Source organism: Adiantum capillus-veneris, chromosome 4 (genome assembly GCF_014529385.1).
Source record: "Adiantum capillus-veneris isolate H3 chromosome 4, ASM1452938v2, whole genome shotgun sequence".
In the NCBI taxonomy this organism is placed as follows: Eukaryota; Viridiplantae; Streptophyta; class Polypodiopsida; order Polypodiales; family Pteridaceae; genus Adiantum; species Adiantum capillus-veneris.
In genome coordinates, this window is record NC_140934.1 from 82457117 (window position 1) to 82601295 (window position 144179).

General features: G+C 43.2%; 1 protein-coding gene across 3 annotated transcripts; it reads right to left on the bottom strand.

The window, feature by feature from the left end:
- Window positions 1-44528: 44528 nt before the first annotated feature.
- On the bottom strand, window positions 44529-109805 carry LOC147459503 (AT-rich interactive domain-containing protein 2-like). Of its 3 annotated transcripts, none has more exons than XM_086510770.1 (4): window positions 109496-109805; window positions 46991-47090; window positions 46053-46890; window positions 44529-45977 (listed from the first exon to the last, which is right to left on the bottom strand). In XM_086510770.1, exons 3-4 carry the CDS (start codon window positions 46827-46829, stop codon window positions 45030-45032), a joined length of 1725 nt encoding a protein of 574 aa, XP_086366896.1. In that variant the 5' UTR covers window positions 46830-46890; window positions 46991-47090; window positions 109496-109805; the 3' UTR covers window positions 44529-45029. The 3 variants fall into 3 exon arrangements, with proteins under 3 accessions (XP_086366896.1, XP_086366894.1, XP_086366895.1); XM_086510768.1 differs by having other exon boundaries at window positions 46968-47090; window positions 109496-109804; XM_086510769.1 differs by lacking the exon at window positions 46991-47090.
- Between the last annotated feature and the right edge of the window lie 34374 nt (window positions 109806-144179).

Sequence of the window (144179 nt, forward strand, 5' to 3'; positions counted from 1 at the left end):
TTCCTAGATAAAGCTTCTCAATTCATGTAGATTCATTAGTATAGGCCATTCTTTTATTACCTCTAAGTTTGGAGGGTCCATTTGGATCATTGCTTGTTGAGAGATAATATGACCTAAATATTCAATCTCTTTTAAGAAAAAATCACTTTTCTTTTGATTAATGTCAAGCTTTTTGTTTCTCAAAATTTGAAATATTTCATAAAGATGCTACTTATGTTCCTCAATAGTCTTTTAGTAGATGATTATGTTGTTAAAGAACACTCTCATGGGACTCTGATGAAGCTTCAACGAGGTCTAAAGAGCCTTTCCATTATTTGATTAAAGGTAATCAATGCATTGGTAAGTTCGAAAGGGAGTACCAAGAATCTGTATCGGCCAAAAGTTGTTTGAAAGGCCATCTTATGAATATATTCAAGCACTATCCTTATCTAGTGCTAGCCACTTTTGACCTCTATTCTACTAAAGTAGGTAGACCCTTGTAGCTTATTTGATTAGATCTTCTATCCTAAGAAAACACCATTTTAGATAATTTGGGAAAATCCCGTTTCCCAAATTCTTAAACGTTGTGAGCGGGATGGAAACACACAGAACGCCTCTATAACGACCCGACACACACTCTTGGGAAGATACACACACACACTATGGGGCACCACTCGGCTTACACAACACACCTGGCCGAGACAGGGAACACACCTTTGGAGTGAGAGGAGAGAGACTATCCACTTGCCCACTCCACACAGACACACACACACACACACACACACACACACACCCAAAAAACTCAACTCAAAAGAGGAGAACTTATGATAATTAGATACAAATGAACTTGGGCCAACACCAATGAGGCAAACAGCTCACACAATATGGGTAAAATATGCCAGATACAATCACAAATTGGAGAAGAAGCTTCATTCATAGGAGAAACTTACACAGCCAAAATAGCAAAAAAAGAGGGAGGAATTTGGAAAAATGGACAGCGCCATCGCGTCCGGAACGGCCCAAAACCCCAGTCTACAATGTCAAAGTGCTCAAATCCAACATCGGATGAGCAGTTTACGGCCAAAACAGGCTCCAAAACCCCAAAAATACACATGCGGATGTTCCTCCTCTCTTCTCCACGTTTTTTCTGGTCTTCTCTCTGTTTTTTCAGTTCCCACACTTAGATTTATTATTTGGGCACCCTTGGCCTTTTAGATGACCTCAAACGGACCCCGAACAGGCCAAAAACTGACCTCGCAGTGCATAGTTGTCACCTTTTTTGCATCATCTGCACACCTGGCACTCAGCTTTTTTCAATAATGCATCCCACCACCACGTGAAGTGGCCCCAAAGTATGGTCCTCATGATGACCTTTCTGCATAATTCTCACAAGGAAACACCCACGTTGTGTCCGTACTCATCCACGTGCAAGTATTGACCCCGTTCGGCCTCCTGACGCCACTAGATGCCATCTGACGCACCTGCTTACCTCATGTCGTCGGCCCGCGGATAGCTTCCTCGAGAAGTTTTACGCGTTACCAACTCCTCATTATTATTAAAAAAAAACATTGGTACTGATAATAGTGAAAATCGATGCACTATATACACCCTGTTCTACCTGTACACATGTGGGCCCCACGTAACCACATGGCTCTGGAAAATGGGCAATCCTTTATTCGATGCACCATGCATGGATATGTACATATGCGCAATTCCTTGCTCCAAAAAACTCCTGACAACGTGTATGCTAGGATTGTGTTATTTTATGATTTCTAAGATCTAGTTGCCTTTAATTTAGATAAATTATCATGATTGTATGAGTCTATTTTAATTTCTCTACTACAAAATTTAAGAATAAACCTCCAATATAGTTCTTGGAAAGAGGATTTGTATGACATCAATGCTTTTCAAAATTCAACAAATGCTTCTAGAAGTAGCTTCTCAAAGAATGAGGTGTCAAAAAAACCAATTGATATGATTTTAAAGCAGCATATAGATTGATTACAGCAATTAAAAAAGATAATATGTAAAGACAAATATTATTAAACACTCTTGTCATAAATTTGGTGACCTCAATCCATGTATAACAAAATACTTGGTTATGGTTTTGTAGCATGCTATCAAGTTTTAAATACACGATAATTTAAACAACATTCAAACTAATATTTCACACTTAAAAAGTCAAAACTATAATATAGAGTATCCTATGGCTATAAGACCATGAGATGCCATCTATTGCACCTATGGCCTTAAGGCCATATAGTGCTCTTTGTAGATATATCTATGACTTTAAGATAATCCAAAACATGTCTCTTTATGACCTCAAGGCCATAGGGTTATGATTGTTAGCTGGTCTCAATGTATAAAGAGATCCAGTGCTTCAAAGCCATATGGGACTTTATTTATGAGCCACCCTATGTCCCCAAGGCTGTAGGTTGTCTTAGGGCCACAAGATGTTGTTTATGCCAATAAGAAACCCTTCTATGCTCTATGTTGGCACTCTATGCCCCCGGGTGCACAAGGTGTGCCTCGTATGCTAGTTAGAAACCCTTTATTCTATATGTTGTCACCATATGGCCTTAGACCATAGGGTTCCCTCTATGCTAGTAGGAAATCCTCTATACTCTGTGTTTGCACCCTATGGACCTAGGGCCACAAGGTACCCTCTATGCTAGTAAGAAATCCTCTACGCTCAATATTGAGACCATGTGGCCCCAAAGCCATAGGATATCCTCTATGGTAGTGAGAAAAACCCTCTATGCTCTATGTTCACAAACAATTAAAAAATCTAAACAATAATATAGAGTATCCTATGGCCCTAAGACCATAAGATGTCATCTATTGCACCTATATTTCCATTTGGTATTTTATTTAACTATAGAAATTTAAATGAGGCACTTACTTAGATAAACTATCATAATTCTAACTTTGAATTTGTTTCTTAACATAAAACTACAATATAAATACTCTTAATATAAGTTTGTGCCAAAGAATCTATGTTAAGATGAAGATTTTTTACATCAAGTACATGCTTTAAAACTTCACTCAAAGGTTTTAGAGATGGTGTCTCAAAAAAAGGAGGTGTTTAAAAACACCATTTGGTGTGAATAATACGAATTGTATACATTGATTATGTTAGCATAGTATAAATTATAGACACAAAGATTACCACCAACAACTTGACAATTGCATAAAAATGATGGTCTTCATCGCATGTACAACAAAGTACTAACTAGAAAGAGTATGATATCTCCAAGATTGAGGGTGTTCAAAAAACACCGTTTTGTAACACTACCAAATGTCAAGAACATTTTGATTGTTTGCATCACTTAATAAAGACAATTACTAAGAAGAAAAAGTTAACAATACCATAGAAGCATCAAACAATGAAACCAAAGAACTTGAATGAGAGAAGTCTCCTCACAATAGGATGCACTTCATTAAAAAAATAGTTTAAATATTTTTCAAGCTATCCCACAACTTTCCATCAGGTTTAAAATTTGAAAAGTACACAATGCCAAATACTTCATAGATGCTATCTAGAATACTTAACTAGTACAGTTAAGGTGGCCTCCTTCTCTTGAGATTTTGAGTCCTTTGAGACATATAACATTGCATTACATAGTGAGTCTCAGGATCAGGATGGAACATTACAAAATTTCTTATGGTATAGTCTTTAGCATACAACCATCCACATAACCATGGAACAATTTCATCTTTTAAAAAACTTTGAAGCAATTGAGTAGGTTGGTCCAAACTTTGGAAAAATCATATAAGTTCCTTGCATATTCCACATCACTCGGTATGGACTATCATCAAATATTATAGTGTTGCCCCCTTCTAAATAATCACATAGCTTCCATATGGTCGAAAGATTTTTGTGATAGGCTCTTTTGTAACCGATCATGAAATTTGAATTTTGGCAGCACCTGTTATCCATAATCATCTTGAATTTGTGACTTTGTGTAGGATAAAATGCCTTGATTATGTGTTGAGCCTTTTGTAAACGATGGCAGCTCCAAATCCAAACCTCAAAGAACTCAAAGCAAAGTCTTAAGAAATACTCTGCATCTAGACGCACCGCATACACCTCATTGTTATCTTCTACAATGCACATGTACTTGGTCCAGGTTGGCCTTGATTGAAGCTCAAATGTTGCAAAAAGCACACCCTCTAAATCCAAGATAAGCGTTCTTTCTTCCTGTTTGAAAGATGCTGGTAGATAATGAAACCATTGCTCTTGGTTTGAATGTCATATTTGATGTAATATGAAAGGGAGCTCCTCTATTTTGTGATAATCTAATAGCAAAATATTTTTTCTTAGAATCCCTGAAATGATTTTAAAAAAAAAGTTAATATAGAGATCTTAAGTGTGTTGAAGACCTTAGGGACATAGTGTGCTAATTTGTGGTTACACTTAGTAAGTTTTATGCAAGAACACATGCCAAACTATGACCCTATGGCCTTAGAGTCATAGGGTGTGAGACCATAAAGTGCAATTCCCCCAAGGTCATAGAGAAAGATTTGACCTTATGAGCATGTAGATTGTCCTTGATGGCACAATGAACTCAAATTTCAAAGCAAACAACTATAAAACCTTTTTTTAAAAAGAGAATTTGGCACACGACACTCAAAAGTTACTTATAGTATTGAAAGACAAATTAAAAACCTATTAATCATTTACATCTTCATATATCTTGAAACCCTAAGCACTCTAACAAAGTCTCTGAGTACATAAAGATCTTTGTAAATGACAAAATGTTACAAAACATTGCTCCATCATTTCTTGATATAGGGCTATTTGAGATCACACGAAATTTTTAGATACTTTATATAATGCCTGGCTTCATGTACTTTGATTACAAGCTCCTTGTATCCCAATTTTTGGGCAAGCATGATTGCTTCTGTACCTTTCAAGGCTGATAATGATTTGATATTCTTTAAGACCCTTACTTTTTCTCGATCACGTGCTGAAAGTTTCTTGTCTTGACTTCGAGTGGACATTCCACTAGTGGTAGATGTTGCAACTTTCTCATAGTGAAGAGGACAAGAAACTTCTGGTAGCCTTCCCGTGGAGTAGGTTTTTCCTAGAAAAAATTAGATTTCTCTCCTCCCACTCTGCAACAACCTTGTGTATCCGGTTATAAAGCTCATGACCTTGAGCAATGGGTGCTTGTCCATATAAATGAGACCCTGTAACTATGTGAATGTCATTAACATGATTGAGAGCTTTGATATATGGTAGCAGCTCCCCAAGGAGGATATTATCCTCCTCATCATCAACATTAAATGATGGTGGAAAAATACAATTCAATGCAGGATTCATGCATCCCTTTAATGGTTCATCATCTACAAGAAGCAATCTTCTTGTATCAAGACCAAATTTTGATGATGCAATAGCCAACGGTTTGAAAAGTTCTTCTACTCCTGGATTATCTAAGTGAGTGATCCTTGATTCTACTCATGGTTGACATTGGCTTTGCCCCCAGATCATAAAGAATGGAAATTTTTCTTTAGCTTCCTTTTCTAAAATCTTGATGATGTCCACAATATGCATGTCATTAGCAGCTGACCATATCCCTACATTGAAATTGCTAAGTAGAGCCTTTAAAAATTCAATGCATCCTGGACGAAGAACAATATGCTCATGTCCAAACTTTAAGCTCTTCATTTTCTTGGACTTTTTCCAGCATCTCCTCAGGAACGATCCACACAAGCTCACTATTATAGTTAGCATTGGTTTGTTGGTGGATGGAAGGTCTGACTCACCATGCACTTTGATTTCCAATTCCTGGGGTGCTAAAATATTTGTGTTGGAGTCTCCTTCTGGCGTTGCACATGTTCTGGAGCTTGCATAGCCTTCTACTTCCATTGTAGTGTCATGCAATCCAATTCCCAAATATTGGGCTACTAGAATATTTTCATTGGATTCTTCTTCTTTCCTTGTACATGTTCTGGAACTTTCACTGTCTTCTTAAATTGGATTACTCTTTAAATTTATCTCCAGTCGTTGTAGTTTTTGACCTTCAAAAACTTGTAGATTCTCGTCATCTTCTTCAGAAACTCTTTGGTTGACATGGAGATTGATAGAATCTTTCTCAGTAGGGTCAATGGCATGAGCATCCTCTATACCAACGATCTCAAGTAAAACTTTGTCAGCCGCAATATCTTGTTGAAGGACTGCAAGTTTAAAGAACACCTAATTTTAGATTCCAAAGTATCTACATTTTGATAAATCTTTTTGTCACACTCTTAGAAAAAACTAATCGCAAATAGCAAATTTACTAAGTGACAACACATCTACAATGAATTTATTTTTATGCTCCTCATTGTCTAGAGATTCCTAATCTTTATCTAGCTACATTAGTTCTTTGTCCATGATGGTGGCGCCTAGAAGTATACTTGAAGAAACATTTATTCCTTTAAGCTCTAGAGCACAAGTCTCATTTTTTATTGCCATGATCTTCTTGCATTGGATGATTCTCTTTGTAGATATCTCTATGACTTTAAGATAATCCAAAATATGTCTCTTTATGGCCTCAAGGCCATAGGGTTAGGATTGTTAGCAGGTCTCAACATATAAATAGATCTATGGCTTCAAATACATATGGTACTTTATTTATGTGTCATCCTATGGCCCTAAGGCCATGGGTTGTCATAGGGCCACAAGATGCCCTCTATGAGCACTAGTAAGAAACCATCTATGCTTTATGTTGGCACCCTATGGCCCGAGGGCCACAAGGTGTGCCTCTTATGCTAGTAAGAAACCCTTTATGCTACATGTTGTCACTCTATGGCCCTTGGGCCATAGGGTTCCCTCTGTGCTAGTAACAAATCCTCTATGCTCTATGTTTGCACCCTATGGACCTAGGGACACAAGATACCCTCTATGATAGTAAGCAATCCTCTATTCTCTATGTTTGCACCCTATGGACCTAGGGCCACAAGGTACCCTCTATGCTAGTAAGAAATCCTTTACGCTCAATATTGAAACCCTATGGCCCCAAGGCCATAGGATGTCCTCTATGGTAGTAAGAGAAATCCTCTATGCTCTATGTTGGCACCCTATGGAGACTTGAGGGCCACAAGGTACCCTTTATAATGCTACTAAGAAACCTTGTATGCTCTAGGGGAGCACCAAATAGCCCCTAGGCCACAAGGTTCCCTCTATGCTAGAAATAAAACCTCTACGCTCTACATTGGCAACCTACAGGCCTCGGGCCATAGGGTGCATCAAATGGCTCCTAGGCCACAAGGTTCCCTCTATGCTAGAAAGAAAAACTATGCGGCTCTACATTGGCAACCTACAGCCCTCGGTCCATATGGTGCATCAAATGGCTCCTAGGCCACAAGGTGCCCTCTATGCTAGAAAGAAAACATTTGCGCTCTACGTTGACACCCTATGGCGCCAGGGCCATAGGGTGCCCCCTACGCCTAGTAAGAAACCATGAGAGCTCTATATTAGCATCTAAAGACCGTAGGCCACAAGGTGCACTCTATACTAGTAAGAAACCATCTAAACTCTATGTTGGTAACCTATGGCCCAAAGGCCATAGGGTGGCCAAGTGAAGGAGTACGAGCGGAAGTGCGACGCGAGAGAGAGTGCGAGAAGAAGAGCACGACAATATGGTGAACTCGCTCTACTGTAATGTGTAGAGCATAGTGAGTTCTTATTAGGTTTTTACAAAAGAATATGTGTACATACCTGGCGGCCCGCCCACTTACCTGGGCAACCACATTGGGCTTTATACCCCAACAACCTCCCACTTAAAGTCCAATGTGGTACTTTAAGTGTGAGAGAAGCTACTATACAAGCTAATATACAAGAGATGTAGAGAAGTGATGTACTACCCTACACCTAACTGCTTGCGAAAATGCGCAAATCTCTCTAAGGGAAGTCCTTTTGTAAGTAGATCAGCAGGATTTTCTATGGTGTGAACTTTGACAAGCTGAATTTGCTTATCCTCGAGTATTTCCTTGATGAAATGATACTTCACATCCACATGCTTTGTCTTTGAGTGATAAACTGTATTGCGAGCCAATTGTATAGCACTCTGACTATCACAATATAACACAGGCATCTCTTCTTTGATTCCAAAATCTGTTACTAGTCGATTAAGCCAAATTGATTCTTTGCATGCCGCTGATGCTTCATCATATTCAACCTCTGTAGTAGACTGAGTAACACAATCTTGTAATCTAGAACGCCATGATACTGCTCCACCAGCCAATGTAAAGACATACCCTGACGTAGACCTTCGGTTGTCTAAGTCACCTGCATAATCTGAGTCTGTAAAACCCTTTACACTTAGCTCCTGACTCCCATAGCATATGCGCATACTCTTTGTAGCTTTCAGGTATCTCAATATTCCTTTCACTGCCTCCCAATGTTTCTTGCCTGGGTTTGACATTTATCGACTTACTACTCCCACTGCAAATGCAATGTCTGAGCGAGTAGTAATCATTGTATACATCAAACTACCCACTGCAGACGCATATGGAATCTTATCCATTTCAGCCTGTTCTTCCTCAGACACAGGACAATCTTGTTTGCTAAGTTTCACATATGGTGGCAATGGAACACTCAATGCCTTTCCCTTCTCCATATTGAAACGTTGCAAAACCTTGTCAATATACTCTGTTTGAGATAACCAAATCAACTTTTTTGATCTGTCTCTCTCAATGCGCATACCAAGTATATGACTTGCCTCACCCATGTCTTTCATGTCAAATGATTTTGCCATCTTTGACTTCAAAGCTGAAATTTATTCCAAGTGCTTGCCAACAATCAACATGTCATCCACATACAAAATAAGGATCGGCCAACTGCCATCCTTAGCCTTCTTTGTATATAGACAGTGATCGAACTCACTACGTTTGTAGCCTTGAGAAAGCATAAACTTGTGGAACTTATGGTACCATACCCTCGGTGATTGTTTTAAGCCATAAAGACTCTTTAACAACTGGCATACCCAATCTTCCTTGCCTTTCTCAACAAACCCTTCTGGCTACTGCATGTAAATTTCCACATCTAAATCACCATGCAAGAACGTTGTCTTGACAACCATTTGGTGCAACACCAAATCTAATATGGCAACCAATGCAAGAAAGCATCTCAATGTAGTCATCTTGACCACCGGAGAGAAGACTTCATCAAAGTCAATGCCTTGTTCTTGCTTAAAGCCCTTGGCAACAAGCCTTGCTTTGTACTTTGACTGACTATCATGAGTGGTTATCTTATACCTGTAAACCCATTACAAGGTAGAGCCTTTTTGCCCTGTGGTAATTTAACTAGCTTCCATGTCTGGTTTTTATGCAGAGCTGTCATCTCTGACTGTATGGCCAATTTCCAATTCCTGGAGTCCTTCATTTTCACTGCTTCCTTGTAACATGAAGGCTCATTGCAATCAGTCAACATGACATAGTTCATAGATGGAACAAATCTATCAGGAGGTCGTGTGATACGTCCAGATCTACGCACAATAGGTGGCTCAGGCTCAGCCACAACCTGTGGTTCCAATCTATCCTGTCCTTGCTCCTCTTGAGCCCTGACATTTTGTCTTGCACGTGCATGTCCATCTTCTTGGAAGACAACTCTTCTAATCTCCTCAACCCTCTCTGGTTTAGAATGATATTTGGATTCATTAAAGTGAACATCATTGCTACGGACAACCTTTCTGGATTCGGGATCCCAAAGTCTGTACCCCATCTCACCAGAATTACCATAGCCTAGAAAGATGCACTTTCTACTCTTTGGCTCAAGTTTGTTCCTAAATTCCTTTGGAATGTGAGTATATGCCTCACAGCCAAAGACTCTGAGATGCTTGTATGAGGGAATTTTGCCTGACCATACCATCTCTGGCACTGAATCCTTCTGCAAAACCTTGCTAGGAGATCTATTTACAAGATGAACAATTGTTGATACAGCTTCAGCCCAAAATCCATTTGGCAGCTATGCATTAGACAACATACTTCTGACCTTCTCTTGTATGGTCCTATTCATCCTCTCAGCAACACCATTTTGAGGAGGATTGTAAGGAGCAGTAAGTTCACGTTTTATACCTTTTGACTCACAAAAGTCCTGAAAGGCCTTTGAAACATACTCTCCACCATTGTCAGTGCGTAAGCATTTAAGCTTCTTGCCACACTGATTCTCCACAAGTGTCACAAACGTTTTGAAAACACTAAACGCTTCATCCTTGTGCTTGAGAAATTAAACCCATACTTTCATCGAGTAATCATCTATAAATGTCATAAAGTAAGAAGCTCCCCCTAGAGATAGGTTAGGCATAGGTCCACACAAATCACTATGAACAAGTGCCAACTGTGTATCTCTTCTACTACTTCTATGCTTATGTGGCTGCTGCTGTGTTTGCTTACCATACAGACAATGTTCACTGAATTCAAAATCATTAAATGAAAAGCCAGGCAAATAACCAGAACGAGACAAGATTTCCATTCCCTTCTTGGACATATGTCCTAACCGGCTATGCCACAAAGAAACGTTCGGCTGCTCGGTTACATTGATTACATTTTTAGAGACATTTGATACATAAATCATGTAAAGTACTCCAGACTTTACTCCATGTGCTACTGTCATAGAACCCTTGGATATCTTCCACATGTTCTGTCCAAAAGTGGTGACATAGCCGGCATCATCAAGTAAACTTGTGTTGATCAAGCTCGTTGTAATTGCGGGAACATGTCTCACATTCTTCAGCGTGAAAGAAGAGCCATTCTGAAACTTCAATTGAACATCTCCAACACCTAAGATCTCACATGTCTGCCCATTGCCTAGCCGAACATGATCTTTAGTGGTCACATAAGAGGTAAACCACTCCTTTTTTGGAGACACATGAAGTGATGCCCGTGAGTCTATAATCGAGTCACTCAGTGCATTTCCATCAGATGTTGTAAGAAGAGCTGAGTCCATTGTATTCTTCAAGAAGTAGATGTCTCCTGACACTAGACTGTCATCCTTTGCAACAGTGTTTGTCACATTTATTTCTTGAATCTTCAATGAGGACTTGTTCTTCTCACCATGGTCTGCAGCTTTCTCTTTGCGTTTTTCTGCTTTCCATTCTCTGCAGTCTCTTTTCATCTGACCCTTCTTGCCACAATGGTAGCATTCTATGTCACTCTTGCCTTTAGCACTGCGGGACTTGCTATGAGACTGATTCCTCTTTCCACCTTTGTACTTTTCTTTGGTCCTTCCCTTGACAACTAAGGTTGTTCCTGTGCCTTTGTCCATTGTATTTCTATTGGTTTCTTCAGTAAGCAGACTTCCTTCTACACCTGCTATGTTCAAACCATCTGGAGGTGCAGAATTACTCAAAGCTGTGCGAAAAGTGTCCCAACTTTTCGGCAATGTGATCAACAGGAACATAGCTCTAACAGGTTCATCAAACTTGATACCTTGAGCTGACAATTGAGATATTGTGTTGAATTCATTCAGATGATTAGACATAGGTGTCCCTTCTTTCATCTTCAAGTCAACAAGATTCTTAAGCCAGTATACCTGTGAAGCTGCACTTTGCTTCTCATAAAGATCACTCTCAGCTTTAACCATGCTTGATAAGCCGACATCTCGTCTGCTACATTGAAGTAAACGCTTTCTGCCAAAGTCAGCATAATGGTAGAAAGTGCCAATTCATCCATTTCGCTCCGTTCATCTTCGTCCATATCTTCTGGTTTTATCCCCTGGAGCTTTATAGGTTTTATCTGCTTCTTTTGTACCAACACGTGCCAAATCTGCTTCTTCCACAATGGGAAATTGGTTCCATCCAGCTTCTTGATATTGTAAAGAGCAGTGTCCTATGATCCAGCCATAGCTACGCTTCACAGTAGTTTACTTTCCTGGGAAAAATTCGGCAAAGTTTCCCCTGTAAACTGACCTCTGAACCAATATCAACCTGTCAAATGAACCAAGAAAGCTTCAGATTCTGCATAAATTTCAGCAAAGTCTGCTTTGTAAAATGGCTCTGGTGTACTAAAAAACAGACCAAAAAACAGCTCAAAAAACCATTGTCTCTCTAACACTGTAAGCTGTGGGTAAACCTGTCCTGCACCTGTACTGTCTCTCACTGTCCTGTCACTGTCCTGTAAGCATAGACTGCGACAATGCCTCAACGGCAGTAAAGCAAAGATGCAATCCCAATTGTCTAACAATACATCCTAGCTGCCTATCTAAGGGTGCTCGAGGGATCGCTCCAAGACCTGTATCACCGAAAGGATCTCAACATTCGAGAATCCCCCAACTCAATAAAACCTCACTTGACCCTCAACAAAGGCTGCAGTAAATATGACAGTACATAGACTTCCCACAAAGTCATACATCCACAAATTTCCCACTATATGCTGTAACCGTTGTGGCGGTTGTTTGCTGCGTGACTCACAGCCAGCAAACCCTCAACAGACATACATCATCTATGACAATACATCCCATGTGGAAGTACCTGCAATGTCAGGATGAAATTTGGAATATCAAGCAACAAACACAAGCTACCTGATGAACTAGTGAATGTCGCCTACAGTCTGTGTGTAGATGTGTCTGTGTCGTATGTGACACGCCTCCAAGAACTGTGATCCGTCCTTCGATGTGTAGACAACCACAAATCAACACTCTGGGAGTGCCGATATCCTCAGCACCTGCAGTCGTAGGCCGAAACCCCAAATTTGCAGAGTCGGATCTGCACCCGCCAAGACCACGTAGTCGAAAATGGCCTGCGTAGAACTTTGTCGAAGCCGAACGGTGGCCAAGATGATCTCAGAATGAAATTCTGAGAACACCAAGCCCTTTGGGCTTTCCCATAAGAATTTGGGCCGTGTCTTCGCCTGTCGAATCTCACTCCAATCTGAGCAGGTGACTCTGGCTACCTGCAAATGCTGCCCCGAGCCTCGATCTGAGCTCTGATACCAGTTGAAGGAGTACGAGCGGAAGTGCGACGCGAGAGAGAGTGCGAGAAGAAGAGCACGACGATATGGTGAACTCGCTCTACTGTAATGTGTAGAGCATAGTGAGTTCTTATTAGGTTTTTACAAAAGAATATGTGTACATACCTGGTGGCCCGCCCACTTACCTGGGCAACCACATTGGGTTTTATACCCCAACACCAAGGAACCCTTTAGGAGCATTCCCCACAAAGACCGACTTGTGACCCCATGGTGATTTAGTGGCCTAGGTGCCCTTATTAAGACTCTTCTATTTTGGTATCATATGGCCCCAGGGAAATAAGCTATCCTCTATGCTAGCAAAAAACCCTTTATGCTCTTTGTTGGAATCGTATGGCCCCAATGCCACAGGGTGCTCTCTATGCTAGCAAGAAACCCTATGGCACCAAGGACACAGGGTGTCCTCCATGATAGTAAGAAACCCTCTATGCTCTATGTTTGCACCCCATTTGACTATGTTGACACCCTATGGCCCCAGGGGCGTAGGGTGCTCTCTATGCTAGTAAGAAACCCTATATGCTCTCTATTGGCACTCTATGGTCCCAAGGGCCATGGGGTGGAAAATGTGACCTTTGAGAGTATTCCTTACCACGTTTGCAAAGACCACCTTAGCCTAGGTGCCATCTTAGCGACTCTATATTGGCACCCTATGACCTAGGGCCATAGGGTGCCCATTATCCTGTAAAGACACCCTCTATGTTAGCAATAAACCCTCTATTCTCTATCTTGGCACCCTATGGTCCTAGGGCCACAAGGTGCCCTTCATTCTAGGAAGAGACCCTTTATGCCCTAAATTGGTACTCTTTGGCCTTAGGGTCATAGGGTGCCTTCTATGCTAGTAAGATACATTATATGGTCTAGGTTTCCACTCTATTGCGTAGGGATAAAAGGTTTGCTCTATGAAGAAACCATGTATACTATATGTTGGCAGTGTATGCCCTAGGGCTAGAAGGAAACCCTAGGGCTATAGGGTGTCCTCTATGCTACTATCATATGGTCCAAGGGCCAGATGGTGACCAAGGTGTCATGTGTGAGAGAATTCTCTCCTACATATACAAAAACCACTTTATGGCACTATGGCGTCCCAAGGGCAACAAGGTGCTAATAAAAATTCCTCTATGCTCTATGTTGGCACCCTATGGCCCCAAGGCCATAGGGTGGCCTTTATGATAGTAAAATTCTCCCTATGCACTATGTTTACGTGTATACTTATAAGAAGCCATTTATGCACTATGCTGGCATCTTATGACCCTATATCCATAAGATGTCCTCTATGGTAAAAGAGAAATCGTACATGGGCTATGCTGGCATCCTATGGTCCTACGGCTATAGGGTGTCCTCTATGATAGCAAAACCTCTATGGCTAATGCTAGCACCCTATAACCTCAGGGTCCAAGGTAGCCCTCCATGCTCTATATAGTCACCCTATGGCCCCAGGGCCATAGGGTCATTCTATGCTAATAAGAACCTCAATATGCTTTATGTTGGCACCCTATGGCCCTAGGGCCACAAGGTGCCCTCAAGGCTAATATAAACCCCTAATGTTTCATGTTTGCACCCTATTGTGCTAGTACCACAAGGTGTTGTCTATGCTAGGAAGAAACCTTGTGTGCTCTGTGTTCACACCCTATGGCCCTAGGGTGCCCTATATGCTACTAAGAAACACCATATGCTCTATGTTGGAATCCTGTGGACCTAGGGCCATAGGGTGCTATCATAAGAAATCATCTATTGTCTATGTTGAGACCCTATGGACTGCTGACCTAAGTGCCCCTTTAGAGACTCTATATTTGTACCCTATGGACATTGAGTGACTTACGTGCCTCTTCATAGACTCTATGTTAGAGCCCTATAGCACTAGGGTCAGAGAGTACTCTCTATGCTGCTAAGAGACCCTATATGATCTTTGCTGGCACTCTTGGGTCCATAGGGTACCTTTCATGTTAGCAAGAAATTCTACATACTTTATGTTAGCACCCTATGACCCTAGGGTCACAAGGTGCCCTCTATACTTCTATGCTAAAATGAAATCCTCCATGCTCTAAGTTGGCATATGACCCAAGGGCCAAAGGGTGTCTTCAATGCTAGTAAGAAACACTATATGCTCTAAGTTCATATCCTATGGCCCAAGGGACATAGGGTGGCCAAGGCATCCACGGTACATTCACAAACGGATCTTGATTACTATGTCATTAGAGTACATAGCATTCTTTCTAATATTAGTAATTTCAAAAAAAAAAGTCAAGTTGTTTTAGTGATCTTAAATACCATTTATATAGGTGAATACACATTAAAAGTCTTCATAATAAAATAGTCATGAAAAAATCCAAGTGTATATACACATTAAAATAATTATAGGTGGTATATATCAACTTAATTAGACAATGATAGTCATGAAAAAATCAAAGTGTTAAATTTTTTATAAAATCTCAATGTATTTATGATCTTATTAAAATGTGTAAGTTAATACTGCGGTAAATATGCAATCCAATATACAAAATCGAATCATTATCATACATCATACATCTATTGCTTTGCCACACAGTTGAAGGGGTCTTTGCATTCAAATATCATTATAACTTTCAAACATTTAAATCAAATTTGCAAGTACTTTAATTCACAAATGCATTGATCTGTTGGTGGATAGAAGCTCCGGCTCACCATGCACTTTGATTTTCAAATCCTGGGGGACAAAAATATATGTGTTGGATTCTCCTTATGGCATTGCACATGTTCTGGAACTTGCATTGCCTTCTACTTCCAATTTACAAACTTAAACAATGGTTATACATTATACAATCATTTCTTTGCAATAAACCTTGATACAATGTTCCGATTACTACATGACAAGCTAAAAAATTGTACTAGTCCTAGCTTCCCTCTATTGAAAAAAATTCAAGATATAAATTCCAATTCTCTTCATCATCTAGAAGAGAAACAAAATCATAGTTTGGAACAAAATAGTCGCACTTTATATCTTTGAATAAAATCTTGTTACAATTAAAGAACTAGATCTTCACATAATCCAAAGAACAAATGCTTCAATAACCATTTGCACTTTGATACTCGATGTTCACTATCTAAGCAAATAATTGGCATTTACAACAAATGTTAAATATATGTTTAATCTAGTTAGTTGCAATACAAAGATAATTATTTCAAACGCTATCAGCTCCTATTGTAGTAGCTTGACATCATTATCTTCTAAACCATTTATGCATCTAAAGGTTGTTATGGTTGGTTGTTGCCCACGAGCAGTTGATGTCTGATGCTTCTCCAAGATGTTTATCCACTAATCATAGATTTCATCATTGTACATGACCATGTCTGCTTCTTTGTTGGAAAATGATTAATGGTTGAAAACAATGTTCGCCACATTTACAAAGGCCTTCAAAATAAAGAAAAGAAAAATATTTCAAGACATATTTGTAACAAAAACAATCATAGGGAAGTGGAACTTACATCCCAAGGTGCTCGACTCGGATGACCAACAGGAACACCTGCCTTGGGTTTTGTTGGTCTAGAATATGCAAGCCATTGACTACGGCCATGCTTCAAGACCTCCACATAAGCCTGGTGTTTCATTGCTATTATTCTCTCTACATTCTCCATTTTGAAAATTCAGACAACAACCTCTTTGGGAGCGTCTACCACTATCCTTGCAGTTCTAAACTTGTAGAACTCTTTTCTCAAAGCATACTTAGTGTTGTTGTTACGCAAAAAATCTCTAGCCGCTATGATGGAATGCTGACCAGCTAGAATCCAGTAGTGGTATGTTGATAGCTTGTCTCCATGCACTTCAGCTATTTGTAAAGGCATTTTTGTAATTGGGTTATATGACATCAGGTTTGCTGCACTGGAGACTCGCCTAGAGTGCCCTGCAAATTGCTTCAAGAGATATTTCACATACACATCTGACAATGGTCTGCATTTATAGCCATCTGGTGCAAGGTTGCATTGCTCAACCGGGATCAATTGGGTAAATTGTACACCAAATTTAAAATAGTTTGCAATTCCAACGTATCCACCTAGCCCACTCTTAGAAGTTTTGGCAACTTCTTTATCAAGATCTTTTTCTTTGGGTTGTATAATAGAGTCCAACACAGCTAAGGATACTGAGTCCACAACCACTGCCACTGAGGGGGTTTCAACTGTTAGGGTTGCAAGTCCATTAGAATCTCCTGCTTCTTGAGTCTGTAAGGGTATAACTGAAATATTTTCTTCGGCCACATTTCCACTATTGTCTCCAAGTGAGGGAGTCTGACTCTCCTTGAGAGTTTTAGATTGATTTGCTTTACCTGTGTCTTCATTCTTTCGCTTCTTATTCTTCTTTGTGTTGCTCAATTTACCTAAATATTGATTGACTTTCTTAAAGCCCTCAATATATAAGTCTATAAAGTTCTCACTTGGAGTGTCGTCTTGAAATTCCACCCACCCTTGTTTTGTCATTGTCACTCCGTCATATCAACCTTCACCAATTTTTGAGCAAAGGCCACAGGCTCCAACAAGTAGGAGTCACCATTGAGTAGTTTTACTCCAAGGCATGGAGACATTTCAAGATCTGAACAATCTTTCTTTATCTCCTTGACAATACCATAGTCCTTGAAGGGCAGTTGCTCTTTATCTTGAAAGAATAAGTGGACTTTCTCATCACTTCCACCATTTGGTAAGTGAAAATCTAGATACCAAGAACTTGGTGTTGAGCCTATTGCATCAACCCCGGGGGATTCACTCTATATAACAAACAGGACGCCACCTGCGAGCGGACAACTTTGATAAAACCCCTATATACGACTCATATTAGGAAATATGACCCCCCTTTCTACGCTTATACGAAAGTCAATGCATAAAACTATCATACCCCTATCTTACATATAAAATTTAGGTCTCACATTATCTAACTAAGTAAAACTAGTCAAAGAGCGTGTAGCATAGTGACTGGCAATGTACTAAGGAACCACTTTTGTTGATAACTAGATGTATCCTCAATGTGTCTTAGTTTGACTTTCAAACTATGTGCTCGTTCAGCCTGCACTCTAGCTACTCATCCAATTCTGACCCATCTAAATTACTCAAAAAACATGGTTATAAAGTTTTGTTAGGTTCTTCGTGTAAATTTGCATCTATACAAACTCTTTACAGCTTTCATCCCTAAACGAATGATCTATAATAACAAAACAAGAAATTGATACAAAGCAGTGTTGGTTCTTGCATGTATCTTGATAGCTATTGACTCACAAGTTTGAGGGAAGACTCTTTTGGGAAGCCATGATTTTGAAACACAAGAACTTCTTCTCATTTTTCCCTTTTCGCACTGCCCCCCCCCCCCCCCCCCCCCCCCAAAAAAAAAAAATGATACCCCTCCCTTATTTTTAAGCTTAGGAGATAAACTATTGGGGGCCTACCACTAACTTATACGCTTATGTAACTTGTAAAAAAAAACCCTCCCCTGCACTTAGGTGGTGCAGTAAGTTTTCCATGGTGAATCCCCCGGGGCATCAACTGACTTTAACTTTCTCTGAGACATTTTCTGTAAAAAGAATGACATATATTTAGACAAGATGGATATTAATATATCCATATGACCTAGAGACATAGAGTCCCCTCTATGTTAAACCATGGGGTCCTAGGTCCAAAGGGTGCCAACAAAATGGTTCTACAAGTGTACCTAGGCCACTCTATGGTACTGTGATCACATGTTCTCTTATGAAATTAGAGGAACCTCAAAGTCGTATCCCTTGAATGGCCTAAATACCCCTTTAGAGCCTCTACACCAACACCATATGGAATCATGTGGTCTGAAGTCCAAAGGGTCCCCTGCATGCTAGTAAGAACCTCTCTATGCTCTACATTGGCATCCTACGGCCCCAAGGCCACAAGGTGGCCTCAATGTTTTGAAGAAACGCTTCATGAGGGTTTTCTGGCAACCTATGGCCCCAGGGCCATAGGGTGCTCTCCATGCAAGTAAAAAACACTATTTGCTCTATATTGAGGAGACCTTGTGGGCTGAAGTCCATAGGGTCCCCTCTATGCTGGTAAGAACCTATGTTTACTCTATAATGGCACCCTGTGGTCTGAAGGCCATAGTGTTCCCTCTATGCTAGTAATAATCTCTTTGTGCTCTATGCTCTATCGTCTATGCTCTATGCTCTATATTGACTTCCTATGGCCCCAAGGCCACAAGGTGCCCTCATTGTTTCCAAAAAACCCTCATTGTTTCATTAGGGCCAAAAACGACTCAAAAAGGGTTGTTTGTTAATCTAAGGATTAAGGAATAGTCCAATAGTTATATGACACATATACAAAAGTATGGCACTCTTGTCTCCTCTATTTTGGGTTTTGGTGGTCCTATTTTGACGGAGAACCGCTAAATGTCTTGATCATAAGGCTGAAACTGCTATATTTGGGTACTTTCGACGAGAGAGCTCATTAAATTTACGGCCCAAAGTTTTTGTAGTTTTATATCTTACTTTTCATATATATGCTTAGATCGTTGCTACATCCTCAATCAAATATTGACAGCAACACACCAACTTCTTCAATTCCTTATGGTCTCATACTAAAACGCAAAGATGTCACCGAACTTTTGGACGATAAGCGGTACTGCAAGATTGTTGCTAAGCAACTTGACACTCTTTTGAAACAGAATCAACTCCAAGCACGTGATGTTCAGTCAATTCTAGATGAAGCCGGAATATCCAACAAAGGTTATTCTGCAATTTTTAGGTATATCTGGTGTTTGAATCAATTGTCTTCACCTATCAAATCAAATGTCTGCAATTTTTAGGTATATTGGGTATGTGTAGCATTTGAAAACTTGGAAATAGTCCATTTACTTAATTTTTTGTTTACAGAACTATGCAGCAACAAAGTAAGAAGTTCAATCTCAAGCACACGTTGCTGCCAAATCCTTTCTCCATTCAAAAGACAAGACTAGAGGTCAACCAGGAAGTGCTTCGGACATCGGGCACTCCTTTTCACATTGAAGCAATGTACAGATTGCCATCAACAGAGAAAGTGGTCTATGACAAATACAATAATATATTTTATGATGTAGTAGCTTTGCACACATATATTGCTCAATTGTTCGAGGTTTCTCAAGAGGAATGCAATGGAGTTTTGAAGTTTGTGCTTAAACTGGATGAGTGTGAGCTAGTGAAAGAGACAAAGGTTGAGCGTGTCATAATAACACTTATGAATAGAGCATTAGATGAAAGCATTGCTTCAGATGACCCTAGAAACTTTAGCGTGCAATCCAAAAACAATATTTTCTTATTAGCCACATTCAAGGTTTGATATCAACAAGTTTTTTCTTTAAAAAATGGTTAGACATGTTTCATTTGATTGGTTTGGTTTTCCCATTTCAGGTGCCTGCAGAGACACCCATTTTTTTACACCAGTACTAGTATCCCCAGCACCCAAGTAGCATCAGTACCAGTTCAGTATAAACCAGTACCAATACCAGTATCAGTTCAACACTAGTACACAAGTGGCACCAATACCAATACACAAAATAGTACCAGTCTAGTCTTTTATAGTAAACAAATAGTATAAGTACCATAACTTGTTCATTACCAGCACACAATTAGCACCAGTATCAGTCTCATAAGTAGCCCCAGTATAAGTTCAGTATACTACTATACACAAACAGTCCAGTCCTAGGACCAGCATATCACACAAGTGGCAGCAATAACAGTACAGTACAATAAAGTATTAGTACATGTACCAGTACTAGTTGTGTATATTACAATACCAATTCTGCGCTAGTACACGAGGTCTACAGTACCAGTACCCAAGTAGCTTCGTTCTAGTATATTATAGTACACAAACAATATTAGTACTAGTACTAATTCACTACCATTACACAATTAGCAAAACATCATTAGTGACTAAGCCCAAGAACCATTTAGTTAGAGTAGAAAGTGTATAAACAAGGAATGCGCCACAATGCCATATCCATAATGTAATTCGCAACCACATACTACTATATCAGCAGCTTTTACCAAAATTCTTATAATTCACAACCCATTCTGACCATAACAATATTCTGCCACCGTCATCATAACCAACCAGTCATTCAGTGCAATTAATCAATTTTCTAGAACCAGAGTCGCAATAGTTGAGTAATAATACTGTATCAGTACACAATTAGCACCAGTACCAATCTCACAAGCAGCCCTCGCACTAGTAAAATTCACAAAAAGTATCAGTCCCCTGACCAGTATATCACACAACAGTATCAGTTCAGTGCAATAAAGTATAATAAAGTACCAATATCAGTACATAAGTAGCATCGATTCATAAGTAGTATCATTTTAGTGCAATAAAGTACTAGTACGCGCATAGATCCATTTTGCTTTAGTAAAGTCCCAGTACTTGTTCAGTACAGTACCAATACATGCTCCATACAGTACCAATACGCAAGTAACACCAGTACCAGTACATAAGTAGTATCAGTGCCAGTCTAGTATAATAAGTACCCGTACCAATACCAGTACATAGGTATCATCAGTACCAGTACCAACTCTAGTACCAGTACTCAAGTAGTACTAGTATCAGTATAGTAATTTTGACACTTTATCGTAGCAGAGTGTGTGTGTGTGTCCACCCTTACCCATGCACCATAACTAATGAGTGTGTGTGTGTGTGTGTGTGTGTGTGTGTGTGTGTGTGTGTGTGTGTGTGTGTGTGTGTGTGTGTGTGTGTGTGTGTGTGTGTGTGTGTGTGTGTGTGTGTGTGTGCGCGCGCACGCGCATGTGTGTGTGTGTGTCCACCCTTACCCAGGCACCATAACTAATGAGTCTAGTAGGCCCATTAGATATGGGCCTACTTCCTTAGTAAAAGACTAAGTAATGCAAAAAACTTGACCCCAGGCCATTCTTTTTTACTCAGAGCCGCCGTTATGGTGGAAATTAGAACTCGTTTTTGGAAGCCTTCAGCTTGAAATTTTATAATAAGGACCCCAGTTTCTTCAAGGGCTGCAAATACATTAGAGGAAGAGTAGATAATTAAGTGAAGAATACCTAAATAAGTATGTAGAGACGTTTTGAATTGTGTGTTTCTCTTTCTTAATACAAACTCAGCAACAGAAAGCCTATGGTTTCCAGAAAAATGTAGTAGAAAAGTTACCAAAACAGAGAAATTGTCAATAATCAATTCAATGGATAGATAATTAGTACGCTTAGTGAAAGTAATTCCATTGATTGTATCTTGTTCTAAAAAGATGGGTTCAATTGCTAAGCAAGCAGGATAGATATCCAACACCTGCTGGGCAAAGTTGGGATTATTAATACTTAATTTGTCATCCATAAATCTAAAGGTGTGATTACATTCTATAAGCATAGAGAGTCCTTCTGCTTGGGAAGCTTGCCTAATAATACATTTATATTCAAAATATAGTAAACAAAGGTTACACATAGCGAGGGAACAAGAGACTCCCATAGGAAGGCCACTTGTTTGACGAAAGCAGTTATTTCCCAGTACAACATAGCATTTGTTCAGAACCCACTAAATGTTTTTTTTTAACTGACTACTATTCATGTGAAGAGGTGAGGCCTTGCTCACTTTCTTCACCCATCTGGCTGTCTTAACAAAGGCGATGCCAAAGAAGGCCATGTCTACGAGACAATTTAATACATTTATAAGACCATATTCACCAACTAAAGGAATATTTTCATAGCATTGAGTAATATCTGTTGTATATACCGAATAAATGGAAGATGGTAGGTTTAAGATGACATCATATGAGTTTCCAACAATCCAGAAAGGTTGAATGTCTACTTGTGAGAAGTGCCTTACATCATTTCTTTTGATAGCGCATATATTTTTGAGTTCGCCACTTATGAAATTAATTCCTATCGTGACACTTTTTGTAATCTTGGAAAAAAGGCAATTGGTGGCATCTGAGATCCATCGAAATTTTCCTTTATGACTTTTAAATGTTGGAAACAGGATGGGAAGCTTGGTAGTTTCTTCCTGAAATCCTATCCCAATCATACTTTTACATGTTCTTTGGATAATAATATCCAGGTCTTTGCAATGTAACAGAACTCATTTCCTCTGAGTCGGTTTCCAGCTGCTTCAAAGGCAAGCTTTTTGCAAATGACAGTTGTCATGTTCGATGCTTTATCTAGACCCACAATGAAACATTTTGACTTAAGCTTGCAAAAGGCTAAGGAAAGTTCAACGGTGAGCCACGTCGACTTAGTGAGTCTATACTGGAAAAGACTTCCACCAACGTTTTTTTCAATTCTTGTTGAATTGCTAACTTGAATTAGAGTTTAGTGACCAAGTCGGCCAGTAAACTGACCAAGTCGGCCAGACGTTCAAAAAGTTCTTTTAAAGCAATATGAGCATTAAATTGGTTGATGAGGTATGTGATTAAGGCCTTTAGAGAGGAGTCTTCTCACAGAGTTATTCTCAATAATAGAAAGATTCATAGTACAAACATGCCTTCCAACATTGCCAATTTCCACTGTAAACTCATTACACAAGTAATAATCACATGACAAGGGTTTTCCTTTCCTAAGAAACTCATTAGAGTATACCAGATGTCGTATGGAATCAGTAAATCTCCACCTGGCTGAGTAGATCCAACTTACCAAATGTAGTGAGAAAGCATTTGGTAAATATAAAACGAGGTGAAAACAAATCTAAATTTTGGTTTGCAAAGACACAATGAACAAACACTCCATGCCCATTGTCCTCTTGAGAAATCAGATGCATTCTGCCAACGTCAGTACATGGTACCTGCATTCACAAATCCAATGAGTGTTTGACAGGATATCCTCTTCCTCTCCCTCTAATCATGCTTCTCGCTTTCCCTCTCCCTCCATATGACTCAGCAGAAGAAGAGGCTGGAGTCAAAAAGGATGTGTACGAGGAAGTGGGTGATATAAGAGAGTTTGGTCTTTTAAGAGTAGGTGAATCCTCAGCATCTGTGTTAGGTTTTAGCAATCCTAGGAGAGCATTAATACCAAGATAGTTTCCATAAGTAGCCAAAAGAATCGCAGGTTTTTCTGCATCTAGTTCTTTGAGTATTGAGATCATAAGGTTACGGAACTAAATAAACGCCATTTGAGCTAGCACAAGTTCTCTGGCCTATCCTCCAAGCCAAGAGAAAAACAGGGAGAGGTAGTGAGCTAAAGGAGTGTCAGGGAACATGAGATCCAAGTTGTTGAGGGCATACCATATACTATGATCAAACCAGATAATGCTTGATTCACACAAAGCCTTAGGGTCAAGAAACTGACAAGCACATTTGACATAAATCCTGTAAATGTTCCAAATAGACTCAGTGTAGTACTCAGAGTTACTTTTGGAGAACTCCATCAATCCCTTTGTACGTACATATAAGCCAGTATTTGAGCCACATTTTTTTGAATCAAGAAACCACATAGTAAAGGGAGCTTTAATAAGGTCACCTTTATCAAGACATTGGGCACCTTTTAACACTTTGAGTCATGCTTCTTCTATTGAAGCAGTCGGAAGGTTGGCTAGAAAAAGCTCCCAGGTCTCTATAGGTATGGGAGCTAAAAACCCTTTGTTGGGCAGGGCCCAAAGGTGTTGGTCCACACCAAGAGACTCGATTTCAACTTGTGTGGAAGGCAAGAAGGGAAAAACTCAAGAAACTTTAGGTACTATTTCCATTAGAGCGAGGTTTCACTAAGAGAACACATCTCTTTCTGAAAGGCTTTGACAGCATCTAGGGCCAAGGGTTCCCTGCAAAATAAATTGTTCGATACGGTTTGAACCGGAATAGATGGAGCTAAAAAAAACCCAAGTGAAAGACCACATAATTTGCGTAAGTAATTGGTCAATTCAGCACCTTCACAAGAGAATTTAGCTAACTCTCATTTATGAGCAAGTGTCAGGCAAGGGATGTTCCCTATGAATTCAAAGAGATCTCCAAACCCTTCCTTAGAGTTATTGACAAGCTGGGCAAGGGTGTGTGTATCAAACGACATGGTTTGAACCAAGGAATTGGATGTTGTAGTGAGGACCTATCAGGATGGAGCCACCGTGAAGTTAAGCAAAAAATGACAGGGATTACAGAGCCAGGGAATCCGCCAAATGAACATGTGTGTGTGTGCGTGTGTGTATAGTGGCATTTAATGCGTCAATTAAGTGTCCCTCAAGACACCTCCAAATTCTCAGCTACCAAATTACCTACTATATTTCACCTAGGATTCCCTAGGTCAATTAGCCCCAGTAAATAATGTACAAGGAATTTAACAAAATATCTTTAAATTTTTGTAGTCGGGCAAAAAGACCACCAAAATTTACACCAGTTCTAGAATTACCAGTTCCAATATACTAGTACATAAGTAGCACCAGTCCGAAAAGAGCATAAACCATAATAGTACCAATACTATTGTAATACCAATACACAAGTAGTTTCAGTACCAGTATTACAAGTAGCACTTGTATCAGTCCAGTATAATATTGTACATAAACAATACCGGTTCCAGTACCAGTATATCACATAAGTAGCAACAGTCCTAGTACAGTATAATATCATACCATTTCAGTACAATATGGTACTAGTTCATAATGTCTATACACTGCTTACCCTATCTTAGCCGGGTAAGGGGTCAACCCATTTTTTCACCATTTCCAGTATCACCAGTACCAGACCAGTGTAGTAACAGTCCACAAGTAGCACCAGTACTAGTACAAAAGTAGCACTAGTCCAGTATAATATAGTATACATACATTACTAGAACCATTGCAAATTCAGTGCTTGTACACAAGAAGTACTAGTACAAGTAGCATCAGTACCAGTCCAGTATAAAACTTCACCAGTTATAGTACCAGTATATCACACTAGTAGCAGTTGTACCAGTTCAGTACAATCCAATTACATTGTTAGTACAATATATACACACATAGCATTAGCACCAGTACATATGTAACACCAGTATCAGTCTAGTATAATATAGTACCAGTATCAGGACCAAATTCACAACTAGCATCAGTACCAAACCTGGCTCGAGTATCAGTAGCACCAGTGTCAATATAGATACATTAACACACTATCCCTAGCAAAGTGTGTGCGTGTGTGTGTGTGTGTGTGTGTGTGTGTGTGTGTGTGTGTGTGTGTGTGTGTGTGTGTGTGTGTGTGTGTGTGTGTGTGTGTGTGTGTGTGTGTGTGTGTGTGTGTGTGTGTGTGTGTGTGTGTGAATTTTCAGTACAATACAATACTGGTACCAATTTTACTAGTAGCACCTATACCAGCCCAATATAATATTGTACCCAAATAGCACCAGTTATAGTACTAGTTACTATAAGACACCAAGGACTCCCTAGGGCAACTCGCCCCAATAAGTAATGCCCAAGGACATTTACACACTATCCTTATACTATCTAGCTGGGCAACAGGTCCACCCATTTTTTTACACTAGTATCAGTATCCCCTATACCCAAGTAGCATCAATATCCGTTCAATATAAACCAGTATCAGTACAGCACTAATACATAAGTGGCACCAGTACCAGTACACAAAATAGCACCGGTCTATTCTTTTATAGTAAACAAACAGTCTAAGTACCATAACATGTTCATTACCAGCACACAATTAGCACCAGTACCAGTCTCATAAGTAGCCCCAGTATCAATTTAGTATACTATTGTACACAAACAGTCCAGCCCTAGGACCAATATATCACACAAGTGGCAGCAGTAATAATACAGTACAATAAAGTATTAGTACCTGTACCAGTACTAGTTGTGTATATTACAGCACCACTACCAGTACCAGTTCAGCGCTAGTAAACCAGTGTCTACAGTACCCGTGCCCAAGTAGCTTCGATCTAGTATATTATAGTACACAAACAGTATTAGTACCAGTACTAATTCAATACCATTACACAATTAGCAAAACATCTTTAGTGACTAAGCCCAAAAACCATTTAGTCGGAGTAGAAAGTGTATAAACAAGGGATGCGCCATAGTTGCCATATCATAATGTAATTCGCAACCACATACTGCTATATGAGCAGTTTTTACCAAAATTATTATAATTGAAAACCCATTCTGACCATAATAATATTCTGCCACCGTCATCATAACCAACCAATCATTCAGTGCATTTAATCACTTTCCTAGAACCAGAGTTGCAATAGTTGAGTAATAATATTGTACGAGTACACAATTAGGTACTAGTCTCACAAGCAGCCCTCGTACTAGTAAAATTCACAAAAAGTATTAGTCCCCTCACCAGTATATCACACAGTAGTATCAATTCAACGCAATAAAGTACAATAAAGTACCAATATCAGTACAAAATAGCACCAGGACACAAGTAAGCCCAATATCAGTACATAAGTAGCATCGATTCATAAGTAGTATCATTTTAGTGCAATAAAGTACCAGTACCTGCATAGATCCATTTTGCTTCAGTAAAGTCTTAGTACCTGTTCAATGTAGTACCAGTACGCAAATATCACCATTATCAATACATAAGTAGTATCAGTGCCAGTCTAGTACAATAAGTACCCGTCCAGTACTAGTACACGGGTATCATCGGTACCAGTACCAACTCTAGTACCACTACACAAGTAGTACCAATATCAGTATAGTGATTTTGACACTTTATCCTAGAAGAGTGTGTGTGTGTGTGTGTGTGTGTGTTTGAGAGAGAGAGAGAGAGAGAGAGAGAGAGAGAGAGAGAGAGAACTTATTTGGCTTGGACCTATCAAATTTCAGCCTTCTTATGTGACAAAATCAAAGTAGCCCTAAGAAAGAAACAATAATAAAAGCAGAAACTTTGAATGTTTATATTTTTTTAATCCAAAAAATATAACTTATAAGTGGGCAAGACTATGATCCTAATAAACATCCATGACTAAATCCTATGGTGTATGCTAACTAAGATGATAATCCATCGGAGAACTAGAGAGGGTGCGTTCAAGATGAGACTCTCATTCATGCATCAAGAGTAGAAGGTGAGAATTATTGGAGTTATTTCAATGACATAAGAGGGGCAGCACAAAAGTGATAGCTTATATATGCTTTTGGGTGGCATGCCAAGACTAGTTCCAAGCATGGTTACATGCTTCTCAATTCCACATACGTGACTTGATTGAGATACATTTGACTACTTATGCTAGTCTAGATGTAATTTTTTGGCGAGCATTTTTTGACGAGCGCTTTTTTGGAGCAGATTCCAAGAAGATTCTTTCTCTCTTCTCAACTGTATTCTCTCTCTCTCTCTCTCTCTCTCTCTCTCTCTCTCTCAGATATGTGTATGCTTTCAGGATGGTTATATGTGTGTTAAAAAAAAGTGATAAATGGTTCTATCACTATATCACCCAAGCTTCTTCTACTCCATCATCGTCTTCTGCTTCTTCTCTCTCTCTCTCTAAAATTCACAATTTATAATTCTCTCTCTATCATTATCATGTCACTTATACATGTGACTTGTCTATTCAAATGTTGTGATATATGTTGGGCAACAAGATAAACCACCAACGTGATAAGTGTCCTTCTATTTTGTTACACTTGCGAGCAATGGTACACATGCAACAAATCAATTTCAACGGTTTACACTCCATAATAATGAAATTTTATTTTGAACAACATTTAAAGACTACAATAAAAACACCAAAGGCTGTTATTAAAAGGGTTTAGAGTACACAACTTAAAACAACAACTACAATAAGATAGATATGGAGAAAAAAATAGTACAATATGCTAATATGGTGCCAAGGCCTTATTTCTCCAACGTTAGCAAGGAAAGGTGAGATCTAGTTGTTTTTGTTGTTATTGTTGGCTCCATTGGCTATTCCATGCCCGGCAATGTATGCCATCCACACTTCTACCCAAGCATCCACGTGTCATTCAAACAATGCACACTCTGTGGGGTGCGAAAACCATGTTCCCCCCAAATCATACTTGCATTGTTGGCTAGTGCCGCAACTTGATCGATATCCCCTTTGTTTGGATGTGCATTGAAATCAAGGTTTTGCATAACGTTGAATATAGAGCTTGTGGCCTCGTCGACTGCACGGAGAGAGTCCGTGTAGTTGTGTGTACTCTATGGTGTTGTGCATACTGCATTCATAGCATATACACTATTGAGAATATAAGTGGTATGCACATTGTTGATGGGGTCAACACGGGGAGGGGTTTGACTAGGCTCTTCGCGTTGTCCGCAATTTTCCCTAGGCATGGTAAATATATGAATGAGAGAAAACTAAAGGAATAACTTTAAAAAATAGATATTGAGTGAAGAGACTTGCACATGAATGAATGAATGGAACATTGTGTTCTTCTTGCTATTTATATAAAAAAACCCAAGCATCTTTACTTCAAGGGTCATTCACACCATGTCCTTCGTAATATTTTCACTTTAAATATTATGAAAATAAAAAAACACTAAAAGATTAACCACCATCGATTGACTTGCCTTCAAAAATTAAACATAATTACAAAAAAAAAATCAACATAGAGCAAACACATATCAAATTGAGTGAAAATTAAAACATAGCATGACCAACCAATAAGTTCAGGTGTGCCATTACATAGAAAAAAATTAATATGGAGTAATCAATACAAGTCAATAATTATGTTCCCGGTGGCCCCCGCAAATCTTGTGGGGATTGCGCTACTGGAGCGTGTGCAGGTGGGGGCCCCATGGGCAGTGTGGGAAATAGTGGTCAATAGAGCGGTTGATCATAGCTTGGCCAACCAGAAACTACGGCTAGAGGTCTACTCGAAGGAGAAGCAGATGGCACAATCAACTCTTGGTGACGTCATAAAGGAGACGGGGGAGGCTGTGATTGTTCTGTACGAGATACCTCACCCGCATGATGATTCAATCCTAGACTAGTAGGAAGCCGTTGTTGCGGTTGAATACGTGCCAAAAATAATTTCTTGTGCTAGTCAATGTTGATGCAATGTCCCTGTAGATGCTCGCACTCCATTGTCAAGACACCACAACCTGCTAGACTATCTAAAACTACATCCCCAACCTTTGTGAAGGTACCCAACAACCACCTGTTTACAAAAGCACAAACATTAGCAGACATGCCAATGGCACATTAGCGGACTAGTTCAATGGCCAGAACTGAGCATTAAGGTGTCCTCCTAGACTTATCGAGCAAAGAACTCTCTCTTATCCACTCCGGGACGAAATGATACTCCAAGGGCATCTAGCATCCATGGCAAGTCCCGTAGTGGCTCTCGGATCATGTCACAATCAAACTTGAACCCATCGTTGTCAGTTGCCACATCTCCTGCTTGACGATCATATAATGGAATCACTAGAAGGCCTTCAATTTTACGTGTGAACATGACCATCAATAAGATCACGACCTGCAATATGAGTTTCGGTTCAAACAAAAGACACACCAATATCTATCAACCATGAAATTCGTGGAGAAATGATTGAGAACTTACTAGATCTATGAAGTCGTCTATCATAGCATATCTTTGTGACACCATATACGAAGAAAAATAGTGCAAAAATGGCAAAAATTTTGCAAGCGTACCTCCTCGGTGATGAGTGCCAAGTGGTCAGCCCAACATGCCATGACTACTGCGCCATCTGATAGTAAAAACTCTACAACCAAGGTGAACACGCTCACAACGAGCTCGAGAGAGAATGCATTCCATCGGGGTATGCCACCAATGCTGGAATCAAGTTTGCAATGTGTAGGAAGGTCTATCCACACAAGTCGCACCCCTCCAAGCCGCTGATCGAGCTCCATTTTGCCGGAGTGTGAGAGAGATCCAATCAAACGTTGGATCACTTGAAACTCCTGCAATACATAAATACAATGCAAAAGAAGATTGAGAGAGTGCTTACCAAATTCAAAGTGAAAGCCAAAGTGTCACAAACTCAATCACAAAAAAAACTTTAGATCCATGATAGCCTTCCATAGATGGCATACATCATCAAGTACTATGAGATGTACTGGAACTACCCCAACACTTAAAATTTTTGCCATTTGTGCGTCAAAGTGAGCCGAAACTATGTCAAACGCAAAATTTAATGAAATGTTAGGTATCACAATTTTCTTGTTGTGAAAACAGGCATTTGTTTGTGGTGGCATTTATTACCTAGTGGAAACGAGTCAAGTGGTTTGGATGACCGAATAGAAACTGGGTGGCTGCCCTCGCTTTGTCTAGTACCAATGGATATGGTTCACTCGGGACCTCCGAATCTTGAGGCTTGGGAAGGACTAGATCTCCGTGACTCCAAGTAACATTCAGAATCACCTTGCTCATAATCTGACCCGCCACCTTCGTGCTCGCTCCTTTTACTCTGAGACTCTTCGAGAACTCTGAAAAATCATTGATGACTGGTCACCTCTCTTTTTGCCTTGTTTAGGTCTGTTATGAGCAGTTTTTGGGCTTCGATGTCCCTTGGTCGTGGTAGGAAAGATGATATCATTGGGAGGCTAATTGATGGTGACACTTTCTCTTTTGCCCTTACCCTTAACCTTCTTGTGCAATGCTGCAAGTCCAAAAAACTGTGAGGACACTATAGCAAAATAAACACATTAGTAGAACAAGAAAAACATTACTTATCATTGTATGCTTCAGCTTCGTCTTCGAAAAATTCATCATCCGCATAGTCCAAAAACCATGGACATTCTCTCTATGTTTCCTTACCATGGAGCTTCTCTATCCAATCGTCAGGATAGAGACTGCTCTCCTCTCTCTCAGACTCCATCCACGCATCGCTGGGATGCTCGGGGTATGGACTACGAAAGCCTATTTTAAGAGCACCCAATCACCATTTACAAAAAACAAGAGAAATAACTCCACCATTCATAACACACAATTTTAATATTGTATAGTTCAATACCTGTATAGCATGCGTCGGACAGTACAAGTGTGCTTGTTCCTCTGCATTGTGGGTAGTTCGTATGGTTTGCCTCCATCGCACAAAAACCTTGCCAAAGTGCTTTTGTCAAAAAGCCTGCAGTGCATCGCAAAGAGACATGCCATAATCATATGCAACGCGTGCATGTAGCTTCTTTAACGTGGAGTTCTTGGCCTCCATCTTTTTGGCCACACTCAATACACCTCTGCACGTTAAGTATTAGTAATGTGGCAATACTAGATAAAACCCCAAACTCTAGTGTTAGTACGCTCCCCTTTCAAGCTGCCACCACCAATATACGTCCATTCTCAACCATTGTGAGAAGGGCTTCTCTTGAGTCAGAATAGATGCTTCCACTACTGACACATCACCCTTGGCCAATATATCAATCATGCGATATTTTCTACAATTTATCATTGGATAACATTCTTAATAAATTAAGGAGAACAAGCAGTGCTTTCAAAAGCAGATATATTTACTCCGAAGGACTAATCCGTGTATGTGCAACCTCTGAGACTCTGAAGAGGGTCATTTTGCAATCCTTCTCTTCCGATTCCGCAAAGAGATGCATTTTTGGAAAAAAAACTATTCCATTTTTTGGGATTGGCTATAACTGCTATCTCTAGTCCCTTTCGCACAAAAAACTCTCGATCTCTTTCATAGACAAATCATAGCTTGCATTGTAATCATCTTTCTGCATGTGTTACTCTCTACTCCCCTTCGTTCACTGATAAATTTTGTGTTTTCAGTCGATACATTGCATCGAACTCTTCCTGCAATACAAATCGCCAAATCAAACTCATTTATTAAAAAAAAACATTATGTGCTTACCTAATGCGTGTGTATTACAAATTTACAATTACCTTCCACAGAAGTTGCACTAGCAAAGACATAAGTAGTCTAAGCCATTTTGAACGGTTATTGCCATCCCACGAAGTGCCCTATAAGCTTTTGCCCTATCTTCTTCATTTAATTTGTCCAATAAGGACTGTGGGTCCACAAGCGCTAATTTTTGCATCATAAATATGTCGTGTGCAGTGGTGTGAGGCACATGGACTTGCATCACCCTAGTTTTAAATGAAACATTATATTAACAATTGATAATATCAAGTGCACCAATATAAGTGTGAAGAAACTTACTTGTTGATCATGCCGAGCATCAAGAGAAATTTTTCCATCTCTGCAAGGTCGCACTTCACAATCGTGCACTCAACCTTTGGTGTAGAGAATTCATCCAACCGCTCTCGCAATGCCCAATCTTTCCACGCATGGAGCCGGTGATCGCCATTCCAAACAATAAACATTTTCTCCTCCATGTGAGAGAGCACGTGAATGTCTCTAATTTGGTCATCAAATATGGCCGACATCACTAACTCTCTCCCGTAAGTGCCACGCCTATCGAATGGTATAGGATCTTGTTTGACAAAATCTTCAGGCACAATGAAGCGAGCCATCGTGGACTGGTAACCTCTTTCGGCTAACAGATGTTGTTAGTTTAGTCACACAATCATCATTTGTTCTAATGGCCGGGTTGACCAAAAGACGGCAAAGGGAGATGCGAGGCAACAAGTGATTGTATGGCACAACATGTGCATCAATCCAACCCGATGAAATGTGGCTATCAACAATGGACCCAAAGAATTCAGTAAGAGGATCATTACCCCTGTTTTCTGCAAGGATGGTCATCGACGAGACCACTCGTCGAAGGAGGCATTACATCGTCGTCAAAACAGATGCTCCAACCCCAGAACCGCTCTCTTGAGTGGTGTGTAGAGGATTTTTTTCTTGGGTGATTTAAATCATCATCTCTTCTTGGCGGTCCACGTCTTTGGACTATTTTGTTAAAATTGGCATCTTGTTTGTTAATTAGGATGCTTATGGTTTTCAAAGAATTGATGAAAGGTAAAAGTAATATGAGAGGTTTGAAGGTGTGGGAAGAAGGTTTAAGAGAAATGAAATAAAAGAGAGTGGGAGGAGAAGGTTTAGATAGATACCAAGGAACGGAAAAAAAAAAAATTCTAAAAGATAGAAATCACTAACCCTTAAGAAAGAGTAGAAGAGTAAGCTTTTATAGGCATTTGAAAAATGAGAGGGGGGTTTTGCCAAAAAAAAAAAGAGGAAGAGAGGGCGTTTTGGTCAGTGCGGAGGGGACGTGCACAGAGAGGGCATCACGGCATGCGTAGAGCAGGCAAGAGCAGACGACAAGTGTGGATGCATATGGGAGGGGGCATGTAGGGACACCGGGAGAGGCGATAGGAGGCGTGAGGGAGGTATGGGGCGCAGACGGAAGGACACCAAGATGCATGTGTGGACGAGGGGGCGGCAAGGGACCAGTGGGGACGCGAGAGAGACAGGGGGCGCGCACGACAGGGTGGCAGGGGTGCGGGGGGCGTGCACGACAGGGGCACGAGGGAGACAAGGGCACATGGGGGACGCGACAGGGGGACATGGGTCGTTGTTATGTTCACGTGGGTCACCACCTCGACTGCCACGTGGACCTTGCAGACAACTACCCCGCAACGTCCCCTGACCCTCCCCCCCCCATCGCCTTGCCGCAGAGAGAGAGAGAGAGAGAGAGAGAGAGAGAGAGAGAGAGAGAGAGAGGGGGGGGGGGGGGGGGGGGGGGGGGGGGGGGGGGGGGGGGGGGGGTTCACTTGGGGAAAGACACACACACACACAGGGCAATAGAGATGGGGGGATTTGGATCCATGTGATTCACAAGGGGGGGGCAGAGAGAGAGAGAGAGAGAGAGAGAGAGAGAGAGAGAGAGAGAGAGAGAGAGAGGGGGGGGGGGGGGGGGGGGCTGGATGGAGGTAGTCCACACGGGTAGAGAGAGGAGGGGGATAGGGGCGATTCACACGGGGAAAGAGAGAGAGAGAGAGAGAGAGAGAGAGAGAGAGAGAGAGAGAGAGAGAGAGAGAGGGGAGGGGGGGATGCGGGTAGTCCACACGGGGGGGGGGGGAGAGAGAGAGAGAGAGAGAGAGAGAGAGAGAGAGAGAGAGCAAACAGGAGAGGACAATGCAATTCTAAAAAAATTAATTTTAATATGGATTTCAAAATTATCAATATTACTAATAACTACTAAGATCAATATAAAATGCTCTTAAATTCTCTAAATGCAACTAAACACTTTCACTCTCATCTTTTCAATCTTTTGCAAGAGATTTCTACTCAATTATCATTGCATGCACTATAATCTTTCCTTCTTTCGAAAAGGATTTTCCCTTTACCAGGAAGATTATCTTTGGGGTTAAATATCTACAGGAACACGTTTCGCCACAAACGTTTTCTGCTTTGCATGCAATTGTCATGGTTGGGAGTGAAGAGTTGACAATACCAATGAAGAGAACAAGCAATCACTTGGGAGAGCAGTTTTATGTTGTAGACGAATCTCTTTCTACAAAGTTCGTGGTGCTAGTCGAAGATAGCACAGTCTCAAATTCTAGTGACATGGCTGCTCCATTGGTGGATGTTCTCTACATAGACCTTACTAGTCAAAGAAAAGAACAACTCTTTGGAGAGTAAGTTTTGCAAAACTCTATCGAGGTAAGGAGTAAAAATAGTATTTTGTCATTTTTTTAATGCAATGAGCCTAACACTTTGACGAAGCTTCTTTCAAAGACAGTGGAAATCAAACAAGTGTCAGAAATACCAAAGGTGTACAATGGTAAAATGGTGTTTGAGTTTCCATCGACCTTAGGAAAGGTTCATCCAATGGATTCTATGGAAAATAAGTATGATCCACACCATTGGACCAAACTACAAACCTCAAATATTGCATTTCTTGGAGTGTGTCGCAAAAGTCAATGTGCAAGTGCTCTAAAATGTCCCAAATTGGTTAATTTTGGGAAGTCAAACACAACGCATTTCAATGGCAGCATGCTAAAATTACCTTGCATAGACCAGTTTTGCGATGGACTTGATGGCAAGCTTACTTGTCACTATTGCGGTCAACCGCCCATTTGTTTGGTACATGTGATTGCTTCGTATATTATCTCATGCCAAGGGATGAGAGCATGAGCAGATTAATGGTACATCAAGGAACTCATCAACATGACATGCGAGATGGGTCATCAAAAGGGCTCACCGATAATATCAAAGAAATGGTTGCATGAGTTCTCAGTGTGGATAGACATGCAGACGCAATAAAGGTACAAATGTGTGTGGCAAAGAATATTGTGACAACTTTGATGCAAAAGGGGGGCTCTAGTCATGTACTTGGTGAGCAAGAATTCCTAAATGTTGCTGAAGCAATGGGTCCCTTGGTGGAGGACAATTGGTGAGGATTCTTTTATGTTTCTCTTATTTGGACATATATTTCAAAAGTAATTTAACTCTGAAGTATAGGTTTCGAAGCTTCGTGGCTGCAACTAGGAATGGGCCAACAAAGAAGAGCTTTGGTGTGGACTCCTTGCTGCGGCTAAAAGAGATTGCACATATGATTCTTTCCACAAAATCAGGTTTCCCGGGCAAGGAGCGGAAGGGGAGCGTTGCTTTGTGTTCAAGATGTCTAATGTCTACAATTGGTCCTGCATCTGGATTGGATTTGGTTAATCGAATGCGACGAAGTGGACCTGGAGATCTTCGACACGCTTGGGTACAGTTTGATCACACTCACCAAGTAGCGGATTGGGTGACCATGGCATGCCACGTTTACAGTCTAAGGTTTGTTGTCTTAGAAACATATTTCAAAAGTTTGGCATATTTTAAGAAACAACCAGCAACGTGTTTACTAATGTGCTTAAGCATGCATGATCTCCTCACTATTGTAACTTGTGAGATGAAAGAGGAAGACATGGAAGCACAAATTCTTTTCTGGCAGTTCATAAATGAAGTTATGGAGGGTCATGGATGTGAGAGAGCGGATTTCTATGGATTCATGGCGGATGAAGCTTAAGCCAACCGGAATGCAGTTTGCACAGTGTTCAATGGTGGCAAAGATAACGCTCTACAACATTGAGAGCGATCTTGTCTTTTTCATTGGAAACAAAGCATGGTGACACACACCACAAAGTACATTGTCTCTTCATCTCAAAAAACTCACAAAGACGTGTGCGAAAAGTGGCGTCTAGCCCCCTCTAAAGAGGCAGCTGCAGCAGAGTATCGTCTACTTCGACAATGGTGGTTGTGAAATGAAAATTGCATGGATAAAGACATCCCTGAAATGGACTTTGTGGGAGCATCATGTCAGCAATAGAGAGAAGTGTTGATGCGGCAAACACTTCAAGAACCAACTTAGCCAAGAGCAAGCATGGTAGTTGACTTGCAGGGGACGGGTTCAAAAGAAAAATCTCATTGTATGAGACATGTACTTCAGATATGGAAAATAAAATACTACAAAGCACGAAGGCAATTTCTTACTCTCAAGGTAAACATATTGAAAAGGGTCCTTCACTAGAGAGGCTCAAGGAAAGAGTTTCCTCTAGTGCAGTACAAGTGATAAGAGTAGTAAATGAGGGTAGATCCGGAACACCTATGTACAAGGCTCGTATCCCGCTTGAAGGAGACAAAGAAACCATTCGACAAAAGCGAGGACCATCGATTGTGATTGATGTTGAGGATGAATCGACACATAGTTCAAAGGACAATACAAAAATACAAAGAGCACAACACACGAAAAGCGAAGGAATAGCATTTTCACGGAAGGTTCAGGGGTAGTAGATGGGAGTGAGAATTCCAAAGAGGAGACGAAGTTTTGTGTTTTGGAACAAAAGGTCAATGAAGCTATGTGGGCAATCAGAAGATCCCTTATCGGTAGTCCTGTGACATGCAGTGGCACCCCCAGCGATGGAAAAAGATGTGGACAAAATATTGTGGCATGTAGTAAAGGAACTCCCACACAATCCTTTGAGGGGTATAAAAAACATCCAAATGGGTTACTCAGACAATGGTTTTGATTTTGTCACAGACATGTTATTCATTGCTATGTGGTGAATCATAATATAGAACCAAGGCCAGCTCCTCGTCCACTAACTTTGCCGGTTGATCTAGAAACAAATCTCACAGACGAAGAAGTTGAGGTACTACTTGAAGGACGATTTCAAGTGGAGACAATTGGAAGAGATCGAGAGAGTGCAACCACCATGCGAACTCCTCCTAGAGGTGGAGGTGATTCCTCTTCCACTTCAACAAAAGCAAGTAGCAGTGGTTCAATACTAAGAAATGGTATAAGAGTCAAATTTTAAACTTCCATTTCAGAAGAAGCAGCTATAAAAATTGGTCTCGCTCTTTGTTTAACGGCTAAGGTGATTAAAGAGAAATGCATGTAGACAAAGTACATGAAGTTTTCAGGGTTGAGCATCACGCAATAGATGGACATGTGGGGATGTATGAGGTGCACATCAAGGATGAGCCCTATTGCACATGCCATGATTTCACTGATAGGGAGGCTAAGAAAAAATCTCATTTGGCTTGCAAGCACTTGTACTTCATTTTCTTGAAAGTTCTTGGATTGAGTCAAAATAAAACCATGTTCATCGATCAAACCGTGCATGGCAAAGAGCAGAGAGAGAGATATGAAATGAAATGAAATGATATATTAACGTCTACAAAAGGCCAAAATGACCTATGAGACCAACTGATTACAATGATGAGTCTAGTACCAAGTCTGGGTACAAACAAAGAAAACTACAAACAAGGAAACTGATAGGAGTGCTACCGACTCCTATGGGTGGCTGGTAGGCTGATCAATGGTATCATGCCATAAAGGTACAAAGTGGGGATAAATGTCACCATGATACAATATAACAGTATCATGAAGCCTATCCTGATCGACACTCTGGGTGTCGTGCTAGAATCCTGTGGATCCTCTGCCGCAATCTCCGCCGGTGCTGCGTGGCTCCCCTCCTCATCAGTCGCGGTCGTCTCGATCTCCCTAACTCTATAGCTCGATCAATGAGAGTACCGCTGATGTGTGTATGGGTGGGAACCGAGCTCTGTGATGGTGGTGTCCCCTCTGCCTCTCTGGTACTCAGATTGAAGAAATCTGATATGCGTCTCTGGGATTGTCTTTGTCTTTGCCCACTCAATAGAGCGTCTCTATGTCTCTGCATCTCAAGTAGGAATAATCCGAGACATCTTTGATCCTGATATCTCATGACTCTATCTAGCGAGTCAAAACCATCTCTGAATAAACAATGAAAGCGTCCCCGTATCTCATAGTAGACTGTGCAGCGACATATGTAGTGAAACTCTGTCTCTGGCTCTGCATGGCATAACTAACATATCCTACTATTTGTTGGTATGCCTCTGAATCTACCTGTGTCAATCCCAAGCTGGTGTGAAGATGTGCGAATTTGGCCTATAGCACATCGTAACCCATGAGATAGATGTGTGTCCATGTAACTGGGTCGTGTGACAAATCCGTCTGTCGTGAGTTGGAGAAGATGCTCTCTATAGAAAACCCTCTTCGTACCCAACTCCCGTGCTGGCTCTATCCATGTCCTCTTGCTATCAAGCTGGATAAGATCCTGCCGAATGAGTCTAGTAGTCTCCATCCGTGTAAGAGCCAAAGATGGTGCATCAAGAGAATACTGGAAAGGGGGCAGCCTATCCATGTTCAAACCGTCCCTCTGAAACCATGAGCTCATCTGTGCATACCAACATGATGTATCCCCCTGTAATGCCAGCTGTCTAGATGACTCAAGAGCAAGCCTAGCATACCTGTCCCTGGTGGTGTCCCATAAGCTGTGTACAAATGATACTGATCTGGTGAGAGCCTCAACCTCCATAGGTGGGGCAGCCAGCTCCCCTCGTATGATGTCATGTGGGACTGAGGCCTTGGCTCTAATCAACCTAGAAATCATAGATATCAAGGGTCTCTCCATATTACTCCATCCAACACAGTCAACAAACGGCCCCCAAACCTGAACCCCGTAGTGCATAACTGAAGCGACCAAAGTGTCGAAAAGCCATAGCTTTGTTCGAGGTTCCTGGAACTGAACCTGCGAACAAATCCTCTCTAAACCGCATAGGGCTGCATAGGCACGAGTCAATCTAGTGTCTGCTGCCACTTTCAGTGTGAACCTCGGTCCACTAAAGACCACCCCCAGATATGTGTATGCATCAGTGTACTCCATATTGTCCTGCCCATATGTGAAAGTAGGTGTTGATCTCCTAACCCACTGTGGCGTGGTATTAAATACCATGACCTTGGTTTTACCAAGGTTGACAGACAATCCACTATCCTCTACAAAACTATGCAATGCATCCAAATGTCTCTGCATACCCTCTGGTGAGTCTGATATCAACACGATATCGTCATCATATAATAAAAGAGGGATCCATGTACTAGCAAGCTGCGCACCTCTATCTCCTCCTCTATCAATATAATTAGAGACCTCATCAACATACATACCAAATAAAGTAGAGGACAATGGGCATCCCTGTTTCACTCCGATAGTGGAGTGAACTATGTCAGATATCCCCTCTGATGTGCGTACATGGCCCATCACTGAACTGTACAATGCCATAATCCCCCATATCAGCTCTGTGGGTACCCCCAATTCTATAAGTCGGCGTATCAATATGGTCCTCGGTACTATGTCAAAAGCTTTGCGGAAATCCACAAAGCTGCAGTATATCCGTCTACCATCTGCTCGACCCTCCTCAATGATAGCTCTGAGCGTAAAGACATGATCTAGTGTGGAGAAGCCCCTCCTGAAACCAGCCTGCCCAGGTGCCCATATGCCCATAATCTCTGCCCAACTGCTCAGCCTATGCTCAAGGATGGATGCATATAAACGTGCCAATGTGTGTCCTACCATGATACTACGGTAATTCCCCGACACTGTGGGGTCTCCTGTCTTGAAGATAGGTAGAATAGTAGATAATCTCCAAGACTCAGGGAAGCCCTCACACATGACACGGTTGAATAACCATGCAAGCATCTCTGCCAACAAATCCCCAGCATGTATAATGTGCTCTGCTACCAAACCCTCATGATCCTGTGCCCGTCTGGTCTTCATCCTGTCAATGGCCTCCTTTACCATCTCAGTGGTAAAGAAGGTGCTCGTAGCCGGACATGGCTGTGGTGGATCTGGTAGTGGTGGTTGTCCAGGTACAGTGTATAAAGATGCTGCATACTGCCCCCATATCTCTGTAGAAGTAATCACTGGTGGGGGAGACTGCTCATGGAATAGACGCCAAGCCTCTCCGGAATCTCTACTAAGGAAGAGCTGATATAAATCTTGCTCCATCTAGACCAAGAAAGCTCGCTTCTTCCATCGCACTAGTCGTCTTGTAGCAATACGAGACTGTCTATAGGTGATCACTCCCAATGTAAGCTCGCGCTGTATCTGAGCTCTACTCTGTCGACACTCCTCATCATACCAGTTCTTCTGAGGCATGTGCCCAGAACGACGTCTCTGACCAGGCTGAGTGTGTGGGTATGCCTCTATCGCGCTGCCCCATGTAATGTCACTATCAGCATGGATGTGATCTTCTCCACTGTGTATACTGGCTCTGATGTGCATAAAAGCCTACGTATCTCCTCTGCATAGACTGAGTCAGTCTCTGGTGTAAAAGTATAGCGTGGATGTCTACCACCCCATGAGGCCTGAGATGTATTGTACTCAAAAGAGACTGATAATGTCGTGCATGATCTACTGCTATCCCTACATGCCTGGGCCCCACTGTGAAATCCTGAATGTGAGAGATAAAGCTCGGATGTGTCAGAACATAGTCTAAAGTGCTGGACCCATGCCTATGTGGAAAACAAGTAAAACCTGTAGACAATGGGAAAGTTGGTAAGCCATTCAGTATGGCTAAACTGTGAGTAGTCTTCATCTCCCTCAGGTATCTCCCATACTCTGTATGCTCTCTGTTGTGTGAGCATCTCTCAAGTCCCACCTCCTTTGGCTCTAGCTCTCTAAGCATCTCCTCTGAGGTGTCATAGAAGACCGTCTGTGAGCTGCCTGTACGGGCATTGAAATCCCCCAAGAGTATGATGTCTCCATCTCTGGAGAACTCCCAGATATCATCATCAAGTACAGAGTAAGGAGACTGTCCTCTGGGTGAAGCATATACTCAAGTGCTGGGAGGAAAATAGCATATGGTGATGTACAAGAAACGTCCAGTCTCTGCCCTCAGCCTCACCCACAAGTATCTGACCTGATCATCTCTCCGAACTATGTGCAGTAGTGGTTGGAGCTCCTCTCTTAAAAGAACTTCTACACCTCCTGATCCTCTAGTCCCATGCGCGGATCTGGTGCTTGTCCGGCAAGCTGTCTCCCATCTGTATCCTGATATGTGCGGCATCAACTGTCCTGGAGCCTGATGAGTCTCTGAGTAGAAAACAATGTCTCTGTCTCTGAAGCTATCCTCAAAGGCCCCCACATCAAGTCTATACGAACCATTACAATTCCAAACCGCCATCCTGAGAGTGGTCCCATAGGTCTCGCACCGTCATGTAGAGCGATGCTCTGTAATCACTACTCGTCCATTTCTGCAGAAAGCCAACTTTCATTTCTCCCTTGCTGCTATAATCTCTGGCATGACCTCTCTCATATGTGCAAGTTGTGAGAGCGTAAGATCATCTCCTAAAAAGATACCTGTTTTCTTGAGGGTTGGCCTCTTCTTTAAAAAGTCTTTCTTTTCTTCCATGGAGGGAAAGCGCAAAATGAGAGCCCGTCCTTTTGAACTCTCCCCATTACCTTCACTCTTCTTGCCCACTCTCCAAGCTTGTGTGTGCGAGGGCTTCTCCACCCCCATCATGGACATGAGGCTCTTCACCTCTTGGTCCACCTTATCTGAATCTTTTAGGCCGGTCACTCTCACGTGTAGAGCGCGTACCCTTCTTCGTTGTTCCTCTTCAAGTGTCTTGTTGATGATGTCAGGTGTAGTCGGGATTTCCTTGCCCTTTCCCTTCTTGACAACTTCAATCCATTTTTCAGCCTCATTCATCTTCTTTTGCGTTTTGGAGAGAACCTCCACCCATGAGGTCTTCTTTTCTCCTTCCTCCTTTATTTCTTTGACTTGTGCTCGTATACTATTCAGCTCATCGATCATTGATGGCTAAATTTCTCCATCTTCAAGGCGTCCTCCCTCTTTGGTTTCGTCTAGTTCCTTCCTAAGGGCTGAGATGCTACCTTTTAAAGCTTGAATTTCATCCCGGAACTCCTTGCGTTCTAGTTCCCTCGCTTGTTCCTCCCTCTTTTTCCATTCAAGAATTAAATTCTTCTCTTTCTTCCACTCATCCATGTGGGCTTTGCATTCTTTCAACTCCCTTTCAATGGCTGTCATCCTCTTGCTTGTGACCATGTAGTGCGCCGCCATCTTTCTTGCCTTATTTGTTTCAGTTATTTGATTCACTTTGTAAGAGAGAGGAGAGAGCGACCTATACGCACCGCCTTATGCATACATTTGTTTCCACATTCAGCCTACATGGCATATATTTGCTTTCCGTACGTATCAATGTGCAATTTCTGTGAATTCTGCAGCTTCCAAATTCCTTGTAAAAATCCTTGCAGTTCTGAAAAATGCAAGTTTTTGAAGATTCGAAAGTTCGAAAAATCCGGAAAAGCCGAGACTAGGGGAATTCCTGTGGAAATTCCTCCTGGAATTTTTTGAATTTTGCCGGGTGTATGTACCTGCGGGTTGAAAAGGGGGGGGGGGGGGGGTATGTACCTGCGGGGAGCTGATTGCGCAGAGGCAAAATCACCACGCTGAGAGAGAGAGAGAGAGAGAGAGAGAGAGAGAGAGAGAGAGAGAGAGAGAAATGAAATGTTATATTAACGTCTTCAAAAGGCCAAAGTGACCTATGAGACCAAAAGGTTACAATGTGGTGGATCTGAAGAGAAAAAGAGCAAAAGCGATGGTGACGACGATGTGGGATCGAGGTGTGTTTACCAAGAAAAAAAATCTAAGAGAAGAGAGAGAGAAGAGAGAGAAGAGAAGAGAAGAAAGAATTTTTTTGGAATCTATTCGCCAGATTCCAAAAAAAACGCTCACCAAAAAATATTCCCTTGCTAATCTCAATGTCTTTCTAGATCCTTCCTCAACAATGAAGCCTTGATCTTTCTATAGCAAGCACATGAGAGTTATCCCACTATCTAGTTCTATTTTATCAACCTTCACTACTTAGCTTCATGCACCTACCTTGACTTTAGGCCCAAGCTTGATGTCAACCCAAGATATGTATATTAATACGCACATTAACATCTTGTGATAATTCTCTCTCTCTCTCTCTCTCTCTCTCTCTCTCTCTCTCTCTCTCGCACGCACGCACGCACACACACGCACACACACACACACCAGTTCTATGAAAAAGGTTCGACAATGGAAAAAATTCTAGGCAAGGTTTTGGAAAGGCGGGACTAACTCTCTTGAAAATTAAAACATGGACAAGAAAAAATCTACAAACTTTTGTCGGAAATGATGTAAAAAACTTCATATTTAGTCAGGCTTTGGCCAAAAGTTTCCTTGAGCATGATGACATTAAATACAATATTGTGTGCAGACTCAGCTTTAGTTAGAGAATGCACAAGCCATACAAAGGGAAAACCATGAGTGAAGGCTCCAAAAAAAAAGATGAAAAGAAAAGGAGCTATTTGCCTTAATTTTCTAGGCACCAGGTCATTGTCAAACAAAACATGCTACAAAAACAGGTATACTAATGCTCCGAAGACGCTTCAAGGAGAAAAAGCGTGGATCATTTGCATTTTTTTGTAGTGAGCTCTTTGTTTATGTCAGCTCAAGGACATGGAAATCTTAACACTCCACAAATGAGAACAATGTGGGAATTTAGTGAGAACTATCCCCGAGGATCTCATGCAAGAGCAGCAGATCATACTGATCATAAAATATAAAACTGCGGACATAACAAACCAGTCCAAATACAACCAAAAAGGCTCCCTCAGAGTTTCCTGAGGCTCTCAAAATGTACCCTCCAATAAAAAAACAAATAGGGTTACAACTTGCATTAATGATCGGTCTTAGGGCCTTAATGACAAATCTGCTGTAACTGGGTCATGACAACTTTTCCAGTTACTGGCACCTGCGGTTCAGCAGAGGGGGACCGTGACACTAATCTGAAGCCTTCTTTCCATTAATTAAGCAGGACATGAGAAGCCTTGACCTTACTTCCTTCACAAGTTCCAGAATCTGATCAGCACGCTTACTAAGAATCAGATCTAACAGCAGCAGTCAGCAGTTCAACACAGCCCCTCCCCTCAAAATACTGACTTCCAAGGAATTTTCATGTCCTCTTTCCTTAAGGTATGCACCTTGAGTTAATACTTGTCAGTGGGACGGTTGCTGTGCAAGTAGCTTAAAGAGGAAATGCTGAGTTGGGCATCAGGCTCACTCTATTGCCACATTCTACCCTTGAATTCTTCCCGAAAGTACTGAAAAAATCATTTGCTAACAGCTCCCTCTCATCATCATCACTATCAATAGAGTCGGGCATTACACGGTTCTCAATGGCCCTTCGCCGGACAACAAAAACATTGAAATAATAGCTGACCAATTCCTTCACAGTTTTCAAGGGCAATGCTGTAGGAAGCTCATCCCAAAAGTTCTTCCCCATCGAGTACGGATTCATCCTGACAGCTGCATTGAAGGCATGCTCCTCCTTGTCTGTCCAACGGAAGGAAACAGACTCACCCATGTCATGAAAGCCCCAACGAAAGAAAGCATCCCCTAATTCTCTCTTCAACCTCTCCTTCTCCTCCACAACATGCAATCTCACACATTCAACAGACATTGGCTTCGCACACATGCATTGAAGAGGTCTCCCTTCACCCACTTTTATAATATCAGAAGCTATGTTGCTGTCAGCAAGGGGCCACACACGAACACCACCAAAAAGTTCGGTAGACAAGCTACAAGAGTGCTCATCACTACCAGGCTGTTCTCTTTCCTTTGGCACCTTACCCATCCATGGGGGGATCTGAGCTTGAAAATGCCCACCAATAGGTATTCTCTTTCGGGTCGCATTATTATTCAGAAGGTACCCGATGTTCAAAGCCTCATTCATTGACTTCACATACTCGCTGGAAAGGTTGAGTCCTGGATCAATGTTTGGCCCACTACCGGCTCCAAACACCTGACCTGGAGTTCCACACAACCACGTTCGCCGTAACTCCGTTGCGTTGGCAGAAAGATGCAGTCCACATTTCATGGCACGTGTTTGATTAGCTCGCAGCTTCTCTAGTGTTCTTGTGTTGGGTTTAGGAAGTTCCTTGTAATACACTGCACGTGGGATTTTCTGTTTAGCCTGCAAAGAGGATATGTTACAAAACTTGTACATAGTCATATCACAGGGTATGCAGATTCTTGAGTTATAACCTACCATGTTGCCTGCAAGACCTCCATAGAAAATCAGCTCCTTTCTTCCCCATAAGACAGATCTTGTTTTCATGACCATAGTCTCGCACTCCTCAACCCAAGCTTCATTCTGCTTGGATCCTCGCAGACCTTGACCTTTTCTTGGGTCTCCTGGATTCAATGCTAGCCGCCTTAACCATTCCATCATGCCCAACAAAGAGATATTCCCTGTTGATATTGGCAGCTTGCATTCTGGATAACTGCTTGAGGCGGGATCGTCTTTAAAGTAAGATAGCCTTCGCTTCTTTGAAGGTGTTTCAACACTATTTTCCTGATGAATTCCGGGGGAAATACTGCTCGGGCTTCCACCTAAATCACAGTCTACCATGCCTGTTGATGACTCTTTTACGCTATTAGCAACCCAGCAATTCACATTTTGATGCAGCCCATTCTTGGGCACGTTCTTGTTGGTCTCTAAATTCCTCAAGTACTTTGCATAGACCAACTTCACAGCAGCTCCACCATTCAGTTCAAAGCCAAGCCTGTTCGAAATTAATGACCACATGGAACTGTCTGTGACTTTTTCATAGCCTCCATGGGTGACAACTTCCGTATATAACTGTAGTAAATCAATTGCCTTCCCTTCTACAAGAACAGGTAAAGGCCTTGGTTTATCCTCTTCATTATGCCCGTAGCCAGCTGCTTTCAAATCTCTCCTTGAAGACCCTATTCGAGAAGGGTTCCCCTGCAGCCTTTGCGCTCCGCTATAGTCATCAGTAGTCGGTGGGGTAGCAAGCTGCATTTTCTGCCCAACTCGATAACCATTCTCCTTAAATTGATCTGAGACTACTGCATCGCAGGAGCTGCAACATCACCAGAAAATAAAACCATTCAGTAAATTGACTGGTAAATTTATCTGCTGCAACAGAAAAGCTCCTACGTGTGTTCAGCTTTCGGCATCACATGAGGATTTGCAGTCTGTTGAGCTGTTTTAGCCATTAGCATCTCTCCTTGCATAGTATGAGGACTCACTGGGGCATATATATCAATGTCTACCTTGCATCTGCCAAACACACCAAAATGTCCACCATGCATTTCTAAGCAAGCTCAATATTTCAAAAGAAACTCTTCTATGGCAATGAATGGATGAAAAACGAGATCCCATAGAAGAAACAAAGTCAATTGAAACAGACTTTTGTGCAGAAATGGTATTGTTTTGATCCTTGGATTAAGTTCAGAGTACTTCTGAACATTGACGCTCGCACCAACCTATCCTTCTAAACCCTCTTCAAACATTGTGTTCAGTACTAAGTGTGTGATTTGTGGACTGCATGGAAATTTCCCAAGATGAATTTGATTTATGTATGAAATTAATGTTTTCTGGAAGAACTTGCTAGTTGTGTGCAGATAACATGTGAATCGAGAATGAAATGATGACGAATTCAGAGCAAGGATAGCTCCAGAATGAACCTGACAACGAAAAGAATCATGAATTTTGAATCATGAATGATTCAATGGAATTGTCGTAAGCGCATCAAGAGTTCCTGCGGGTGAGATGGCCACACAACTAGAACTCAATAATTGGACCACTCTGTTCGGTATGAACTCAGTGTGTGATTGATGGATTGGGATCCTCGGAAATAATTACTTGCACACGATAGTGCTTGAGTGCAGATGGAATGATTGACCAAATGACTGCAGCATTTCGGTCTCGAGAATCTATGGACATGATCACAATATGGGATTAGTTAAACCGACATCAGTGAGATCTAGGATGGATCTAGATGCGATTACTAAATACGTTACCAAGAATCATGGTCCTAGATCAGAACAAAATCCATGGACGTGATCACGATATGGGATTAGTTAAATCGACATCAATGAGGTCCGGTGCGGATCTAGATGCGATTGCTAAATACGTCGCCAGGAATCACGGTCCCAGACTCTTTGTGATATGATCTGAATGTGATGTGACTGTCGTCTTTGTACAAGTACTCGACTTGTATTGTCTAGTGCATCAGTACTTAAGAGTCAGTGTCTACTGAACTTGTTTATGGCTTATGTCTGATTTTGCAAGCACAATCAAGGGCAATTACAATTCTTTCAAGGGGCAAGGGGGGAGGGGGGGGGGGGTATGTCACAAAATGATGACCTAGCATGACCACCGGACGGAAGTGCTGGCAATACGATCGCTGACAATGCAGACTGTACGGAATCCCGAAATATGCGTTGGCTAATGACGTGGCACTCTGTACGGATTTCCACAAATTGCGCTGATGGCTTTTGGCAGATTTTTGAGGAGTTGCTTTTGGGACTACCTACTTTTGAGTTGGAATTGCTTTTGGGAACCAATTGCTTTTGAGTTAAGTTGCTTTTGGGGCTCTGCTTTTGGCATCCCTTGTAAGAATAAATAGACCCAAAGAGCCTCACTCTTTCGAGCATTTGGACATAGAGTCTAAGAGCAAAGAACCCCTTCGGGAGTTGGACTTTGCTCAAGCATTAATATAATAAAGAATATCAAAAGGGCGCCAGGTTTTGGGGCCAATATGTCACAAATTGGTGACGTGACTGCCTAGTACACACACACACACACACACTCTGGCAAGGACTCCCGGCTAGCATACCCGCTAGAATGATGACGTGGCTGCACCATACGGACAGCCCGCAAAAAACGCAAAAATCCAGCCATGTGACGGCATGTACGGACGCCCGCTTTCTACGGAAACTGTTGGCTGCTTTTGGGCTATGCAAGCGCTAGCTGAAAATCCTACGCTAATGTTGCTTTATTCAACGCAATGCAGCAAGAGAGAGAGGGTTTACTTTTTTGAGTTGCTTTATTTTAGGGGCAGCTTTTTATGGACAGCGGGCTCTGCTTTAGGCACCCCTTGTAAAACCTATTTATTAGTGGCTTGGGCTCTCACTTTTCAGAGCATGGACGCAGAGTCTGAGAGTGAGTCCCGACCACTCGCTTGTATTTTGAGTTGCAAATTAATACAAAAAGAAATACCGAAAGGGGCGCCAGTCTTTGGGGCCAATATCTCTAGGCACGGAACTCTGCCGGGCCAGTGTCGAATCAATTGTCAACTGTGAACTGTTTTGAAGTGAATTCTTGTGGTGTCGCGGTAGAATCTTGACTTGGAGTGTCCAAGTCCGTTACAGTGGTATTAGAGCTCAGCCGATTCCTATTCTACGGGAAATCCAATTTTTTTTACACGGCACTTATGGCTTCAAACAAAGATCAATCGACTTCCTCTGCATCCGGAGATGCGGGAAGAGATCACAATGAAGATTCATGCGAGGAGTATGGCCCGCCTCAGCCTACTCAGGCGGAGCTCGAAGAGATGGAGCGTCGACGATTGGTCGGCGATGCAACAAAGATGATGCTAAATTTTGCGAAGGACCAGAAATTTGCAAAATTTAAGAGCCAGATCTCTTTCGACAAGGTGCATGCACAGTGGCGTCAGACCACAGAACCACCCCTCAAACCGACACTTAAGAAACCTCCTACTCCAAGGATGTACACAGAGCAAGAATTAGAAGAGGTGGTTGATGCACGAATTGCTCAGCTTTTGACGCGCAGAACAAAGCAGAAAAGCACGACAAAAAGCAGAAGAAGGGAATTGATTTCCCAGGTTATTTGGGCTGTCAATCTACATTTGCATCAGCAAGAACGAAGAAGAAGCATGTTCAATTTGAAGGAGTACCCAGTTCTTCTTCTTCTTCTTCTGACAAATCTTCTAGCTCTTCTAACTCGAGCGAAGAAGACAGAAAAGGCAAAAAGCGAAGCAAAAAGCAAAGCTTCAAAAAGGGCAAGAAAAAGGCAAAGAAGCCTAAATCTCGCCCAGTTGTTAACAGTTCTACAGAGGACTCGTCTTCAAATAGTTCGGACTCTAACGACAACAGCTTCTACGCAAAGAAGAAGAATTTTTACAAAGCCAACCAATATGACTTTCTGGAAGATAAAAGCAAGAAAGCCCCAGAGTTCAAAGAAGGTGGACAGTCAATTAAATTTGACACTTTTTCTAGTTATAAAGATGCTTTGAAGGCTTTGGCCTTCATTCAGCAGTTTGACATAGCTTTCTCTGGAGGTCGTTACTCACAGCACTCCAAGATTCGGAGGGCTACCTCTGACTTCAAGGGAAATGCTCGAACTTGCTGGTCCACACTTCTATTAAACAAGACGGCGCCAGTTAAATGGCTGAAATTCAAAAGGCTTTTTTTTTTCTTCTTGGCTGACTCGAGAGTACGAACGCGACATACGAACTGCTTGGAACCATATTCGGATGACCAAGAAGGATACTTTGGACGCATATTGCGAGAGAATCTAGAGCTCTTTTCTGCCAGCCTCTTCATTTAAGAAGATCTCATTCAAAGAACAGATTGAGCGGTTTACCTTGGGTCTTTCTGTAGAGATCCGAGATCACTCCTTAGAGCAAAAGTCAGATTCCATTCAAAAATTGTTAAGTCATGCGAAACGGGGTTTTGCCATTCACTCGAGCAGTTTGACCTACCCCACAGATAGAATCATGACACAAAGGACCGAACAGACTTCGAACGATGAAAGTAGAAAGAGGAAGAGCAACCCAGACAAGAAAGAAAAGGATGCACGACCCAAACTCGCTCCTCAAGAGAGAGCTCTCTACATCAAGGAGGGGAAGTGCTTTGGATGCGGGGAAACTGGGCACATCTCCGCCAAGTGCCCTAAAAAGGCACCGAAAGAACAGAATGACAAGGATGAAGACAGGCCTGAAGGTTCGAGAGCAGCTGAGGAACGTGGACGAAAACGCAAGATGAAAACAAGACTGGTTCCAGATTGCGTGGGTACTGACCCAAGCACGATGGACGAGACTATATAACTTTGCCGAGCATGGGAAAGACCAAGAAGTCCTGATCTTCTTTGATGGAGGAGCCAAGGCCAACTTCATTTCACCTGAATTGGTGGCGCGGCTCAGGATCACACCTAATCGGATGGGACCACTAGCAGAGGCACTTCTAGCGGCACCTAACAGGGACGTAGCCATTACACCTGTCATTGGCAAACTTCGGTTGCATTGTCAAGGGTATTTGCGGCATGAGGACTTCTACATAATGCCTTTGGAAGGTTGTGATGTCCTCTTGGAAATTCCCTGGTACCACAAGAACAACGCCGTGGTCGACTATTGGGCAAGAAAAGCGACTTTCACCACAGAGAAGGGCAGAACCATTGTACTCGATGTAAAACTTAAGGGCGAGTCTGTCCCTATTATATCGGCTTCGGCCATTTCAAAATAAATGAAATCCAATCTATTTGTTTGTTTACTCGATCTGTTTGTTTACTCAATCTTTTTGAGAGAGATGAATGATGAGAATAGGACAAATATGTCTGAACTTGATAAAGAACGCCAAGCTTTTCTCCACACTCATGCTGATTGCTTCTCAGAGGGCCTACCAGGCAACTTACCACCCGTCGTTCTGAGGATCATACCATTGATCTGATACCTGGAAGCACACCACCGAACCGGCCACCTTACCGTGTGAGCTGAGCCCAGAACAAAGAAATTATGAACCAAGTGAAAGACATCTTGGAAAAGGGTCTTGTCCAATCTAGTAGTTCACCGTACTGCTCTCCAGTGTTGTTGGTTTTGAAGAAAGATGGATCTTGGAGGATGTGCATCGATAATAGAGCTCTCAACAAAAGCACCATCAAGAACAGATTTCCAATTCCTAGAATCGATGATATACTTGACCAACTACAGGGATCCCTCGTGTTTTAGCAAGGTCGGCTTGAAAAGTGGATATCATCAGAGCCGAATCGTGCCGGGAGATGTCTACAAGACAGCTTTTCGGACGACTTTTGGGTTATTTGAGTTTTTGGTGATGCCTTTTGGCCTAACCAATGCTCCTGCGACATTTAACAGGATGATGGACAGGATTTTTCAAGAGTACAGACTATTTGTTGGCACTTTCTTTGACAACATCATTGTTTTCTCCAAGGATGAGGCAGAACATAGAGAACATCTGCTTCAGGTCTTTCAAGCATTACGAGATCACAAGTTGGTGATTAATGCGAAGAAAAGTGAATTTTTCCTACCAGAGATACACTTTTTGGGACACACTGTCTCGGCAACAAGAGTACATATGGACCCGGCCAAGATAGAGACTATCCGTGATTGGCCCGATTTGAAGAATGTCCATGAAGTTAGAAGCTTCTTGGGATTGTGTTCGTACTACAGGCGGTTCATTAGAAAATTTGCAGAGGTTGCTTCCCCTTTGCATATCTTGACACAGAAAGGAGTCCCTTTCTCGGGGACCCACAGAGGTGACTGCCTTTCAGACATTGAAAGAGAAATTGACTACAGGACCAGTTTTGACTTTGACAGACTTGCAGAAGTTATTTGAAGTATATAGTGATGCTTGTGGTCGTAGTCTGGGTGCGGTCTTAATGCAAGAAGGCCATGTCATTGCATACGAGAGCCGATTGTTCTCAAGGCCGGAACTGATGACACAGATTTATGAGAGAGAGCTTTTGGCAGTTATCCATGCTCTTACTCAGTGGCGACATTACCTACTCAGAGAGGATTTTACTGTCTTCACAGACCATCAGAGTTTACGCTACTTCTTGTCATAGAAGCAGCTATCGGAAAAGCAGATGCGGTGGGCAAACGTCTTGTCACAGTGTCACTTCCAGATTGTCCATGTGCAAGGAGAGAAGAATTTGGTGGCAGATGCTTTGTCTCGGAAGCCATTGGTTCCGGCTATTTCCGCGATACATGATAGGAGCTTCGAGGATATGGTCGATCAGTATGCCACAGATACAGATTTTGCAGACATTTTTACACGGATACGGAATGGGGAGACAGTAGCGGGATATTCCATTTGGGATGGCTACTTGATGAGGAAAACCATGTTGTGCGTTACACAGCCGTTGAGGAAAAAGGTTATGACTGAATGCCACTGTCCACCTTTTACACGTCACCGCGGCATTGCTACCACCTTGAAAGGGGTAGAGAGAGACTTCTTTTGGCCGAGACTCAAGAAGGATGTGAACGAGTTTGTGTGCAGTTGCTTAGAAGGTCAAGTTTGATAGGCATAAAGCACAAGGATTGTTACAACCTTTGCCAATACCCACCCACCCCTGGGAAAGTATTGCAATGGATTTCATTTTTTATCTCCCGAGAGCATAGAGTGGTCACGATGGTATCTGGACTATTATTTACGGATTTAGCAAGCAAGCTCATTTCATTCCAGTGAAGAGAACAGTCAAGCCGGATCACTTAGCGAGACTGTTTGTAGCCCAAATCTTCAGATTACATGGCATGCCCGAGACGATTGTCTCGGGCAGGGACCCCAGATTCACGAGTCTGTTTTGGAAGGCAATTTGGGAGAACATTGGCACGCAGTTGCAGTTCTCGTCATCTTTCCACCCGCAGACTGACGGGCAATCTGAGATTGCCAATTTAGTGGTACTAGATTTATTGAAGTCTTACATCACGGATTAGAAGACTCAATGGGAAAAGTATTTACCTTTGGTGGAATTTGCATATAACAACACGATACACTCTTCGACGGGGAAGGCGCCATTTGCAATTATTGAAGGTGCTACAAAGGTTCCACCCTTCCTAAGCACGAAAGATAAGATTTTTGAAGCCAATGAGTACACGTGCGACTTGGACACGGCTTTTGCCAATGTCCGCGAGGCTTTGCAGAAATCTCAAGAGAGATAAAAAAAGGCAGCAGATCGCCATCGACGTGATTTGAAATTGAAGGAGAATGATTGGGTGCTCTTACGTTTTGAGAAGGCACGCCTGAGAAAGAACAAGGAAAAGCAGAGGCTTTTTCCAAAGCTTAGTATGCGATACTACGGACCTTTCCAGATCTTCAAAAAGATGTCTCCTTCCGACTGAAGCTGCCCGACACTTGGAGGATTCACAATGATTTTCATGTGAGTCTCCTGAAACCTTTTAAAGGCGATGTGCCCGAAGATGGGGAGCCTAATGAGCAACTCGAAGTGGAAGAAAATGAGGAGATCCTTGTTCCACAACAAATTTTGGCACATAAAGAAAGAAAGATTAAGCGTAAAGCGAAGAGGGAGTTCTTGGTTAAATTCAAGAACTATCCTGCATTGGATGCGAAGTGATGGAGGAGGAGGACCTACCAGATACTCCTCAGATTGTGAATCTTTACCTTGAAGCTTTTGATTTAGCATAGTCTATTCCAAATGGAACCCCGAATTCAGCTTGGCCAGATATCTGGTGCAGTGGGTATGCACAAGAGGCGAGTTGTCACAAAGTGATGACGTGTTTGCCCGAGAGCATGCGGGAAACCCTAGCCCTGACTACTGCTGAAAACCCTAAATTTGCAAACCATAACCCTAAAACCTACAAACCCGAAAATCTGCCAAAAACCCTAACCCTAAAACCTGTCCTAAACCCTAACCCTAACCCTAGCAACAGAGGAACTGAATTTCCGGATAATGCGCTAGCATGATGGCGTGGCATTGTACGGAATTTCCGGATATTGCGCTGATTTTCAGCTTGAGCGACGCAAATTGACAGCTTTTGGCTACGCAAGTTGAGCTTGTGAGAGAGAGAATTGATTGCTTTATTTACAAAACTCAAGAGAGTTTGTGTGAGATAGAGAGAGAACAGTTTGCTTTTGATTTGGAAGCTTTTGGGGCTCTGTTTTTGGCATCCCTTGTAAGAACTTTAAATAAGTGGTTTTGTGCTCACTCTGCAAAGCATCTAGACGCAGAGTCTGAGAGTGAAACTGAAACCGGCCTGTTCAATCCAAAAAGGGCGGTAGACTTTACTTCAAACCTCGATTTAGCTTTCACCCATTATTAGTCGTCTATTCTACCTGCGCTATAGTGACACAAGAGATGGGAATGGGATACAGATGCTAGAATGCTCCTGTATGAGAAGACCGACACCAGATTGGCCCCTAACTTAGGCGCCCCTTTCGGTATTTCTTTATTGTTTAAAAGAGGGAATAAACGTTGTGGATCCCTACAAGCTGCCCCGCACACACTTGGCTTAATTTCAACTGTTCCGGCCCGATTTCGGCAGCATAACTGTATTAGGACCCTTCACAGTCAGTATTCCCACGCATTGACTGACTTTCCCGACGCATACGGGCACTTTGCAAAACCTGGCGAGAATCTGCAGCACACTGAATTCTCTGTTTTCAGCCCCGAAAATGCGCCAGATCACCTGTACAGCGGTCCCCTCGCGTCCCCAAACCTCCTGGGGGTATTAGGGACCGTTTAGGGCCAAAACCCTAAACCTGCAAAAATACACAGCAGGCTGTAATTTACTGTTTCAGGCTCCGTTTCGCGTGCCGGTCGCATCCGTAGCAAGTCCTCGAGCTCCCGCACCTGTAGGGCTACTTGCCCTTTGAATCGGACGAGATTTCGAGCGTGAAACCTCTCCGAATCACCTGTACCTGCGGGGGATTAGCCGCTAGCTAATCCAGTTCCTGTGCAAGAGGCTCTTGCCTCAGCAATCGCGCATGAACCCACACAACTGTACATTGGTCAAATGAAGAGCCCACTAGTGGGGTATAACATACTGCCAAAGGGGAGAGAGAGGGCAGTGTGTAGCGTGCAGGGCATCACTCCTGGGACCGCACTGTGCATAAGAGGGAAAGCAAGCACTCCATAGCTCTTAACCTGTGACAAAATCTGAAAATGAGGCTCTCTCTTCTTCAAATTCAGCGCCACTTCTTGTTGCATGAGGAAAGTGCACCAAAAGGTGCCACTTGGCACATTTACAAGCATTTTCTTGTTTCGGGGTTGCCGCCTAAAAATCTCCCAACCGGTTGCCCAGTTGACTTCACGGCAGAGTAAGAAAATGTTCCCTTTGTCATTCCGGAGGTAATGACGCCAACACATTTTCAGGTCCCAAAATAGCAGTTCCCTAAATTTTAGGAGATGCTGCCATTGTATCTTTCTAGGTCATCCGACCCTCTTTGTACACTGCAGCCACACCCAGAACTGAAATGTAGCCTCTGTAACAAAGGATTCCAATATGGCTAGTCAATGACCCCACTTGGCTAACCATAGTCCTTGTCCAACTCTAGTGCTCTCTTGCCCTCAGGCCTGGACTCCCTCTGGACAGTTCCACACTAGCTATGCAATGCAGGGCAGTTAGATTTCCCGAGGGGTGTTTCCAAAAAGTGAAAGTAAATAGATATTAAGAAAGAAATCAACAAAAAGGATAGATAGTAGTCACACGCTGGTGACATACCCCCCTCTTGAAATCTCAAACGTCCTCGTTTGCATCTATGTCGTACATGCTCACGGTCAACACTGATGTATTCAACACCTGTCGACACATGTACGACACATACATGCTCGTTGTCAACCCTGGTGTATTCAACATCTCGTCGACTCATGTATTGCCTGCGTGTGAACCCTGTCCCAATGACATAGTGGTAGCTTCCACTGTGCCATTGCTTTGAGTCACTAACTTTCCAATGACAAAATGGTAGCTGCACATTTTGCCACTGTCTTATAGTACACGTTGGATCCCGTAACACTTTCGAGCATACCCAAACCGACAGTTTAAGAATGCAATTACACATGTACTCTTTAATAGAAGCAATTACTGTATCCTTGACAAACTGACAAGAAATACTCACTTCTATAGCATTAACCAGACTTTTGGACATTCCATAAGAGCAATTGCCAAACCGACAATCTGTATAGCTCTAACATTCATGTAACAGGTATTTCATTTGAGCTCACTTTAAATACCATGTACATCATTTGTTTCAGAAGCCATTGTCACACTGACAATCCATGTAGCTTTGAAACTCAAGGGGTCAAGGTAGGTTGCAGATCGAAGGCTTCAAGGTAAAGTGATAACACAATTGGTGACTCTGCAAGTTCACCTTCTTCCATCCACTTAGCATCCATTGGTGGATAGTTTCTGAACTTTACAAGTAACGCCTAGCAACCTTGCCTTTCACTTTCCTTTCTTTGTGTGCCAAAATCTATTCGGGGACCAAGATCTCATTAAGTTCCTCGACTTCCGGCTGATCTTCAGCTGGCATATCTTTTGGCACATCACCCACATAGGGTCTGAGAAGACTCACATGAAACGCATTGTGAATCTTCCAACTGTCAGGCAATTTCAGCCTATATGCAACATCACTGATTATGTCGCACACTTGAAAAGGCCCATAGTAACGCATGCTGAGCTTTGGAAACAGTCTTTCCTTGCCCTTCATCTTCTTTAACCTTGCCTTTTCAAAGCGTAAAAGCACCCAATCACCAAGTGAATATACCACTTCACGACGGTGACGATCAGCTGCTTTCTTTTGCTTTGCCTGAGTCTTTTCTAAGGCCACTTTGACCTTCTTATACATTTCATCCATTTCTTGAACATACTTATCTGCCTCAAATATCTTGTCCTTTGTATGCAGTATGGGAGGAACTTTCTTGCCACCTTCAACTATCTCAAAAGGTGCCTTGCCAGTTGATGACTGCACTGTATTATTGTATGCATACTCCACCAATGGCAAATACTACTCCCACTTTCCTTTATGCTCTGACACATAGCACTTCAGCAGATCTAGGACAGTAGAATTTGCCTCTTCTGACTGCCCATCTGTTTGAGGATGAAATGACGAAGAGAATTTGAGTGTGGTGTGTCACAAGGCGGGCACCACGTGCCAATAGAAAAGAACAGACTGAACAACTTTAAGCACTTCAAATAACAACTGAACTGAAATGGAGAGAGAGAGAGAGAGAGAGAGAGAGACGACACGCGACACGGAGTGGCGGAATTCCACCCCAGAGAGTATTGGCCCCAAACCTTGGCGCCCCTTTCGGTATTTCTTTATATTGCATCAACACAGTACAAGCCGGTACTCCAGACTCTGCACCTTCGTACTGAAGCATGCCAGAGAATGAGCCCTAGCCTCATATTTAAAGGCCCTTGGCCTGAAAAGCAGTTATAGTAAAAAACCTTTAAAACTCAAAAGCTTCTGGTTCAAAAGCAAAGCCAAAAAGCTGCCAGCGTAAATCATGGAAATCCGTACAGCCTGCCACGTCGCAAAACGCAGAAATCTGTCCTTAGGGTTAGGGTTAGGGTTTCTACAGTTTTAGGGTTTTTGGAAGCAAAAATTAGGGTTTGCAGGTTTTAGGGTTAGGGTTTCCAGAATTAGGGTTTCCACAATTAGGGTTTCTCGCAAAAATTAGGGTTTGTAGGTTTTAGGGTTAGGGTTTCCAGAATTAGGGTTTCAGCAGCTAGGGTTTCTGCTCTCGGGCAACCACGTCATCACTCTGTGACACTTCTTCTGTTGCTTGTTCTTCTTAGGGTTTAGGCCCTCGACCGATAGCTCCATTCTTCAATAGGTCGACACGTCAGCAATTTGTTACATCTCCCCTTCTTGAAAGAGAGTAATCGTCAGCGATTACAGCATATCTGCAAAACAACTCAAGTTAGTTCAAAAATTTCCGAGGGTCATTCCAAGGGACATTCCGAGGGACAATCAGTTTGCTCTTTTTATTAAGGAGTTAGCTTCTCCTTTCTGCTCTTTTGATCAAGGAGTTAGCTGCTCCTATCGGCTGTTTTGATCGAGGAGTTAGCTTCTCCTTTCGTCCAGATCGGAACTCTTGATATTCCGGCGTAGTAAAATTAGCCATCACACCCAGACCGTACTGATCTTCCTCGGGTGTCTTGATGCATTAAAATTACATACCTAGGCAATCTCATCCAATTAGAAATATTCAGTGGTTGGCACATCACAATGCAACACAAATGCTCACATATGCATGTTACAAGACATAGAAACATAAAGCCGCCGATGAACACTCCCCCTGCAAATAACCATCCAGGTCCGGGCCATGAGCTGTTCAACGACTCCCTCATCACTCCTCCCGCAAATAACCTAAAAAGGTCCGGGCCATGAGATATAGAGGCCTTTTACAACCAAACGCCCCCCAGACCGTAGCCTGCGTCGTTTGGAGGTGCTGAGAGTAACCACTGCTCAGACTTCTTAATACTCCTCCCGCATAACCATCCAGGTCCGGGCCATGAGTAACAACAACAATACTCCCCCCGTAAATAACCACAAGGGTCCGGGCCATGAGTAACAACAACACTTTTTCAATCATTCAATACTCCCCCCGCAAATAACCACAAGGGTCCGGGCCATGAGTATGAACAAGCATTCTCAAACATAATTTCTCACTACTCCACCCGGGAGTAAAATCACCAATCATTGAAACCAGTATTAAAACCAGAGTCAAACAATTCAAATCGGCACCAAGACAAGTTCAAAACAGATACCATCCATTTCAAACAAATTCCAAACAAGCTCAAACAGAACTCAAACTTAAAAAGCAATCTCGACATCAATCGAGCTCGAAAAGTCGACTGACTTTCCATCCTGAAACCTACACAAAAAATCAGGGTTAGGTTTCTTCCATAAGATTGTAGCCGAGCACGGCATGGTCCATTAGCTCTTGGACAGACAGTGTTTCTTTGGCGGCGATGGTAGTCCCAAGATAGCAATCACACTGGATCTCCTGCTTGTGAAGAGACATCTACTGGGAGATATCGAGAAATTCCAAGTTATAATCTGCTAGGGTTTCTATGGCAAGCATTTCAGGATACCCCACTCTGCCAGAAGTTGCACTCCGAAGGAAGATGTTAGAAACCATATAACTTCGGGCAAGTTTTTTTTTTTTCTTAAAAGCTTGCCAAGTACTTGGAGTATGCTGCTTGGTTTCTGTAGACATCAACATCTGCATGACACTGCTTCTGAGAAAAACAGTGACTTGAAACAAATCTAGATCATTCTCTTGCAAGTGATCTTAATTGGCTTATGCCCTGTAAGACACTGCGGTGAAGACGAGAGCGTGCCCGATGCGCGATGAAGTAAGGGTGGGAGTGGCTAATAAGTCCAGGTTCGAGGGCGAAGATATCCTTGAATAAAGCTTGTTTGCTCTTTTGTGGGACCGGTATGCTTTCAGAAAAGCACACGCCTGATGCTCTGATACCACTGTCACAAGGCGGGCACCACGTGCCAATAGAAAAGAACAGACTGAACAACTTTAAGCACTTCAAATAACAACTGAACTGAAATGGAGAGAGAGAGAGACGACACGCGACACGGAGTGGCGGAATTCCACCCTAGAGAGTATTGGCCCCAAACCTTGGCGCCCCTTTCGGTATTTCTTTATATTGCATCAACACAGTACAAGCCGGTACTCCAGACTCTGCAGCTTCGTACTGAAGCATGCCAGAGAATGAGCCCTAGCCTCATATTTAAAGGCCCTTGGCCTGAAAAGCAGTTATAGTAAAAAGCCTTTAAAACTCAAAAGCTTCTGGTTCAAAAGCAAAGCCAAAAAGCTGTCAGCGTAAATCATGGAAATCCGTACAGCCTGCCACGTCGCAAAACGCAGAAATCTGTCCTTAGGGTTAGGGTTAGGGTTTCTACAGTTTTAGGGTTTCTGGCAGCAAAAATTAGGGTTTGCAGGTTTTAGGGTTAGGGTTTCCAAAATTAGAGTTTCAACAGTTAGGGTTTCTGGCAAAAATTAGGGTTTGCACGTTTTAGGGTTAGGGTTTCCAGAATTAGGGTTTCAGCAGTTAGGGTTTCTGCTCTCGGGCAACCACGTCATCACTCTGTGACACTTCTTCTGTTGCTTGTTCTTCTTAAGGTTTAGCCCTCGACCGATAGCTCCATTCTTCAGTAGGTCGACACGTCAGCAGTTTGTTACATGGTGCCCATATTCTCAAACAAGTCTCTCCAGAACAAACTTGTCATGCGTGGATCACGGTCGCTAACAATCGACTGTGGCATGCCATGATACTTGAAAATATTGCTCATAAACAAACGTGCCATCTGATCTGGTTTTATCTTCTTCCTGACAAGAATAAAATGAGCCTGTTTGCTGAATCTGCAACTAATGGTCCAAATACCATCGTTTCCTGTCTACGTTCTCGGAAGATCAAAGATAAAATCCATAGCAATACTTTCCCATGGTTTGTTTGGAATAGGTAGTGGTTGCAATAATCCTGGTGCCTTTTGCCTGTCGAACTTGACCTTCTGGCAAATTAGGCATTCTCGCACAAAGGCATCCACGTCCCTTCTTAATGTAGGCCAATAGAAGAATGTCTCAATCGCTTTAACTGTAGCATCGATACCACGATGCCCTGCATACGGTGGGACATGACTCTCTTCCATAGCTTTGCGTCGCAATGGCTTTGTGACACACAATCTGCCATGCATCATCATGAACCCGTCTTTAAGAAGATAGTGTTCATGACGTTGTCCATCCATTAGCTGCTCGAAGACCCTTGCAAAATCTTCATCATTTGCATACTGTTCTCTCATATCATCAAGTTCATGATGATAAGGAATCGACACAGCTGAAATTTGTGGCTTCCTTGACAAGGCATCAGCCACAACGTTCTTCTTGCCTTCCACATACACAATCTGAAAATGGAACATGGACAAAATATTTGCCCATCGCATATGCTTCTCAGATAACTTTGTCTGTGTCAAGAAGTATCGCAAGGTCTAATGGTCCGTTTGGACAATGAAATTTGCACCTAGCAGGTAGTGTTTCCAACTTAAGAGCGCATGAATCACACCCAGTAACTCTTTCTCATAGACCTGCATGGTCATCTCTGGCCCTTGCAAAATTCTGCTCTCATAGGCTACTACCCTGCCATCTTGCATTAGCACTGCACCAATGCTACTACCGCAGGCATCACACTGGACCACAAATGACTTCCTAAGATCTGGCAACACAATGACTGGATCTGAAGTCATCTTTTCCTTTAAGAGATTAAAAGCTAAAATCTCTTTCTGTGTCCATCTAAAGGTGACTGCCTTCTTTTGAAGAGCATGTAAAGGTAAAGCAATCTCAACGAAATTTCGGATAAACCTTCTGTAGTAGGAGCATAGTCCCAAGAAGCTTCGGACATCATGCACCGTCTTCAAATCTGGCCATGACTTGATCGCTTCAACTTTTGCAGGATCCATTCTGACACCATCCTTTGAGACAATGTGTCCCAGAAAGTGGATCTCTTCCAAAAAAAACTCACTTTTCTTTGCATTGATGAGCAACCTATGACTGCATAGCTCTTTGAACACAATGGCCAAGTGATGCCTATGCTCCTCTTCATTCTTTGAGTAGACTATCATGTCATCAAAGAATGTACCAACAAACTGCTGCTGTGGACGGAAAATTCTGTCCATCATCCTATTGAATGTAGCAGGAGCATTTGTGAGACCAAAGGGCATCACTAAAAATTCGTAAAGGCCAAACGTCGTTCTAAAAGCAGTCTTGTGCACATCCTCTGATCTAATGCAGATCTGATGGTACCCACTCTTTAGATCTATCCTGCTAAACATAGCTGCTCCTTCTAATTTATCCATAATATCATCAATTCTAGGTATAGGGAACCTATTCTTGATGGTATTCTTGTTCAGTGCACGGTAGTCGATGCACATACGCCATGAGCCATCCTTTTTCTGCACCAACAACACTGGAGAACAGAATGGAGATGAACTGGGCTGAATCAGCTCCTTTTCTGACAGCTCCTGTACTTGGCCCATTATCTCTTTCTACTGAGCCGCACTAACCCTGTACGGAGGCTTATTTGGTGGGCTACTGCCTGGCACCAAATCTATCGCATGGTCCTCGGGTCTCTCTGGCGGTAATTGAGACGGTAATGAATTGGAAAAACAGTCACTATACTGTTGTAAAAACATTGACCTTTCTTTATCTAGCACAGATAAATTTGATTCATCACAATCTGACACCTCACGTGCAAAAACCAAGTACGCAGAAAGATGCTTTTTCATTACAGAAGTAATAGCAGAAGTTGATACAGTGGGAATAGACTCCCCTTTAAGCTTTACATCCAGAATGTGAGTCTTTCCCATGCTTTGTACAATGATCTTTTTGTTGTAGGCGTCCATGATTCCCTGTACACGAAACAACCAAGGAATACCTAACAACACATCACATCCGTCCAGTGGCATGATGTAAAATTCTTCAGCATCTACATAGGACTGGATATGTAGACACAACTTTCCAATGATGGGTGTCACAGCCTCTGTATGGCCAGGACATGCCAAACCTGCCTCTGCTGTATACCCCATCTCTTCAGGTCTGATTCCCAACTTTGAAGCCAATTCTGGGGAAATGAAGTTGGCTTTGGCACCTGGATCAAAGAACATAAGCACTGTTTGATCCCTGACCTTTCCCCATGCTCTGCAAAGCTCACTTGCATCTGAATTTGGCTTGTCGCCCACCATATCTGGCACTAGACTAGCCACGGGCTTCTTTCCTTTCCTGTCCTCCTTGTCTTCAGAATCAGCTGGCCTTTTCTTTGTAGGACAATTGTAAGCAATGTGGCCAGGCTGCTCACAAATAAAGCATTTGTTCTCTGACCTCGGGACCTTCTTTTGCTCTTCAGCCTTGCGAGGAAAACGTCTTTTCCATTTCTTCGCTAGTCCCTTTTCTGATTCAGCCGAAGCTTTGCCTTTCCCTGCGTTGGCTGGCTCCTGAGTCATGTTAGGAACCTCCTTGGAAACATACTTCTTCGCTGAATTTTTCTTGGCTGATCTTCCTTGACGCCAGTATTGAATTCATAATCTTCTCCCTTGAGCAAACCATTGCTAGTGTTTGCTACCTCGATGAGCTGCGTCAAAGTAGTGACTTTAGTCTTCGTGCAGTATTTTCTCAATCCTTTGGGTAGGCCACAACAGTATTTTTCAATCTGTTTTGTCAATGGCACAAACCTATAGGAAGTTACTGGAAGTAGAGCTTTCCAAAACTTCCGATTGTAATCATCCAAATTCTTGCAAGTGGTAGCATTAAGCTAGTGCCATTCTGTCATGACATCTGCTTCGAAATCATCAGATAACCATGCTGCTGCAAAAATCTCCTTGCAGTAAATCCATGTGGACGGAGCTTGCCCTTAAAGCAATAAAGTTGTCCACCATTGTCCCGCATTCCCTGTCAAGAAAGTGGCTACCTTGCGGACCTTTGAAGCCTCTGTAAAGTTTCCCCCTGCATAGGCCTTATCAAACTGCTGGAGGAATGAGAGAGCCTTCTTCCTGTCATCAAACCTTGTAAAGGTCGTGAATGACACACCTTTGCCACCTTCTTTCTACGGAGTTGGCCTCTCCAACGGCGTTAAGTTGTCATATGTAAGTGACTGAAACATGGGAACACTATTAGGGTTCATTTGTGTTCCCTGACCGCAATTAAGTTGACCTAGAAACGCCATATTTGGCTACTGATTTGTAATTCCAGCCATACCAAAATTTGCCTGTGGCATCCCAAATTGACCCTGAGTGCTTTGAAACCCTGGTAGCATGCATGTGACACCATACATGGGGTTAGGCATCATCGTTTGAGCACCCCCAAACACTGTTCCTGGCGTGTAAAACTGATTTCCAAGTGCATGACCAGCCATGCTCTAGAATACCGATCCACCTCCAAAATAGCCAAGGTGTATTGAAGGTGGTGGGAAGACTCGTTGCATAGCCTGTAGGTTGCTTCCCTGCCCATTAAAACCACCTATAGACTGCTGAAAGGTGGCGGCCTGAACTGGTACAGCTTGAAAGACTGGCATCTCAGCCACCTGTTCTTGCACCTTAGGCACAGGTTGTGGAGACTGCATGTTCTTCATTAAGTATACAGGTGTTTCCATTGACTGTGCACCTGTGCTCGAGCCTTAACAGGCTTTTGAATATGATCCAGTGACCCAACTTGCTGAGACGGAAGAGGAGGTTGCAGAAAGGCTAAAAACCTCGGGTTCTGCATTACTTGTGTGAATATAGCCACAGCAGTAGCCAACTGGGTCCTGAATATATCATCATCCGTCTGTGGTGGTCTTGAGGACTCACCCACTTCATGTGTCTGTTGACCCTGTGAAGAGGAAACCTCTTCTGTCACATCATCTGGTCTGTCCGCCATAATTGCAATTCCCTGTGTCAGGTCTATGATCCCCTATGTCTTCAAGCCCAGCCTGACCAAGGCTCACTTCTATGGGAAAAAGTGATTTAATCCCGTCGATGGAACCATGAAACCGGCCTGTTCAATCCAAAAAGGGCGGTAGACTTTACTTCAAACCTCGATTTAGCTTTCACCCATTATTAGTCGTCTACTCTACCTGCGCTATAGTGAGTCAGTGACACAAGAGAGAGGAATGGGATACAGATGCTAGAATGCTCCTGTATGAGAAGACCGACACCAGACTGGCCCCTAACTTAGGCGACCCTTTCGGTATTTCTTATTGTTTAAAAGAGGGAATAAACGTTGTGGATCCCTACAAGCTGCCCCGCACACACTTGGCTTAATTTCAACTGTTCCGGCCCGATTTCGGTAGCATAACTATACTAGGACCCTTCACAGTCAGTATTCCCACGCATTGACTGACTTTCCCGACACATACGGGCACTTTGCAAAACCTGGCGAGAATCTGCAGCACGCTGAATTCTCTGTTTCAGCCCCGAAAATACGCCAGATCACCTGTACAGCGGTCCCCTCGCGTCCCCGAACCTCTTGGGGGTATTAGGGACCGTTTAGGGCCAAAACCCTAAACCTGCAAAAATACACAGCAGGCTGTAATTTACTGTTTCGGGCTCCGTTTCGCGTGCCGATCACATCCGTAGCAAGTCCTCGAGCTCCCGCACCTGTAGGGCTACTTGCCCTTTGAATCGGACGAGATTTCGAGCGTGAAACCTCTCCGAATCACCTGTACCTGCGGGGGATTAGCCGCTAGCTAATCCAGTTCCTGTGCAAGAGGCTCTTGCCTCGGCAATCGCGCATGAACCCACACAACTGTACATTGGTCAAATGAAGAGCCCACTAGTGGGGCATAACATACTGCCAAAGGGGAGAGAGAGGGCAGTGCGTAGCGTGCAGGGCATCACTCCTGGAACCGCACTGTGCATAAGAGGGAAAGCAAGCACTCCATAGCTCTTAACCTGTGACAAAATCTGAAAATGAGGCTCTCTCTTCTTCAAATTCAGCGCCACTTCTTGTTGCATGAGGAAAGTGCACCAAAAGGTGCCACTTGGCACATTTACAAGCATTTTCCTGTTTCGGGGTTGCCGCCTAAAAATCTCCCAACCGGTTGCCCAGTTGACTTCACGGCAGAGTAAGAAAATGTTCCCTTTGTCATTCCGGAGGTAATGACGCCAACACATTTTCAGGTCCCAAAATAGCAGTTCCCTAAATTTTAGGAGATGCTGCCATTGTATCTTTCTAGGTCATCCGACCCTCTTTGTACACTGCAGCCACACCCAGAACTGAAATGTAGCCTCTGTAACAAAGGATTCCAATATGGCTAGTCAATGACCCCACTTGGCTAACCATAGTCCTTGTCCAACTTTAGTGCTCTCTTGCCCTCAGGCCTGGACTCCCTCTGGACAGTTCCACACTAGCTATGCAATGCAGGGCAGTTAGATTTCCCGAGGGGTGTTTCCAAAAAGTGAAAGTAAATAGATATTAAGAAAGAAATCAACAAAAAGGATAGATAGTAGTCACACGCTGGTGACAGAAACCCTAACCGTTCTCTTGTACTTTGATCATTGATTAATACATAAAGAAATACCGAAAGGGGCGCCAGTCTTTGGGGCCAATATCTCTAGACACGGAACTCCGCCGGGCCAGTGCAAATCTATTGTGATCTGTGAATTGTTTTGAAGTGGTAATTTGGTGTTGTCATGATTCATTCTTGACTTGGAGTGTCCAAGTCTATTACAGTGGTATCAGAGCATGGCTGATTTCTCTTCTACGGGAAATCTGATCCCCAATTTTTTTTCCGCGGCACCTACGGCTTCACGCAAGGATCAGTCGACTCCCTTTGCATCTGGAGATGCGGGCAGGGATCACAACGAAGATTCCGGCAGAGAGTATGGCCCGCCTCGGCCTACTCAGGCGGAGCAGCGAGAGATGAAGCGTCGTCAATTGATCGGCAATGCAACGAAGATGATGCTCAGTTTTGCGAAGGACCTGAAGTTGGAAAAATATATGAGCGAGACTTCTTTTCAGGAAGTGCATGCGGAGTGGCAGAAAACCACACCACCACCCCCGAAACCCGCTCTCAAGAAACCTTCTGATCACAAGAAATATTCAGAGAAGGAATTAGAAGAGGTGGTTGATGCACGGATTGCTCAGCTTTTTGACGCGCAGAAGAAAGCCAAAAAGCACGACAAAAAGCAGAAGAAAGACACTGACTTCCCGGGTTATTTGGGTCTTCAGTCGACATTTGATAAAGCAAAGAAACAGAAGAAGCGTGTTCACTTTGAAGGAGTACCCAGTTCTTCTTCTTCTTCTTCTTCTTCTTCTTCTAACAGTTCTTCTAGCTCTTCAGATTCGAGCGAAGGAGACAAGAAAGTCAAAAAGCGAAGCAAGAAACAACGCTTTGGAAAGGGCAAGAAAAAGGCAAAGAAGTCTAAATCTCGCCCAGTGACTGACAGTTGTACAGAGGACTCGTCTACGGACAGTTCAGACTCTGAGGACAGACAATTTTATGCGAACAAGGAGAATTTTTATAAAGCCAACCAGTATGACTTTCTGGAAGATAAAAGCAAGAAAGTCTGAGAGTTTAAGAAAGGTGGACAGTCGATCAAATTTGACACTTTTTCAGGATACTCAGATGCTTCGAAGGCTTTGTCTTTTATACAACAGTTTGACATCGCTTTCGCGGGAGGACGCTACTCAGAGCACTCGAAGATTCAGAGAGTTGCCTCTTACTTTAAGGGGAATGCTCGAACTTGGTGGTCCACGCTTCTTTTAAACAAGACTGCGCCAGTTAAATGGCTGAAATTTAAGAAGCTTTTTATTTCTTCTTGGTTGACGCAAGAGTATGAACGCGATATACGAGCTGCCTGGAACCATCTTTGGATGACCAAGAGAGATACAATAAATGCTTACTGTGAGAGATTCTGGAGCTCTTTTCTACCCGACTCTTCATTCAAGAAGATCTCGGTCAGACAACAGATTGAGCGGTTCACCTTGGGTCTACCTACAAAGATCCGAGATCACTGCTTGGAACGTAAGTCAGCTTCTATTCAGGAGTTGATGAGTCATGCGAAGCGGGGCTTTGCCATTCACTCTGGCAGTCTGACCTACCCCACCGATGAGGCCATGACACAATGAGCCGAACAGACTTCTGGGAATGAAAGTAGAAAGAGAAAGAGCAACCCAGAGAAGAACGATGCACGACCCAAGCTTACTCCTCAGGAGCGAGCTCGCTTCATCAGGGAGGGGAAGTGCTTTGGATGCGGGGAACATGGACATATCTCCGCGAAGTGCCCTAAAAAGGCATCGAAAGAACAGAATGATAAGGACGACGACTGGCCTGAGAGTTCGAGAGCAGCTGAGGAACGTGGAAGAAAAGGCAAGATGAAAACAGGATTGGTTCCAAATTGTGTGGGTATCGATCCCAACACCATGGACGAGAGTAAAGAACTTTGCCGAGCTTGGGGCAAAGTGAAAGACCAAAAGGCCCTGATCTTCTTTGATGGAGGAGCCAAGGCCAACTTCATTTCACATTGGCGGCGCGGCTCGAGATCACTTTGAATTGGATGGGACCACTTGCAGAGGCAGTTCTAGCGGCACCCGGTAGGGACGTAGACATTACACCTGTCATTGGCAAACTTCGGTTGCATTGTCAGGGGTATTTGGGGCATAAGGACTTTTTCATAATGCCTTTGGAGGGTTGTGATGTTCTCTTAGGGATTCCTTGGTACCACAAGAACAACGCCGTGGTCGATTATCGGGCGATGAAAGCGACATTGACTACAGAGAAGGGCAAACCACCTGTTCGGCCTGAAGATCATACCATTGATCTGATACCTGGATGCACACCACCGAACCGGACACCTTACCGTGTGAGCCGAGCACAGAATGAAGAGATTATGAACCAAGTGAAAGACCTCTTGGAAAAGGGTCTTGTCCAGCCTAGTACTTCACCGTATTGCTCTCCAATGTTGTTGGTTTTGAAGAAGACGGATCTTGGAGAATGTGCATCGATTATAGAGCTCTCAACAAAATCACCATCAAAAACAGATTTCCGATTCCTAGGATTGATGATATACTCGACAGATTACACGGATCCTCGTGCTTCAGCAGGATTGATCTGAAGAGTAGATATCATCAGATCAGGATCACGCCGGGAGACATCTACAAGACAGCTTTTCGAACGACTTTTGGGTTATTTGATTTTTGGTGATGCCTTTTGGCTTAACCAATGCTACTGCGACATTTAACCGGATGATGGATAGGATTTTTCAAGAGTACAAGCTATTTGTTGGCACTTTCTTTGACGACATCATTGTTTTCTCCAAGAATGAGGCAGAACACAGAGATCCTCTACTTCAGACCTTTCAGGCATTACGAGATCACAAGTTAGTGATTAATGCGAAGAAAAGTGAATTTTTCCTACCAGAGATACACTTTTTGGGACACATTGTCTCAGCGGCCAGGAGTGCAAATGGATCCGGCCAAGATAGAGACTATCCGTAATTGGCCAGATTTGAAGAATGTCCATAAAGTTAGAAGCTTCTTGCGACTGTGTTCGTACTACAGGCGGTTCATTCGAAAGTTTGCAGAGGTTGCTTCCCCTTTGCATATCTTGACACAGAAACGAGTCCCTTTCTCGTGGGGATCCACAGAGGTGACTGCCTTTCAGACATTGAAAGAGAAATCAACTACAGGACCAGTTTTGACTTTGTCGAACTTGCAGATGTTAGGTGCAGCGGAATGAATGTTGTATTTTCTCAAGATTAGTGATCTTCATTGCTCAAGGTTCCTTTTAGTCCTTTAGGGAAAGAGAGCTTTCCGTCTTATGGAGAGTACTGTGGTCACGAACAAAGTGGGTGGATGTTGTGCGTGCAAGTGAATGAGACTGAGAGAAGGAGAGAGAAGAGATACGACACAGAGAGGTTGTAAAACCCTCCTCCGAAGGCCCCACTCTCGTCGGTGAGAGTTGTCACAAAACGGGAGCGTACACGAGCACTTGAAAAATCTGAAAATTATAATTCTTTGAGAACATGAGAGAAGGGAGAAGATCGACACAGTATTGGGGACCAGAAGATGGGCTGGTCCACCCCCCCGTTAAGAGTATTCTTTTATTCAGGGAGAATTCTAACCCGAGGAAACCCCTCCGTTCTGTAATCTTAGACCCGAAGGTCGTGCTTCCCCGTAAAGGGCTTGGGCACAAGGCCGTTCCTTCCCGTAAGGGACTTAGGCGCGAAGCCGTACTTTCCCGTAAGGGACTTAGGCGTGAAGCCGTACTTTCCCATAAGGGCCTTAGGCGTGAAGCCGTACTTTCCCGTAAGGGCCTTCCCGTAAGACGGGAGATTCCTGCAAAACAAACCACACAAACACGCGACAACAATTCGTATGGCGAATCCACAATAGATACCTATCGGAAAAAGCGACTTCCGTGCTTCGTAGTCTCGCGATCTCTTGCGGCGGCAAAGTCTTCTCTTGCTGACGTTGGTACCCCCCTTTGTAGCTCCCTGGCCACGGCACGAATAGCTGCTCGCGTAGAGATCGCGCCGTTTTTTTTTTTTTTTTTTTTTTTTTGCGTTGTTCTACCCGAAATAGGGAGAGAGAATTCGCTGGCTGGTTTTGTTGCTTTATCTTCTAAGTGGCTGCCGACTTATTAAGTGGGCGGCCGGCATATTTTAAAATTGGTCTGAACCTGCCCAAAAACTCAATAAAACCTTATAAGTTAAAACCAATGCATTTAACAACACTTCCCAGGTGTCCCTGGATGCAACCACATGCACGAATGCAATGCAAACATAGATTCCTCGCGGGAAAGCGTCTGCCTTCCCGCGATTGTTCCTGCTTTTCGTAAAAAGCTTCATTGAACCCATCTTTATTCTTGTGCTTGCGTTCTTACGCGTATTTTCTTACTCAGTTCGGATTTCCTCCTTAACCTACGGGATGCCCCCTTACTGATGCACCCGTCACCCATCATGTGACGCATCAGGGGCACTCGTAACCCGGCCCTTTCCACCGAACGTACGGGAACTCCTTCGCGATGTTTACCGTCACCCATCAAATGACACATCAGAGTTGCCCGTTCCTGATGGCAGTTCCTGTAGCTACAATCTTTTAACAGTTCTTAGTGCACATAATAAAATATCCTAAAAAAGAAATTAATCATTAAAAATAAGAAAATAGTCCAATTAACAACATCCCTCTGGCTTCTAAACAGTTGACCTCAACTGTAGTGCTTGGACATGTACCCCCAGTATCTCGGGATAAGCTGCTAATTCCTCCTACGTCATCCACTGAGCATCTAGATTCGAATAGTTCTTAAACTTGACCAAATACTTCCGTGTTATCTTTCCGGATTTGAGAGGCCGCTCCTGATGACTTACTATCTGCTCCGGTTGGAGTATTTCTTCTGTTTCCTCAACAACAGGAGGTTTCTCAGCACTAGGCTGGCTTGGAGGCAGTCCCACATACGGCCGGAGTAAACTGACATGAGAAGCATTATGGATCTTCCAATTAAGCGGTAGCTCTATTCAGAAGGTGACATCATTCACTCGCTTAGTGATCTTAAACGGCCCATAGTAACGGATAGAAAGTTTTACCACCTTCCCCTTATGAGACGCTTGTTTCTTAAGTCTTGCCTTCTTAAACTTGAGTAAGACTAACTGTCCAACTGTTAAGTCTAGATTCCTTCTGTGCTTGTCTGCAGCTTTCTTATGCTTTTCCTGAGAGCGTAGAATAGCTCTCCTAACTTGCCCGTAGGCGGTGTCCAAATCCCGGACAAACTCATCTGCTGCAAAGATCTTATCCTTAGTTAAAAGGATGGGTGGAAGCAAAGGCTTACCATAGAGAATCTCAAAAGGTGCTTTCCCCGTCGATTTGTGTATGGTATTGTTATACGCATACTCGACAAGAGGCAAATATTTCTCCCAGTCAGATTCCCGGTCTGACACATAAGCTTTTAACATATCCAATACTGCGGAATTGGCTATCTCACTTTGCCCATCCGTTTGAGGATGGTAGGCAGATGAAAAATTCAGCTTTGTACCAAGATTATCCATCAAGGCACGCCAAAAATTTCCTGTCATGCGAGGATCTCGATCGCTCACAATAGACTTAGGCATTCCATGATGCTTAAAGATCTGTGCTAGAAAGACCCTAGCCATATGATCTGCTTTGATCGTTTTCTTGACTGGTATAAAGTGTGCTTGCTTGCTAAACCGGTCCACAATGGTCCAGATCGCGTCATTTCGAGTCTGAGTTCTAGGGAGGTCCATGATGAAGTCCATGGCAATACTTTCCCAGGGTTCATTAGGCACAGGCAATGGTTGTAGCAACCCAGGCGTCTTATGCCGATCATACTTCACTTTTTTGGCAAACCAAGCATTCCCTGACATACTTATCAATGTCTGCTTTAAGGCTAGGCCAAAAGAAATATATTTCCATTGCTAAGGTCGTAGAGAGAATACCCCGATGACCACCCGCATAAGGCGAAGCGTGTGCTTCATCCATGATCTCTTTCTTAATGGTTCCGCCACACATATGGCCTGATGGTGGTAGAGATAACCGTCCCGAATGGAATAGGGAAACTCATTCTCTCCACGATGTAGCTTTTCCCAAATAGTGGAGAAGTCTGGATCATTCGGATACAAATCCGGTAGTGCTTCTAATTCTTGGTGATACACCGAAGTGATAGCTTTCACCCTTGGCCGCCTAGACAATGTGTCTGCGACCACATTCTTACTCCCAGCCGTGTGAAGGATCTGGAAGTGAAACATAGACAAAAAGTTTGCCCACCTCATCTGCTTCTCAGATAGTTTCCTTTGCGTAAGAAAGTACCGCAAACTCTGGTGATCAGTCTTGATCACAAAATCCGCTCCTAGAAGATAGTGCTTCCAGTTGGATAAGGCGTGAATCACAGCCGTGAGTTCCTTTTCGTAGATTGATGCATGCAACTCTGCATCTTTAAGCCGTCTGCTTTCATAAGCCACTGCATGGCCTTTTCTTGGTTTAACACTGCTCCGATGCAATCACCTGAAGCATCGCGGTGAACCTCAAATGGATTCCTTAAGTCAGGCACTATCAAAATAGGTCCATGGCTTAGCAAGTACTTGAGCCGATCAAAAGTTCCTTGTTGTCTCGATCCCCATCTAAAAGGAATCTTCTTCTTTGTCAAATCATGAAGTGGTCCTGCTAAATGAGCAAATCCTCGGACAAACCTTCGATAATATGAACATAATCCCAGAAAGATACGTACATCATGTACCGTAGTGGGAATAGGCCAATCTTCTACCGCTCGGATCTTGGCAGGATCCATACTCACTTTATTGTGGAAGACTATATGGCCGAGATAGTGTATCTCAGAGAGAAAGAACTCGCTCTTCTTTGCATTCACATGCAACTCATGCTTTCGCAATTCTTGAAACACTAAGTCCAAGTGCTTCCGATGTTCCTCTTCTGACTTAGAGAAGATGAGTGTGTCGTCAAAGAATATTCCCGTAAAAGCTCGATACGGGCTGAAAATGCGGTCCATCATGCGATTGAACGTCGCAGGAGTATTGGTCAAGCCGAAAGGCATTACCAAAAATTCATATAGTCCAAAGGTTGTGCGGAAAGCAGACTTATGGACATCCTCAGGGGCGATCTGTATCTGATGATACCCACTCTTTAAGTCTATGCGACTAAAGACACTTGCACCCTGCAACTTATCAAGTATATCATCAATCCGAGGGATCGGAAAGCGATTCTTGACTGTGATCTTGTTTAAAGACCTATAGTCTATGCACATTGGAAACGTGTCATCTTTCTTCTGCACCAGCAGAACTGGAGAGCAGTAGGGTGAAGCACTTGGCCGTACTAACCCTTTCTCTAGAAGCTCGTTGACTTGCTTCAAAATTTACTCTTGTTGAGCAAGACTTACCCGGTAAGGGGTTTGATTAGGAGGCGAGCTACCCGGTATGAGATCTATGCGGTGATCTTCCGGGCGTACCGGAGGGAGTTCATCAGGAAGTGTTTCTGTGAAACAATCTTTGTACTTTTCAATAAATTGAAGACGCTTCCCTTTCTCCATTTCTGTGTTTCCTTGAACATCTGGAATTTAGTTCGAGCTTGGTAGTGCGGGTTCCTTCCTTGCTTTCTCTTGCCTCGTAGAGGCTTGCTCTTGCCGTTGCTGCTTTAGCGGGCAATCAGGTTTCATATGTCCTTTCTCGCCACAGTAGAAGCATCTTCCTTCTTCTCTGAAAGTTTGAAGTTGAGTAGGAGAAAGATACTTAGTTCGCTTGCCAGTGCCCTCTGGCTTCTAAGAATGATCATCGTCTCTAGATGGAGGACGTTTTCTTCCTTGGCCCCCATGGTCATCATAGACCCCTCTTTGCCTTGCACGGTAAGTGCTATGCTCCATCTTTTTGGGCGTCCCAGTTGAGTGCAAATCCTCAGCAATGATTGCTGACTCCATCATCCTTTGAAGAGCATCATGCGGATACACCTTCATACTCTTTCGAAGCTGCGGTTGGAGACCCGCTTCGAACTTTCTTTTCTTTTCCTCGTCGGCAATCTTCATGAAGGGAGTGACCTTCAGAAGAACCGACCAATACTTGTCCACATAAGTCGTTACTCTTTCATGTTCCTTTTGGGCAAGCCAGTCCCATTCCTTCCGTATGTCCGGCTCAAAGTCAGGCGGAAGAAATTGTTCATAAAACTCAGATTTGAAGCTCTCCCAAGTTCTGGCCTGAGAACCTTCCAGAATCTTGGCTAACCACCAATTACTTGCCGTTTCCTTGAGGTGCATCCCCACATGGCGTAATTTGGATTTTTCTGTGAAGTGCCCATTGGTAAAGGCGACTTCAAACTGTCTGATGAAGGACAGCGTTTTGGAGATGTCTCTCCGTCCGTTGTAGGTTTCGAACTTGATGTCCTTGTCGCCCGATTTGAAGACTCTCATGCGATGTTGAGACTTGCGACCATGCTTCTTGAATCGAGGTTTATCTTTAGGTTGATGTAGGGTAGTGGCAGTAGTAGCGGCTTCCTTCTTCTAACGAGATGATCGAGAAGTAGAAGTATAATCAGGAGAGTAAGATGGAGATGAGATAGAGATGTCCTTGCTCTCGTCTAGCAAAGAGAGCGCTTTTTCCTGGCCTTTCCTTGAAGTAGGCCGTTCATTCCGATCCGTAGATCCTTTGTGCACCTCGGCACGTTCTTCTTCTCTTGCCTCCTGTGGTCTCACGCCAACAGTGTTGTCTGGATGCTTGCCTGCATCAGTTCCATTCGTTTTCTTCATTCCGCCCAAAAGCTTTTGGACGTCTGGCAACAGCAAAATTTGTTGCAACTCCACAAGCTGAGCTTGCACTTGTTGAAGCTCCTCTTCAATGCTTCTCCCTTGGCTCGACATGGTTCTTCTCGTTCTTCCCGGAATCGTCCTTCTTTGCAGAGAAAGAGAGGAGTCCGAGCTCTGATACCACTGTCACAAAACGGGAGCGTACACGAGCACTTGAAAAATCTGAAAATTATAATTCTTTGAAAACATGAGAGAAGGGAGAAGATCGACACAGTATTGGGGACCAGAAGATGGGCTGGTCCCCCCCCCGTTAAGAGTATTCTTTTATTCAGGGAGAATTCTTATACAAGCACGAGAACCCGAGGAAACCCCTCCGTTCTGTAATCATAGACCCGAAGGTCGTGCTTCCCCGTAAAGGGCTTGGGCACAAGGCCGTTCCTTCCCGTAAGGGACTTAGGCGCGAAACCGTACTTTCCCGTAAGGGACTTAGGCGTGAAGCCGTACTTCCCGTGAAGGGCCTTCCCGTAAGACGGGAGATTCCTGCAAAACAAACCACACAAACACGCGACAACAATTTGTATGGCGAATCCACAATAGATACCTGTCGCTCTTGCGCGGGAAAAAGCGACTTCCCTGCTTCGTAGTCTTGCGATCTCTTGCGGCGGCAGAGTCTTCTCTTGCTGACGTTGGTACCCCCCTTTGAGTGAGGGCATGTGGTGCTTTTATAGCTCCTTGGCCACGGCACGAATAGCTGCTCGCGTAGAGATCGCGGCTTTTTTTTTTTTTTTTTTTGGCGCTGTTCTACCCGAAATAGGGAGAGAGAATTCGCTGGCTGGTTTTGTTGCTTTATCTTCGAAGTGGCTGCCCACTTATTAAGTGGGCGGCCGGCATATTTTAAAATTGGTCTGAACCTGCCCAAAACTCAATAAAACCTTATAAGTTAAAACCAATGCATTTAACAACACTTTCCAGGCGTCCCTGGATGCAACCACATGCACAAATGCAATGCAAACATAGATTCCTCGCGGGAAAGCGTCTGCCTTCCCGCGATTGTTCATGCTTTTCGTAAAAAGCTTCATTGAAGCCATCTTTATTCCTGTGCTTGCGTTCTTACGCGTATTTTCTTACTCAATTCGGATTTCCTCCTTAGCCTACGAGATGCCCCCTTACTAATGCACCCGTCACCCATCATGTGACGCATCAGGGGCACTCGTAACCCAGCCTTTTTCACCGAACGTACGGGAACTCCTTCGCGATGTTTACCGTCACCCATCAAATGACACATCAGAGTTGTCCGTTCCTGATGGCAGTTCCTGTAGCTACAATCTTTTAACAGTTCTTAGTGCACATAATAAAATATCCTAAAAAAGAAATTAATCATTAAAAATAAGAAAATAGTCCAATTAGCAACAAGAGTTGTCTACTTTGATTGCATATAGGTGTACAATGTGAATGCAATGGACTGATGCAATGGGACTATGCCGATGGCGACGACGGTGATGATGACGGCGACATGATGGCTGAATTTGGGTTCTTCTTTAGGCTGAAATTCTTGGACTGTTTTGGGGCTGAAAATGACTGTTTATGACTGTCCTTAAGGGCTGAAATCGGTGGATCTGACGGGGTTCCTGCTGAGGTCAAAAACGCTGACTGATGTACCTTCTTTGGCTGCGTTTTCTGCTATTGCTGAAGGCTGAGAAAACACTGGTTGTGGCAGAGATTTCCCTGCTGAAAAACGCTGAAGAAGATGCTTCTGCTAGCGTTAGTCAATCCCTGCATTGGCTGCGTTTTATGGCTGCAAGCTGAAGCAAAAACGCTACTGCCTGCTGATGGTTAACGATCCACAAATGCTGGGCTATGGGCTGCTTGAAGGGTGTACAAACGCCAGGCCAATGTGCTGGGATGGCGATGAGTTGGATCTGGGAAAAACGCCAATGGTAGGTGGGAGGTATGGCGAGGATCTACTGCTGGGGGGTTCTGCTGAGAAGTTGCCTATTGAGCGGGAAGCTCCTGCTGCCTCTTCTGCCATTTAGTGCTAACTTGGGTTTGCTTATATAGAAACTTAGCAAAATTGCCCTACCTACTTTTGTTGGAAATTCACTTAAAAATAATAAGTGAAAATCCCAATAAATAGAAAAATAGGCTAAATGCATTGAAAAATTCCCCTAATTGATGCTAATGGATTCTGATGGGAATTCCGATGATCATGCTGTGTGCAACCGGAGGATATGCATCTATGCTAAGTGACTGGGCATGCACGGTCTACGAATAGACTCACAAAAGTGCCAGATCACTGCTAATCTAAACTGACTTGACTTGACTTAACCCTGCTGTTGTGTAGCTTGTCCACGGACACATAGGGTTGGGATGTGTCACGTGACATCCCCTCCTTTTCAAAGTGAGGTACTGGTACCGAACTGTATGGCATCGAGAGAGATCGCCAACAGCATCCGGAATCCTGGAAGGGACTCTTCGCCAGCGAACGTTGATGTGTGGGTCGTGCGGTACTTGAAGTTCATAAAGGTCTGCAACGCTTGCTTCTTTGGGCCGCGCCGAAAGCGACACAAAATCTTGTGAATCTCCTTTCTTGTGTCAACTTCGTCTAGAGTCCTGCTTCTTTCGTCTTCAAGAATCTCCATGGCTGAAAATTCCTGAAACCATCTCCAACACAAAACCATGAACATACCCATTCCATGTAAACTGAAGGAAAAAAAACTTGTCTTCTCTAAAGACTATGTATGCAATGTAGATGAACATAGAGACGGAGTGATGACCCGTTCATCAAACACATGCAAATAATGAGGTCGAATCTTTTCTGTTTGATCGAAATCAATCAACTGTGGCAAATCACAATGGAAATGCCCATGCTTGGTGCTCATACAATCATGTGCTCGTTCAGGAACTGTGTCATACCAAGGAAGAGACATGGAATGTGACTTCCTTACATACAAACTTTTCATCTTTTCATACACAATCCGCATACATTCGTGCTCATCCATGACAGAAACGTGCTCAACATACAATATGTCATGCCTAGGAAAAGGGATCACATAACGATGCTGACTAAAATACATGAAACCTTCACGAATGAAACACTCGAACAATGCGTGCGTATCAATCATGTGAACACATAATACTTCCTATAATGGTTCTCTAGACCAAGGCTCGAGAGCCAAGATCGGTTCTTCAAGATCTATCGAATCTTCTTGTGGGGGATTTGTGGACCTCGACTCGAAAGCCAAGATCAATTCTTCGGGATTGATCGAATCTACAACGAGGTTAGCTTCGCTAGAAAAAGAATCCACTAACACATCAACCTTGTGAACAATCGCATCATCTTCTTGCAACTCATCATGCTTGTGAGAAATCACATGTTGATCATGCAAATCATCATGCTCGTGAGAAATCACATCTTGATCATGCAAATCATCATGCTTGTCAATATCATTCAAATCATCACACTTATCTTTGTCATCCAAATCATCATGCAAATCATTGTCAATCAAATCATCATCATGCAAGTTTTGTGTATCATGCTGTGGAGAAAAAGAGACTGAGAGAGTCTCCTTATCTCGAATCCGTTCAACCTTGTCCTGCATATTAGCAATGAGAGATGGAGAAGGAACAATGTCCTCTCCATGAAAGACAGTAGGAGAATCACTTTTGGCATTGATAGTTAAAGTGCTAGCCTCCCAATCAACGAGAGGGTTGATTTCACGAAACCATTTCATGCCTAAAATCATATCACATCCTGAGAGAGGAGAAACAACAAATCTTCTAGTGAAGGCAGTTTGTTGGATTGCAAACAACACATCAAGGCACTCCTTCGTGATGAGAGCGTCCATACCAAGACGAAAGCCAGAGACCTCGATAGGAGATCTCGGACTAACTTCGAGGCGGGCTCTCTCAACAAGAGAGGGACTGATCACATCATGCATACTACCTGGGTCAAACAATATGACAAAACGGTGCCCCGACGTACGACCATAACATTTAATGAGAGAATCATCAATGGGAGGGTCTTGAGAAATTGTGGGCACAATCGTGTTATCATTCATTGCATTGACAGACGTAGTGGGTGTCGTGGGTTCTTTAGATTCATTCGATTCAAGCTTAGGACATGTTCGTTTTAATGTGACAATGAAAACAGCGAAGAATACGTGCTTTGTTCTTCCGAAGTGATGTATCCTCCTACAATTCCTTGCGCTACTTTTTCATCTGGAGTAAGCTTAGGTTTAGCAGTTGTGTTAGCCTTACCCTTAGATTCATTGGAAGAATTCTTTGATGAGAGACTGTTGGAAGATTGGTTAGAAGAGTTATCATTCTTACCATTCTTACCGTTCTGCGGGTTCTGAGAAGTCTGTGAGGTACTTGTGGAAGTCTTGTTCTCCTTAGGCTTTCCTTTGTTGTGCTTCATCTCGTGGGCGAGAGCAATTGCTACCGCTTTGTTGAGATCGATTGGATCGAGTACCTCGACATCATACTTGATATACTCGTCCAATCGGTAAAGAAATGCCTCCTTGCGCTTCGCATCTGATTTGCGTAATTGAGTGCCGAGCTGCAAAACCAGATTAGAGAAAGACATAACCGGCATACCGTTTTGCTTGAGAGCTCGCCAATCGTCCTTCAGTCATGCAAGGTACTAAGGTGGCATAAACCGCGCCTTGAGCTTGTCTTGGAAATCAGCCCAACTAAAAGAGAGGGGCGTGAAATCGTCGGCTGCCTCTAGGTGCGCGGCTAGCTGTGCCTCTTGCCATGCCTGGTACCAATTTATGGCATCACCGGCAAGGTACATAGCTGCCGTCAAGACTTTGCTATTTCCTGTCTTCTTAGTTGTCGCAAAATAAGCATTAAATTGATGCAACCAAGAATGAATAACAATAGCATCCATCTTACCGTCATACTTACTGAAAGTCAACTTCTCTGTCACTGGGTTGTGTGAATCCGCATCGTGGCTTGTGCCACTTGACGAACTCCCATGATCTTTGGGTGGTTCGGTCTTCGAGGCTAGGATTTGGGCTATAAATTCTTGTTATCGAATCTCCCTTTGAGCTTCTCGCTCGGCGTCCCTTTTTGCTTTGCGTTCTTTGCGTTCAATGCGCTCGCGTTCGAGGGCAAGTCGCTGGTCTTCTTGTCTTGCGGCAATTGCAATGCGCTCACGTTCATGAGCAAGGCGCTCACGTTCCTGAGCAAGTCGATGTTCTTCTTGTTGTGCAACAAGCTTGTCGTTCTCTTTTTCGCGCTCGCGGTCCTTGGCTTCTTGTGCACGGGTCTTTGCCGCTTGTTCATCTGCTTTGCTTGCGAGTTGTTCCAAGGCAACTCGATTCGTTTCTTGTTGTCGTGTCATCATGTCCAACATTGACTTGACCATCATCTCCATAGGAGTGAGGACAACTCGTGGCGTAGATGGCAAAGGGGGAGGGTCGGAAAAATCTCCTGGTGGGGAAAATCCTTCGTTGCCTCTCTCATGCTCATCACCTGAATGCGAAGTATCCATGCCGCTTCGGGTGACGACCATGCACTAGGATCTTGGGGTCTTAAGCTCGCGAGGAACTTGGTTCTTGAGGGTCTTGGGTCTTGGGTTCTTGGGTTCTTGAGGATCTTGAGGTTTTCTTTCGCTTGCAAATCGCGTTGGAGAAGGATCTTCTCTTCACCCGAGTTCTACCCTTTTCTGTGGGCACACCCCTTGGCGGCCTTGCGCTCACACCAAGGTTGCTTTTTCCTACCTCACGTCAATTGGCCGGCCGCTAAGTGCACGGTCCGCTCTCAATGAGTGAAAAGAGACACAAGGGGAGGCTGGACAAGCCCTTCTTTCTTGGGATTCCTGTCACTCTTCAACAAAACACGATTAGGAATCGCCACGCCCAAGTAAACTTGGGTTCGTGCGACCTCAACAAGCAAAAAAAATTCTTGCGGTTCTTTCCTTGAGTAATGCAGAACACTTCCAAAGCTCTGATACCAATGTTAGGTACAGCGGAATGAATGTTGTATTTTCTCAAGATTAGTGATTTTTATTCCTCAAGGTTCCTTTTAGTTCTTTAGGGAAAGAGAGAGCTTTCCGTCTTATGGAGAGTATTGTGGACACGAACAAAGTGGGTGGATGTTGTGCTTGCAAGTGAATGAGACTGAGAGAAGAAGAGAGAAGAGATACGACCCCGAGAGGTTGTAAAACCCTCCTCCGAAGGCCCCACTCTCGTCAGCGAGAGTGGTCTCTGACGAGAGTGGTCTACTTTAATTGCATAAAGGTGTACAATGCGAATGCAATGGACTGATGCAATGGGACTATGCCGATGGCGACGACGGTGATGACGACAACGACATGATGGCTGAATCTGAGTTCTTCTTTAGGCTGAAATTCTTGGACTGTTTTGGGGCTGAAAATGACTGTTTACGACTGTCCTTAAGGGCTAAAATCGGTGGATCTGACGGGGTTCCTGCTGAGGTCAAAAACGCTGACTGATGTACCTTCTTTGGCTGCGTTTTCTGCTATTGCTGAAGGCTGAGAAAACGCTGGTTGTGGCAGAGATTTCCCTGCTGAACAACGCTGAAGAAGATGCTTCTGCTAGCGTTAGTCAATCCCTGCATTGGCTGCGTTTTATGGCTGCAAGCTGAAGCAAATACGCTACTGCCTGCTGATGGTTAACGATCCACAAATGCTGGACTATGGGCTGCTTGAAGGGTGTACAAACGCCAGGCCAATGTGCTGGGATGGCGATGAGTTGGATCTGGGAAAAACGCCAATGGTAGGTGGGAGGTATGGCGAGGATCTACTGCTGGGGGGTTCTGCTGAGAAGTTGCCTGTTGAGCGGGAAGCTCCTGCTGCCTCTTCTGCCATTTAGTGCTAACTTGGGTTTGCTTATATAGAAACTTAGCAAAATTGCCCTACCTACTTTTGTTGGAAAGTCACTTAAAAATAATAAGTGAAAATCCCAATAAATAGGAAAATAGGCTAAATGCATTGGAAAATTCCCCTAATTGATGCTAATGGATTCTGATGGGAATTCCGATGATCATGCTGTGTGCAACCGGAGGATATGCATCTATGCTAAGTGATTGGGCATACAGGGTCTACGAATAGACTCACAAAAGTGCCAGATCACTGCTAATCTAAACTGACTTGACCTGACTAAACCCTACTGTTGTGTAGCTTGTCCACGAACACATAGGGTTGGGATGTGTCACATGACAGCAGAAGTCATTTGAAGTATATTGTCTTAATGCAAGAAGGCCATGTCATTGCTTACGAGAGCCGATTGTTCCCAAGGCCGGAGATGACAGCACAGATTTATGAGAAAGAGCTTTTGGCGGTTATCCATGCTCTTACTCAGTGGCGGCATTATCTACTCGAAGCGGATTTTACTGTCTTTACAGACCATCAAAGTTTGCGCTACTCCTTGTCACGAAAGCAGCTTTCGGAAAAGCAGATGCGGTGGACAAACATCTTGTCACAGTTTCACTTCCAGATTGTCCATGTGTAGGGAAAGAAGAATGTGGTGGCAGATGCTTTGTCTCGGGAAGCTGTTGGTTCTTTGAGCTTCAGGGATACTAAAAGCTGACAGTATTCTGTTGTATGACTTTATGAAATGGAATTCCTCATTATGATACTGATTTGTTCTCGACTTCTTTTAAGTGCAGGAACTGATAGGCGAAATGACTGCAGCATTTTGGTCTAATTAATCGCGCATAGACATGATTGCAATAGGGGCTAGTCAATCGGACATCGATGAGATCCCGATTGGATCTAGATGCGATTGATGGCTACATTGCCGATAAATCATGGTCTAAGATCCGAATGAATGATTGAATGTCATGTGATGTCCTGTGATGTCTAGTGATGTCCTGTGATGTGACTGTCGATTGGTACATGTGCTAGATGTGTGTTCCTAGTACGTAGGTACTAACAATCAGTGTCTGCTAAGACGGTTTGTCGCTTCTGTCTCTTTTGCAGGCGTAATCGAGGGTGATTACAATGCTTTCAAGAGGGGGGTATGTCACAAAGTGATGACGTTGTCATGAGTTTTTTGGAGCAAGGGATTGCGCATATGAACATATACATGCATGGTGCATCAAATAAAGATTTGCCCATTTTCCATAGCCAGGTGGTTACGTGGGGCCCACATTTGTACAAGTAGGACAGGGTGTACATAGTGCATCGATTTTCACTATTACCAGTACCACTGTGTTTTTTTCTACAATAAGGAGGAGTTGGTAGCGCGTAAAACTTCTCGAGGAAGCTATCCGCGGGCCGACGACATGAGGTAAGCAGGTGCGTCAGATGGCATCGAGTGGCGTCAGGAGGTTGAACGGGGTCAATACTTGCACGCGGAGAAGTATGGACACGACGTGGATGTTTTCTTGTGATACTTATGCAGAAAGGTCATCATGAGGACCACTTTTTGGGGCCACTTCACGTGGTTGCGGGATGCATTATTTGGAAAAACTGAGTGCCAGGTGTGCGGATGATGCAAAAAGGTGACAACTATGCACTGCGAGGTCAGTTTTTGGCCTGTTCGGGGTTCGTTTGAGGTCATCTAAAAGGCCACGGGTGCCCAACTAATAAAGCTAAGTGTGGGAACTGAAAAAACTGAGAGAAGACCAGAAAAAACGTGGAGAAGAGAGGAGGAACAGCCGCAAGTGTTTTTTTGCTGTTTTTGGAGCATTTTTTGGCCCTAAACTGCTCATCCGAGGTCGGATTTGAGCACTGTGACATTGTAGGGTGGGGTTTTTGGGCGTTCCGGACACAATGGCGCTGTCCATTTTGCCAAATTCCTCACAGATTTTCTGCTGTTTTTCTGTGTAATCTTCTCCGATGAGTGAAGCCTCTGCCTAACTTTGTGGTTGTATCTGGTGTATTTCCTCCATATTGTGTAAACTATTTGCCCCATTAGTGTTGGGCTGAGCTTCATTGAGTCTAAACAACAGCAATTTGCCTCCTCTGAGCTGAATTGAGAGGGTGTGTGTGAGTGTGTATGTGTGAGTGTTGAGTGGGCAAGTGGGAAATCTCTCTCTTCTCACTCCGTCTGTGTGTTTCCTGTCTCGGGCAGGCTGGTTGTGTAAGCCGAGTGGTGCCCCATAATGTGTGTGTGTATCATCCCAAGAGTGTGTGTCGGGTCATTATAGAGGCGTTGTGTGTGTTTCCATCCCACTCACATTCTTCCAAATAGCTTCCTCGAGAAGTTTTACGCGCTACCAACTCCTCCTTATTGTAGAAAAAAACACAGTGGTACTGGTAATAGTGATAATCGATGCACTATGTACACCCTGTCCTACCTGTACACATGTGGGCCCTACGTAACCACCTGGCTATGGAAAATGGGCAAACCTTTATTTGATGCACCATGCATGTATATGTTCATATGCGCAATCCCTTGCTCCAAAAAACTCCTGACAACGTGTCTGCCTGAGAGCATGCGGGAAACCCTAGCCCTGACTATTGCTGAAAACCCTAAATTTGCAAACCATAACCCTAAAACCTACAAACCCGAAAATCTGCCAGAAACCCTAACCCTAAAACCTGTCCTAAACCCTAACCCTAACCCTAGCAACAGAGGAACTGAATTTCCGGATAATGCGCTAGCATGATGGCATGGCATTGTACGGAATTTCCGGATATTGCGCTGATTTTCAGCTTGAGCGACGCAAATTGACAGCTTTTGGCTACACAAGTTGACCTTGTGAGAGAGAGAATTGATTGCTTTATTTACAAAACTCAAGAGAGTTTGTGTGAGATAGAGAGAGAACAGTTTGCTTTTGATTTGGAAGCTTTTGGGGCTCTGCTTTTGGCATCCCTTGTAAGAACTTTAAATAAGTGGTTTTGGGCTCACTCTGCAGAGCATCTCGACGCAGAGTCTGAGAGTGAAACCCTAACCGCTCTCTTGTACTTTGATCATTGATTAATACATAAAGAAATACCGAAAGGGGCGCCAGTCTTTGGGGCCAATATCTCTAGGCACGGAACTTCGTCGGGCCTGTGCAAATCTATTGTGATCTGTGAATTGTTTTGAAGTGGTTATATGGTGCTGTCATGATTGATTCTTGACTTGGAGTGTCCAAGTCTGTTACAGGAGTTACTCTTTCTCCTTTGTCAACAGATGACTCGATTTTTGAATACTAGAGACATTGATGTCTCTTTGAGCTTCAGGGATACTGCGAGCTGTCAGTATTCTGTTGTATGACTTTATGAAATGGAATTCTGGATAATATGAAACTGATTTGTTCTTGACTTGTTTAAGTGCAGGAACTGATAGACAAAATGACTGCAGCATTTTGGTCTGAATGATCTCGATAGAAATGGTCGCAATAGGGATTAGTCAATCGGGCATCTATGAGGTCTTGTAAGGTGCAGCGGAATGAATGTTGAACTTTGCTCAAGATGAGTGCGCTCAAGGGTTCCTTTTACTTACGGAAGGGAGAGCCTTCCGTTCCTTTAGTGAGAGAGTGCAATGGACACAAACAAAGTGGATAAACACTGTGAATGAAGGTGCTGAGACTGAGAGATAGAGAGAGAAGAATACGACACCAAAATGTTGTCAAACCCTCCTCCGAAGGCCCCACTCTCTATGGCGAGAGCGGTCTACTTATGATTGCACAAATCTCTACAATGCTTGGACTTGCTGACGATGAGGACGACGACAAGACGGACTGAAATCTGTAAACTGAAATCTACAAATCTTTATTTGTTGAATATTGACTCTATGTCGGTGACGATGTCGATAGCGACGATGCGACGACGACGCGCTAAAAACGCAGATGCTGAAATCTGCGTTTTCCGGGGAAAATGTAAACCTTGATAAATCTGACCGTGTGGCGAGGATCTGCTGCAGGAAGGTGAGATCTGCGAGGTTCGGGACTTCTTCAGCGATGTCTGACTGCTGAAAACTGAAAACGCTGAGTCTAGGGCTGAATCTGTCGCGATGGAATTGCAAAACACTCAATGTCCTGCTGCTCCAAAAACTCCAGGGCTCTGTCGCTGTGGAGTCTGCTAACACTAGGGCTGATCTGCTATCTGCGGGGGAATCTGCTAATGCTAGGGCTGATCTAAGGTCGTACTGTCGCCAGGCTGTTGCAATGCAAAAACGCTGGCTGATCTGGGATTCTGCGGTGGAAATCAGCTAACGCTAGGACTGATCTGCTGTCTACTGTCGCCGTGAATCTGCAAGTGCGAAAACACTGGCTGATCTGATGCAAAAATGCTACGCCTTCTGCAATGCTGAAAACGCTAGAGTTGTCGTGGGGGTCGGTCTTGCTGAGAAGTTGCCTGTTGAGCAAGGTGCTCCTGCTGCCTCTTCTGCCAGAAAGTGCTAGCTCTGGTTTGCTTATATATTATCTTAGCAAAATTGCCCTACCTAGTTACCAACAAAAGTCACTTAATAAATAAGTGAAAAATGTCAAAAATAGGGAAAATAGGTTTAATGCACTGGAAAATTCCCCTGATGGATTCTGATGGGAATGCTGATGATCATGCTGTGTGCAACCGGAGGATATGCATTCAATCTAAGTGTCTGGACATGCACGGTCTGCGAATAGACTCACAAAAGTGCCAGATCACTTCCTATTCTAGACTGACTTGACTGAACTGAACCCTAATCATGTTGTAGCTTGTCCACGGACACATAGGGTTGGATGTGTCACGTGACATCCCCTCCTTTTCAAAGTGAGGTACTGATACCGAATTGTATGGCGTCGAGGGAGATTGCCAATAACATCCGGAATCCTAGAAAGGACTCTTCGCCGGCCCACTCTGATGCGTGGGTCATGAGATACTTGAACTTCATAAAGGTCTGCAACGCTTGCTTCTTTGGGCCTTCTGAGTCTCCTTCAATGCTTCAACTTTGTCTATGGACGTAGGTCCATCTTCTTCAAGAATCTCTGACGCTGAAAATTCTTGAAACCACTTCCAACGCAACAACATAAACATACCTATTCCATGTAAAGTGACTGGAAAAATACTATTCCTTCGAAAAAACTGTACATGCAATGCAGATGAACAAAGTGAAGGAGTGCCAAACCGTTCATCAAACACAAGCAAACAATGGGGTCGAATCTTGACTTTCTGATCTAAATCAATCAACTATGGCAAAACACAATGGAAATGCCTATGCTTGACGCTCAATCTTTCTTATGTTCTTTCGGGTATTGTGTCATGCCAAGGAAAAGACATAGAATGTGAATTCCTTGGGTGCAAACATTTCATCTTTTCATGAGAGTTCCGCATACATCCGTGCTCATTCATGAGTGAATCGTGCTCAACGTGCAATATGTCATGCCTATGAAAAGGGATCACATAAGGACGGTGACTAAAATACAGGAAAGCATCACGAATGCAACACTCGAACACATACGAACACATAGTACTTCCTGTGTGATCATACGAACACATAGTACTTCCTGTGGGGGTTCTTTGGACCTAGGCTCAAGAGCCAACATCGGTTCTTCGTGATCGATCGAATCTTCTTGTGGGGGTTCTGTGGACCTCGACTCAAGAGCCAAGATCGGTGCTTCGTGATTGATCGAATCTGCAATGAGGTTAGCTTCACTAGAGAAAGTATCAACTAAACCATCATCCTTGTGAACAATCACATCTTTTTCCTGCAAATCATTATGCTCGTGCGAAATCACATCTTGATCATGCAAATCATCATGCTTGTGATTGTCATCCAAATCATCATTCTCATCATTATCATTCAGATCATCATGCTTATCATCATGCAAATCCTGTGTGTCATGCTTGGGAGAAGAAGAGACTACGAGAGTCTCCTTTTCCCGAATCTCTTGCATCTGTGCCTGCACTTGAGAAAAGAGTCGCAACATCTCCTACATGTGTCGGTCGTTCATTGCTTTTCTTGCTTTGTTCTCGCGATTCATTTCTGCTTTTCTTTCTTCGAGCTCACGCTCTATTTCGGCTCTTCTTTCTGCGCATTCACAATCAAATTCTGCCATTCTTTCTGCTCTTCTTGCTTCGCGTTCTAACTTCCTGTCCATCATCAGCATGTCGAAAGCCTCCAAAGGAGTTAGTGCAATCCTTGGCATAGATGGAGAAGAAGGAGGGTCGGGAAAACCTCTTGGTGGGAAAAATTCTTCTTCAACACCCTCATGCTCATCACCTCCATGCGAAGTATCCATGCCGCTTCGGGAGATAACCATCCACTGAAGTTTTGGGTTCTTAAGTTCACGAGGAACTTTGGTTCTTGGGGGTCTTGGTTCTTGGGGCTCTTGAGGTCTTGAGGTTCTTGAGGTTCTTGCGGTTCTTCTTTCCCTTGCAATCTGTGTTAGAGAAGGATCTTCTCTTCACCCGAGTTCTGCTCTTTTCCGCGGGCGCACCCCTTGGCGGCCTTGCGCTCACACCAAGGTTGCTTTTTCCCACCTCATGTCAATTGGCCGGCCCCTAAGTGCACGGTCCGCTCTCAATGAGTAAAAAGAGGCACAAGGGGAGGTTGGACAAGCCCTTCTTTCTTGGGTTTCCTGTCACTCTTCAAAAACACGATTAGGAATCGACACGCTCAAGTGAACTTGGGTTCGTACAACCACAACAAGCACAAAAGAAAATAGTGGTTCTTGTGGTCCTTTCCTTGAGTGATACAGAACACTGCCAAAGCTCTGATACCAATGTAAGGTGCAGCGAAAAGAATGTTGAACTTTGCTCAAGATGAGTGCTCTGAACTGTGCGCAAGGGTCCTTTTACTTACGGAAGGGAGAGCCTTACGTTCCTTTAGTGAGAGAGTGCAATGGACACAAACAAAGTGGATAAACACTGTGAATGAAGGTGTTGAGACTGAGAGATAGAGAGAGAAGAATACGTGTTAGGTGCAGCGGAATGAATGTTGTTTTTTCTCAAGATTAGTGATCTTTATTGCTCAAGATTTCTTTTAGTTCTTTAGGGAAAGAGAGAGCTTTCCGTCTTGTAGAGTGTTGTGGTCACGAACAAAGTGAGTGGATATTGTGCATGCAAGTGAATGAGACTGAGAGAAGGAGAGAGAAGAGATACGACACCAAGGGGTTGTAAAACCCTCCTCCGAAGGCCCCACTCTCGTCGGCGAGAGTGGTCTATTCTTTGATTGCACAAAGGTGTACAATGCGTATGCAATGGACTATGCAACTTGGTCTATGCCAATGACGACGACGATGACGACGACGATCGCTGAAATCTGAGATCTTCTAATCGCTGAATTTCGGGACTGTTTCGGTGGCTGAAAATGACTGTTTGGCTGCGTTTTCTGAGGTAAATCTTGGGGGATCTGTTGCAACCAATGAGGGCTGAATCTGCTGCTCTGCTATAGGCTGAAAACGCTGTTATCCTGATGTCGCTAAGGCTGAAAAACCTAAACGCTGGTTTTTAGGGTTTCTGCGTTTCTAGGGTTTCTGAAAAACGCTGAAGCTTCTGAAGTCAGAAACGCTGGCCTTTCTCTTCTTGCTGGCGATCTCTGGCATAGGAGGAACGCTAGGGAGAGAGAAGTGAATTGCCGGCGATGGTGCTGCGGGGAGTGGCCTCGCCAAGGGAATGGAGAGGGTTCTTGCTGAGAAGGTGCCTGTTGAGCAAGGTGCTCCTGCTGCCTCTTCTGCCATTTAGTGCTAACTTGGGTTTGCTTATATATTAACTTAGCAAAATTGCCCTACTTACTTTTGTAGGAAAGTCACTTAAAAAAATAAGTGAAAATCCCAATAAATAGGAAAATAGGCTAAATGCACTGGAAAATTCCCCTAACTGATGCGAATGGATTCTGATGGGAATTCCGATGATCATGCTGTGTGCAACCGGAGGATATGCATCTATGCTAAGTGACTGGGCATGCACGGTCTACGAATAGACTCACAAAAGTGCCAGATCACTGCTAATCTAGACTTGATTGAACTGACTGAACCCTGCTGTGGTGTAGCTTGTCCACGGACACATAGGGTTGGGATGTGTCACGTGACAATACGACACCAGAATGTTGTCAAACCCTCCTCCGAAGGCCCCACTCTCTATGGCGAGAGCGGTCTACTTATGATTGCACAAATCTCTACAATGCTTGGACTTGCCGACGATGTCAACGACGATGAGGATGACGACGAGACGGGCTAAAATCTGTAAACTGAAATCTGCGAATCTTTATCTGTTGAATTCTGACTCTATGTCGGTGACGATGTCGATGGCGACGATGCGACGACGACGCGCTGAAATCGCAGATGCTGAAATCTTCGTTTTTCGGGTTGAAACTGTAAACCTTGATGAATCTGATCATGCGGCGAGGATTTGCTGCGAAAAGGTGAGATCAACGAGGTTCGGGACTTCTTCTGCGATGTCTGACTGCTAAAAACTGAAAACGCTGAGTCTAGGCTGAATCTGTCGCGATGGAATTGCAAAACGCTGAATGTCCTGCTGCTCCAAAAACGCCAAGGCTGAATTCTGTTGTCGCTCTGGAATCTGCTAACGCTAGGGCTGATCTCCTATCTGCGGAGGAATCTGCTAACGCTAGGGCTGATCTGAGGTCGTACTGTCGCCAGGCTGCTGCAATGCAAAAACGCTGGCTGATCTAGGATTCTGCGGTGGAAATCTACTAACGCTAGGGCTGATCTGCTGTCTATTGTCACCGTGAATCTGCAAGTGCGAAAACGCTGGCTGATCTGATGCAAAAACGCTACGCCTTCTGCAATGCTGAAAACGCTAGAGTTGTTGTCACGGGGACGTGGCAACTATTAACTATGTCACGAGGACGTGACAATTGCTAACTTTAGTTGTTGGTTTCTTTCCAATGGGTTTTGTTTTATTTTTGAGACCCTCTTCTTGAAGTAGCAAACGGTCGGACATTGTATGGCCAATGTGAACAGTAGTTTCACCCGCACATGGGTAGTGGTCGGCACTGGATTTCGTATGGTAAGAGGATGCCTAGGCTCAGAGCAAGATCATATAGGTCCCCCCGTCGCACTTAGCAAGTTGATGGATACTAGGAAGTGAACTCAATAAGGGCCTAAAGTCAAGGTGTGACTACCAACAGAAAGTATCCGACAGTTGGGCCACATTGCACTTTTGGATGCGGTCCCAATGAGGATAGATGGTCAGATGACCACAGGGAGCCCAACGGAATCATTTCCTAAAATTTAGGGAACTGCTATTTTGGGCCGTGAAATGTGTTCGTGTCATTACCTCCGGTATGACTAGGGAAACATTTTACAACTCTGCCGCGAAGTCAACTGGGCGACTAGTCGGGAGATTTTTAAGCAACGAACCCGAAACGGGAAAATGCTTGTAAATGCGCCAAGTGTCAATTTTTCATGCACTTTCCTCATACAGAAAAAAAGGGCGCTGATTTTTAAGCTGGGAAGAGGCCTCATTTGCTCTCTGTCACATAGGTTAAGAGCTATGGAGTGCTTCCTTTCCCCCTTATGTATAGTGCGGTGCCAGGAGTGATGCCCTACACGCTACGCATTGCTCTCTCTCTCCCCTATGAGCAATATGTTATGCCCCTCTAGTGGGCTTTTCATTTGACCAATGTACAGTTATGTGGGTTCATGCGCCATTGCCGAGGCAAGAGCCTCTTGCACAGGTACTGGATTAGCTAGCGGCTAATCCCCCACAGGTACAGATGAATTCGGAGAGGTTTCACGTGAGAAATCTCGTCCGATTCAAAGGGCAAGTAGCCCTACAGGTGCGGGAGCTCGAGGTCTTGCTACAGATGTGACCGGCACGCGAAACGGAGCCCAAAACAGGGAATTACAGCCTGCTGTGTATTTTTGCAGGTTTAGGGTTTCGGCCCTAAACGGACCCTAATACCCCGAGGAGGGTCGGGGACGCGAGAGGACTGCTATACAGGTGAACTGGCGCATTTTCGAGGCAGAAAACAGAGAATTCAGCGTGCTGCAGATTCTCGCCAGGTTTTGCAAAGTGTCCGTATGCGTCGGGAAAGTCAACTATTGCGTGGGGATACTGACTGTGAAGCGTCCTAGTATAGTTATGCTGCCGAAATCGAGCCAGAACAGGTGTTTCTTAGCCTAGATTGTGCGGGGCAGCTTGTAGGAGATCACAGGTTTTATTCCCTCTATTAAAGAATAAAGAAATATCGAAAGGGGCGCCAATTTTGGGGCCTACAAGTTGTTGGCGTCTGCTCGGAGCATTCTAGCTTCCGAGCCGTGTGTGTACTTAGGTGTTAATCCCCGTTACAGGTTACCTTTGCAAAGTACTCTGTGTGTGTCTGAAGTAAAGAATTTCGGGTGAAACCCAACGCCTACCACCCCACAGGCCGGTTTCATGGTTCCATTGCCGGGATATCATCACTTTTCCTCAAAGAGTGAGCCTCGGTTGTTTTGGGTAAAGACACAGAGTGCAGAAACGCGGGATTACACTATGGCCGACAAGGGGTAGGGCATTATGGAAGAGGGTTCCTCTTCAAATGACAGGCAGGAGATCCCTATGGTTTTCGAGATTGGCGAGAGCTCACGGCCACGTCAGTCTGTACCTCCTGTCAATGTGAATGTCTCTCCAGTAGTACAGGGCTTTATGACTGGGCAACTTGAGGATGATGCGTTCAAGACTCAGTTAGTTTCCGCGGTGAATGTCTTTTCGCAGCTAGTGCAGAATCCAAGGTTTATGGAGTTCTTGCAAGCGCCACCAGTGCAACATCAAAATAGGCAACCTACGCGGCGTACGGAGCTTGTTGATGCTAAAGCCCAAGAACTTCATGCGGCTCAGGAGGAAAGGGAACACTCGCATGTTGCGGAGTCAGGGGCTCCAAAACAGGTTCCTCCTGTGCTTGAACAGGTGGCTAGAGCGCCTATTCCACAGGTTATGTTAGTTCAGCCCGCCACCTTTCAGAGCCAGCATGCTGTCTAGAATGGACAAGGAACTAGATACCAGGCTATGCACTCAGTTTTTCCACCACCCACGGTACATCCTGGGTATTTCGGGGGTGGATCAGTGTTCCGAAGTATGGCTGGTTATGCGCCTGGAAGTCAGTCGTACATGCCAGGAACAGTGTTCGGGGGTATGCAAGGCATCATGCAAAACCCCATGTATGGTAGTATTGGCATGCAGCAAGGTTTTCAAAACAACCACGGCCAGTTTGGGGTGCCACAGGGTCATTTTGGCATGGCTAGTTTTTCTGGACAACAGCCAGATATCGCACCTCTGACGCAAAATGTGAATGGCCAAGATGTGTCGATCATGCCTACTACAGTGCCCATGTTGCAGACCATTCCGACAACTTGGGGGCACTAGAGAAGCCGAAGGCTTACAAAGAAGGTGGTGCAGTTGTAAAGTTCAGTACCTTCAGTGGTTTCGAGGACAAGACAAAGGCCCTCACTTTCCTCCAGCAGTTTGATACAGCTTATGCAGGAAGGGAATTTTACAGAGGCCTCGAAGGTCAAGAAAGCTGCCACTTTCTTAAAGGACAATGCGCTCACATGGTGGACGACATTGTTAATGCAAGGACAGGCACCCACCACTTGGGTTTACTTCAAGCAAACGTTTGCATCTGCTTGGCTATCAAATGGATTTGAAGCCAACGTCATGATAGATTGGCACCAGCTTACTTCAGCTTCGTGCAGGAGCTTGCTGGAGTACAATAGGAGGTTTTGTAAAGCGTTACTCTCAGTGACCTCCTACAGATTTGTGCCATTGATAGAGCAGATAGAGAAGTATTGTTGTGGGCTGCCTAAAGGACTTCGCGATTACTGTACAAAGAACAGAGTGGCTACCCTCACTCAGCTTATGGAAGTTGCGAACACTGGTCTTGCCTTGTTGAAAGGAGAGGACAGTGGATTTCCGAGCAACGACAAAGGAGGGCAACTAAAGAAAAATTCAGCGAAGAAGCCCTTTGTGAAAACGGCTCCTGATGCGTCACAAGGGTCAGAAAAGGCCACCAAAGACAAGGATTCAGCCGGGGCTTCTGGAGCGCAGGCAAAGAAACAGAAAAGGAAGCCTTTTGTGCGCAAGTTGCTCAAGGAAAAGAAGGTCCTAATGGCTGAGAACAAATGCTTTATATGCGAGCAACCTGGTCACTTTGCTATCAATTGTCCACAAAGGAAAAGACCAGCTGACTCAGAGAATAAAGAAGACCAGAAAGGCAAGAAGCGTAAACCCACAGCAGGTTTAGTGCCAGACATGGTGGGCGACAGGCCCAGCACAGATGCCAGTGAGTTATGCAGGGCATGGGGTAAAGTTAGGGATCATATGGCACTCATCTTCTTTGATCCAGGTGCCAAAGCCAACTTTATCTCACCAGAGTTAGCTATGAAGCTGGGCATCAGAGCTGAAGAGATGGGGTACACAGCAGAGGCAGGGTTGGCATGTCCTGGCCACTCAGTGTGTGTTACTCCCATCATTGGAAAACTGCGTCTGCATATTCAGTCGTATGTGGACACAGAAGAGTTCTACATCATGCCGCTGGAAGGTTGTGACGCCTTGTTGGGGATCCCGTAGATGTTCCGAGTGCATGGAGTCTTGGATGCCTACAGCAAAAAGATCATTGTACAGCATAGGGGCAAAACTCACATCTTGGATGTAAAGCTTAAAGGAGAGTCAGTCCCTATTGTATCTGCTTCTGCTATTTCTGTAATAAAGAATCATCTTTCTGTGTACTTGATTTTTGCACATGATGTCTCACATAGTGATCAGTCAAATTTATCTGTGTTAGATAAAGAAAGGTCAGCATTTTTGCAAAAGTTTAGTGACTGTTTTTCTGATTCATTACCGTCGCAATTGCCGCCAAAGAGACCTGAGGAGCATCGGATAGATTTGGTGCTAGGGTGTAGCCCACCAAATAGACCTCCCTACAGGGTTAGCGCAGCGCAGCAGAAAGAGATTATGAGCCAAGTTGAGGTGTTATTAGAGAAGGGGCTGATTCAGCCTAGTTCTTCACCCTTTTGCTCCCCAGTGCTCCTAGTGCAGAAGAAGGATGGCTCATGGCGCATCTGTATTGACTACCGTGCGTTGAATAAGAATACCATCAAGAATAGGTTTCCTATTCCTAGAATTAATGATATTCTCGATCGTTTAGAGGGTGCTGCAATTTTCAACAGGATAGACCTTAAGAGTGGGTACCATCAGATTCGTATAAGGCCAGAGGATGTGCACAAGACTGCGTTTAGAACGACATTTGGTCTTTATGAGTTTCTAGTGATGCCATTTGGGCTAACAAATGCTCCTGCCACGTTCAACAGAATGATGGACCGGATTTTCCGCTCGCATCAACAGTTTGTTGGGACGTTCTTCGATGACATGATAGTGTATTCGAAGAATGAAGAGGAGCATAGGCGTCACTTGACCATTGTGTTCGAAGAGCTGCGCAGTCACAGGTTACTTGTCAATCCTAAGAAAAGTGAATTCTTCCTTGAAGAGATCCACTTTCTTGGCCATATAGTCTCAAAGGATGGTGTTAAAATGGATCCCACAAAGGTCGAAGCTATCAAGACATCGCCAGACTTGAAGACTGTGCACGATGTCAGAAGCTTCTTGGGATTGTGTTCCTACTATAGAAGGTTTATCAGAAATTTTGCAGAGATATCATTGTCTCTTCACGCTTTGCAAAAGAAAGAGGTCACTTTCAGATGGACCCAAAAAGAGATTTCAGCTTTTAGTCTCTTAAAGGAAAAGTTGACTTCAGATCCAGTTATTGTTTTTCCAGATCTCAGGAAGTCATTTGTGGTCCAATGTGACGCATGTGGCAGTAGCATCGGAGCAGTGCTAATGCAAGATGGACGGGAAGTAGCTTATGAAAGCCGAATTTTGCAAGGGCCAAAGAGGACTACGCAAGTCTATGAGAAAGAGCTCTTGGCCGTGATTCATGCGCTTTCTAGCTGGAAGCACTACCTCTTAGGTGTTGATTTTGTTGTCCAAACAGATCATCAGACCTTGCGATACTTCTTGACACAGTCAAAGTTATCCGAAAAGCATATGCGATGGGCAAACATTCTTTCCATGTTCCACTTCCAAATTATGCATGTGGAAGGCAAGAAGAATGTTGTGGCTGATGCGTTATCAAGAAAGCCACAATTTTCAGCTGTGTCAATTCCTTATCATCATGAGTTAGATGATATGAAGGAACAGTATACTACTGATGAAGATTTTGCGAGGATCTTTGAACAGCTACAAGAGGGGCAACATCACGAGCACTACCTCCTCAGAGATGGTTTTATGATGATGCATGGCAGACTTTGTGTCACTAGGCCACTGCGACATAAGGTCATGGAAGAGAGTCATGTCCCACCGTATGTAGGGCATCGCGGCATTGATGCAATAGTTAGAGCAGTAGAGACATTCTTCTATTGGCCTACCTTGAGGAGAGATGTGGATGCCTTTGTGCGAGCATGCATAGTTTGCCAAAAGGTCAAGTTTGACAAGCAAAAGGCACCAGGGTTGTTACAACCACTGTCGATTCCAGATAAGCCATGGGAAAGCATTGCTATGGACTTTATCTTGATCTTCCAAGGACGCCAACAGGGAATGATGGTATATGGACCATTATCTGCAGGTTCAGCAAGCAGGTCCATTTTATCCCTGTCAGGAAGAAGATAAAATCTGATCAGATGGCACGCTTGTTCATGTACAATGTGTTTAAGTACCATGGTATGCCACAATCGATTATCAGTGATCGTGATCCTCGCATGACCAGTTTGTTCTGGAGAGGATTGTTTGAGAACATGGGCACTATGCTCAAGTTCTCGTCTTCGTTTCATCCACAAACTGATGGACAGTCAGAAGAGGTTAATTCTACTGTCTTAGATCTGTTGAAATGCTATGTGTCAGATAATAAGGGCAAGTGGGAACAGTATTTGCCTATGCTTGAGTATGCGTACAATAATACGGTGCACTCGTCTATTGGCAAAGCACCTTTTGAAATTGTTGAAGGTGGCAAAAAGATCCCTCCCATTCTACATACAAAGGACAAGATCTTTGAGGCAGATCGATATGTTGAGAACATGGATGAGATGTATAAGAAAATTAGAGTTGCCTTGGAGAAGGCTCAGGCAAAGCAGAAAAAGGCTGCTGATCGTCACCGTCGTGAGTTGCTGTTATCACCTGGGGATTGGGTTTTGTCAAGGGTCGAAAATGCAAGGTTAAAGAAAATGAAGGGCAAGGAACGACTGTTTCCTAAGCTCAGTATGCGTTACTATGGGCCTTTTCAAGTGCTTGACAAGATCAGCGATGTGGCTTATAGGCTGAAATTGCCCGATGCATGGAAGATTCATAATGCGTTTCACGTGAGTCTTCTAAGACCCTTCGTGGGTGATGTGCCAGAAGATATGCCAGATGAGAATCAGCCATAAGTTGAGGAACTTGATGAGATCCTGGTACCTGAGAAAGTTTTGGCACATAAGGACAGACAAGTTAAAGGACAAGTTGCAAGACGCTATTTGGTGAAGTTCAAGAACTATCCGCCTATGGATGCAAAGTGGATGGAAGAGCATGAACTGTCAGAGTCACCAAATGTATTGCAGCTTTACCTTGAAGCCTTTGGGTTACAGCCTACTTATGCCCCAACCCAACATGTGCAAAGGAGGGGTAATGATAGAGCTAGTACATCAAATGTACATATGAATTCAGTGTAATAGATGGAAATGACAAAAGTATGAAGGTCTCATTAAGTCATTTGTATCTATGTGTTATGACCTTTCTTTGCGGATACATGCGATGATAAAAGAGTGTTGATAGCACAAGATCATCAGTGGCGTGTATTTATGGTATGCAATCAAGGACGTTTGCGATTTCAAGAGGGGGGTATGTCACGGGGACGTGGCAACTGTTAACTATGTGACGAGGACGTGGCAACTGCTAACTTTAGTTGTTGGTTTCTTTCCAATGGGTTTTGTTTTATTTTTGAGACCCTCTTCTTGAAGTAGCAAACGGTCGGACATTGTATGGCCAATGTGAACGGTAGTTTCACCCGCAGATGGGTAGTGGTCGACACTGGAATTCGTATGGTAAGAGGATGCCTAGGCTCAGAGCAAGATCATATAGGTCCCCCCGTCGTACTTAGCAAGTTGGTGGATACTAGAAAGTGAACTCAATAAAGGCCTATAGTCAAGGTGTGACTACCAACAGAAAGTATCCGACAGTTGGGCCACATTGCACTTTTGGATGCGGTCCCAATGAGGATAGATGGTCAGATGACCACAGGGAGCCCAACGGAATCATTTCCTAAAATTAAGGGAACTGCTATTTTGGGGCGTGAAATGTGTTCGTGTCATTACCTCCGGTATGACTAGGGAAACATTTTACAACTCTGCCGCGAAGTCAACTGGGCGACTAGTCAGGAGATTTTTAAGAGGCGAACCCGAAACGGGAAAATGCTTGTAAATGCGCCAAGTGTCAATTTTTCATGCACTTTCCTCATACAGAAAAAACGGCGCTGATTTTTAAGCTGAGAAGAGGCTTCATTTGCTCTCTGTCGCAGGTTAAGAGCTATGGAGTACTTCCTTTCCCCCTTATGTACAGTGCGGTGCCAGGAGTGATGCCCTGCATGCTACGCATTGCTCTCTCTCTCCCCTATGAGCAGTATGTTATGCCCCTCTAGTGGGCTTTTCATTTGACCAATGTACAATTATGTGGGTTCATGCGCGATTGCCGAGGCAAGAGCCTCTTGCACAGGTACTGGATTAGCTAGCAGCTAATCCCCCGCAGGTACAAGTGAATTCGGAGAGGTTTCACGTGAGAAATCTCGTCCGATTCAAAGGGCAAGTAGCCCTACAGGTGCGGGAGCTCGAGGTCTTGCTACAGATGCGACCAGCACGCGAAACGGAGCCCAAAACAGGGAATTACAGCCTGCTGTGTATTTTTGCACGTTTAGGGTTTCGGCCCTAAACGGACCCTAATACCCCCAAGAGGTTCGGGGACACGAGGGGACCGCTGTGCAGGTGAACTGGCGCATTTTCGGGGCAGAAAACAGAGAATTCAGCGTGCTGCTATCTATTGCGTGGGGATACTGACTGTGAAGCGTCCTAGTACAGTTATGCTGCCGAAATCGAGCCAGAACAGGTGTTTCTTAGCCTAGATTGAACGGGGCTGCTTGTAGGAGATCACAGGTTTTATTCCCTCTGTTAAAGAATAAAGAAATACCGAAAGGGGCGTCAATTTTGGGGCCTACAGGTTGTCGACGTCTGCTCGGAGCATTCTAGCTTCCGAGCCGTGTGTGTACTTAGGTGTTAATCCCCGTTACAGGTTACATTTGCAAAGTACTCTGTGTGTGTCTAAAATAAAGAATTTCAGGTGAAAGCCAACACCTACCGCCCCACGGGCCGGTTTCACTTGTCGCGGGGGTCGGTCTTGCTGAGAAGTTGCCTATTGAGCAAGGTGCTCCTGCTGCCTCTTCTGCCAGAAAGTGCTAGCTCTGGTTTGCTTATATATTATCTTAGCAAAATTGCCCTACCTAGTTCCCAACAAAAGTCACTTAATAAATAAGTGAAAAATGTCAAAAATAGGGAAAATAGGTTTAATGCACTAGAAAATTTCCCTAATGGATTCTGATGGGAATGCTGATGATCATGCTGTGTGCAACCGGAGGATATGCATTCAATCTAAGTGTCTGGACATGCACGGTCTGCGAACAGACTCACAAAAGTGCCAGATCACTTCCTATTCTAGACTGACTTGACTGAACTGAACCCTGGTCATGTTGTAGCTTGTCCATAGACACACAGGGTTGGATGTGTCACGTGACAGGTCTTGAGTGGATCTAGATGCGATTGCTAATTGCATTGCCGATAGATCATGGTCTGAGATCCGAATGAATGTGGTGATTTCATGTAATGTCCTGTGATGTGACTGTCAATTGATACATGTGCTAGATGTGTGTTCCTAGTGTGTCGGTACTAATAGTCAGTGTCTGATAAGACAGTTTATGGCTTTTGTCTGTTTCGCAGACGTAATCGCGGGCGATTACAATGCTTTCAAGAGGGGGGTATGTCACAAACTGGTGACGTGGCTGCCCAATACACACACACCCCCCCTCTGGCAAGGACTCCCGGATGGCATACCCGCTGGAATGATGACGTGGCTGCACCGTACAGACAGCCCCCGGAAAACGCGGAAATCCAGCCACGTGGCAGCATGTACGGACACCCGCTTTTTGCTGAAGCTGCTGGCTGCTTTTGGCCTACGCAAGCGCTAGCTGAAAATCCTACGCTAATGTTGCTTTATTCAACGCGATGCAGCAAGAGAGAGAGGGTTTAATTTTTTAAGTTGCTTTATTTTAGGGGCAGTTTTTTATGGACAGCTTTTGCGGCCCTACTTTTGGCATCCCTTGTAAAACCTATTTATTAGTGGCTTGGGCTCTCACTTCTCACACCATCTAGACGCAGAGTCTGAGAGTGAGTCCCAACCACTCGCTTGTACTTTGAGTTGCAGATTAACACAAAAAGAAATACCGAAAGGGGCGCCAGTCTATGGGGCCAATATCTCTAGGCACGAAACTCCGTCAGGACAGTGTCGAATCAATTCTGAACTGTGAACTGTTTTGAAGTGAATTCTTGTCGTGTAGCGGTAGAATCTTGACTTGGAGTGTCCAAGTCTGTTACAGATACCTCTAGGCGCGGAACTATGCCGGGCCGTGTCGACTCAAGTTTTCAAAGTTGTGAAGTATTTTAAGTGATTTTCTCGAGTGTCATGTCGGATTCTGTGCTTGGGTTGCCCAAGTCTGTGACATTCTCCTAGGATCGTAGACACTCCTATCTAGGGATAGGTACAAAATTGGCTCTGGAAGTCGATGGTTACAACCACCCTTTCTTTAGACTTAGTTGACAATATTCTTCACCGCCCTGGTCCATACTCTATGACTCCTATAGACCACCCTGAGCTTGGAGTCCTTATACATATGTTTTGATTGGTAAGGCTCCTTGAGGACAAGTTGAGACGAGCATCCTCAAGGACCCACAGAATTGCATAGTGGTTACCTGTTTGGAAAGGCAATACTCTTGTAGCATAGCTCAAGGCATCATGAAGTTTAAAGATTGTTGTAAATTTTGTAAAGAGGGAAAATTGTGCCGAGCATGCCTTGAAATAAAATCTGGCAACTCGTCGACGAGAAACTATAGATATCCATTTGACTCCATAGCTTCCCGTCATGAATTGATGTAGGACTCGTTTGCCTGTCGGGAAAAGCAAACAGCCTTTGCTCCGATACCACGATAATCGAAGGGCACCATGTACTGACAAAATAATATTTGGAACAGACTATAGCTGTCACAAACGGGACGCATAGCAATATAAAATAGACTCGGATAAATAGAATTTATCACTAAGTACTGAAGCCAGAGGATATAGAGAGAAATAGATAGAGAGAGAGAGAGAGAGAGATATAGAGTGAGAAGATCGACACAGTACTGGGGACCAGAAGATGGGTTGGTCCCCCCCCCCCCCCCGTAATAGTCTCTTTATTACTGAGGAGAAGTCTATACAAGCACTTGAACCGAATGTATTACCACGTTCAATCTAGAATAAGACTTAATGGTTCCCGAAAGCCTCAGCTTCCTATTCCTAGGGCAAAACCCTATTCCAGGCAACGTCCGTTCCTTATTCCAAATCCTCGAAAATCAAGGTTCTCGCCTCTAGATCTCACCTTCCAGACTCCAGGCATGGCATCCCTGCAACTCTTTTCCACCTCTGTTTCCAGAGTCCGCTGGAGTCCTCTTCCAGCTGAACAACTCTACTTTCCCGGACGCGAAGTCCTTCCTTGAGAATCTCAACTTGCGGATCCCCAACTCGAGAGTCTACTACTCTCGGATCCATGGATCTACGTCCCAAACTCGGGTACGAAACCCTTGGGCTAATCTGGCTCTAGTTCCTCAGAGCGCTTTCTCTTGCAAAGGCTCAAGCCTTCCTCTGCTCCTACTCCCTCACTATGAGGAAGTACACCTGCAAACAAATACTTAGAGATCATAACATGAAAATCGTTACCTTCAAAGTCTCGATGCTCGAAACGCAACTCGGTTCTCGAAAAACAATTCCCTCTCTACATAGAAAATTATCTCTTCCAATCCTACACACATAAAGAGGTGAGTTCTTGGGTTCCTTCTCGTAAATCAGCCCTGTCTACGACGTTTATGGGCTGAAAACAGAGAAAAACGGCAGCTTGTCCCGATGGAAACACGTAGGCACTTCTTCGCGAGAGAGCTCGCGCAATGGGTCCTGGCGACATCTGGTACACTTGGGACAGCCATGGGCATTACCGGCAACGTCTTCTTTGCGGCTGAAATCTATTGTAGCATCTCTTTCTTGCAAAATTGGTCTTCCCTCTGGGAGAGGGCGTGTGATGCTTTTATAGCTCCCTGGCCACGGCAAAGATAGCTAAGCGTTGGCTACTCGCGTAGAGATCGTGGCCGTTTCTCGGTTTGTTTTTTTTTTTTGGGCCACACACACACACACACAGAGAGAGAGAGAGAGAGAGAGAGAGAGAGAGAGAGAGAGAGAGAGAGAGAGAGAGAGAGAACGCTGGTGTATTTTAAAAATAGTCTGAATCTGTCCAAAAACTCAATAAAACCTTATAAGTTAAAACAATGCTTTCATAGCACTTCCCAAGTATCCTTGGATGCAATCACATGCACAGTTGCAATGCAGACATAGACTTCCTCGCGGAAAAGCATTTGCTTTCCCGAAAAGCAATCCCTCTTTCTCAGAAAGCGTTCGTTTTTTCCTCAAAGTTTCCTCTGAACCCATCTTCATTCAAGTGCTTGCTTTTCCTTGTGCACAATTCTAACACAGTTCGAAATATCCTCTCGACTATGGATATCTCCTTTCCGATGCACCCGTCACCCGCCTTGTGACGCATCAGGAATACCCATTACCTAGTCTTTTCCTACCGAAATTACGGTACAATCTCCTTCACGATGCTCTATGTCACCCATCCTATGACGCATCAGAGATGTCCGTTCCCGAATGGTCGGATACTCCTTCACGATGCTCCCTGTCACCCATCCGATGTGACGCATCAAAAGTACCCGTTCCTGGTGGCCTTACAGATATTCCCTTTCACAGTGCTCCCGTCATTACTCTGATGACGCACTAGGAATACTCGGTACTCGGATGTCTTTGGTGAGAAAAACCCTCTCACTTATAATCAATAATTCATTTAGAATTATTTTTCTTGGTGTTCCAAGCGAGAAAACCTTCTCACTTACAAATCCAATAATTCATTTAGAATTATTTTCCTGTCAGATAAAGCCAATTTAGCAACATCCCTCTCACTTATAAGCAGTTGTCCTCAACTGTAGACGTCCAACTGAACTGTCGGGGAGAAACCGGAAAAATTCCAAATCTTGCTCAATGGTGGGTTCAGCTAGTCCTTTCTCAGAAGAGAACTTAAAAATTGAATTAAACAAAAATTCAAAAATTCAATACTTATCTTACCAGCTCATGTCCTTTCTCTAGTACCTCGAGGATATCCTTCATCATCACGTCTTTCCGAGAATCTGTTAACTCAATTCCACCTTCTCGATCCCAAGTAGAATAATCCTCCTAGAAATCAATCTAGGTCTCTGTCCCTGCGCATAACCTTGCGCTATTAGTCCTAAGGATATTAAACCTCTTATGTCCTCCCACATGGGGCATGTCAAGACTATCAAGCTCATGTGAATCTTCATGTGGCAAACAAAGTGGGCCATCTTACCAAAGTAAGTTCTTATTCCGGGCCTTTGCTTTGGGTAGGCCAATTGTTCTGATCCGAAGATCCCTTGTGCATTGCCGCACGTCTTTTAGCTTCTTCCTTTTTTTTTCCTTCCAGATCTAAAGTTTCCTTATCCGAGACTCTGTTAACTCGATTCCATCTTCTCAAATTCAAGAAGAATAATCTTCCTAAAAATCAATCTAGGTATTTGTCCTTGCGCATAATCCTGCGATGTTAGTTCAGAGGGTATTAAACCTCTTGTGTCCTCCCACATAGAGAATGCCCAAATCATAGAGTATTAATCTCGATGTCTTTCTTTCACAAATAGAGTCTGCGATCACCTTAAAGAAGGTTCTTGTTCCGGGCCGTCGCTCAACGTAGGCAGACGGTTCCAATCCGAAGATTCCTTATGTACGGCGGCACTTCTCTCCAATCTTTTTCTTCTACGAGTTATTACCACCAGCAATGTTTTCTCGACGCGCATTAGCGTCTCTCCCATTCATTTTAAAACAGTTGGCGAATTATACTCTTACGGATATAATAATTCAAATTTATTCAAGTAACAAGTATTGCTACTTGACCTACTCATGGAGAAACATATACCGCAACCAAAAGTTGCTACTGTAATGGTAAAAGCACATAGCGTACTCAATGATCGACGACCATCAGAAAACCTCTTCTCCGTAGAGAAACTCAAATTCCTTCTACCGAACACATCTCAAATAGAGATTTTCGTGTCGGAATATCCTTGCGCGCTGAAAGGTGCTCAAGAGAGTATAACAAACTCCCATCCAGTTCCTTGGCATAGGTCTACAGCTTCGGGTGTTATCCATGTACCCAAAGGTGTACAAAATTCTTAAGCTGTGTAGGAGTTTCGATGAACCTGGGGAATTACCTTCCTTACGTAAGATCCTTAAGAGCGAAGACACCCAACCTGACGATCCCATGGCTCGATCTTAGAGCAAAACCTGCTCATCAACAAAACTAGGATTTCAATCCTTGGATTCCTCGAGCCCACGCCGTAGCCGTTGCTTGTTCCTTCCCTCGTAAAGAGAGTGTTCATTCACTTGTGCAAAAAGCACTACCATATCTTTCCCGGGTAAGGGGTGTAGGCTCATAGGATACTCAAGCTTGATAAAAGCTTTTCTTTTCTTGAAAACTCGGAATGGTTCCTTCATAATGTCCTACCCGGATTTCTAAGCACCTAGACAAGATTTTTTCTGAAGTAGATCTTTGAATAAGGTCACTAATGTCCCCTTTGGGTTTCACGGATACTAATGGGCTGACAAGTATTTTGTTGTATGACTTTATGACACGGAATTTCCGAAAAAGAATATGATTGATTTGTACTTGACTTGTTTGAGTGCAAGAATTGAAAGACGAAATGACTGCAGCATTTCGGTCTCATGAATCTCTATAGACATGATCGCAATAAGGATTAGTTAATCGCGGATCAGTGAGGTCCGGAATGGATCTAGATGCAAATACTAAATACGTTGCTAATGGTCATGGTCTAAGATTTGGAATAAATTTTTTTGTGATTTGTCATGTGATGTCCTGTGATGTCGAGTGATGTCCTATGATGTGACTGTCAATTTGTACAAGTGCTAGATGTGTCGTGTCTAGTGCGTCAGTACTAACAGTCAGTGTCTACTAAGACAGTTTATGGCCTCTGTCTGTTTTGCAGGCATAATCGAGGGCGATTACAATCTTTCAAGAGGGGGGTATGTCACAAACTGATGACGTGGCAGTGGCAGTACGGATTTCTGACGTGGTAGATGACGTGGCAGACTCGGAAAACGCGCTGACTGGATGACGTGGCAGTGTACGGATTTTTTCGCGTTTTACGCAGGCTATTGACATGGCCTGGCTGTACGGATTTCCGTAATCAATGTTGATGCGTTTTGTTGGCAGATTTTTACCCAAGATGCTTTTGGAGCCATTGCTTTTAAGTTTTAATACTTTTGAGGCTCTGCTTTTAGCAACCCTTGTAAAACCTTTATAAGTGACCCAAGGGGCTCACTTTGCAGAGGATCTGGATGCAGAGTCTGAGAGCGAGCACCCGCAAGCAATTGTACTTTGCTCAAAGATTTAATATAAAAAGAAATACCGAAAGGGGCGCCAGTTTTTGCGGCCAATACCTCTGCCATCTGGGCACGGAACTCCATCGGGCCGTCTCTCTCTCTCTCTCTCTCTCTCTCTCTCTCTCTCTCCATTAAAGTTCAGTGATTATGAAGTTTCTGTTCGAGTGTTGCTATTGATTTCTCCCTTCGAGTGTCCAAGCCGGTTACATGCTACATGCTCAACTCAATTCCTCGACTCACCGCGCTCTACCCACCATAATTCTTGCCAAGCCAGTGAAAAGCAAGTTATAATTAGAGCTGGCTCACATTGTCTACCATTTTAAATTAGAAGCTAAAAAGTGGCCCACTCGCCAATTCAAAATCGTCTCCATGGGTTGAGAGCAATAGAGACCATAAAATTCTAGTAACCGCATACGGATTATCAAATTAAAGGGAGATTCATTAACGCTACTCTCGATCCCACCAAGTTCAGATGGGAAATTAGACAAATCAAGGCTAGCTTTTGTTTGGTTTTGGGGGGGGGGGGGAGGGGGTAAGAGTTTCGGCATCTCAAATGAACTGCCCAATGTGAAGAGGAAGCTCTAAAACCCCAACAACACACCCCAAAACGGTGATCGAACGTGGGTAGGTAAGTTGAAAACCTTGAGTGCAGTTTCCACAGCCATTACACTCCCCTAGAAAGCTACTATCGAATATGTATTTTATAAAGAAAAAAAGAACACTCCTCCAGCCCCTCCTGCTCCTGCCGCCATCGCTATCCCCTGCTCACTCGTGCTGCAAATGGTTTCGCCCTCCTGATCCTGATGCCATCGCCATCCCCTACTCCTACTGCATCCTACCATCGCACGCCACCTGCATCTGCACTCCCTACCCGCCAACCAGGAGTCTCAAAGGATCTTGAAAGATACGCATTTTAGATGAATGGTTGAGGACTCTCTCTCTCTCTCTCTCTCTCTCTCTCTCTCTCTCTCTCTCTCTCTCTCTCTCTCTCTCTCTCTCTCTCTCTCTCTCTCTCTCTCTCTCTCTCTCGTGCTCACTCCCCTTGATCTCTAAGCTTCCGCATCGTCGACTTTGACATGGTATTAGAGCATCTTGGTGTAGCTCATGCATAAGGAACCTTGGTGGAGACGGAGCTGCAAAGTGAAAAGAAGAAGAGATATGTCGCCGGCATCCACCACCCTCTACAATGGCATCTCAAAGCGCCAGTGTTTTCCTAGCCAGCACCAATATTTTCCCCTCTACTAGTCCCTGCGAGCATTTTGGAACGCCAGATTGGCGGTAGCTTTGGCCATGGTCCTGCGAGCGTTTTGAAACGCCGCTATTCTCCTTTGGCAACAGCACCCTACGTTTTGGCTAGCGTTTTGAAACACTCAGACGATCTCCCCTCTTGGCGGCACCAACGAAACCCTCCACAAGCCATTGCGTTTTGAAACGCTGTGACCAACCTCCCCACCCCTTCCTTGTCGACGACAGCCCTCCCTACCAATGCCCCAAGCATTTTTTGCAACAGCGTTTCAAGACGCTATTCTTGAGGGTATCTTGAGGTACTGGAGCACCCCCACCGAGATTGTCTTGGTGATTAGGAGGGATTCTTGTGCACCTTCTGTAGAAGGTTTGGAGAATACAACGGGGCCGTGTTGAACCTTAAAGGAGTGGCTTTGTGCCAATCTTACGACCATTGTTGAAGGGTTTTGTGGCGGATCGGGAGAAGTGCAGGACCTCAAGAGAGGGATAGCAGTTTTTTTTTTCGGAGCCATTTGGGAAGAGCAGAGGAGTGGAACTCCTTGGTTCTTGGTTTGTGCGGTCACTCTTGGAGTGCGCGAAGGTTTTCTCGGGATTCCAATTCTTGCAACTTCATCATGGCCCCCCCTTGCTCGAGCACCCACGACGACAACGACCATAACCAACAAGTGGCTATGGATAGCGGATCAACCATCCAGTTAGCGGCCTATGCACCGGCACAGTTCTCAAGGAACCCGGTAAATTGTTTGGCTCGAGATTGTGAAGTCAAAAGCAAATGAACGAGTTTGTTAGAGGACAGCCGCAAAGGCAAGTTGGACAAGGATAGCAGTACGAGTGCTCGGTTATCTGCCACGAGGTACGACCACAGTTGTTATGAATGTGACTCAACGCTTTATTTGGCTCGAGACTTTGAAGCCAAAGACAAAAGCAGGAACTCGCAGATAGACAAAGACAAAGGCAAGCTGGACAGAGATTACGGTCATAAAGATTTGACATAGGACATCGGCATGGAACACATGGCAGCGGCCACGGTGGCCTCAACGTCAGATTTCTAGTCAAAGTGCAAGTGTCACCACTAGCTTCAACCAAAGAGAGGCTTGTGAGTGGTAGAGAGGGACAAAAAGTGCTTCCTACAATTAATTTGGACCCTTGTGTTGGAGTTCAAGTTATCGGTGTTTGGACCCGTAGGTCGGAGTTCAATGCACATGCATTTGGCAGGGAACCAATCAGATGTCTAAGACACTAAGGATAGGCGCACCAATTCATTGTTGTTGGTCAGATCATGGATAGGATGAGTTCCACATTTCGTTTTATATTTTGGACGTAATGTGTTCACAGTTCATGAATGGGGATTATTGGACGCAGTGTGATCTACAGCTCCAATTTTCTACAAAGGCAACCGATACTCAAGATGGCATTATTCTCAGGTATAAAGTTGAGGGGAGCAACACCTAGGTGTATCCAGTTGGTGGCCACTTCTGGGGTGTCCATAGTAGCTTCTTCATCGACTTGGCCTCACTATTGATATCCACTATGAGCTGCAGAGAGGGTGTTAAGAGTTTTGGCATCTCAAGTGAACTGCCCAATGTGATCCCATTATTTAGTTTGGCTTTTAGGTATTCATTTTACTTATTTGTCAAAGTCTAGGTAGGGCAATTTAAGAGATTGCTATATAAGCAATCCCTTGCCTCCATTGTATACACATTAAGTTGTTCATTGCCAAAGTTGATTGGTTCAAGAGACTCTCTCTCTCTCTCTCTCTCTCTCTCTCTCTCTCAAAGTCTGGGTAGGGCAATTTGTTGAGGTTGCTATACAAGCAACCCCTTGCCTCCATTGTATACACATTTAGTTGTTCATTGCCAAGGTTGATTGGTTCAAGAGTCTCTCTCTCTCTCTCTCTCTCTCTCTCTCTCTCTCTCTCTCTCTCTCTCCCCTTGGTCTCTACGCTTCCGCATCGTCAGGTTTGGCTTTTATATATTTATTTTACTTATTTGTCAAAGTCTCGGTAAGGCATTCCTGCGGTTGCTTGTATAAGCAACCCCTTGCGTCCATTGCATAAAGCTATTCATTGCCAAGGTTGGTTGGTTCATGATTCTCTCTCTCTCTCTCTCTCTCTCTCTCTCTCTCTCTCCACTTCCGCATCGTCGACTTTAACGCGGGGGACTCTTGTTCCTCTCTACATAATCATGAGAATCTTTGGCAAAAGGGGAACTATAGTCACAAGAAAAAACATATGTGATTCAGCATCAAATCTTCTGGATTCTCGCATGAGAAAATATCCCAAATTCCACTATTCTAAACACTATCAATTCCCAAAGGAAATATTACCTGGCAACACACTAGAAATCAGTCACCAAACCCTGCAGATGCGTAGATACAACCCCAAATTACACTGCCTCGCGAGTTGAGCCTGCAGGCGCGGAGGTTTTCAAGCCCCACAAGTCATAGCTGCGCTCGAAGGTGTGTAGAAGCAGTGTGCAACACACGTCGTTTGCATTGAAGCCTCGCAGGTGCGCAGCGACGTCTCTGACATGTTTATTGCATATCGGCTGTCCCTTCCACTACTATGAGAATCTCCATGAAAGGCTCCACTCTCCATCTCATAACTATAGGTTTGCCTTCAACTATAGACTGTAAAATTGGCATTCGTGGGGATTGAACTCGACACTATTGACATTAGTACTAAACCACCACGCTGTATTGACACCCACAACTTATACATTATACTTAAAGAAAATTAGAGCGCACGAAAATCGCCTCTTCGTTGGGGCTCTCGCCATGCCGCTGTTATAGCACGCACCCGTCTACGTCGTTGTCACACGCTCCCATGTCTACCACGATCGAGCCACCCACAACCTCCCCAGTTATGTGGCACACATCTGCACCATCCGCTTGGTTCATATGCCTGCCCCCAACCCACCCCGCGGTGTCTTGCATCCTTGGCATCTCCATGGATTTGCACTAATTTTTTAATTAAATCCACCTAGGGGCCCTTACTTTAGCAGTGTTCAAGAAAAATCGATTTCACAAACATACAAAATTCCCTTTTGGTAGATTCAAAGAGGAAATTTTTCAAAATGATTGGTATTTCTCTATGCATAGAACTGAATGATAGATTTTGGTGCAAATTTCCATGTTATGCATCATAAAGATTGTTTCTCAACTTATGCGAAAGGCTATCAAGGCATTGTCAAGTTGGGTGACTCTTATGTCCTTGACATTGTTAGCATTGGAGAAATTTGGTCGGTGCTCTCAAATGGTAAAGAATTTGTACTACACAATGTTAGACATGTTCGTGAGTTAGCAAAGAGCTTAGTTTCCATGGGACACCTTGATGACCTTGGTTACACCCGAGTTACACAACCATACTTGGGAATCACTCTTGGACTATCAAGAAGGGAAATTTGGTTATTTTCAAGGGTCAAAAGCATGGTTCATTGTATCATAGGCATGTGTGTCAATGTTCTTGTTATAGGCGAGCTGCCATCTACTGAGTTGTGGCATTGCTGGCTAGGCCATATGAGCCAAAAGGGAATGAAAATGTTGATCATTTTGGTTACTTGCATGTTTTGAGTTTTAGTGACTTTTTGATTTGTGAACATTGTATCTATGGCAAGAAAACTAGGAGTGTTCATCTGCCTATGATTAGAAAGCGATTGGAGCCTTTTAAACTTGTTCATAGTGACGTCTATGTGTATATGTCATCAAGTCTCTAGGGAGAGCTAATTACCTTGCGACATTCATTGATGACTTTACAAGGAAGGTGTGGGTTTATACTTTGAAAAGTATGGATGAGATTTTCTCTTCTTTCCAGAAGTTCCTTGCACTAGTTCAGAATTAGTCAAGTAAAACCTTAAAGGTTTAAGGACTAATAATGGTGGGGATTATCTCTCAAGATAGATGGTTGACTTCAGTGCAAAGAGAGGAATTAAGTGGCAGTTTGCAACGGGGATGGGAATAGAGCGAGCTTTGGAGAGAGCATTTTTCATCCTTCTCATTAAATGTTGTATTTTCTAAAAATGCTTGCTATAGAGATTATTAGAGAGAGATTTTGGGAGAGAGCTTTTTTTGTTATAATCTTTATTTTTAGAGAGGCTTAAACGACACATTAGATGTTTTAACTTGGAAAACTAAATGCAGAAGGTGGTGTTAGATTTTCCTCATGGAGATGGGGTAGAGAAAAAAGTGTATGAGAAGGAGCTCTCCAGCTCCAATATCCCTCCCTCTCCCTCTCTCTCTCTCTCTCTCTCTCTCTCTCTCTCTCTCTCTCTATATATATATATATATATATATATATATATATATATATATATATATATATATATATATATATATATATATATTATTTTCCTATATCACAAGGTGACAGATGATATCTCTCTCTCTGTGTCTCTCTCTCTCTCTCTCTCTCTCTATATATATATATATATATATATATATATATATATATATATATATATATATATATATATATATATATTATTTTCCTATATCACAAGGTGACAGATGATATCTCTCTCTCTCTCTCTCTCTCTCTCTCTCTAAACACATCTGTCAAGGTGATTATTGCTCACCAAGCTCTCTATCTCTCAGGACTCTCTCTCACTATATTTGCGAGATGTTTCAACCATTCTCTCTATGAGAACTTTCTACATTACACTCTCTCTCACTATATTTGCGATATGTTACAACCATTCTCTCTGTGAGCTCTCTCCACATCACTCTCTCTATCAAAACCAAATAAGACTTTCTTTAGGTGAAACCATTCAATTTACAAGTATGCACATACAAGAAACCAACAACATAATGACAAAGAAATATTTCTAAATTTCTCAAAAAGGAATTACAAGGTAAAACTAGACTAGATGACCAAGGTGTTCTTGGGATACAATAATTATAGTTCACACTTTGACTAAATGGTATGACGACAATTGGACACTCGAAGTAGATGCTCATTAGTTGGCTTGCTTTGATGGATAAACATGTTATGTTTCACATCCAAGACAAAGTAGCAAAGGAAAAGAAAATAAATATGCTTGCAAGCCATGTGCGGTTTGCTGTGTGCCACTCGATCCACAAAGTCTCCACTTGTACACATCGGACTACTTGCGATGTGAACTTCATACATCTTGCCTCAGGCCAGTGAACCGGTTGTTTCAACCATGAATTTCTCATGCATGTTTGTCTTCACAATAGTATGTTGCACAAGCTGAACTTCCATGGTAACTGCTAAGTCAATTTTTCTTGGAGGCCTGAATTGATATTCTTGGTCAATAACATGTTGTTAACCCTTATGGACACCCTGTCACCTTCGATGGACGCCTTATCACTTATTTGAGTCATGGATCGGGCTTGTCGGTCCTATAGTTGTGTAGGTGATCACCGATGAGAGGCGCACCACCTATCCCATTTTTACTTGACCAGCCACTGTGGGCGTCCATGTGTGAATGGGACGAATTCATATAAAAGGTCCATTTTGAGATAAAATCCTCATTCTTTGAGGTGCATGCTAAAGAAGTGCTCTTGCTTTACCTCTATCTTCTCCTTCTTTGTGTGCTCACGTGTGTGCACGTGTGTGTGTGTGTGTATGCTTGAGAGAGAGAGAGAGAGAGAGAGAGAGAGAAAGAGAGAGAGAGAGAGAGTGATCGAGCATTGTGGCGGTGATGCGGTTGAGCCCGGCGACGACGACGGCTCCTTCTTTACGACACAAGATCCTTCACGACGGAAAGCATTGAGCGGTGAGTGATACACCATTGCCCCTTTGAGCTTGCTAGGACAATCTAGTTGTGTGCTTGCAGCCAGTCGTGGCTCGCACACAGTGTTTGGCAAGTTTCCAACCTTTGACACGTGTGGTAAAAGCACACATTTTTTGTGCCGCTGTCGGGGAATGCCTTGCACTAAGCTTGAGGAGCACTCAGTGCTACCTCTTGTAACCATTCTTTTCATCTGTTTTTCGCTTTTGTCTGAGTTTGTGTTAGATCTGTTAGTGGTTGTAATGTGCAGGTTTAGCAGGTTTTGTTAGAATCTGTTAGTGTTGCAATGTGCAGGTTTTTGTTAGATCTGTTAAGTTATGTAATGTGAAGGTGTTAGCAGCTCTGTTAGTTAGTGTTGATGTTTTGTAGCATGCAGTAGACAGTGTGCAGTTTGTTGTGTTAGGAAGTGTGTGTGCAGTATTGATTGGTGTTAATTAGTACTGTTAGATGTAGGTAACTGAGACAGAGCTGCCAGGTGCAGCTGTGTATACGCGTGAGCTCGATGCCTACGCGCAACATTATCCACAGAAAAGTTTTTTTTTGTGTGTTAAAAAAATAAAATAAAATAAAACGCTCAAAAAAATTTGAGAGCAAAAAGAAAATTTTACAAAACTTATTTTAAAAGGAAGGATCGGGATCATTCCCCAAGCCCAGGCCCAGGCCTTAGTCTTAAGTCTTATGATATAGTATAGGCACTACTATATATATAAAGACAACCACCTCAAGTGAGGAGAGGGCATGTGGGATAAGTCCTTCAAATCCTCCACCCTTTCCTTCACACTTACCCCTTGAACTTACTAATTTTAGCCTTCTTTCCAACTAGAAAAAGACTCTTTTTAGGATTTTGAGGGCTTTAAGTAACCGAATCGAGGCTTGTAAAGCATGAACCTCCCTTTAGCCAAGATGCTCATTTTGAGCTATCACACGCCATATTCCGTGGCTTGGTTAGAAAAAAGGACAAAAAAAAACGAGAGTAATTTTGGGTTGCAAACACCCAAAAAACTAGGTGAGCGGCCTTCACGGACACTCACCAATACATTTAGAGTGTTGAGTTCACATGCACCTATGCTCTAGTCATGTGTTAGAGGACGATCAAATAGAGAGTGTCTCTGCTTACGCGGACACCCATTATTCCTCCACATTAGGCTCTAGGCCCTCATCGGGAACCCAAGGTAGTACCAGTCAGGACCCACATATTGCATCTAGTGATTCCTCCTCTGACTACGACGTCATGGAAGGTTATTCGATGCCCAATCCCCATAGTTCAATCCAAGACATACATGCCATGGGTCCACGGTTCGGGCCGAGCGTGCTTAGCCGCTTGAAAGAGACTTTGAGTAGAGCCACTCGCTTCGAACATGGAGCTAACGATGTAAAATAAGGGGGTGGGGAAGTAAATTTACCATTCATGACCAATGTAGACCCCATGCTCCTAGAGAGTGTGCCTGGGAATACTCCATTCACTGCACTCCTTGACTCTTTAGAGATATTCTCCTCCGAGGTTATATTACCAGATGGTAGAAGCCTTGCCGAAGTGCAAGAGGTTGAGCGATATATCCTTGCATCTAGGAAAAAGGAAATCAAGAGCCTACGCAAGGCAGAGCAATAGAGAGAGCTAAAGGAGAAGGCCCCTGTGATGATAACATACATGCTAGTTGAGCAATCGAGTGCTCCTGAATTAGCAACCACTAATGGTTAACCCATAGAGAGCCACATTGCATCTAGTTCAAAGGACACCTCTAGCACCTCAATCCTAGATGGAGCGTTTCTAAATGAAAATTGGGAGTATTAACTACAAATGGAGACTTTAACCAACCTATACACAGGTCACACCTATCACATGGGTTGGTTAGATATCCTACAATCCACAACGGGTGCTACTAGCATAGAGGAGCAACAACAAAGAGTTTGTGATGTCATCCATAGGGTTATTGAGCTAGAGAGACAGAACAAAGGGATCCACATGCCTTCAATGGGTCTCATGAGATTCTTGGATACAGGGAAGGCTAAGCAACCAACTTTATCACAAATGGAGACTCCCACGGTAAGCCTGATGGATCCTCCATATGTTGTTTTTCCAGGGGTCTCAGTACAATCTCAGCCCACAAGTGATAGCTTTATCTTTCCAAGTTTAGCTCATCTCTCTCTTGATGACATCAGGGCTACCATGCCTACCCCAGTGATGGGAATGACAAAAAACACGCCATGGACCTCATTTATTAGCACCGCTACATGGTGGCCCAATGCCTACCACAGTACCTACTAGTGGGTATCAATCATATGCACCTATGGGTCCTCATGATCATGTAGCTCCTATACCTCCCATTGTTTCAACAACTTATGCTCCACGACCACAACATCCAAGCCTTTATTTGAATGAGACCTTACTAGATAGCATTATCATGTCACATGCCACGTTTGTTATGCCCAGGGCCACACATATGAACTTTGGGCCACCACATGGCACAACAACGTTCCCAACTTGGAACCCCAAGGGCTTCCAGGTTGGGTACTTTGTTGTGCCATGTGGTGGCGTATAGGAACCCCAAGGGCTTCCTATACGCCAAACCCAATGCCAACCCCCATTCCACATGTAGTTTTGAGAGCGTCTGTCCCCACAATACATGCTCACTTGGGTGACTTGGCAACATTTGCTCAAGCTATCGATCGATCTATTGCTGAAAATATGCGTAATAGCCTGATACAGAGCAGTAAGGCAATACAAATAGTCATACTCACACAAAAAATTAGTGGAGACAGGGATGTGAGAAAGCATATTGAAGTATTTGAACAAATGTGTGATTCCCTAGGAGAGCACAATGACTTGCTAAGAGTAATGCTTTAAGCCCGACCTTGAGTGGGAAGGCTGGGGATTGGTATAGAACCCTAAGGGTGGAAGAGAAAATGATTTACCCTACTCGTAGGAGACTGTTCTTGAAAGAGTACATACAAGAGAGAGTACTTTGGGGTGTAGCCTCTCACTCCAAAAAGCCCAACGAGAGGAAGGGGAGTCCGTGAGAGACTTTATTAGTTGCTTGAAGCATTTGAATTCTTGTTCCAAACGAGTGCTTCAATAATAACAATTTCTCGATAGATTCATTAGGGGACTATGACATGAGGATATCTACAATGGCCTAGTCATTAGAGGTATCACCACTTGGGAAGCAGTCACCACCAATGCGATCCAATCGGAGGACAATTTAATGATTCAAGGAGAAAGGGTGTCTGTTGAGCCTAAATCTACTAGCTTGCAAGCATCGGGGCATGAGCCAATGACCATAAAGCCTATTGCTAAAGAGCCAAAAGATATCTGAGATGACTTTAGCAGATCTCACCAAGGCCATTCAAGAAAGTCTTAGAGACAATCATACTCCACAAAACAATCATATGTATCCAAGAAGGGAGCAACAATGGTGCTCAGTTTGCTATGGTCCACATAGTACCAATGAATGCCCTACGTTTAGAGTAAAATTTAATGGGAATTGAAATGCATGTGGGAGCTACGGTCATCAAGCTAAGGATTGCATAGTATTTAGACGTGCAATGGCCAATAGACCAACCTTAGCATGGACGGACACACCTCGAGTGCCTACATTGATGCCGGTCCCATCTCTTGAACAATCATCACAACACATGGTCCCTAGGGCCCAAAATATTGTTCAAACAACACCATTATCACCTCCAATGCTAGGAACGCAACCCCCACATCCGAGAACCACTTTGTGAATCAAGTGGGTTGTGAGTCATCTATTGCTTGCATGGATTGCGAGGACCCACATGGAGGACTATTGGGGACAAGTCAAACCTGTCTATCAAGTAGCTGCTCTTGCGGCAAGAGGCCAAAATATCAATTTCACTACCAAGAGACCACCTCTTCAATGCTACGAGTGTAGGGGTCCACATTGTGTAGCCGAGTGTCCCATTAGACTACAAAAGAATGCCACACTAATGCAAACCAATCAAGCGAACACATCTACAATGCCGAAACTCATGTGTAATCGATGTGGCATAGATCATTTTATTGCCCAATGTCTGAATAATCCGAATGCACCAAAGACCAGGCCATTGAACTTAATTGAGGTTACCGAGGACGGATCACAAAGTACACCTGTGGTACCAGTAAATGTAATCACACAATCGATGCTCCAAAACCAAAATTATATTCTTGAAGAAAGAGACATAGCATCAATTGCCCAATCTCAGAAGAAGAATAAAACACGAAGGAAGAGATCACAAAAAGCAGCGAAGTCAGACCCCAGTTCAAAGACCAACATAGGGACTGGTGATGAACGATGCCACTGAAGAGGATTCTGATTTAGGTGAGACCATGGAGACTAAAACGGCCACTAGGAAAGCAACAAACAAGGAAGATCGTCATGAGCCACAATGGACAGGACCCCAGAAGAAGATAGGAACTTACCCAAGCCCTACAAAGGAGATTGAGAGAGTCAATCAATTAATGGATTTTGTAGAAGAGACCCAAAGGGATCTAGAGCCAGCACCTAGGCAGATCCAGATTACAAACACAGTGTTCCCTATGCAAAATCAAACTCACAAATTCCATAGACCACTAGCCATACCTAGTGTTATCCAAGAACAAAGTGACTTTAAGTCATGGGAAAGTGGACGTACTCCCTTCTTGTTGGAGAGAATGTTTACAGAGGGACTACCTGACCCTATCAAAGAAATGAAGATCCCATCTTCCCCATGTCAAGGGACTAAAGCCCAAAAAGTACCATTAAATATTACCAAATTGATGGATGTCATGGCTTCAAAATTTAGAACCACCATCATGTCTAAACTATATGGAGACCCTGAGCTATTCTTAGCTCTTTGAGCTTTCCTCAATGGAGAATTGAAAGTCGGGCTACCACAATTTGGACATATGGATGGAGCTAGGGAGGTGCCAATAGAGGAGGAACACTTCGATCCACAACCCAACCTAGATCAAAACTCTGTTGTTGAAATACATGTTAACAAGTTGGGACAATACTTTGAAGGCAATGAATCCAATGCGACCATACCAATCACTACCAAGGGATTAACTATGAAGGGAATCCTTGATGATGACGTTGGGGCTAGCATTGTAACTAAGAATTGTTGGGAATCTATGGTAAGACCTCACCTTGGGACTACAAACATAGTGGTAAAGATGGCCAATGGGACTATTGTTAAACCTATTGGGATGCTAGAAAATCTCAAGATCAAGGTTTTTGGACACAAAATAAGGTATACCTTCATTGTTATGGATTTTTCCAAGCACACTCTGTCATCTGAGATGATCTTAGGATGTCCTTTCATGAGGGAAGTAAAAATGGTGCACGACTGGTCTAAAAACCATGTCTACCTGCAGTTCCAAGACTCTATCATTCGAGTTGATCTTGTACCTGGTCGAGCACATCATCTAAGGAACATATTTATAATTGATCATAGATCTGACACCACAATTCACTCGGCCCCATTGTAGTATTGTTACACATGTAAAAAGGACACTATGCGCTTTGCCACACGTGTCGGAGGCTGGGACTTGCCTGTGCACTATGTGCGAGCCTCACAAGGCTGCAAGCACACAACTAGAAGATCCTAGCAAGCTCAAAGGGGTAGGGGTGTGTCACTCACCGCTCATTGCTTCTGTCGTGAAGGAACTTGTGCTGCAAATAAGAAGGAGCCGCCATCGATGCTGCACTCAATTGCCTCACCGCTGCAATGCTCGATCTCTCTCTCTCTCTCTCTCTCTCTCTCTCTCTCAAGCATACACACACACATGAGCACACAAAGGAGAAGGAGACAGAGATGGAGCAAGAGCACTTCTTAGCTTTCTCTCTCTCTCTCAAGCACACAGACACACACACACACACACAGACAGACACACACATACACACATGAGCACACGAAGGAGAAGGAGACAGAGATGGAGCAAGAACACTTCTTAGCTTGCACCTCCAAAAATGAGGATTTTTAGGTCAAATGGACCTTTTATAAGAGTTTGACCCATTCACACATGGACGCCACAGTGGTCAGTCATTGCAAAACTACTATAAAAGTAAGATAACTAGTGCAGCTCTCATCGGCGATCACCTATACACCTATTGACCGACAAGCCCGGTCCATCACTCAATCAAATAAATAATAATGCGTTCGTCAAAGGTGATACGGTGTCCGTAAGGGTTAACATGCCCCCCTTCCTGATGTAGATTCCATCCTCGGAAGCTATTGAGATGAAGCTTGTTCGTCGAGGTGGAAGAGCATCCGAGATGAATGTCCTTAGCCTTCTTCAATCACTGTAAAAATTAACCAAAATTGGCATAGTAATTGCATTCTCATATACAACTAAAAAGCATATGCATTTGTAGGCACACAAATTGATTGGTACCAAAATATTAAACAATTTGTTAGCAGTAAAACGTTAAATTATAATATAATCAAAACGCATAAGTAGTCGTAAAGGTCAAAAGGTAAACAAGTATGGGGTCGCTAATTTAACGATCGAGAGGTACTAGAGGTCAACTATTAATACTGTGCGCATATGTCGCACGTGTCAATGCAAGGAACTTGCCGATACACCGTGTGCGAGCCACAAATGACTCCAAGCACACAACAAGCCTAAACTAGTAAGCTCAAAGAAGGTGATGGTGTGTCACTCACCGCTCTACGCTTGCTTCGTGGTGGATTCCTCGCCGCGATGAAGAAGAAGCTGCAGTCGTGTCGTGCTCAACCGCTTCACTGCCGTCGTGCCTTCGTAATGCTCGATCGCCCACACACTCCCTCTCTCACTCTCTCTCACACACACACAAGGAGATGAAGAAGAAGAAGATGGAGATGGAGCAAGAGCACTCTTCAATTGCACAAATGAGAGAATGAGTGAATTTTAGGTTTAGTTGACTTTTATATGAGCTCACCCCATTCACACTTGGGCGCCCATGCTTAGCCAACTAATCCCTTGAATGTTCCAGTTAGAGTGCGCCTCTCATTGGCGATCACTCTTACCCTTTTCCTATTGGACTGACAAGCCCGGTACCTGACTATACAAGTAAATAATACAACGTCCGCCGTAGGTTACAACGTCCGTCGTAGGTGATAGGGTGTCCGTGAGCCGTGAGGGTTAACATGCCCCCCTTCCTGATGTAGATTCCGTCCTCGGAAGCTATTGAGTTGAAGCTCGTTCGTCGAGGTGGAAGAGCATTTGAGATGAATGTCCTTAGCCTTCTTCAATCACTGCACAATCAAACAACATTGTCACACTAATTGCATTCTCATAAGCGATTAAAAAGAATATGCAGTTTTAGGCAGACAAATTGATTGGTAACATAATTTTAAACAATTTGTCAGCAATAAACATTAAATTGCAATATAATCAAATGCATAAACAGATGTAAAGGTAAAAAATTAAACAAGTCTGGGGTCGCTAATTTAACGGTCGAAAGGCACTAGAGATCGACTATTAATACCATGGGTAAGCTTCTTAATTTTCTCTGGTCAATTAAGTTGTTGAATCGCGAGAGCCAAGTATTTCATGTTCGAGGGCTGACTAGAGGCTATACCTAGAAGACCTTGTAGTTAAGCTACGATAAAAGGAATTTCTCATGAAATCATCGCCTGACTGATTACCTTTTCTTTGACCCCCCAAAGTCTTTTCACAGTGATTCAATTTTGATGTGTGTGCTTATTTTGTATGCCTTGGGTTTTTTGGTTTTCAAGGAAAAGCGCCCACACTGGGAACCTCTAGGGCTCTAGTACCATAGGCGATACATGTGAGTGAAGTACCCAATCAAGCTGAGATTTCTCTTCCAGCTTAAGATTTTACAATGTGGCACTTTGATTTATTTATTTTTGTTCATTTTCAGCATTTTAATTTTGTAACTTTGGGGGGTCATATAACACTGATACACCTCCCCAGGCTCATCACACAAGTAAACTCCCTTTATAATACTTAAGCGAAAGGTCAATAGGGTCAAGCCCACTAGAAAGCCCTAGTACATTTCACACAATGCTGCCTAAATTGGATTAGAACCTAAGTAACCATTGATTATTAGGAAGGCATTCCCCATGGTATTAAGAGAAGATCTCTAACACCTAACTTGGTCAATTTAGCTTAGTCGGACTGCTTGATTTTTAAACCTAGACAAGTGATTATGAAAAAAGATTACATTGAATTAAATGCTTGATACTAAGAAAATGCATTGAATATTATGCTACCAATCACAATCAAAGCAGACAAACATGGATGCAAAAAGTAAAGGGGCAATGCTAATGGATAAGAAACACCTGTTTGTGTCGATGGTCGCGCTTGATTTGAAGAGTGAGTCGAGATAAAGATTCCATGAAGGTCCAAATCCTAACAACAACAACACGTTCCTGTACACACAAGGAAACACAAAGAATACCTCTAGGAGGCACATCAGTGGTAAAAAGAACTTTGCTAATCACTCAACTCTAAAACAGAAACACTCCTATTGTATTAATCCTACCTACCCTCCATCACTCGAGTGATGGGGATCAAAGGTATTTTATAACATAGGTTTCTGTTTCAGTGTACCAGATGTGAATGTGTAGGTCTGGGTCAATGTTTTGACTTTTGTTGTGCATACTTGTTTGCTAATTGATCTTGCTCTTTTTTTTTTTGTGAGTATAAGGATTTATATATATACAATTAGATTGGTGATTGAGAGGTCAGGGAAACAAGGTTGAGAGGGGAGTGAGTGAATGATGACTGTCAGCCCCCCCTTCCTTGGGTAGATCATACCGTTTGAAATGAGCTTGTCACCCTTTGAAACCAATTGTTCCAGTCGATAATAGGTGAGGATTTTTGCCAGTAGTTTTCTATTACCTTAGGTGCCTCATTGAGCTGCAAGGGTGGTAAGGTACTCTCCCAAGATCGAACTTGAAGTGGTTCATCAGGTGATTCTTGAACACTGGGAGGTGTGGATTTCTTTGTAACTTTATGGAGGTCCACTATTGTAGGTGGAGGCTGTGGAGAAGCTTTTACCTCTATCGATGCATTATATGAGGAGCTAGAAGCTTCATGGGTTTCTCCCCTTCCTAAGCTAGGTGGAACAAATCGTTCTTTCTTCGGTACCCAAACTAGCTGTGGAGCGGGTGTGTAGCATTCTGTGATTTTTTTCTTTCCACGATCGTCAATTCATTTTGGAGTTACAGGATTGGGCTCACATGGGTCAGGTGACAAGTAAGAACGCAATCTACGTTTTGGCACCCAAATTTGATCATTTCCTTGATAGTAGCCTTGGGCTTCCAATAGTCGTTTAGGAATCCACCGCCACGTTTCCTTACATTTCTTGGAGCGAGTTGGGCGTTTCTTACAAGTCTTCTGTTTTTTAGCACTAGCTGTTGGGGTATAAAGCCCAATGTGGTCGCCCAGGTAAGTGGGCAGGCCGCCAGGTATGTACACATATTCTTTTGTAAAAACCTAATAAGAACTCACTATGCTCTACACATTACAGTAGAGCGAGTTCACCATATCGTCGTGCTCTTCTTCTCGCACTCTCTCTCGCGTCGCACTTCCGCTTGTACTCCTTTAACTGGTATCAGAGCTCAGATCAAGTCTCGGGGCAGCACTGCAGGAGGCTAGAGTCACCAACTCAGATTGGAGTGAAATTTGACAGGCGAAGACACGTCCCCAAATCTAGTGGGAGAACCTGAAGGGCTTGCTGTTGTCAGAATTTCATTCTGAGGTCATCTCGGCCACCGTTCGGCTTCGACAAAGTTCTGCGCAGGCCATTTTCGACTACGTGGTCTCAGCGGGTGCAGATCTGACTCTGCAAATTTGGGGTTTTTGGCCTACGACTGCAGGTGTTGAGGATATCGACACTCCCAGAGTGTTGATTTGTGGTTGTCTACACATCGAAGGACGGCTCACAGTTCTTGGAGGCATGTCACATACGACACGGGCACATCTACACACAGATTGTAGGCGATATCCACTAGTTCATCAGGTAGCTTGTGTTTGCTGCTTGATATTCCAGATTTCATCCTTACATTGCAAGTACTTCCACATGGGATGTATTTTCAGAGATGATGTATGTATGTTGAGAGTTTGCTGGCTGTGAGTCACGCAGCAAACAACCGCCGCAGCGGTTACAGCATACAGTGGGAAATTTGTGGATGTATGACTTTGTGGGAAGTCTATGTATTGTCAGATTTACTGCAGCCTTTGTTAAGGGTCGAGTGAGGTTTTATTGAGCTGGGGGATTCTCGAATGTTGAGATCCTTTCGGTGATACAGGTCTTGGAGCGATCCCTCGAGCACCCTTAGATAGGCAGCTAGGATGTATTGACTGTGAGTTAGACAGTTGGGATTGCATCTTTGCTTTACTGCCGTTGAGGCATTGTCACAGTCTATGCTTACAGGACAGTGACAGGACAATCAGAGACAGTACATGTGCAGGACAGGTTTACCCACAGCTTACAGTGTCAGAGAGACAGTGTTTTTTGAGCTGTTTTTTGGTCTGTTTTTGAGTACACCAGAGACATTTTACAAAGGAGACTCTGCCGAAATTTATGCAGAATCTGAAGCTTTCTTGGTTCATTTGACAGGTTGATATTGGTTCAGAGGTCAGTTTACAGAGGAAACTCTACCGAATTTTTCCCAGGAAAGTAAACTACTGTGAAGCGTAGCTATGGCTGGATCACAGGACACTGCTCTTTACAATATCAAGAAGCTGGATAGAACCAATTTCCCATTGTGGAAGCAGCAGATTTGGCACGTGTTGGTACAAAAGAAGCAGATTAAACCTATAAAGCTCAAGGGGATAAAACCAGAAGATATGGACGAAGATGAATGGAGCGAAATGGATGAATTGGCACTTTCTACCATTATGCTGACTTTGGCAAAAAGCGTTTACTTCAATGTAGCAGACGAGATGTTGGCTTATCAAGCATGGTTAAAGCTGAGTGATCTTTATGAGAAGCAGAGTGCAACTTCACAGGTATACTGGCTTAAGAAGCTTGTTGACTTGAAGATGAAAGAAGGGACACCTATGTCCAATCATCTGAATGAATTCAATACAATCTATAGTCAGTTGTCAGCTCAAGGTGTCAAGTTTGATGAACCTGTTAGAGCTATGCTCATGTTGATCACGTGCCGGAAAGTTGGGACACTTTTCGCACAGCTTTGAGTAATTCTGCACCTCCAGATGGTTTGAACATAGCAGGTGTAGAAGGAAGTCTGCTTACTGAAGAAACCAATAGAAAGACAATGGACAAAGGCAAAGGAACAACCTTAGTTGTCAGGGGAAGGAACAAAGAAAAGTACAAAGGTGGAAAGAGGAATTAGTCTCGTAGCAAGTCCCGCAGTGCTAAAGGCAAGAGTGACATAGAATGCTACCATTGTGGCAAGAAGGGTCACATGAAAAGAGACTGCAGAGAATGGAAAGCAGAAAAAGGCAAAGAGAAAGCTGAAGACCATAGTGAGAAGAACAAGTCCTCAGTGAAGATTCAAGAAATAAATGTGACAAACACTGTTGCAGAGGATGACAGTCTAGTGCCAGGAGACATCTACTTCTTGAAGAATACAATGGACTCAACTCTTCTTACAGCATCTGATGGAAATGCACTGAGTGACTGGATTATAGACTCAGGGGCATCACTTCATGTGTCTCCAAACAAGGAGTGGTTTACCTCTTATGTGACCACTAAAGATCATGTTCGGCTAGGCAATGGGCAGACATGTGAGATCTTAGGTGTTGGAGATGTTCAATTGAAGTTTCAGAATGGCTCCTCTTTCACACTGAAGAATGTGAGACATGTTCCCGAAATTACAAAGAGCTTGATCAGCACAGGTTTACTTGATGATGCTGGCTACGTCACCACTTTTGGACAGAACATGTGGAAGATATCCAAGGGTTCTATGATAGTAGCACATGGAGTAAAGTCTGGAGGACTTTACATGATTTATGTATCAAATGTCTCTAAAAATGTAATCAATGTAACCGAGCAGCCGAACGTTTCTTTGTGGCATAGCCGGTTGGGACATATGTCCAAGAAGGGAATGGAAATCTTGTCTTGTTCTGGTTATTTGCCTGGCTTTTCATTTAATGATTTTGAATTCTGTGAACATTGTCTGTATGGTAAGCAAACACAGCAGCCACATAAGCATAGAAGCAGTAGAAGAGATACACAGTTGGCACTTGTTCATAGTGATTTGTGTGGACCACTGCCTAACCTATCTCTAGGGGGAGCTTCTTACTTTATGACATTTATAGATGATTACTCGAGGAAAGTATGGGTTTACTTTCTCAAGCACAAGGATGAAGCGTTTAGTGTTTTCAAAACGTTTGTGACACTTGTGGAGAATTAGAGTGGCAAGAAGCTTAAATGCTTACGCACCGACAATGGTGGAGAGTATGTTTCAAAGGCCTTTCAGGACTTTTGTGAGTCAAAAGGTATAAAACGTGAACTTACTGCTCCTTACAATCCTCCTCAAAATGGTGTTGCTGAGAGGATGAATAGGACCATACAAGAGAAGGTCATAAGTATGTTGTCTAATGCACAACTGCCAAATGGGTTTTGGGCTGAAGCTGTATCAACAGCTGTTCATCTTGTAAATAGATCTCCTAGCAAGGTTTTGCAGAAGGATTCAGTGCCAGAGATGGTATGGTCAGGCAAAATGCCCTCATACAAGCATCTCAGAGTCTTTGGCTGTGAGGCATATACTCACGTTCCAAAGGAATTTAGGAACAAACTTGAGCCAAAGAGTAGAAAGTGCATCTTTCTAGGCTATGGTAATTCTGGTGAGATGGGGTACAGACTTTGGGATCCCGAATCCAGAAAGGTTGTCCGCAACAATGATGTTCACTTTAATGAATCCAAATATCATTCTAAACCAGAGAGGGTTGAGGAGATTAGAAGAGTTGTCTTCCAAGAAGATGGACCTGCACGTGCAAGACAAAATGTCAGGGCTCAAGAGGAGCAAGGACAGGATAGAGTGGAACCATAGGTTGTGGCTGAGCCTGAGCCACCTATTGTGCGTAGATCTGGACGTGTCACGCGACCTTCTGATAGGTTTGTTCCATCTATGAACTATGTCATGTTGAATGATTGCAATGAGCCTTCATGTTACAAGGAAGCAATGCAAATGAAGACTCTGGGAATTGGCAATTGGCCATGCAGTCAGAGATGACAGCTCTGCATAAAAACAAGACATGGAAGCTAGTTAAATTACCACAGGGCAAAAAGGCTCTACCTTGTAAATGGGTTTACAGGTATAAAATCACCGCTCATGATAGTCAACCAAAGTACAAAGCAAGGCTTGTTGCCAAGGGCTTTAAGCAAGAACAAGGCATTGACTTTGATGAAGTCTTCTCTCCGGTGGTCAAGATGACTACATTGAGATGCTTTCTTGCATTGGTTGCCATATTAGATTTGGTGTTGCACCAAATGGATGTCAAGACAACGTTCTTGCATGGTGATTTAGATGTGGAAATTTACATGCAGCAGCCAGAAGGGTTTGTTGAGAAAGGCAAGGAAGATTGGGTATGCCAGTTGTTAAAGAGTCTTTATGGCTTAAAACAATCACCGAGGGCATGGTACCATAAATTCCACAAGTTTATGCTTTCTCAAGGCTACAAATGTAGTGAGTTCGATCACTCTCTATATACAAAGAAGGCTAAGGATGGTAGTTGGCTGATCCTTATTTTGTATGTGGATGACATGTTGATTGCTGGCAAGCACTTGGAAGAAATTTCAGCTTTGAAGTCAAAGATGGAAAAATCGTTTGACATGAAAGACATGGGTGAGGCAAGTCATATACTTGTTATGCGCATTGAGAGAGACAGATCAAAGAAGTTGATTGGTTATCTCAAACAGAGTATATTGACAAGGTTTTGCAACGTTTCAATATGGAGAAGGGAAAGGCACTGAGTGTTCCATTGCCACCATATGTGAAACTTAGCAAACAAGATTGTCCTGTGTCTGAGGAAGAACAGGCTGAAATGGATAAGATTCCATATGCGTCTGCAGTGGGTAGTTTGATGTATGCAATGATTGCTACTCGCCCAAACATTGCATTTGTAGTGGGAGTAGTAAGTCAATACATGTCAAACACAGGCAAGAAACATTGGGAGGCAGTGAAAGGAATATTGAGATACCTGAAAGATACAAAGAGTATGCGTATATGCTATGGGAGTCAGGAGCTAAGTGTAAAGGGTTTTATAGACTCAGATTATGCAGGTGACTTAGACAACCGAAGGTCTACGTCAGGGTATGTCTTTACATTGGCTGGTGGAGCAGTATCATGGTGTTCTAGATTACAAGATTGTGTTACTCAGTCTACTACAAAGGCTGAATATGTTGCAGCATCAGAGACATGCAAAGAATCAATTTGGCTTAATCGACTAGTAACAGATTTGGGAATCAAAGAAGAGATGCCTGTGTTATATTGTGATAGTCAAAGTGCTATACAATTGGCTCGCAATCCAGTTTATCACTCAAAGACAAAGCATGTGGATGTGAAGTATCATTTCATCAGGGAAATGCTCGAGGATAAGCAACTTCAGCTTGTCAAATTTCACACCACAGAAAATCCTGCTGATCTACTTACAAAAGGACTTCCCTTAGAGAGCTTTGCACATTTTCGCAAGCTGTTAGGTGTAGGGTAGTACATCACATCTCTACATCTCTTGTATATTAGCTTGTATAGTAGCTTCTCTCACACTTAAAGTACCACATTGGACTTTAAGTGGGAGGTTGTTGGGGTATAAAGCCCAATGTGGCCGCCCAGGTAAGTGGGCGGGCCGCCAGGTATGTACACATATTCTTTTGTAAAAACCTAATAAGAACTCACTATGCTCTACACATTACAGTAGAGCGAGTTCACCATATCGTCGTGCTCTTCTTCTCGCACTCTCTCTCGCGTCGCACTTCCGCTCGTACTCCTTCACTAGCTATGGTGGCTAAAGAAGATTTAGGGACCCACTTGAATGTTTTCTTCGTTACATTAGGATGAGTCTTGTCAGAAGCTATATGCATTGCTTGTAGCATATTTAAGGGTATGGGCATTTCATCCCCCTCAGGTGTTACCCAAGTCGTCCCCCTATTTCCCCAAGTGTCTATGGTTGCTGCTAGGTGGACCCAATCCACATTGTCCGACTCAGTCATCCCAGGTAGTACATCCATATAAGGAGAATCTTCCCCAACATCAGTGTCCGCTTTACACGTGTAACAATACTGCAATGGGGCCGAGTGAACTGTGGTGTCAGATCTATGATCAATTATGAACCTGTTCCCTAGAGGGTGTGCTCGACCCGTCACAAGATCCACTCGAATGACAGAATCTTGGAATTGCAAGTAGACATGGTTTTTAGACCAGTCATGCACCGTTTTTGCTTCCCTCATGAAAGGACGTCCTAAGATCATCTCCGATGCCATAGTGTGTTTGGAGAAATCCATAACAATAAAGGAAATCCTTATTTTATGTCCAAAGACCTTGATCTTGAGATCTTCTAGCATCCCAATAGGTTTAACAATAGACCCATTGGCCATCTTCACTACTATGGTTGTGGTCGCAAGGTGAGGTCTTCCCATAGTTTCCCAGCAATTTTTAGTCACAATGCAAACCCCAGCGCCACCATCAAGGATTCCCTTCACAGTTAATCCCTTAGTAGTGATTGGTATAGTCGCATTAGATTCATCACCCTCAAAGTATTGTCCCAACTTGTTAACAGGTATTTCTATAACAAGGTTCTCATCTAGGTTCGGTTGTGGATCTATGTATTCCTCCTCTATCGGCATCTCCCCGGCTCCATCCATCTGTGCAAATTGGGGTAGCCCAAACTTCAGTTCTCCATTGAGGAAGGCTCGAAGAGCTGAGACTAGCTCGGGGTCTTTATATAGTTTGGACATGATGGTGGTTCTAACTTCTGAAGACATGAAATCCATCAATTTGGAAATGTTTAACGGCACCTTTTGGCCTTGAGTCCCTTGACGTGGGGAAGATGGGATCTCCATTTCTTCGATAGGATCAGGTAGTCCCTCTGTAAACATTCTTTCCATCAAGAAGTGAGTACGCCCACTTTCCCATGACTTTAAGTCACTTTCTTCTTGGATGACACTAGGTATGTCCAAGGGTCTATGGACTTGATGAGGTTGTTGTTGCGTAGGGAACATAGTGTCTGTAATCTGGATCTTCCTAGGTGCTGGTTCTAGATCCCTTTGGGTATCTTCTACCAAACTCCTTAATTGCTTGACTTGCTCAATCTCCTCTGTAAGGTTTGGGTAAGTTCCTATCTTCTTTTTGGATCCTGGCCATTGTGGCTCATGAAGATCTTCCTTGTTGGTTTCTATGTTAGTGGTCGTTTTGGTCTCCATGGTTTCACCTGAATCAGAATCTTCTTCAGCGTCGTTCATATATACAGGGTCATCACCAGTCCCTATGTTGGTCTTTGAGTTGGGGTCTGACTTCACTGCTTTTTGTGATCTCTTTCTTCATGTTTTCTTCTTTTTCTGAGATTGGGCAATTGATGACATGTCTCTTTCCTCAAGAATATAATTTTGTTTTTGGAGCATCGATCGTGTGAGTACGTTTACTGGTACCACGGGTGTACTTGGTGATGGCTCCTCGGTAACTTCAATCAAGTTTAATGGCGTGATCTTCGGTGCATTTGGATTATTTGGACATTGGGCAATCAAATGATCTATGCCACATCGATTACACATGAGTATTGGCATTGTAGACGTGCTCGCTTGATTGGTTTGCATTAGTGTGGCGTTCTTTTGTAGCCTAATAGGACACTCAGCTACACGATGTGGACCTCCACACTCATAGCATTGAAGAGGTGTTCTCTTAGCGGTGTAATTGATATTTTGGCCTCTTGCCGCAAGAGCAGCTACTTGATATACAGGTTTGACTTGTCCCCAATAGTCCTCCATGTAGTATTGTGGACTTTCTTCAAGCACATCCATCCCATAGACGATATTAGGATCCATATCTTCCTCATAGCCTTCCAAACAAGAAATAGATGACTCACAACCCACTTGATTCACATAAGTGATTCTCGGATGTGGTGGTTGCGGTCCTAGCATTGGAGGTGGTAAGGGTGTTGTTTGAACAACATTTTGTGCCCTAGGGACCATGTGTTGTGATGTTTGTTCAAGAGGTGGGGCCGGCATCAATGCAGGCACTCGAGGTGTGTCTGTCCATGCTAAGGTTGGTCTATTGGCCATCGCACGCTTAAATACTATGCAATCCTTAGCTTGATGACCATACCTCCCATAGGCATTGCAGTTCCCATTGAATTTTACTCTAAAAGTAGGGCATTCACTGGTACTATGCGGTCCATAGCATACTGAGCACCATTGCTGCTCCCTTCTTGGATACATATGATTGTTTTGCGGAGCACGATTGTCTCTAAGACTCTCTTGAATAGCCTTGGTGAGATATGCTAAAGTCATCTCATATATCTTTGGCTCGTTAGCAATAGGCTTTAGGGTCATTGGCTGATGCCCTGATGCTTGCGAGCAAATAGATTTAGGCTCAACAGACACTCTTTCTCCTTGAATCATTAAATTATCATCCAATTGGATCGCATTGGTGGTGACTGCTTCCCAAGTGGTGATACCTCTAATAACTAGGCCATTGTAGATATCCTCATGTCGTAATCCCCTAATGAATCTATCAAGCAATTGGTTATTGTTGAAGCGCTTATTTGGATTACAATGAGAATTCAAATGATTCAAGCGACTTATAAAGTCTCTTACCGACTCTCCTTCCTCTCGTTGGGCTTTCTGGAGCTGAGAGGTTACACCCCAAAGCACTCCCTCTCGTATGTATTCTTTTAAGAACAGTCTCCTAAGAGTAGGGTAAATCGTTTTTTCTTCCACCCTTAGGGTTCTATACCAATCCCCAGCCTTTCCACTTAAGGTTAGGCTTAAAGCATTGCTCTTATGTAGGTCATTGTGTTCTCTTAGAGAATCGCATATTTGTTCAAACACTTCGATATGCTTTCTCACATCCCCGTCTCCACTAAAATTTTGTGTGAGCTTGGCTATTTGTACTGCCTTACTTCTAGGCTCTCTATCAGGCGTGTTACGCATATTCTCAGCAATAGGTCGACCAATAGCTTGAGCAAATGTTGCCAACTCACCTAAGTGAGCAGGCACCGTGGGTGAAGGTGCTCCAGAGACTACATGTGGAGTAGGTATTGGCATTGGGCTTGGCTCATAGGAAGCCCTTGGGTTCCACGTTGGGTACGATGTTGTGCCATGTGGTGGTCCATAGTTCATATGAGTGGCCCTAGGCATAGCAGACGTTGGATGTGACATGCTAATGCTAGCCGATATAGTCCCATGGAAATAAGAACTTGTGTATTGTGGTTGTGGAGCATAGGTAGTTGAAACAATGGGAGGGGTAGGGACTACATGAGTACGTGGACCCATAGGTGCATACGATTGGTTCGCACTTGTAGGTACTATTGCAGGCATTGAGGTACCATGTAGCGGTGCTTTACTAACAAACGAGGTCCATGGCGTGTTTCTTGGCATGCCCATCATTGGGGTAGGCATGGTAGCCGTGGTGTCATCAAGGGAAAGATGAGCTAGACTTGGAAAAGTAAAGCTATCACTTGTGGGCTCAGATTGCATTGAGACCCCTGGCGAAACAACATGTGAGGGATCGATGGGACTCACTGGGGAAGTCTCCATGTGTGATAGAGTGATTTGTTTCCCTTTGCCCATGTCTAAAAATCACATAGGACCCGTCGAAGGTATGTTTATTCCTCGATTTTGCCTGTCGAACTGGATAATCCTATGGATGACATTGCAGATCATGTGTTGTTGTTCCTCTAGACTAGTGGCACTAGATGTGGATTGTACAACTTCTAACCAACCCACATGGTATGTGTAGCCCATGTATAGGTCGGTCAAAGTCTCCGTGTGTAGGTCATATTCCCAATTTTCATTGAGAAATACCCCGTCCAAACTTGGTGTACTAGAGGGTTGCCGTGAGGTGGATGCAATGTTGCTTCCCGTGTTTTGACTTTTAGTCACCGCTACCTTAGAGGTGACTTTGGAAGGTGGTAGCTCGGTAGGGCCCTCATTAAATGAGGTAGGTAGAATGTCCACGTGGACACTCTGAGGGAGTGTGGGGTCTACAGGAGATGTGAATGGTGATTCTACTTCCCCACCCCCTTCGTTTACTTCACTAGCAGTAGGTTCAGAGCGCGTAGCTCTACTAAAAGTTTCCATCAAACGGCCAAAAACACTAGTTCCAGGTTGTTGGGCCCAGCTAGGCACAGTTTCATTTGTTCCCCCGGGGCTTTTGTGTAAGATGATCTTCCATAATATCAAAGTCAGAGGAAGAGTCGCTAGCTGCTATATTTGGGTCTTGGGTTGCACTACCTTGGGTCCCCGCCGAGGGCGTAGACCCTAGCGTGGAAGAATAGTGAGTACCCCCGTAAATCGAAGCACTAGCTAGTTGTTCGGACTCTAGCACACGACCAGAGCGTAGATACATGTGCTTTGGGTGCCCTACAAGTGTCGGCAAGTACCCTCAAAGGTTACTTGCTTTGTTTTGTGGGTGTTTTGCACCCCGTTTTCTACTTGATTTTTTCTTGTTTTTGATGTTTTTTTAATGTTTTTTTTAATAATGTTTGATTTTATTTTTTATTTACTAAAGTGTGTGATAGCTTGAAACGAGCGTATCACTTAAAGGGTCGCTGTGTGCTTTACAACACAATTTTCGGGCATCTGACGTTCCGTTGGTCCTCAAAAATCAATTTTTAGCTACGTGTGAAGCTAAAATTCGTTTTTTTAAAAGGCGACTGAGGCCGAGGCCTGAGCGTGAGCTTGGGCTTGGGTCTAGGCTTGGGTCTGGGAGATATTCCCGATCTCGGTCCTACCTTTAAAATTTTATTTTTTTTATTTTTTTAAATTTTTTTTTAATTTTTTAAGGATAAAGCCGCCGCGGCCTGCGCGAGAGCACACACACACTCTCTCTACCTACTTCTAACTAATACACCTACTCTTACACACTAACACACTCTATTAACTCTCACTAATCTACTTCCTACTTACTGTACACAAAAAACTAACTACCTAAATACACAGAGAATAAACACAGAACCTTTGAAATCTCTATTAACAAAGAAAACTAACTACCTTAATACACAGAGAATAAACACAGAACCTTTGAAAACTCCATTAATTAAAAAAATACACAGTTCAACACCAAATCCCTCTTCTCAACACACACACACACACTCCTTCCTTACCTTTCCTACAATAGAAATTGCACCACGGAGAAGCACAAAGTGCTACTCGAGCTTCATGTATGGCATTCCCCGGCAGCGGCGCCAAAAATGTGCGCATATGTCGCACGTATCAATGCAAGGAACTTGCCGATACACCGTGTGCGAGCCACAAATGGCTCCAAGCACACAACAAGCCTAAACTAGTAAGCTCAAAGAAGGCGATGGTGTTTCACTCACCGCTCTACGCTTGCTTCGTGGTGGATTCCTCGCCGCGATGAAGAAGAAGCTGCAGTCGTGCCGTGCTCAATCGTTTCACTGCCGTCGTACCTTCGTAATGCTCGATCGCCCACACACTCCCTCTCTCACTCTCTCTCACACACACACAAGGAGATGAAGAAGAAGAAGATGGAGATGGAGCAAGAGCACTCTTCAATTGCACAAATGAGAGAATGAGTGAATTTTAGGTTTAGTTGACTTTTATATGAGCTCACCCCATTCACACTTGGGCGCCCATGCTTAGCCAACTAATCCCTTGAATGTTCCAGTTAGAGTGCGCCTCTCATCGGCGATCACTCTTACCCTTTTCCTATTGGGCTGACAAGCCCGGTACCTGACTCTACAAGTAAATAATACAACGTCCTCCGTAGGTTACAACGTCCGTCGTAGGTGATAGGGTGTCCGTGAGCCCTGAGGGTTAACAAATACCATGGGCAAGCTTCTCAATTCTCTATAGTCAATTAAGCTGTTTAATCGTAAGAGCAAAGTATTTCATGTTCGAGGGCTAACTAGAGGCTATACCTAGAAGACCTTCTAGTTAAGCTACGATAAAAGGAATGGCTCATGAAACCACCACCTGAATTATTCCCTTTTCTTTGACCCCCCAAAGTTTTTTCACATTGATTCAATTTTGATGTGTGTGCTTATTTTGTATGCCTTGGGCTTTTTGCTTTTCAAGGAAAAGTGCCCACACTGGGAACCTCTAGGGCTCTAGTACCATAGGCAATACATGTGAGTGAAGTACCAAATTAAGATTTTATATTCTTGGCACTTTTGTTTGTTTGTTTTCATTGCCTTTTAATTTTGTAACTTTGGGAGGTCATATGACACTATTACCCTCTCCAGGCTCATCACACTAGTAAACTCCCTTTTATATAATACTTAAGCTAAAGGTCAATAGGGACTAAGCCCACTAGAAAGCTCTAGTACATTGCATGCAATGCTACCTAAATCGGATTAAGAACCTAAAGTAACCATTGATTATTAGGAAGGCATTCCCCATGGTATTAAGAGAATATCTCTAACGCCTAACTTGGTCAAAGTATCTTAGTCAGACTGCTTGATCCTTAAACCTAGACAAGGGATTATGACATAAAATTATATAAAATCTAATGTTTAATCTAAGAAAATGTGATGAATATTGTGCTGTAAATCATAGTTAAAGCAGACAAACATGGATGCTAAAAAAAAAAGAAAAGAGGCAATGCTAATGGACAAGAACCACCTGTTTGTGTTGATGATCGCGCTTGATTCAAAGAGTGTACTAGACAAAGACTCAAAATCCCAACAACTACAATGCATTCTTGCACACACTAGAAAACAGAATACCTCTAGGAGGCACATGAGTGGAAAGAGGCACCAACCTTTATTGAACACAATCAAACAACATAAGGAACGCTAACCTAATTATTTGCACCCCCCTAGAGGGTTAAGGGAACATGATATTGAATAGATGGGCGGATAGCCCTAGGTCTAAACCCCTATCCTCGTTATCGTCGAGAAAAACAGTCATCATCCGTGAGACCATATGTGTCATCCGTGTAATCATGTAAACCTTCTTCGTCTCATTAGAGGCACAAATGTTCACTAAGAAGGTCACTAGACGTCTATAGTCATCTTGGTCAAAAGGGTAGGCTTGTGCAATGGGAGAGACGCTCTCTACTAAGTAGGGATCAATCGTGGTCAAGAGACGTATCAGCCATTCTAGTTCCTCAACATTCTTCTCACACGCGAGCGTATCTACCGAATCCCATTCACAGGCAAGCACCGAGTAGACCATGTAATACACTTGTGAAAAGTAAAGAGGGTAACTCTTACCCAAGGTAGGAGTGGATGACTCTAGCGTACTAGCCATATTTGTACACACAGATAGATGATGGTTAGAGTGTAAATATTATAAGAATCATGTTAAAAGGTTGTGTCCTTGTGCATAATGTGTTTTTATGATTTTGGGTCATGTACTAGAACTTGTAGGTTTCCAACTTTTTGTTTGGGGGATCTTGATCTTTTACTTTTTTTAATTTTTTCTTTCTTGAGTATAGGACTATATATATACATTCCCTAAGATTGGAAGATTGAGAGGTCAGAGAGGAAGGTTAAGAGGGGAGCAAGTGAATGATGGATGTCAGTAAACTTTTCCCCCTTCCTTGGGTAGATCATACCTTTTGGAACGATGTCATCACCTTTTGAAACCAATTGTTCCAAGTTGTTATGGGTGAAAACTTTGACCAATAGTTTTCGATCGCTCTAGGCGTTTCATCTAGTTGCAAGGGTGGTAAGGTACTCTCCCATGATTTTATTTGCAACGTTGTTATAGGTGGTGAACTTACAACGGGAGGTGCAAATTCTTTCTTGTTTGTATGGATATGTACAATGGTAGGTGGAGGTTGTGTCCAACAAGAAGGTCTACTGAGTATAGTGTTCAGTGATCTTTCCCTTCCCACGATCTTCGATTGGCTTTATCGTTACAGGATTTGACTCACATGGGTTAGGTGACATGTAAGGACACAATTTATGTTTTGGCACCCAGATTTGATAATTTCCTTCATAGTAGCCTTAGGCTTCCAATAGTCTTTTAGGAATCCAACGCAACGTTTTCTTACATTTTTTGGAGCGAGTGGGACATTTCTTACAAGGCTTTTGTTTTTTAGCATAAAAGATTGTTGCTAAGGAAGCTTTAGGAACCCATTGGTATGTTTTCTTAGATATATTGAGATGGGTCTTGTGTGTCTCATTTTTTGTTTCAACTACAGAAGTTGAAGCTCTAGAGGGTTGGGCCATAGGTACATATGGTTCAACCTCTTGGACATGCAATGTTGGGTTTTATTTCCTCATCAAGAGGTAATATCTCAGGGACTATGGATTGAGTGGCAGGACTAAGAGTTGGTTTCTGCATTGTGATACTCCCAGTCCCCCAATCAATAGTGCATTTGGTCGCTCTATCATCCACATGCGTCCTAGGTTTATATTGCCTTCCATAGTTCCAACATGCATGATAAAAAAGTCTTGAGCTACAATTCCATTGTCATAACTGACATAAGTGTGCCAAATTCCAAAAATCGTAGTTTTTTTCTTGTTAATACCTTGACTTGGATAGTACACTCAGATAGAGATGGCTTTCCTAACTGACACCAAATCTTATATGATAGCAGATTATATAAGCACCCATGTCCAATAAGGCATTATATAGCACTTTTCCATAGGTGCTATTTAGCTCAATAGGGTACGCGGCATAGACGTCTTCAACTTACATGACCTCTTCCATGCTTCATAGTTCCTCAATTTACCTTTTCTCTTCTCTCTCTTGGGTGGCAAGTTGTTGTCCTCCATGTCAGAAGATGGTGATGATGATAAAGAGGGAGAGGAGGAAGAAGGCAAAGATGGTGGCCACTTTCTTTGCTTCCTCTTGCTTGGATTTCTTTCTCCCTTCTTTGGATTAGCATGGAGGGGAGTACTTGATGACTTCTTCTTCTTTTTGGGAGGAGTAAGTGATCGCCATGCCCATCGTCTTCTTGGGGCAGCATCATTTTCATAGGTAGATGGAGTGTCACTTTCATACCTCTCCCTTGAAAGTTCAAGGCACACTTCTTCTTCTTGAACAATTTTCCTTGGAGGTCCCTCCAATATCTCCTCATCATTACCCAAAGAGATTCCTCTTTTGGGGATCTCACTAGAAGGCCTCATAGGAATGCTCTCTTTTTGGGCACTTGAGGAAATTTGAGCTTGAAGGGCTTGAATTGGGTTTGAACCTCCGCTTGGAAGATAAGGTTTCCCATTGCTTCTTGTAACTTGTCAACAAGGTAGTTGACTACTCTCCAACCATCATCAAAAGCTATATCATGAGTCAAATCTAAGTTGTCAATATTAATTACATTCTCTTGATTATGTTGAGCCATGATTAAACTTCCTTATATGTGTATGCTAATTCTTTTCTTGGCACTCCCAAAACTTTGGCTACCACTCCTCTTATCCCTTGAAAATTAGCACTCAAGTAGCTACACCCATGGTTTAGAATATTCTTAACTGCAAAGAGTAGTGGAGTGCGTTTAATAGTACAAGGTTGGCACCGATTCCTATTGGGAGGCTAATAGCTCAACAATAGGTAAGCCAAAGGCAAGTCCCAAAAGACTCCATTATTAAGGGGAATATTTTTAGGCGAGCACTTTTTGGTGAGTGCTTTTTTGGAATTGGGCGAGCAAATTCCAAATAAGATTCTCTCTCTCTCTCTCTCTCTATCTATCTATCCCTCTCTCTCTCTCTCTATCTATCTATTTATCTATCTATCCCTCTACTTTCCAAAGTAGCATTCAAAGTAGTCAATTAAGTTAATAGTCCCTGCAAGACATTAAGCCACTCATCTCTCCACTGAGCAATTCTAACTGAAACTTTTTGTCTGTATACTATCAATTGCTTATATGAGGCTAAATCCTTATTCATTAGCTCCTGGTTCCAGTGAACTCTTTAACTTTCCTCTATAAAACTGCTTCTTCAGTTTGAACTTTCTTTTCCTTCAGTGTGGCATCCTTAATCTACTCCAATTCACTTTGCAGTCTCTTATTCTCCCTTTTCACTAAAGTAAAATCCATTGTCTATTGTTCCACATATTCTTTGACTACACCAATTGCATTTTGCACCTCACTAAAAGATATACTTGAAAAGATTGCCTTGGATATGTTAGGCTTTTCAACTGCAAATTCCCCAACTGTAATGACAGGTGTCTCTCCTACAAGTTTTCCTTTTAGCTTTCTGAGTTTAAAGCCTGTCTTGACTGACACAGGTACTGCAAATTTTTCACTTGGTTCCTCTCTAGATTCAGGAAACAAGTCCCCAAATCCCTTGTCTAGATTCATCTTAACTGCTTCTAGAAATTCCTTTTTTGACTATCCAGTAAAGACCAAATTTTCCACATCCTTTATCATATGCAGGGTCTTCTGTTCTTGATACAGTTTTGTCTTTTCTCTTTCCTTGGTGCAGAACCCGAGTCTTCAACCAATTGTCCTGGCCCTGGAAAACGTTTTCCCTGCAAAATACTCTTGTTGTTTGCATATTGAAAATTTGTTGCCAAATATGGTCCCCCTTTTGTTGTTTTATCCTTTCTTTTTTGCTTGGTCTAGATTTCAAACTTGATCCTGTCAAATAGGATGTTTGCCCATCCAATCTGCCTGCCAGTCTCAGCTGCTAATAATATACCATAATTTTCCCTGCTTATATACTCTAACTTGACCAGAAAAGTAATCTCTCAATAAAACATTTCACCTACTGCAGTCCCACCTGGTTCTTCATTCCTGATAGTTGATAGTAATGCCTCCCACCTTGAGACTATCCAAATGCCTTTATCATGCCCTTATCAGTTGCTTTACTGGACTCATTGTCTTCTAGAGTAGGTATATCAAAACACCTTGCAAAAAGTTCTTCAGTCAAATATTCCTCTACAAAGATATGTCCATCATTTGCCTGCAAATACTTTAATTTTACCATTGGCATTTGATTATGCCTCCAATTCATCCAGGGTGACCTTGCAAAATTTAGTGACCATATTTTCTTCAACCATGGAATATTCTCCTCGTTTGCCACCACCAAATCATACTTGAAGTCAAAGAAAGTCTACTCTAGGATTACTTCCTCTTTTGAAGGTGGTAAACCCTTGATGGGTGTAAGCATTTCTGGCTCATCCTCCTCACTCCTTGCTATGTTATCTCTCAAAGCCATAGCTTCTATCCATTTTGCACAATAATCAGTGCAGCCAAGATGTACCTGTTATGTGTAAACCTTGCAGGTGGCTTGATGGGACCAACAAAATCTAATCCCTACTTTTGAAATGGTTCCAAAGGTAATCTAGGTTGCAAGGGCATCCTATCTACATTCAATGGTCTGCCCTCTCTTTGGCTATTCCTGAGCATCCTTTATAATAGTTGGCCACCAAAGTCCAGCTTGAAATATTTTTCTTGCAGTAAGATCTCTTGAAAAATGTCCTCTTGAATTACCTGCATGAGCTTCTGCCAATACTGCTCTTTGTTCAAACTCAGAAACACATCTCCTGATCAATTCCTCTTTTGTACAAAACTCCTGCAAAAATTGTAAAAGGTTTGCTTCTCAACACTAATCTCTTTCTCTAATCCTATGTCATTGCTTCAGGTAACACACCTTGAGTCAAAAATTGAAGCATATTATCATACCAGTCCCCTGACTTGTCAATCACCTGAACTAGAAACAGCTCTGCATCATGCAATTGATCAGGCACTCCTCCAGAATCTTCCTCTCCTATTTCCAATCTACTCAAATAGTTGGCTTATACATGAAGTTTATTTGGAGTATGTATCACCACATAATCAAATTCTTGCAAAAGCAGTATTCATCTTGCCAACCTCCCTGAAAGGTGGGTTTATTCACCAAATAGATCAATGCTTGGTGATCCACATGAAAAATTACCATATTCGCCAATAGTCAGTGCATAAACCATTCCAAAGCACTCCCTCTTAGTAACTGTGTAATTCTTCTCTGCAAGTGTCAGTACCCTGGTTGCATAGTAAATGGTATGAACCAATCTCTACTGACTTCTTGCATAATGATGTAGCCAGTGCTACATGAGATGCATCCACAAAGATGTAAAAGGGTAACTTCCAATCAAGAAAAATCAAAACTGGTGCTACAGTCAACATGTTCTTCAAAATCCTAAATGCCTTGCTCTTTTCTTCTCCCCATTCAAATACAACATCCTTCTTTGTAAGCTTTGTTAATGGTGTGCACACATGAGCCAAATACCTCAAGGATATGTTGTGCCACTTGACTTGGCCCAAAAATCTACTCAATTGTTTAATTGTTCTTGGTTTTGGTGCCTTACTAATAGCTTCCACCATTCTGGGATCAGTAGAAACCCCTTCTTCAGAAATCACATGCCCTAAAAGAACTCCTCGTTTTACTACAAATGCACATTTGGTTGGATTTAATGACAATATGAATTCCATGCATTTTTGAAAACACAACTTCAAGTGTTCAAGGTGCTCCTACTTCTTTCCAAAAACACTAAATTCATCCAAGAAAACCCTAATAAATGCTGTAAGGAATTCAAAAACACATGTTATACTGCTTTTTGAAATATGATGAAGCATTTTTCAAGCCAAATGTCATCACATTGCTAGCATAAACTCCCCATTCAGTCACAAAAGCTGTTTTCCCCATGTCTTCAAATGCCATTGAAATTTGGTTGTAATCACTAAAACCATCCAAAAAAACTATAAATCTCATGTCCAGCTATTGCATCCAGTAGTGTATCACAAAAATGTAAAGGAAATGGATCAGTTACTGTAGCAGCATTCAGTTTCTTGTAATCCACGCACACCCTGATCTTTCCATTCTTCTTTGGAACTACAACGATTGGTGACAACCAAGTAACTTCCTCAAGAGGATAAATGAAACCCACAACCAACAGTTTATCAATGTCTTCTTTAACATGTTTGGCATGATTAGGATTCATCTTGTATCTTTGTTGTACAAATGGAACTGCATCTGCTTTCAACTTAATTTTGTGTTGACAAAATCTAGCATCTACTCCTTTCATATTTGTGTATTTCCATGCAAAAACATCTTTGAATTCTAACAAAAATTCCTTTAGTTTCAGTATAAATTCTTCATCCATATCTGTTGATGCCTTCATTGTCTCTGGTTCCTTCTGAGTGTTCAGGTTTAGTTCTTGCAGTTCATCCTAAGTTACTCTAGCAGTTCTTGCCATCTGATGTTCAAAGGCTCTCTCTCCTTGCTTCAATGCTTCAATGGCTTCCTCCTCTTCTCTATTTTCAAGCTTTAGATTCTTCAACAGCTCATTACCCATCTTGTTAGTTGATTGTTTACTCCCCTCAGTAATCACTGGTTTTTGAGCTATTGACTATATTCCATCGTCTTCTGGTTGTAGCACATATTTGGTTGCTATCTTTTTCAATCCACTTCAAAAATAGGTACAATTGATGAATTAGTTCTAAGAAATTCTTCCTCTGCATTCTCTCCAATTTCTTCTACCATACTCAGTCCTTCTGCATGCAATGCCCTGAAACCAGGTGGTATCACCTATTTTGCATCTATTTGCATTCTCACTTTCTTTTTTCCTCTTTTGATCACTATAGAGTCTGCTCCCCATAGCTGCTTTACTCTTGTTGCTCTTAACTAGGCCTCCCCAAAATCATTGGATAAGAGCAAGTAGATTCTTCTAACCTGAGAATCAAATTCCTCAGAATCCCCAAAGGTTGAACTGTCTTTGGTCTGCCATCTTCACCTGAAAAGGTGATGGATCCCGTTTCAAGAGATTCAGATGTTTGCAAGTTGAATATAGGAGAATATTAATTCTTGACTCGCCATCCAAGAAAACTGCTAGAACAAACACCTTTCCAATAGATACCCCCACTACTAGTACCTTGTAATCAACATCCATTGGTAGGACTTGGGAAAATGCAGGTACCAACCTCAACATTTGCTTTATAGTAAATGCTATTGGAGCTTACAACAAAGCTTCATAAAATTCATCACCACTGTCCTGCTTTTTGAGTACAATCTCACTTTGTCTAATGTACTTTTCCCTTGGTCAGCCGAGGATCTTGCAACAAACTCCCATTCTTCAGGTGGCATATTCCCTCCTTGGAACTCGCGTACTTCCTTGAGTGCTTCTGTTCTCATTTATTTTTGCTCCTTCCAATTTATAGTGCCCTAATCTTCTTTTTCCTGTATGATTGCCTTTCCTGGATTTGCTTTTGATATTGTTACAACCATGACTTCAGTGCACCTAGTGCTTTCAGGAATATCCTTTATTTGGATACATGTTGCACAGTCCCATTTGTAATGCTTATCCATCCCTAAGTAGATTGACACTCTTGTACTTTCTGATCAGGTTTCTATTTCTCCTGATGAAACTATACCCTGTCTTTAATCCATTCTTGCTCAGTCCATTCTTCTATAATCCATTCTTCTGACACCACTAAATTAGTCTCACCTGGAGGTCTTTGTTGCTGCTAGGGTGGAGGTTGTTGATTTTATTCTTGAATCCTATTATTATTGTTGTTATTGTTATCGTTGTATATGATGATAGGATGCCTCTATCGTTTTTGTGTCTACACCATACTTCACAATCAGGACCTTGTCTATGTCCTACTACTCCACAGTAATTACATTGCACCTGCTCCATATTATTTTGACCTTTGTTTTGGTATCCCCAATTATTTTGATTTTGAAACCTTCTTTGAGGTGCAGGTCCCTAATATCTCTTGTTAACACCTTGAGGAGCTACCACATTTGCAGCTGCCTCCCTCATTTTTTGAGTAATATACTCAGGTCTTCTTCCCCTAAAATATGGATTATAATAACAATTTTAATAATCATGACCAAATATTTGAAAAATCTGACAATATGGTTTTCGTGACATTCTAAACTGGCTCATTCCAATTTTTTGACCAACCTTCATACCAGTATCACTTTCCTCTTCAATATCCTAATTTGAATCTTCATCTTTTGATTCTGAATCATTCAATTTTGTATCTGAATCCTCACTCTGCTTTTTCTTCTTATCCTTTAGTTCTTCTATGATATCTTCTTTTAGCTCTTGCAACTGCTTCAACCAAATCAATAAACTTTGTGCATTTGCTAATGTGGGTCTCCTTGCTACTGCACTTTTGAACTCCTTTTTGAGTCCCTTATAAAAGTAGTCTCCCAATTGCTTCATAGAAGGCTGTTGTGTTGCCTCCAGTCTATTGTTCAAATTTCTAAATTTTTGTGCATAATATTCAACCAACAAGTCTTTCTGCTTCAATTTCCTCAACTTCTTCAAAATGTCTTCGAGTGTCTTATCCTCCATGAACCTTAGTAAAAATCTCTGCTTCAAATCATTATAATCAGCAAAAGCTATCATGCCGTACTATATGAACCAATCCATGGCCTTACCTTGCAATGTTGCTCTTTCTTCACTACATCCGAATGTAATGCCTCATATCCATTCGCATACCACCTTGTTTGAAACTGACCAATGTGGCTATCAGCATCTAGGGACTTTTTCCCGCTAAACTTTGCCACACCCACTTTGGGATTTGGTGCAGCCATAGGAGGTATTGGAAGTGTTATGAGTACTCTTACTGATAGTGGATTGAAATGTAAAGTACATGTCCCTGATGGTACAAACTGCAATTGTCTTCTTGTCCTTAATATTGTTTGAGTTAATAGTACATTAACCTATTGTCCCAAAAGTGGGTCTGCTACAGGAGGAGTTGTTTGTTGGCCTCCTTGGCTTGCAGGTGGCGTCTTCTGCAGCCTGTGTTTAGGTTCTTGCATTTCAATCCCGGACCCAACAATTTCTACTCCTGCATCAACCCCCCTTATAGGTTCTTCCTAGTCATCACTACCAAACTCTTCTTCTTGCCTTCCCCTTGCAGAGAACTCTCTCCTCAGTCTAAACCTTGTTCCATATGAGTGTTGTGGTAAATTGGACCCTTGCCGTGACCCACTCATGCATTGCTTCTTCTCTTTTGTCTTAAATATTATACCAACACTTTCCTTTCATACAGACTGTAACATGAAGAAAAATTGGAGGCACCAAAAGGTAAAAATGATGTAACTACCTTGTTAGCAATTTCAATTTTGATTTTCCCAGAAAGATTTGGGAAGAACTCCTCCAAGAACTTCACTGCATATTCCTCAGACTCTTCCTGTGGGGTTATCCAATTTGAGAATTCTTGCAGGTGGTCTATGTCAACCAACATATCAGCACCCTTATGCATTCTTGAGTGCCATATGGTTCAGACTGAATTCAAAC

Excerpts from the sequence above, each read along its gene's own strand:
- LOC147459503 (XM_086510768.1), bottom strand. The coding sequence starts at position 47,044 with ATGCAAGGAGAGATGCTAATGGCTAAAACAGCTCAACAGACTGCAAAT. Across the intron at positions 46,891-46,967 it reads ATGCCGAAAGCTGAACACAC|CTCCTGCGATGCAGTAGTCT; the intron begins GTAGGAGCTTTT and ends GTGATGTTGCAG. Across the intron at positions 45,978-46,052 it reads GAGGTCTTGCAGGCAACATG|GCTAAACAGAAAATCCCACG; the intron begins GTAGGTTATAAC and ends TCCTCTTTGCAG.